This window comes from Ochotona princeps, chromosome X, assembly GCF_030435755.1.
Source record: "Ochotona princeps isolate mOchPri1 chromosome X, mOchPri1.hap1, whole genome shotgun sequence".
In the NCBI taxonomy this organism is placed as follows: domain Eukaryota; kingdom Metazoa; phylum Chordata; class Mammalia; order Lagomorpha; family Ochotonidae; genus Ochotona; species Ochotona princeps.
Window position 1 is genome coordinate 104,724,602 of NC_080865.1, and position 144,179 is coordinate 104,868,780.

A 144,179-nucleotide genomic window follows, 5' to 3' on the forward strand; every position below is an offset into this window, starting at 1 on the left:
CACAGTGGGAGGGAGCCAGGTTAGAACTGGAGCAGCTGACACCTGAATTGGTGCTCTGGTACAGGATTCTGCCAGCAGCAAAAGCAGCTTAACTCACTGTGCCACAGTGCTGGTCCCTTTCATTGGCTTTGGACTTTGATCAGATCTAGTTTATTTTATTTTCCCTTTTCTAGATTGTGTTCTGCTATCAAGTTTAGAAGCTCTCACTAATCCAAACTCTCAAATACTTTCTCCCTCTTTTCAAACTTGTATAGTTTTACCTTTTAGATTAAATTCATTATCCATTTTGAGCTACTTTTGTATATGGTTTAGGTTTTGGTCTACGTTTATTTGTTAGTTGTGGATGCACACTTGTTCCCAGCACCATTTATTAAAAGAGTTATCTTTATTTTATTGAATTTATTTTACACTTTTGCCAAAAAAAAAATCAGTTGGTCCATTTTTGTGGACCTCCTTGTGTCTTAATCTATTTAGGGCATTAACTGGCTCCTGTTCTCCCTAAACATTGCCTTAATTTGCTCTGAAAGAGATAAAAAGTAATCAGAGATACAAAAGATCTTGTAATAGTAATTAACAATAATTTTGCAACAATGCATAATTAAAGGCTAATCATGCAGTATAGATTTCAGTTGAACATTGTTGGTCTCTCAATTACTCAGGGCGCTAATTCTGACGATTAAATTACCCTGGAGCCAGAGAGAATTGTGAGATGAATCAGAGCTGAAGTGTATAAAAGCATAACATTTTACTTTAAAAGACTGAGAGGGAAAACTTCTAAACTACAGAAATCTGCGAAGGAAACATTTCAGGTGGAGGTGGTCTACCAGACAGCCCCTCACTAATAGGAGCAGACTTCAAACAAAGTTCATAGAATGAAAATGCAGTTAAAACCTAGGTTTATTTTAGTGCAGGAAGTTGAAAACTATGCACGTGAAAGGTTTTAGAAGAGCTAATAAGATGCATATTATGAAAAAAGATATGCACAGCGTTGGGAGGCCACCACCATTCTGATTTTGGAATATTTTTGCCACTCTGGAAAGAAACTCCTATCAGTCACTCCCCAACCCTTTTATCCAGCCATACCTGGTCCACACTCAGACAGTTGTCGTATGGTTCAGCGAGTGACAAGACTGTCCTATACCTACCCTAGCTCTTACGAGCACCAATGGGTACTGAAGTCTAGCCAGTCTGGCACAGCCCAGACCCACTCTACACTCATGCCAAGTGACACCACAACTATGTCCAGACCAAATTGCCGCCCCTATTCTGGCTGTTGCACTCACCAGTGGGAACCATAACCTAGCCAGGGCATCCTCTTAGCTCCTCATCCAGGCCTGTTCCCAGGCACAGATCTTGTGCATGCCAGTGGTTGCTCTGACCCAGCTCAACATAGCCCATCTCCCATCTTAGCTTTTGCCATCAGATGCTGCAGCCTGGCTTGTTCCAGCCCACTCCCAGTCCCAACTGCCACTAGCAGGTGCTACAGCCTATCCCTGCCAAGTCTGCTCCCATCCCTGGCTCATGGAAACTGGTAGGTGTGATGGCCTAGCCTAGCATGACCCACACTCTAGCCTAGCTCCTGCACATGCCAGTGGGCCAAGGTTGGCCTGTCCCTGCCTGGTCCACCAGCCTTGAAAACCTTTATACTTGTTTGCAGGCAGAGCTACCTTGCCCACCCTGACCAACACCCACCTGAGTCACATGCTCACCAGTGGGAGCCATGGCCCACCAGAGGAATTTCCCAAGCTCCCCACAAACCCACTCCCAGATCCAGATCTCACATGTGCCAGAGAGTACTAGTCCCTTACCCAGCATAGTCTGCCCCCTCCATCCTGGCCTTTGTATAAACTGGTGCATGTTGTGGCCTGGCCTGCCCCACACCCTATTCTTGGGTGCGCCTATGGGTACTGCAGCCTGGACCAGCCAGGCCTGTTTCCAACCCCAGTATCCATGAGTTTTGGGAACAAGGGGGATTCCATGGTCATGCCTAGCTCAGCCCGTCACCACCCCCACCTCTTAAGAAAATCAGAGGAAGTTTCAGTTCCAAAGGGGGTGGGCCCACATATCCCCCACAGAACCTGCCCCCAGACCTGGTTCTCCCATGTCCTGGTTAGTGTCATGGCCCAGCCTAACAATACCCATCTCCTGTTCCAGCTCCTTTGGCAGGAACTGTGATTTAGCCCTGCCAGATAGGCCCCCAGCCCTAGCTATAGTGTGCATCAGTAAAGTGGTAGTCAGCAGTGATCCCTGCTAACAAGATCAGCTCAGCTCTCCCATGTAAGCTGGTGCATTGGTCCAACCCATAAAGGTCATCTAGCTTCCCTTCTCCAAACCACTCAGTCTGAGCTCCCTGACTTGCATGGAAGTACAGTGGCCTTGTCAGTGGAAGTCCCTCAGAAGTCCGTCCTCACCTGTAACACACTCACTCAGTGCTCCTTCCTCCCATGCATCTCCTTTACCCCCTTCCCTGAGTAATCCACATTTTCCACGCCTGGGAGCACATGAGTTCTCCAACCCAGCCTTCCTAAGCCCAGTCTTCTGGTGGGGTTGTGTGCTGGCCTGGAGCTTTGCCCACCCACCAGGGTCCCAAGTTCGTGGAATGTGTGTTGATCTAGGACCTTACTCCTCCATACAACCAATATCCAGGTCTATTCAAAGTTCCCCAAGCCCATTCCACCAGCAGACCAGCCTAGCATATTAACCTTTGGCTCTCCTCTCCCATCCCCCCACCCTACCAGGGACCAAGCATGAAGGGAAATCCCCAGGCTTGTTCTGTCTGCCTGGACGTGAACCCCCATGTTCCTGCATGCTTCCATCAGCATTATTCCCCAGACTATAAAGATACACGCGCCCCTGGCGTCCAGAGCCCTGCGGGACGAGGCCGGCCTGCCTGTCCTCTCTTCCAGGGTCCACAGCTGCTTCTGCCAGTCCTAGAGCCTGCAGGCAGGTGCCATTACTCCAGGTCCGTTCTAGTGTTTCCCTAAAGACGACACAGCGAAGCTCACGCCACGTAGTGGTACTGATTTGGATTGTCTTTGTCTCGCTCCATGTAGTCTCTGTCTATAAGAGATTCGATTCTCTTCTTCAAATCTCCAGGCTTCACTGGGAATTTCAGCTGGTTGTACAATTCAGACACCAGGAGGTTGTGACTGAGGGTCTTCCTCATCTTCATGATCCGGACAATGGCCGCGTCGATCTGGTACTGGCGATCCTGAAACACTCGCTCAGTGGTGCTAGTCTGGGGCTAGTAGGTAAGCCCACCTAGCCAGGCACCTCCACAAAGCACAAAGGCTTAGCGTGGATTTTTTTTTGTCAGACGTCTTTCATTCAACATAGTGTTTCCAAAGCTCATGCGTGCTACAAAATATACCAGCCCTTCATTCCTTGTTACAGCCAAATAATAACTGCCATATAAATACAACATATTTTGTTTGTTTATTCATCCATCGGTAGACATTTGGGTTGCTTCCCATTATGACTATTGTGAAGAATACTACTGTAAACATCTGTGTGCATGTTTTTGTGTGGGCAAAAATGTACAATTCCCTTGAATTAGTAGTTTTAGTTACTGCAGCTGGGAGTAGAATTGCTAGGTCAAATGGTGATTCTGTTTTTAACCTTTGGAAGAGCTGCCAAATTGATTTCCAAAGTGGTTGAGCATTTTGCATTCCAATCCCCAACTTGTAAGGCCTGTCATTTCTCAACATCCACAACATTTGCTTGTGTGTCTTTGACTATAGATATTCTTGAGGGGACCAAGTGGTGTGTTGTCACTGTTTTGATTTGTGCTTGTGTTTCCCTAATGACTAATTATGTAGAGCATCTTTTCATGTACTTACCGCAGATATATATCATTTGTAAAACACCAATTCAAAGGCCTTGCCTAGGTTTTATTGAGTTATTTGTCCAATGAGTTGTAAGAGTTGATTACATGTTCTGGATGCTAGAATCATGTCAGATACATGACATGTGAACATTTTTTCCCATGGTTGTTTTTTCTCATGTGGATTGTCTTTTTACTTTTCTGATCATGTCTTTCAAAGCCAGAAACTCTGATGGACTTCAATTTACTTATTCTTTTCCTTAGTTGTCTATGCTTTAGATAGCATGACTAAGAAACTATTGCCTGATCAAGGATTGTGAAAAGTTGCACCCGCACTTTCTTCTAAGAGCTTTATAGCCTTAACTCTTAAGCATAGGTCTTTGGTTTATTTTTTCAAATGGTATAAGAGAGGTACAACTCCATTCTTTTGTATGTTGTGATGGGGTGCAGCCAGTTGATAGTTAGCACCTGCTTGCCGGGTTAATTGACAACCCAGACAGGGAAGAAATTGAGATCTCCTGCGCCTGCCCTTCCTACCTCTTCAGGCACCATTCAAGCAATTGCTGGGTGGCTGGGCAGGGGTAGAGGGGTGGGGCTGGATGGCTACGGAGGTTCTGTGCACCTGGCTCATCCTGCCTCCTACCATGCTACTTAATTACCTGAAAAGATCTGAAGCAAGGATCCTAGAGACTCTTCCAGGTCTCCCACGCGGGTGCAGGGTCCCAAAGCTTTGGGCCGTCCTCGACTGCTTTCCCAGGCCACAAGCAGGGAGCTGGATGGGAAGTGGGGCTGCCGGGATTAGAACCTGGCGCATGAAAGATGACGACTTTTAGCCGCTAGGCTTCCGTGCCGGGCCAGGATATTCTAAAAGATTCATTCATTTGCTCACTCACTCACTAACTCACTCAAGTCATTCAGCAATTTCTTGTTGCAGTGTCCAGTTTGTAGTACATACTGGTTAAAAAAAGAAAAGAAAAGAAAAGAAAGGCAGAGCAGGCTGGAGCCCTCATGAAGACGCACCACCAGGAGAGTCACCCAGAGGACTGGCATTGTATCCAGTAGGGGGCAGCAAGGGAAGGTGGTGGGGGAGGGCTTGAAGGAGTCTTTCTTTAATGATTTGCTTTTCAGTGTTAAACGATGAGTCACATAGCAAAGCCGGTCTTACCAACCTAGCTAATTCTGTTTAACATTGCTTCTTAGACTTTGGAGAATGCGGATGACATTTTAAGAATCACCCAGCGCCTTCAGCGCAGTCGAGAAAGTCTGTTCCCTTGAGACCTTTGCAAAATCCACTCTGAGTGACAGACCAGGAAATATGGTTCTGAAGGAGAATGATTAGACTGAGCAATGCCACTCCACTTTCTCAGACTGCTTTTTTTTTTTTGCCAGCCGTCAAGCCAGTCACCACCATTCATCACTGAACAATCAACAGCACTCAGACTTGGTTCTTCCAATGGCCCTGGAGGTTCACTGGGTTTGTGGAAGCCCTACTCTGCTCTGCTTTGGGGCAACACAAGGTAAGTGTGCTACTGGTGATGGTTACCAAACCGAATCCTACTTTTCCATCAAGCACTGGCCTCATTTATTGACCCCTGTTGTGGAATTCTTTTAGGAACATTCCATTGTCTGGCTCTTAGAAAAACACTTCCAGGGAAATTTAATGTGTGACCAGAACCTCTTCTGGCTAGTTGGTCACACTGAATTATGAGTACTAATCTTTTGACCTGGTGATAGCTTGTCTCTTAAGAAATTTGCAAGGTAAAATTTACTTTGATCACATCACATTTGTTAAGGTGGTTTGGAAGCTACCATCTTATTAAAATGTACAGTAATCCAGGGAAAGCCAATGGAGGCACGAATTGCCAGCCTACTTTGTAAACAAAGAAGCTGAAGTTTAAAGAAGAAAGGCAACTGGTTGAAAGTGCAACACTTCAGAAGTGGCTGAACTGAGACCTAAAGTTAAAATAGCTATTTCTCAAGTCGGGATTTCCTCCACTTGCTCACTCCGGCACACTGGGCAGCGATCGGTGAGCAGCACTCCAGGACTCAGCGTGGGGAAGGGTTGTGCTCACACTGTAGTTAGTGTTTTGCTCTGTCTGGCAAATTGCTTAGGTGGCATGGGGATAGGCTGCTTGGATTTTCAACTCTTTAAGAGAGTATCTTCTGTAAATTATCTGCGCTTTTTTTGACCAACTAAGCACACTCACCAATCTTGGGAATTTGTGCCAGAGTACTTTGATTTTCACTAAGAAGCTCCAACTGTTTTTTATATCTAGAATTGTAGAACTTCAGTGCTGAAAGATCATTGAAATCATGAATCCGATTTCCATGATCAACACGGTATGAAACTGAGGCTCAGAAAGGAGTAACTCAGTCAAGGCCACAGCTAGTTCTGGGTAGCAGAAATGTTGTGCTGCGGCCATGACCTCTCTTCAGGTTGCAGAGGAGCTATGGGGCTCAGGGAGCAGATTTTCTATGTCCAAGGCTTGGGAGCAGGACCCACAACACGTTGGGTTGTCTAACTGGGTTTCCTTGGCTTTAGAGGCATGCAAGTGGGAGATTTGTGACTGGGCAGGAAATCACGGTGTGCCTCTTACTTCAGACAAGTGACTTACACAGAGTTTCTACCTGTGATCCCTCCCTTAGGTGAAAGATGGGTGTCATACTTGTCTTGGGACTACAGAATTAGGGAACAATATATATTAGGACTCTTCAAAATGTTCCTAGAAAATGTGTTATGAACAAACTATGCATGGATTTCTAAAAAATTTTGAATCAAAATATACTTATTTGTCAATTCCACACTCATGAACTTGTAAAAATATTCATGCATGTAAGTGCACACCTATCTATATATGTGTAATTTTAAAAATAGACACACACTAGGACACGCACAGACAGTATGTAGATCCATAAATGGGCCTCCCATAAAGCCAAATGGGTTCAAGGCCCTTTTGTCATTGTTACCTCTATCTTCCATCTTGCTAATATCATTGGGAATCAAGAGGCATTCATTGACATCAGCACTGAAAGCCAGTGCTGTGCTGGGCCTGTGCAAGGAAAATACTTTAACTGTCAAGGATGTTGCAAAAATTGTGTGAAGAAAATGGAAAAGCACAGTTCTTTCTGAGTCTGCCACAGAGGAGAGTTGCAGAAAAGTGTGATGAAGCTAATCTGTGGGATGAAAAGAAGCAATGTCTGACTGCAGCAGTAGCCTGTGTGTTCAATGAGTTGAACAGGGTGTTCAGGACAGTCCTCACCAGCCAAGTCACTGTGCGTCTCTGGACTTGCATTTAAGGTCCTTTAGTGAGTGGGCAGCACTGCAGAGAGGTATTGCTTTGAAGGGTTCTGTTGAGGTAACCGGCTGAGTTTGGCTGTCAATTAAATATGGACACAGATTGGCCAGTTTCATTTTTGTCCTATCACTTGGCAACTTGACTGAAACTCGGAGTGGAGATGGCAGTGAAAGTAAGTGCGATCCTCATGGGCGCTGTGTCCCCTGGCTAGCAGATGGCCACAGAGGTCACATAACGTTGCAACACCTGGGAAAGCCCAACGGCCCAGGGGAGGCAATGGGGAAAGTAGTCAGGACTGCAAAGGAGTCATCTCCCTGTGGACTGGTCAACCGTATTGTGGTTGGTGGCACTTAGGGCCTGCTTTGTGTCCCACGTCCCTGGCCAGAGGGGACTTAGCAAGCATTGTGAATGAGTCCAATTGGAGACTCCCGTGTTATTGAGGCTCCTGAGGAGCTTTTGTCTATTCATTGCTATTTAGCATACTAGGGATTATGAAAATTTATACATATTTCTTTATTAATTTATGAATATCATTTTAATGACAGAGCGATACTAAGAAAAACGTACATGAGAAGAGTGGCAGTATTTTTTCTAATTTTACATTTTTATACAAGATATGTGGATTCTATATTAACTGTGTCATCCCTCCCCCACTCCTTCCCATTCTCATAGGGAGCTATTTCTGGAGTCCATTTTGTTTCATTAGCCAGAGTTCTTTTTTTTTTAATTTAAAGGACTTTATTAATACATTAGATTCTCAAGGTCATGGCAAATGCATAATTACTATAACACATTTCTCATCAAGTCTCATATTAATATTATATTAATACAAAGAACAGATTCAATATAGTTCCTGCGGACAATTCTTGAGAATATTATGATATGACTAATCCTTCTGCCCTTCCTCCATCTCTCTCTCATCCTCCCTCCTTCTCTCAAAGTGCCTCCCTTACTTACCTCCATCCTTCCTTATTTTTTGAGATAACAGATTTTTAAATTTACATTATGGCCAGAGACTTCATGCTCCACTAAAAGCCTGAGTGTCCTTCTTTGCTTTTCCTTTTCAAAATATTTTGGTTTTTCTTAATAGTTTGTTATCACGATTTTTATGAAATATATTGCATTACAGATGAATGTATAACTAGCTCCTATACAGTTTAAATTATAATGTGAATACCTAACTAGTACATGGAAGGAAACCCCTATAAGCTCTACCAATTCACATCTCTCTCAGTCTCCCAAAGCCTACCAATAAGTACTCTCCTTGGTGTTGGGTTAGTAATTTATATGATTTTCCTCATAGTCTTACCAGCTGTTTGTGTATGCGCCACAATATATTACTTAGTGCCACCTGTTCTTTAACCTTACATCAGTGGGACTTGTTTCTTTTACTCATGACATTCCTGAGATTTGACTTCATGACACACATGTGGCTATAACTCACTAATTTCCTGTGCTGTATGGTACTCTAGTATATCCCACTACTAATAAACATTTCCATAACATTTTATGCACATTGCAAATAGTACTACCAGAATGACTGTATGTGCCTCTAGGTAAGTATATGTAACAGTTACTCCAAAGTAAGGAGGCTGCAAGCAACTACATTACTTTTTGATTTTATAAACTTAAATGCTAGGTTAGACCTTTCTGGACATACTTGGTTTAGGATGTTTGCACCTGTGCTCATGAGGGGCATTCATCATTAGTTTTCTTTATCATCATATGTTAATATATGAGTAGAGTTGGCCTCATAGAATGCACTGGCTCAAAGTTCCTCTTCTTCAATCTTTGGAAGAGCTTGTGCTAAACTGATATTTTTTTTTCCTTTGATGATATCTGGGTCTGCAATTTTCTTATGGATTGTTTTAATATAGCTTCAGGTTCTCTCTCTCAGTGTGTCTACCTCCTCCCTCTTCAGATATAAATCTGAATATTTTTCATTGCCATCTTACAAGTTTTGCTATAATGAATCTTAGCTGCTTTTTTTTAAACAAGCCTGTAATATCACAAGGCAGCATGCGCTGACCCGGAGCCGCTGTGTCCGGGCTCTTCGCCTCGGCGTGTAGATGCACGCTTGCATTTGCTATCACTTTTCTTCAATCTGAACGCCAACCTTTAGTACTTCCTATAATGTTGTTCTGCTCATGATTGATTAAGGTGGCTTTTCCAGGCCTCAAAAGGTTTCATTGTTCTTATTTTTAACACACCCTCTGGATGCAGTTAAGATTTTTAACTTTTATCACTTATTTCGAGCAAGTTGCTTCTGATATGCCTGAATATAGTTTTCTTCAGGTTTCTTGAACTTGAGCTCTAATGACCTTTTTTTACTGTAGGCTCAAATTTGATCTTATTTTGAGAATTTTTAGTCATTATTTCCTCAAATATCTTTTCTGCTACCATCATCTTTTGAAATTTGTATTGCGTTTGTTTGAAGTTGTTCGACAGCTGATTCTTTTTCTTTCTTCTTTGAATTTTTTTCCATTTATGCAGAGTTACCTATTGTTACACCCTTCACTCTGTAATTCCATCCCTGCCATTAATCCCATTGAGTGTATTTTTAATCTCTGATCTTATAGTTTTCATCTCTAAAAATATCCGTTTAGATCTTCTTTTATATTTGCCATGTCCTTACACAATACATTCATTTGTGTCTTATGTAAGATTTTGAGCATATTTTCATATGCATGTTTAATATCTTTTTAGAAAACTAATTAATTTATTAATTTTATTCCATGACACCTTTTTATCACCTCGTTGATGAGGTGTTTGGTTAGCTCTGTTAGTTTTTTTAAAAAGATTAATTTTTTTTTCAAAGACATAGTTACAGAGAGAGAGAAAGAGAAGGAGAACCAGAGAGAGATCTTCCATCTACTGGCTCACTTCCCAAATGGCTGCAAAGGCTGGAGCTTGACTGATCCAGACCTCTCATGGGTGCAGGAGCTCAAGGACTTGGACCCTCCTGCACTGCCTTCCCAGGCCATTAGTAAGGAGCTGGATGGGAAGTGGAGCAACTGGGACTAAAACTGGTGCCCATATGGGATTATGGTGCCAGAAGGTGACACTTAGCTTGCTAGGACATGGTACCAGTCTCTAGAACTGCTACTTTGAAAAATAATAATTTTTTTAAAAGACAAAGAAATAAACAAAACTTGGGACCAGGACCTTTATCCAAGTCTCCCACATGGATATAGTATCCCAAGGACTTTCGTCATCATCTACTGCTTTCCTGGACACATTAGCAAGGAGAGAGACCGAAAAAGAAGCAACTGGGAGTCAAATCAGAGCTCAAATGGGATACTGCTGTTCAGGTAACAGCTTAACCTGATATACCACAACACTGGCCCCTTTTTTGGGAATTCGAAAAATGCAAATAAAATACTTCAGAGGTGATTTGCTGAGGCAGTGGATTAAGAAGGCAACTCTGTGTTGAAAATGTGGAAGACAACCTGAAAGTACAGATTCCAGAGTGTGGCAAAGGATATAAAAAACTCACTAACTGAAATATTAGGTATGTTTGGATATTTGAACCAAAATGACATTAAAAAATTATAGCCTAGGGAACAAAGAAAAAAGATTTAAATGCTCATTTCTTTTTGTTCAATTTTGAGAGTTTTTGTTTTTTAAAAAAAAGCATTTATTTATTTTTATTGGAAAGTCAGATATACAGAGAGGAGAGACAGAGAGAAAAGATTTTTCCATCAACTGGTTCACTCCCCAAGTGGCTGCAATGGCCAGAGATGAGCTGATCTGAAGTCAGGAACCCGGAGGCTCTTCTAGGTCTCCCACATGGGTGCAGGGTCCCAAGGCTTTGGGCCATCCTCTACTGCTTTCCCAGGCCACAAGCAGGGAGCTGGATGGGAAGTGGAGCTGCCAGGATACGAACCGGCACCCATATGGGATTCTGGCACATGCAAGGGGCGGGGGAGACTTTAGTCACTAGGCTAACATGCTGGGCCCGAGAGTTTTTTACATGTAAGAATTTTTCAGAGCTTCCAGTGCTGGGCCTAGGTTATTGAATGCAAAGGGACCTTAGATGCCATGACTTGAGTCTATGCTGCAGTGTGTTGCCAACCTTTGAGCACCTTCGGATGGGAAAGCTGAGAAACCTCAGCATTTGTTATTGTCTAAGTCGTCCCTGTACTGAATAAGGATTGGACAATGTGTGAACTATGAGATCCCATTTGGCTAGGAAAGACCACATTCCTACCCCAGGAGCCGAAAGCCAGAAACATTTTCCCTGATTTCCTCATGGCTGCTGGTTGTCACAGAGCAGATAGCATGCAATGATGATGATACCCTAGGTGAACTGTGAGTAGGCCAGCTGCCACTAAACACAGCTGGCACCATCCACCATTCCTGGGAAGGGAGGCCCCTACTTCCAATAGAGAAGAAAGTTGCAGCTCCTCAACAGCCAGATGTAGGAAACAGGAAATGGCTGTTCACCCTTTCCCTTAAGCCACGTGGCGAGCAGATGACAATATGGAGGGCACAGTTGTCCAATATATGCCATCCAGCATTATGGCTCAATGTTAACAACTTACCTGTCCCGCAGCAACACTAGCTGTAAAAATACATTGCTTCCAAAAGGTGCACACCAGAGTGCAATGTTTGCAGTACAGGGCTGCTGAAGAACAATGGATATTCCCATGTTTTGTTTTGTTTTTCTTTTAAAAATTTTAAAAATTTTATTTTTATTAAAAAGGCAGATTTTACACAGAGAAGGAGAGACAGAGAGAAAGATCTTCTATCTGCCGTTCACTCACCAAATGGTCTCAATGGTCAGAGCTGAGCCAATCCAAAGCCAGGAGCCAGAGGCTTCTTCTGGGTCACCCCCACAGGCGCAGGGTCCCAAGGCCTTGGGTCGTCCTCCACTGCTTTTCCCAGGCCACAAGCAGGGAGCTGGATGGGAAGTGGAGCAGCTGGGACACGAACCTGAGCCCATACGGGATCCCAGTGCATGCAAGGGGGAATTAACCAATTGAGGCATTGCACTGTCCACTCCCGCATCACTACCCCTGCCACACACACACTATGGATGTTTCTTACACGGTGCTTGTAGCCTGAACCTGACACTGGTCTCTGACAATCATCCAGACAAAAAATCAAAACATACACTCTTGACTCACTCTAAAACTTGTCCCCTCTATGGACAGAAAAACACTTTGCACCAATCCAGCAGTTTCCCCAAAATACGAAAGACTCCAATCATAGTTCATTCAGCCTCTGTCGTTTATTGAGTTACACATCCTGAATGTCTCATTCTTCTGATGTGGGTGATGAACTTGCTAGTTTTGAGGCCAGATTGTTGTCTCCTAGGTAGAAACACTAACCAGAGAATAGTATTGTGTGCAAGCAGGAGCTGTTTCTTCAGCAGTAAAGAAACAAACATATTCACCAGGCGAGTGTGTGCTGTCCTGAGCAGAGAACCGTATCAATGGGCCACAGATTTGTCTGCAAACTAGAAAAGGAAAACCACAAGTACTATCTGAAATAAGGAAGATCCGTTTCTAAATAGGAAGGTGGGAGAGCAGAAATGCTCTGCTAACATAGTGAAAATTCAACCTCTGAAAAGATTATCACAGCGCCTTTTAACAAGGTCCAAGGCAGAAAAGGCCACTCTCCCATTTTCCTCTTCTTTTCCTCCTCCAATGTAGGTCCCAGGTGTAACAGGTGCATTGTGGGAAGGAGGGCATTTTGATTGACATATAGGGGTGGGAAGTGGCAGCAGTTCCTGACATCCACTTCGGCTGACCTAATCAACTGCTTGCCTGTCTAGCTCTACAGACCTATCTATCTGCCTGCCTATCTTGTTCTACAGACCTACCAGCTGCCTGCCTATTTATCCCCAAACCGTTGACTCCCTTTATTTTGGGACTAAGTACAGTCTGAAAGGGGTGATTAGTCCTGACCACTAGTGTCAAATGCTCCATGTGAAGCCATGAGAGATTCTGAGGGTCTTAGGGAAGCCAGAGCACATGGCCTAAAGCAGTTGGCCAAAAAGTATAGGCACAAATGGAGTCCAGCAGCATATTTCTTGGATCTGTTCCTTCTTTTTGTAGAGTTTGGAGCTCTGATCCATGCCTAACGCAGGAGAGCTTTGAGCTGTGATCCGACTGAAAGTGTAAGTTTCTGGGAACATTGTCAAAATGTGCCTATTATACATATTTTGCCGAACAGATTTTTTCCTCCGCATTTTGCTCCATGTTGCCTTTGTGGATTTTGCTTGGAGAATACCTTTAGAGCATTCCAATGTCCAGCCTCGGACCTCTTGACTCTACCTTGGCACATCCTGCAATCAGTCACTAAGGTTTTACAGGCTTGTGGCTTGAGGATGCCCTTGGCGCCCTTCTGAGACCTATCTTAAGGAAGCAGAACACCTGCTCTGCTCTCCTACTGTCAAGCCAAGCACAAGTGCTATGGGTCCTTGACAGAGGAAGGCTCGACATCTGTCCCAGCTCCTCGGAGCTCCCATTTCCCATGATTAGCTTTGATAGAAACTCCAGCGGGGCCTCACCAGACAGTAGTCCATCAGCTATTGCTGTAGATGGCTTACAGTAACAGAAATTAGCCTTGCACTCTGGAGCTGCCTGTACCTTCTCTTCATGTCACCAGAACAGTGACAGGAGTGTCTCTAATTAGCCAGCCATATGGCTTTGCTGCGTACATGAGCCCTACCAAATGCAGTCAATCAAAGCTTATGGGCTTATTTCCATTCACTGTTTGTTCTCACTTGCCCTTTTCCAACCCTGTCACATCATTATTGCTGTTCTCTCTGTCTGGAACATTTCATCCCTCTCAGCCGTAAGAGTTAACACTTGTGAAAATGCTTCTGATTTTAAGGCTGAGCTCTATCCCTTCTCCTCTGAGAGACCTTTCATGGACATTTCCCTGAAGCGTTTCTTCCCTCTGTTGATCCTCCTGAGTGATTCATAGTGATTTAATATCTTTCTAGTAGTCGCCATTATGGCACTGTGGGCTAAACAACCACTTGTGATGCCGGCATTCTCCCTTCAAATAGTCTTTCATTCCTTTCTGTCCCACTTCTAATCCAGCTCCTTGCTGATGAGCCTCAGCAAGCAGTGGAACGAGACCTGAGCGCCTGAACCTCTGCCACTCATGTGCAAGACTGAATGGAGTTCTAGATTCCAGGCTTCAGCCTGCTCCACTTCTAGCCATTGCGGCTATTTGGGGAGTAACCAGGAGATAAAGTTCTCTCTCTCGTTCTCTCTCTTGTTCTCTCTCTCTGGGCTGGTATGGTGGCATCACCGGTTCAATATCACCCTGTAATGTTAGCATCCTGTATCGGATTCCTCTTCCTGGCAGCTTCCCATCCAGCTCCCTGCTTGTGGCCTGGAAAAGCAGTCAAGGATGGCTCAAAGCCTTGGGACCCTGCACCCGCGTGGGAGACCTGGAAGAAGCTCCAAGCTCCTGGCTTTGGATTGGCTCAGCTCTGGCTATTGCAGCCATTTGAGGAGTAAACCAGCAGATGGAAGACCTTCTCCACTCCATCTGTCCTACCTCTGTAAAATCTGCTTTTCAAATAACAACAAATAAATCATTTTTTTAGGAAAAAGTTTTTCTCTTTCTGTCTCTCTGTGTGTGCGCGTGTGTATGTATGTGCCCTGCCTTGTCACTGACTTTCAAATAAATAATTCTTTAAAAAGTATTCTTTCTAAATTGTATGAGATGTGAGAATAAAGATGTTAGTGACCCCCTCTTCTGGACGCTCTTCTGCTTCCTCTTCTCCCAGTTACGTATCTTGTTACTGCTGCACCACAATGCTCTGCTCAGAGTACATGTAGAAATCCAGAAGCCAGGACGAGCAAATGAGTGAAATGCCCGTGGGACCCGAGGCCTTGCAAATGTATGCCATGTGGCATCTGAATATCGAATATTGTATTAAGTGTTTAGAGTTTCAAAATATAAAGCACAGTTATAGCTAAGATTTCAAAACTCTGTAGATTTCTTCCACTGACAGATACAAGTTTAAAAAAATACTTCAAAAAATGAACATCTGCTTGAATCTGAAAAACTTGCGGATTCTGCTTGTTTAAAGAAAACATTAATGTAGAAGGGAACTAGTCAGTATTTAATTCAAAGAGTTAATCTGATTACAGATGAGACCCCAGTTCCCTGTGTAAATGGCAGGAAAGGGCTGTGTTGCCAATGAGAAAAAGGCGCAGAAGTCTGGAAGTGGAATTTATGCCTTATCTGATTTGAAGCCTGAATTATTGACATTTGAGATGTATTTGAGATTAGATTTCTCTGCTTAAACACTAAAACAAGCTTAACAGGAAGAGATATTGCAAATAAGCAATGTTCTCTTGGGCAGTGTTTTTATTATTTTCATTAAAAGAGAAATCTAGCTGAGCTTTTTATTGCCAGCACTGATGGATCTATACATTTTTTATGAGACATGCATTAGAACTCATGCTCATTTCATAAGAGAAGCTGCCCTTGCTGAAGTTTGGACTCAGCACACCTCAGAAATCTTGAGTGAGTGCCCTGAAAGGGCTGCTCACCGATTCTGACTCTGCCACTGGCTTGGACAGGTCGCCACTCCTTCCTGGCTCTTAGTTTCCCATCTAGAGATCAGTGACTCATGTTTTTGTTTTCTTTCAATGAACTTTTGGGCAGTAAAGGACAATGAAGTAAACACAGCTAAGCTGTAATTCTCCCTACAGTTTTTAGAATACTAACTACTTAAAAGACAGACATGGCATCAATATATCTAAAATAAAATGCTTCTGACATTTTCTCTGTCTGGATGCATTAACCTTCCCATCATTGTCATGAGTCAATATTAAAGTCAAACAAGAAAATGTCAGACTGTTCTCAATTTTTCAGTTGCATTTGTTACCATGGAGAAATATCACTGAACGTTTATATAAAAGTAATATCGCTTAACTTCTTCATTCCTCATCTTCATTTCAAATCCACTGTTTAATGAGTGCCTCTGTCACATCATGGCAGTGAAGGGCCAAGAAGACATGGGAATTTCAGCCTCCTCAGAGGCTTTGGCCTAAATGTGAAGCTGCCAGTTGGGACAATGCCAATATCCCACATTAGAGTGTCTCGGTTTATACCCCAGATCTGATCTTGATTCCCACTTCCTGTTGATGCTTACCCTGGGAGGCAGCAGATTATGGCTCAAGTTGCTGAACCCCTGCAACTCACGTGGGAGGCTTGGCTTGGGCTCCTGGCCTTCAACTTCATCCCTGGCCTCGTCCAGCACATTGTGGGCATTTGTGGTAATGCACCAGCAGATGCAAGATCTCTCTCTCTCTCTCTCTCTCTCTCCCTCTCTCTGTGCCTTTCTCTCTCCCTTTCAAATAAGTGAAATAAACAGAAATTTTTGAAAATCTGGGAATTGTTTTGTTAGCATGCAGAAAGTGGAGATCCATTTATGGGTCTTGACATGATATAGGATGTTCTCTTGTCTTTTCAAATCCAGGGTTGCCATGATGATTAACTGTGACACACAGGGACGTCGAGGGCACAATAAAGACAACTCTGAATAGTAAGGGGTGCTAATGACAATGCTGGAGTTCTTTTCAGGTTGCAGATCTGTCTTCCTCTCCTCCCACTTGTGAACCTGCTGCATACTCTGTCATCAACTGGTCTGGCTGCACGTCTCACTCTCACCTTGTGGGGCCTTCTCTCTTTGTCTTCATAATTTACCTGACATTCCTGTGTCACCCTTTCTGAGGGGCCTCCCTTTCTCTGTCCAACCTTTCCTTTATGCTGGACCTCAAAGAATGAGAGCCTGCCTCTTCCCATCCTAACGCTCTCACACTTAGTTCCCACCGACCTGTCTTGGTCTTGTGTAAGCTTTCAGATGTCAGGAACAAAATGCCCCACCAACTCCCAGGAGCTCACAACGCAGGGAATGCTGACAGCCATCTCCAAATTAAAGCTAGTATCCCTTTGGCTTTGAGAAGTCAGAGCAAGTTCCTCTCATTTACCACTCTTGGTACCATTGTCTCCCTTATTTATTCGTTTATTTATTTATTTATTTAGTTAGTTAGTCTGAGAGACAGAACTCCTGAATGTCCCCAGAATTTGCCTAGAACTCAATTTGGATCTGCCATGTAGATAATAGGAATGCAAATATTTGAATTATTATTTGCTGCCTCCCAGGGTGTTTTCAGGGGAGTGGAACTGGGATTTGAATCTAGGAACTCCAGTATGGGATAGGAACATCTCAAGAGACAGTTTAACCACCTTGTCAAATGCCTGACCCTCTCTGTTTCTGAACTTTTATGTGCCATTCATGCAACCTTCCTCAGAAGCATTAAATTTCAGAAATGTATTTGTCTTTGCAAGATAAAAGAAAATTTTGCCAGGTTAAATTCATTATGAAAATGTGATGACAATATTTTCTTTCAATTCCTCAGAACTGTTTTACATTTGATTGGGGAAAGGCACTGAAGGGGATTCTGAGTAAGGACTGACCTCCATGCATGGGGATCAGGAAAAGGCTTCATGTTGCAAAATCGCATTTGGTGGTCTTGCCCACTGATCTTGGCCCTACCATACCTTAAAATCTTCCATGGAGCGTTCTATAAACATTTCACTCTTCTTGCATCAGTTTCGATAAGGTCATGGCTTCTGGTCATTTTCAAGCCCTTCATTTTAAACAGCTGCATATCCAGGAATGGCTTTCAAATGGGAACAGCAGACTTGCTTTTCAGAGATATTGTCTCTTTTGAGGGACCTTTCGGAAGATAGGAACTAGAGCTGTCAGAAGGAATCAGGCTGAGTTTTGGAAAGATCAATCCATCTAATTATTTAATGTTCCCATCATACCAGTGGAGTCTGGACCTGCATTGATACTTGGGAAGAGGAGTGAATCTTTGGGGGATAGAATGAACCCACTGTAAATACGTGTGAGACAGAGAAGAAGCCTTTCGAAATGCCAATATATGAGAGTTTCAATTATCCACATACTTGCCAACAACATTTCCTTCCTTCCTTCCTTTGCCTGGAATTTTATGAGTCCAGGAAAAGGAGTAGTTATATACTGCTCTCCAGTCCCTGGTGAGGGGGAGAACAGCCTGGGCAAGAGGTCCTTTTATTGACAAATGGGCAGACTGTACGTATTATATAGGTCAGGGAGGTATGGCTGCCAAGTCACAACTCTAAGCTTGCTGCTTGCCAGTCTCATTTCATTCCCTACTAAAATTTTAACCCTTATTCTTAAAGGTTGCTGAAGGATATAGATTCATCTCATCTTCCATAGCTACTTCCTGCTAATTGGGGACATAGGCCTTGCATGTCTCAGGTTCAGAACTCTCTGCCCATTTCATCTAATGGGTCGGTTTCTTGAGCCATAGAAAGTTTAGCTGATGTCAATGTGTCTTCCAAATATTCATTGCCACTCTGAGAAGTTGCTGGCCTTTTCCTGTCCTTTAAAGCAGCATCTATAGGCCTCAGCTGGTTTGCAGGAGCAGGCTGACTCATCCTTCATGTGAACCTGGATATGATCTTCTTCCCTGGACAGCAGTCAGCACAGGAAGTGGCATAACATATTTTGATGCCAGCACACATATTATGGTGTGATCCCTAACACTGGAGAGCCTGTTGTGTCTTGGACCAATGGGACATGAAAGCCTAGCTTTCTTGGCAACATCAAAGGCCATCAGTGGAGGGTTATCTACAGGATCCCAGCCTCAGGCCCCTGGCATAACACAATGGAATGTCACAAGTGTGGCCTGCCTAGGAGCCATGAGTCCCCTGGACTGCCCATTCCCAGATCAGCACTTTAGCATTCCACTAGTGCAGCTTGCCTAGGACCCCAGCATCAAGCACCTGGTCTGCTACTCCCAGACTGGCATGGTGGTGCAACCTGCCTAGGAGACTGGCAATATCCGTGGCCAGCCGAAGGTCATCAGTGCCTCCCCCAACCCTGACCTCAGGCCCAGAGCCTAGTACTGCAACCTGCCACGGCTGTGGCCTAATAGGACCTCAACATCATGTCCTTGCTTGACCTGTCAAAAGTTACTCCCCTGCCTCCCCATGACCTCAGGCCCATGGTGTTATGCAGTGGCTTGCTGTGGATGCAACCTGCCTTGGACCCCAGCATCACGCTTCTGGGCTGCCAAAGGCCATCAGTGAATCCTCTGCCCCAGGATTCTAGCCTCAGTGCCCTGGACAGTTTTGTAAAATGATGTGGATGAGGCCTGCTTAGGATTCTGAGACACCTGTAATGGCCACTCGCAGACTGGGGCCTTAGCACATGGAAGGAACAGCCGGCCTAGAGTCTATGATGCCCATGGACTGTCCCTAGACCGCATGGTGGTACACTGGAGGGCACAGTCTGCCTAATATCCACAGTGCTCTTGGCCTGCCTGCTCCCAGACAGAAGCTTTGGCATACTGTATGTTGCCTGCCCAGGACCCCTGAGGCCCCTGATATAACCAATCTCCCAGACTGGTAATTTGGTGCTCCAGGGGTGCCACTTTCTATTTCCCAAGGAGGCCTCTGGCCTGCCTGTCTCCAGACTGTTGCATGGGCACTGCAGAGATCCGGCCTGTCTAGGACTTCAGTGTCAGGCCCCTGACTGGCCAACTGGCTACTTTCAGACCAGAATGGTGACTTCCTCCAGGAAACCTAACCAGCCATGCAAAGTGCAGCTGTACCCGCAGGCTCTCTCCAGCCTTGGGCACCACCAGGGACTCCGGCCTTCACAAAGCAGCCCAAGAGCCAAGTCTTCTCCCAGGGAAAGGAGGGGGAGGAGAGCGTCATGGAGGGAAGAGAAGGGAGGGGAGAGAGAAAGGAGGGGAAGAGAAAAGAGGGGAGGGGAGATGAGGGTACCATAGTGGAGGGATGAAGGCAGTAGGGGGGAGGATGAGACAAGGGTATGGGGAGAGGGAAAGAAACGGGAGGGGGAAGGGGCAAAGCATCACATTAATTCTTTATTTTGCTTTTTAATTTTCATTCCATTTAAAATGCAACTTTTTTTTATTGTTCTTCATCCCATAAGTCATTTAGGGGTGTATATTTAGTTTTCAAGCATTTGGGAATTTTTAAATCAATTACCTTGCTGTCAGAGAACAGTCTCTTCATGATCCCATTCTTACTAAACTTTCGGAGACTCAATTTATGGCCCACAATATTAACAATCTTGATAAATATTCCATGTTCTCTTGAAAAATATGAACTCTGATGTTATTGACATCATTCTCTAAGTGTCAAACGTAGTTCAAACTTCCTATATCTTGACCAATTCAACTTGACTTTTCACTTTTTGAGACAAGAGTATTAAAATATTTCAATAGGATTGTATAGTTGTATGTTCACCTTGTTTCACAAAGTTCCAGTTCTGGCATTAGAAGAGGACATAAAGGTATGGGAGTTTGGGCTCTACTGGTTCGTTGACAGCTTTTTGCGCAATGACTTGTTTGTCTTTGGTATTTTCCTCTAAAATCTCCTTTGTCTGATGTATACAGAGCTAGCATGTCCTGAGATGTGCTACAGTTTCTTTGCTCCGGGACAGAAACCGAATGACGCCTGTGCTAAAGAGATAAGTGGAAAGAAGTTGAACCTAATGGGTCTACTCCTAGAATCCGCAAGCTTGTTGTACTTGGGCAAAGCAGAGAGTGTTTGCCAGTGTCTCTGCAAGGTAAGCTCTGTTTCTCTAGAAGACCCCAGGAAGCGAGTGAGGGTGGTACCTAACAGTATCAGCAGAAAATAAAAGAAGTGTCTGGTGGATGGGGACACATGTTGAGCAACGCTTTCCACAGAGCACTTTGTTAGCCAGTGTCTTCCTTGGGTGCATTTCTCAGTTTTCGGTTGTGGTTTTCTACTTGCAAACACCTAACACCGACTTACAGCATGAATAGATCTTCCCAGTCCTCCCTCCACTGTTAAAAGCCAAGGCTCTGTACAGTATGTGCAGTGATACCCAGACTTCCCAGGACGGAAACAAGCCAAGAAGAAATGCTACAAAGAGGAAATGTATTCACTGAATAGTCACTGAATGGAATGTCTACCCTAAACGTGGAGGAAACACCCTCTCTCTTTCCACATGATCCACTAAAATTTAACATGATATCCTGAGGAGGAGGACATGTCAGCATAGGAAAGCACTTTAGCAATGCCAATCACATTTTCCCTTTCTCCATCCATCCTACCTGGACCCCTCATCTGAAAGCCCTTCCTCATGGACATGTGTGGGTGGGGCACTGTGATGCCTAAGCCCCTCCCTCAGGACTGGCTGAGCAAACAGAGCTTCAGGGTGTGGCCCGGCAGCATGCTGTGGAGGGTATAAATAGGGATGTGCGGGTGGTTTTTGAGCAGACCACTGGGCAGAGCCACGATGGAGAAGACAAATGGCCAAGAAGCTCCAAGCGCTGAGGTGAACAAGAAGACAGCCGCATTAGCCCAGGTTCAAGTGGAGCAGCAAGGTGAGACGACCCATCCAAGCTCTTTCTCTTCTTCCCTCTGACTCGCACCCAAGACCTCCACCCCTGATGCAAACCTCCACTCATTCCAAATCCTTTCACTCAAGCCCCTGGTCCCTTGTCTCCTGTGCCCTGATCCCCCAAGTAGAAATCTCTCTGATCTCTCTGCTGTCTTCCCAGGGTGCAAAAGTGGACAACAGGTTCGAAAACGCATTCGACAGAGAAAAGCATTCCGTCTGATGCGCTGCCGTTCAATGAAATCCAAGAAAACCAAAGGGTCTAAGCCAACTATGGTGTATTATCGTCTGAATACAAAAATCCTTCAAAAACCCAAGCCAGCCCAGACCCCAAACAACCAGGATGGCCCCAGCACTTCATGTGCAACCCAGGTCTCCTTAGTAATGAAGCAAGGGCCATTGGAATCACCTGAAAAGTCACCAGTGGTCCAAACCCCTGGTAATGGCCAGTAAACAGATGTTAGGTTTCTTACCAACATCATACACTCAAGATGATGATTGAAATAAAGGATGAGCCTCTGATGACATGTGTGTGTGTGTGTTTGTGCACGCGCACGCACGTGTGCATGCTGGGAAGGTAGAAAGGAAGGAGGTGTGTGAGGTGCTGGGAAGGAGGGCGGAGGGGTGCATGGGATAGTGGGGAGGAGAGAGAGGGGTGTGTCACGGGAGGGGGTGAATCCTTCAGATCCAAGGGTACACAGCTAGGTAGACACAGGTTGGGGGAAAGCCTGCTTGGCACTGAGCACAGCCCCTGGCACTGTGAGGGTCTGAGCCAGGGTCCTGTATCCACAGTGCCTGAATGCGGGAGAGTCTGAGCCAGCATCCTGGCATCATATCGATCAACTGGGTGGGGACCTGTTGCTTCCCAGGGTCCTGATCCTCGACTGACTGACACCGGGAGGCTGTGAGCCAGGGTGCCAACTAAGGGAAGATTTGCCTCAGGGTGCTAGCTGCATAGGAGATGGCTGGGTGAGAGCCTAAGAAGACCCGACTCAGAGCCCCTGGCATTGCAAGGCACCAAGCCAGGGTCCTGTATCCATAGCCTGAGCAGCGGAGGGTCTAAACTGGCATCCTGACCACTCAACCCCAAGGGTTGAAGAAGAGCCTGACCCCACAGCTCTCAAATAGGGGAAGACCTGACCCAGGGTCTTAGTCCCGTGAACTTGATTGAGGAAGGCTTTGAGGAGGGTTCTGGCCCGTGAGCTCTATTAGGGGAGAGCCTAAGACAGGAACTTACTCCCATAGGGCCTGATTACAGGAGGACCAGATTCAAATCCCTGGCCCCATAACATGTCTGTGGAGGAGGGCCTGCATCAGGTTCCTAGGCCCCCAGCCACCTGCTGGCTGATGGCCTGAGCCAGGGATCCTACCCACATTGGGTGGCAGGCTGAAACAGATCCTGCTGCCAAAGTGGCTGACATTATGCGGGCGTGAGCTAGAGTTTGAGCTCTCACAGCACATAGCTGGGGAAGAAGCTGAGTCAGGGGCCTGTCCCTGCTGCCCACAGCTGGGGTGGGACCTGAGCTCAGGCATGGCCCCACAATGCCTGCCATTGTGAGAGCATGGGCTGAGGTCATGGCCACCCAGCGCCTAAGCTGGGAAGCCTTAACCAGAGTCTTGGTCTCACAGCAATTAATTAGGCAGGGCCTGAGTTGGGTTCCTGACCCCGTAGCTGTCCACTTGATGAGAAGCTGAGCCAGGGTCCTAGTGCCATAGGGCCTGAATGGGGCAGAAGCTAAGCCAGGTTCTTGATGCAGAGCATACAGCTGAGGGAGATTTTGAGTTCAGATCCTATCTCCAAGCTATTGACTAAGGGAATACTTGAACCAGGGCACTGGCTCCATAGAGCCTGAGTAGTGGTGGGGCTGAGCCAGAGTCCCAGCCCCTAGGAATAAGCTGAGTGTGGCCCTGAGCAGGGGGCCTTGTCTCACAGCCCCTGGCAGTGTAAAGACTTGAACCAGGGTCTTGTCCCCACAGCATGGTATTAGGGATGGCCTGAACCAGAAACCTGGCACAATAGCTTTCAACTTGATGTGGACCTGAGCCAGGATCCTGGACACAAAGCAGCTGACAGGGTGGACCTGAGCCAGGGTCCTGGCCCTATAGTGCCTCTGTGGGGAACAGCTTGAGCCTTGGGGGAGGCTTTGTTCTCTTGGGGGCGCCCTGAGCCTAGGTCCTTGAGTAATGCCTGACCTAGGGAGGCCCTGAGCCCAGGGCCTGTCCCCACAATGGCTGAGGGGGAATGGTTGGCCGGGGGTCCAGGCCTTACAGCAACTGGCTGGCTGGGGGCCTGAGCAGGGGTCTTAACCTCACAGTGTCAGCATTATGAGGCCCTGAGACAGGGAGGTAGGCCTATAGTGTCTGACATGGGGAAGGACCCAAGACACTGTCCTCAGCACGCAGATCTCAACTAGGAGAGGCCTGAGCCAGGGTCCTAAACCAAGACATATAGCTGAGGGAAGTTCTGAGCCTCAGTCCTGGCCCCACAGCTTTCAACATAGTGAGGCCATGAGGCAGGGTCATAGCCCCATAGCTCTCAACGAGGTGAGGGCCTGAGAGCCCTGGCCCTGTAGCAGCCAGTTGGGTGAAGGCCTGAGCAGCGTCCTGGTCTCAACCCCTGGCACTGAGCCAGGCTCCTTTAGCGGTAGTGCCTGAGTGCACCATAGGAATTAACTGGGTGGGGACCTGCTGCTTCCCAGGATCCTGATGCCAACTGCCTGACATTATTAGGGCCTGAGCCAGGGTGCTGTATCCATTGTGCTTGAATGGGGGAGGATCTGAGCTGACATCCTCACCACCCAACCACCAGGGGTAAAGGAGAGGGCCTGAACTGGGTCAGTGCCTGGCTGGGGGACAGGCTGAGGCAAGTCCTGAGCCTGTAATTCTCAGCTAAGGGTGGATTTGAGCCGGGGTCCTAGCCCCACAACTCTTGACGTGGTGAGGGCCTGAGTGAAGATACCCCACAGCACTTTATTAGAATTCTGTTCACAGAAGACACAGTGGAAGCTATCAGGGTTTGGGCTAACACCGTCCTTATGTTCTGGACTCTGAGCCCTCATTGGATGCTGTTCTTCTCCATGCAGACATCTGCATCTTCCAGAATCTTCTCTTCAGGGTTCCAGAAATTGCAATTACTGCCACAGCATGTCATAGATTCTTAGACCCTGACTTGCTATGCTTGATGGCCCACTCACCCTCCTCCTCATCCCACTCAGGGAAGTAGAGGAATACCATTGTGTTCTTAGAATTACATTTTTTAAAAGATTCATTTTATTTTTATTACAAAGTCAGATATAGAGAGAGGAGGAGAGACAGAGAGAAAGATCTTCAGTCTGCTGGTTGACTCCCCACGTGGGTGCAATGGCCGGAGCTGAGCCAATTCAAAGCCAGGAGCCAGGAGCCTCTTCCAGGTCTCCCACATGGGTGCAGGGTCCCAAGGCTTTGGGCCATCCTCCACTGCATTCCCAGGCCACAAGCAGGGAGCTGGATGGGAAGCAAGGTCACCGGGATTAAAATCAGCGCCCATATGGGATCCTGGCACGTTCAAGGCGGGACTTTTAACCACTACGCTATCGTGCCGGGCCCTATAAGCAATTTTTAAAAAAGATTTATTTATTTGACGGAACCAGTGCAATGACACATCAGACTAATCCTCCACATGGAAGACCTAGAAGAATCTGCTCAGCTTTGGCTGTTGTGGCAATTTGGTAAGCTAACCAGTGGACGGAAAACTTCAGTCTGTTTCCCTTTCTCTCTCTGTGAGAGCTGTCTTAAAAGAAAAAAGAGCTGCAGAGAGAGGGAGGGACAGAGGAAAGTCTTCCATTGTCTGGTTCGCTTCCAAGATGGCAACAACGCCAGGGCTGGGCCAGGAGCTTCTTGCATGTGGTCACAGAGGCCCAAGCACACAGGCCAGCTTCAGCCACTTTTCCCAGGCCATTAGCAGGGAGCTGAATCTGAAGCTGAGCACCTATATAGGACGCCAGTACTGGAGGCCACAGCTTTACTCACTATGCCACAATGGCAACCCCTACAAGCAATTTTTTATTGTGTGCTTTTCAAAACTGAGAATTTCCTACCAGCATTAAATATTTCTTACAAATTTTAATGGCTGCAAAATATTAGATTCTATCACCGTGTCATCATTTCACTCACTATCCAGAAAATATTGGTTTACATATTTTTGTTATAAACAATGATATCTTCAATAAACATAAATATTTGACAATGTCTGCATCTTTTTCTTGATTAGATTGCCATGTCTGGGATTACTGAGTTGACAACTATGAATGTTTTGTGGAACTTTATATAAACATACGCTCAGTGACATAGCATTAGAGTGTTAGGATTTGCTAGGTCTCTGGGACATGGACGGTTAACTTTGTACCTGGCAAACTGAACCCAGTTAGGGGCAAATGTGAAGACAACATCGTGGAATTTTATGGCCTAAGATCCTCCTGAGCTGGTAAGGACATATGTCATAAAACGGGAACTTTGTTGCAGGTCAGGTCCCTTCAGAGCTGCACACAGGGCTCTCTGTGTGTCCTTCCCAACAAACAGCAGCACTAGGCTGCGGGCCACTGCCTGCTGCCCTGAGTCTCAGATCCTCAGATCCTTGAGGCTCTCAGCATGCTTCTCACCACCCCTTCCTTCTTCTGATATTCTGTTTTCAATGCTACTCTCCTGCCTCTTACCTCTTTGCCTTATTTGGACTACAGCTCCGAGATTCACACCCCTAGATGGCCAAGACATCTAGGCTAGCAAGGTCAAGCCAAAGCCAGAAACTAAGAGCTTATTCCAGGTCACCTACAATGGTGTCAGGGGCCCAAGCACTTGGGGCATCCTCTGTTGCTTTCCCAGGCAGTCGGATCAGAAGTGGGACATGAACTGGCACGCCTATGGGATATAGATGTCACAGGCAGCAGCTTAACCCACTACACCGCAATATTGACACTAAAATATTACACTACACTTGATCTAGTCAGAAGGCTGAAAAGCAATGGCCCTGAAATATTTTTTTAAAATATTGGCTAATAACAATCTGGAAAAATGATAACAGACTTATTTTTCGTTGATAGCAAATATGATTGAGCATTATTACATATGATTCTAAGCACTAAAATGCATTTTCCTGTCAATTATCTATTTAACCTTATTGGTTTACAGAACTGTCGTGAAGTATTGACTACAACAAAAGTTATGAAAAAGTGCTCTAGAACTTAGAATATGAGACATTTAAATACAGAACCAACAATGTGAGCCCGGCACAATGACTCAATTGGCTAATCCTCTGCCTCCAAGCACAGAATCCCATATGGGCACCACATCATGTCCTGGCTGCTCCACTCCCCATCCAACTCCCTGTTTCTGGCCTGGGAAAGCAGTAGAGGATGGCCCAAAGTCTTGGGACCTTGCATATATGTGGGAGACCCAGAGGAGCTTTCTAGCTCCTGGCTTCGGATTTTCTCAGCTCCGGCCGTTGCAGCCACGTGGGGAGTCAACCAGCAGACTGAAAATCTTTCTCTCTGTCTCTCCTCTCTGTAAATCTGCCTTTCCAAACACCAGGCTGGGCTGATTATTCCTACTGGTGCAATCTACAATTAGAGTGGCTGACGGTTGTTTGGGCTTAACCACAGCATCAGCTGGCAGAAGTTGGAACTGGGGACCAGTTCTGTCAAGTTAAACCACAGAACCACCTAGAGAGTGCATAATCTGGGAGTTGGAGTGGCCTGGGAGGGAAATAGTGGGTTCCTCCCTCTTGGGTTACCACCCCCCACGGAAGGGCCCAAAAACTAGGACAGGGGCTGGGATGGCTAGACAGAGAGATACCCAACAACATCCGTGAGGGCTGGATAGTTGAGCTGGTTAGATGGAACAAGGTTTTAATACCCATTGACACGTATGAGAGCAGAAGGGGATGTGGGACAGACTGGACTAGTCTGCCGCACATACTGGCAAACCAGGGCAGGGGATGGGCCTCGTTGGGGTTATTGTGGGTTGCTCTGACTAGGCTGCAGCCCCCACTGGTTTATGCGAGGGCCGAGTGTGTGCTGGGCAGAACCAGGCTGGACTGCAAACACCCATTGGTTCCAGTGGAAGACAGGGATGGAAACAGAACCAACCCAACAACTGTAACCACCAGCTGATGAGGGCAATGGACTGTGCCGGGCCCGGTTCTTGCTAGTACATACAAGAATCTGGTCTGGGAACACCTCAGACAAAGTTTCTTTGGGGATCCCCCCAATCAAGCTTCCGGACTCAGAACCCTAACCATCAAAAGACAGAGGACAGAACAAGCCAATCAGCCACCTCAGCTATATGTTGGCAATGAAAAACTGGGCAAATGGAGACTCTATGACGGACTATGTCAATCAGTGGATTCTTCTGCGACCTCATCGTGCTTGGAGTGGTGAGAGTGGCAGCAGTTCAGAACTGCTGAACTATCAGAACCACTTGAGCAAGACCCTCGGAGCATGCCCCACATCTGGGACCTGGGGTGGGTGGCAGACTGGGTGGGGCTTCGCCCTTAACATCCCCTTTTACATCAGATATATTAAGGAAACAATACGGAACTAATTGTCTTGCCCATCTTCCTGTAGCGCTTGAACCTTTTTACCCTAATTATGTCAAGATTGTTAAAATAAATAAATTAACTAGAACAAACAAACAAAATCTGCCTTTCCAAAACAAATAAATAAATAAATAAAATCTTTGAAAAACGAACCAATAATGTTTTGATTTCCATAAGCAGTTTTTGAATTTTCTTTTTTACAGTTTTAAAAATCTCTTATCTAGTCCAGTATTTAAAGTTTATCAGAAAACCTGCATTTAAGAATATCTGTTGGGCCCGGTGGCGTGGCCTAGCGGCTAAAGTCCTTTCCTTGAAAGCCCCGGGATCCCATATGGGCGCCGGTTCTAATCCTGGCAGCTCCACTTCCCATCCAGCTCCCTGCTTGTGGCCTGGGAAAGCAGTTGAGGACGGCCCAATGCATTGGGACCCTGCACCCGCGTGGGAGACCTGGAAGAGGTTCCTGGTCCCGGCATCGGATCGGCGAGTACCGGCCCGTTGCGGCTCACTTGGGGAGTGAAACATCGGATGGAAGATCTTCCTCTCTGTCTCTCCTCTCTCTGTATATCCGGCTTTCCAATAACAATAAAATCTTTAAAAAAAAAAAAAAGAATATCTGTTAGGGCCCGGTGGCATGGCCTAGCGGCTAAAGTCCTCGCCTTGAAAGCCCCGGGATCCCATATGGGCGCTGGTTCTAATCCCGGCAGCTCCACTTCCCATCCAGCTCCCTGCTTGTGGCCTGGGAAAGCAGTTGAGGACGGCCCAATGCATTGGGACCCTGCACCCACGTGGGAGACCCGGAAGAGGTTCCTGGTTCCCGGCATCGGATCGGCGAGTACCGGCCGTTGCAGCTCACTTGGGGAGTGAATCATCGGACGGAAGATCTTCCTCTCTGTCTCTCCTCCTCTGTGTATATCTGGCTGTAATAAAATTAATAAATCTTTAAAAAAAAAAGAATATCTGTTAGTCTTTCTCTGTAAGGCTGTTGTGTTTTTAGAGAATAATACAAAAGAGTGGATGACAAAAGCCTCTAAGTGGCCAGGGTTAAAATTATAAGCCTCCTTATTGGGCCAGAAGAGGCATTTGTTTACTGTATGCGGCAGTTAAAAAAAAAAAAAAAGAAAAGAAAAAGAAAACAGCTGTAGGATTCATCAGAGGTTGGCTCTTTTAGGCCCCTGAGCCTTGAAAACAGCACCACAAAATGATTAGACTATTGCAAGTTTTGGATATTTGTTTCAGCAGCACTTTCTATTACCATAACTTAGTTTAGCACCACTTCACATCTTGACAGGATTCAATACAATCCAAATAGCCTGATTAGTTGGGGTCTCAACAAGAGGAGAGATATATAACTTACATTTCCATTGGCCCAACTGAAAATGTCAAAGTCCAAAGAATTTGAAACTTTGGTTTTTTCAATGCCTGTCAAAGATTCAAAGAAGGCTTAAAATACCTGGTTGAGACACAAACCCTTAACATACAGATTATACTTAATCGTTGCTATAAATTGGTCACACAAATGCTTTAAGATAAGTACATGTTTTTAAAAGATTACCACTCTTAAAACAGCTGTTTTTAAACAATCAGAACTTAATCAGAGACAGAGAACACAACAGATTACTTAAACTTTGAACAGAAGAATTAGCACCAAAAAACTGCCTGGTAACTTAGAGCAATTTATTAGAGTCAGAACTAGAGAAGAAAAGAAAGCTTATTGCAACTGCTAGAAAATTGATAGTCATCAATTAAACAAAAGCTATTAAAAATGCAAGCTTTTTATTAAAATTTTTTATTATTATTATTATTTTTATTTTAAAGGCAGATCTTTCAGAGAGAGACAAAGAGACAGAGAAGGTCTTCCATACACTGGTTTATTTCCTGAATGGACACAACAGCTGGAGCTGAGCCGCTCTGAAGCCAGGAGCCAGGAGCTTCCTCCAGTTATCCCACACAGGTACAGGATCCCAAGGACTTGGGCTGTCCTCCACTGCCTTCCAAGGCTACAAGCAGAAAGCTGAATCATAAGTGGAGCAGCTGGGACACGAACTGGTGCCCATATATGATGCTGGTGCTATAGGGTGGAGGGCTAGCTTGCTATGCCACCCCCGGCCCTGCAGTTTTAAAACCGATTTCAAAATTAGATATCTATTACTTTCAGAGATTTATGAGCACCTAGACGTGTGTGTGTGTGTGTGTGTGTGTGTGTGTGTGTGTGTATGTGTGCACATGCGTTGCTTCAACGGAGGATTCGATTCACAGAATTTGATTCTAATGATGTGTCAGTGTACCTTGGGGATTGAGGCTAAATTTTTTTTGAAAGCACTGTGAGCAGTATTTTAAGAATTATACTGAACATTCTTACACACAAATATTACAAGATTTATTACTCTTAAACCTTCTGTAACTTGTTCACACCTTTCCAACTTACTTAAACCTTCAGGTATGCCATCCCTTTCCAGTTCTGAGAAATGTAGCTATTCTGCTTTTGGACAAAACAATTCTTATTCAAAAATTATCTTTCCTTCTTAAGCTTTATCAATAAGAAAATATTTTCATGTTTATAACTTTTTTATAACTTCTCCCATTTTTAATGTGCATTTTGAAATATTCATTTAGGATTCTTCAATATAAAAGAACATACAGAATTTCAATGTTACCTTTAAGCAATCTTGAATAATTTATCACATATGGACAATTTATGAAAATCTACTTGTTAGCACACCCAAATAGTTCTTACAGAAATTAATATGCTAACTTAAGTTTACAGTTCAAAACATTTACCTCATTTACCTTTACCCAATTTATACTCACTGTAAAACACCATCTTTTTCTTTTTTAGATTTAAACCAACATTTTAACTGCAAAATCTATGCGAGGCATCTATAACAGAGCTGGTTACACATTACAAAACAAGTTTGGCAAGTTACAGAGCATTTTTCATAACAGACTTGTTTACTTGAAAGCCAGAGCTATAGAGAAAGGGGTCTTCCACCCACTGGTTTACTCCCCATATGGCCATGAGGTTCAGAGCCAGGAGCTTCTTTTGGATCTCGCACGTGGGGGCAGGAGCCCCAGGACCTAGGTCGCCCCTCGTTGCCTTGCCAGGCACATCATCAGGAAGCTGGATCGGAAGTGGAGTAGCAGGGACTTGAACTGGTGCCCAAATGGGATGTCACGGGCATTGGCTTTACCTTCTATGCCACACTACCAGCACCCCTAGATTCAAAAGGGAGAAATGTCTTTAAACCCAGGGTCTAGTTACAGCTGAACAAAATTAGCATGGGAGCCATTAACCCAGCATTTCATGCATAAAGCTGTTACTTATCAAACAAGTCTCTTCAGCTTTTAGCTTAGTTTTTCATCCTAGAGCCTTAGGCCAATACCTGGTCAACAGGTAGATACTTGAGACCATCTTTAAAACAAACAACATCTCAGGCAGCAACCATACAGGTCCCAAGTGGGTGTGTGGGCCAGCATCCTTGTGTGTCAAGGGTGAGAAGGCCACTGGAGATTGTTGACTTACATGCAGGAGACTTCTGAGTAGTAATTGGCCTACACCCTCCTCTTACCCCTGGCCCCCAGGCAGAGAGAGAGAGGCAAGGCAAAGGAGGGGTGGAATTAACACTGCCAGTCAGAAAGAAAGAATAAGATTAAAACGTCTGTTTTGTCAGAGACTATAGCTAAAGAGGGAGAGGGGATGGGGTTTGCCCCTTTAGACCCTTACACTCAGCCCAACCCGATCATCGATTTCATGGTTGCTAAAAGATGATACCCGTTTCATGCCGGTGTTGAGTCTCAGGGTTGAAGAGTTCCAGGGATCCAGCTGGAGTGCAGGGTCAGAGACTCAGTTCAGAGGCATATAGTCCCTTTAACATTCTAGATGTAATTTCCTGAAACGTCAAGTTTCCTAGTTTCCCTCTTGGTTGATGTTTAGATTAAGGTCTAGTGTGAAAGGCGTATCAGAGCCCCGGCAGCCTGTTGTGGGAGTCGGGTCTTGCTGGCAATTGGCATTCAAGCTCCGGGCTGTGGGGGTGTCGTCTCAGTGAGCGCACAGTGAGGGAGGGTCAGCATGTGGAAGTATATGCACTTCGCTGTACTCCGCCACTGCTCACATTTGCAAATATTGTCCCCATGTCCCTCTGAGGTTTCACTTGGACCAATGTCAGAATCCACTCATGCCACCCAAGAAGAACCAGGGTCTGAAATGGGGTTTGAACCCACTTGGGTTCAATCATGAAAGAAAGGAAATTATGTGATTTTTGAAATAGGATTGTCAGAATTGTTAAAGGGTCAGGAGTAATGGCCCATAGGAGACTCCTGTAAGGGCTCACAAAGAGGGAGAAAAACTGGAGACTGCCTGGGGAGCTTATACCTTGGACCAAAAGTCAGGCCTGGAAGGATCTAATCATGGCACTGTCAGTGAAGCCAGTCTCAGGGTTGATGACACAGACTCCCCCCAGAATTGCAGCACATACAAGGAAATGAGGCAAGATGCCATTTAGGATTCTGAAATGGGGAGTCAGAGTATAGAGGCTGGTGCTTTTCACAACTCAACTCACTCGCACACTCTGTGCTCTGCTACCCTCTCTGGCGGTTATTTTCACCCAGGCAGTTTCAGACTGTGAAGAGTGATTTGAACAACCCATATTGGACCTGGCGCTGCTTCCTGCTTTCCCTTCCCCACAGATCGCGAAATTTGCGCAGTTCCAGTTAGCCACCAATCAGATGTAACCTGGCACCTTACCTGAGAATCCCACTCCCCAATCTCTCACAGCCCCTCCCATAGTCCCCACCTACCTACCTACCTGTGGCTCAGATAATATCAGTCACCAGTCCCTGGGGCCAGAACACAGTCCACACAGCCCCTCCCTTCTCCTTTGCCAGGTCTCTTCCTTTCCCTTCTTACCTGGCTCTTCCCTGTCCTCCTCCATCCTGCCATCATGGTAGATGTGTCCCTTCTAGGTCTCTCCCCCTTCACCTCCGCTCCTGCTCCTACCCTGTTGGAATAAAACGACCTCCAAATATTTCATCACATCTGGTGTTTTCGGCTTAAGGTAAAAGAGGACTTGGCTGTGGGAAGTTGCTGCGCATAACAACGTCAGAATGTAAGAACTTTAAGTGCGTTTTAAAACCTAACACAAGCGAAACCATGGGATAGCTTCCAGCCATCTGCATGGCCCGGGAGGTGAGAGTACCAAAATCCAGTTTTATTTTTGGTAAAATCATGTTAGTTTTTATGGTGCGGTTTCTTTATCTCTAAAATGAACAGATTGAATTGTGTTATCTCTTGGCTAACATCAGATGAGACACTGAAAAGTTAAACTTTCGTAAGGAAAATGGTAGCATTAATTTTAATGCACTTTGATCTTTCAAAAGAAAAATACCAACGAAGTATAGATCAGATTTTCCAACAGGCAGCTAGTGAAGACACTTTTCTGGGTGTTAGAAGTGATCTCACTTCCCCTACTTATCAATTTGTGACATTTCCTTCCTGAGGGATTCCAAGGGATGGGTTGTTCGGGAAAATTAGGAGGAGGTAAACTGAGTGTAACACTCCAAAGGGAAATAGCCACACCCGGTAGCAAGATCACTATTTATCCATCTTGCCAACAAATGCAATGGTTTGCTTCCAAATGTCTGCTAGTAAATCTTGTTCCAGTGCTAACTCCGTTGATGCCTGCCTTGGGTTTGAAAGTGGGAGGACATGACAACATAATTAGAGGTTTCTTTCAAGTGTCTCTGGGTGCAAATGTTTCTATTGTAATCACTCCCACACTGCTAACTTTAGGAGACAAAAACGTCCTAGAGGCAACAAGCTAGGATTTGCCATTGTTTAATCTGCAACATTCAGTCAGCAGTAACCCTCTTTGAAATGCCAGATATCAAGAAGCCAGATTCTCACTTAAGTTAGTCAAGTGCTTGTGAAAAGGGGCGTCCATATTGGAACAGTATTCACTGTGAAACCTTGGGAGATACTCAAAAAGTGGGGTTTGAAAACAGGTAACAGTTTGCTCTTGTTGGAGGAAGATATTAAACCTAAACATCTTGCTGTTTTTCCTCTTGGAATAGAACAAAAAAAAGTTCTTGAGTAAACTTTTATGTACTTTTGATAATACATACCATTTTTATTCAATTGAGAGCCAGAGCAGGTCAGACAGAACCATAAATGGAAGGCAGGAGGGAAATCGATAGGCAGAAAGAAACACTACCATTTCTGAGTTTACTCCCCAAATGTTCACAGTGTCAGAAACTGGAGAGGTTGAAGCTGATCTCTGGGTACTCAATCCAGGTCTCCCACGTGAGTGAAGGAACTCAATCGCTTGAGTCCTCACCACTGCCTACCAGGATCTATGTTAGCAGAAAACTGCAGTCAGGAGCCAGCACTAGCTGCTAAACCCAGGTGCTCTCACATAGGATGCAGGCATCTGAACTGACAGTTGAATTGCTAGGCCAAAGACTAGATCCATATGGTCTTTTTAATATCTGTTAGGTGAACATCTAGAATGCAGTCACACACTTGATTAAAAAGGCATAATGCCTGCCCCTTAGAAGCCAGAGATTTGTTGGATCCTTACCCACTCACCTTCATACCCATTCCCAAACTAGTTGACATGCTCCTCTCGGAACTTGCCCTGCTGTCATATCATTGTCATCGTCATGTTAACACCTATATCTGCCTTTAGACTGAACTTGCTATACAAGTTGCACCTTATTTACACCTTGATAACTGGCAATATTTTTAAAGCTATTATGTTGAGTACCAGCCAGTATATAGTCATGAAAAGAATGAATGAGTAATCTTGTGAATCAAGGAGAACAGATATTTCTATATCTATTTAACATATAAAAAAACGGGGTCCAGAAATATCTTGTTCAAGATCACAGAGAAAATTAGTAGCAGAATCAGAAATTAAACCAGAACTTGATCCCTTCCCTGTTAAGACTTGAAGCATTAAAAGAGGAAGTTTTTAAAAAAAGACATAAATCAAGAGAACCTCGGTTGTACACATGGATGGCAGAAAGTGGTAGCTTTCCCAATTGTAGTGACTAATGGATAACCTTGCATTCTCTAACATATTGGTCAATCAATACCATGTTAATTAACTTCATGATGTTATTAATTTCCATGTTTCTTCCTGTTGTTGAAGTTGTGTAGTGGCTTTTCATCGGAAGGGATGATATTCTGCCAGCCCTACGTTCAGACCAGGGATGGTAGCTTTCCCAATGAAACTGTTGAATGTATCTGGACAATAAGATGCTGACTCTCTGCATGGTCCATGCCCGCAATGAAGGAATCATGACTGGTTATAAACTGTACTACTGCAACAATATGGAGGAATTCAATATGGGGGGAGGGCTTGGAAAGGGGTTGGGGGAATCCTAGAGCCTATAAAACTGTGTCATAAAATGAAATAAAAAAAAAAGACATAAATCAAGAGAGCCTCAGTTGTACACATGGCATGGCAGAAAGTGGTAGCTTTCCCAATTGCAGTGACTAATAGATAACCTTGGGGAAATGTCTAAGCATCTGTTCATCTACAGCCTGGAAGTAGATTGGGACATGTGTAGGTCATCAGACAACTGCACTGCCAACTCTCATCACCTGTCTTTCTCAAGAGTGCTTTTGCCTTAACTTGCTGTCATGTCCACGTTTGGAAGATACTGAAGCATTCCAAAAAGAGCTCACTTGGAAATGTGGGGAAATAGAAAAGGAGGGGAAAAGACAGGCAAGTCCAATACAAAAATCTCAGCACCTGTACAACCCAGAAATCTTACGCTTAAAAGAATTGGTATCTGGACCAGATGTGATGGCTCAGCGGTTAAATCCTCCCCTTACACGCACTGGGATCCCATATGGGTGCCAATTTGTGTCTTGGCTGCTCCACTTCCCATCCAGCTCCCTGCTTGTGGCCTGGGAAAGAGGATGGCCTAAAGCCTTGGTACCCTGCATCCACATGGGAGACCCCAAAAAAGTCCCTGGTTCCTGGCTTCGGATCAGCTCAGCTCTGACTGTTGCAGCCACTTGGGAAGTCATCCAGCAGACTGAAGATCTTTTTCTCTGTGTAAATCTGTCTTTCTAATAAAAAGATAAATAAATCCTTTTAAAAAATCACTGGTATCTAGCCATAATGTTAGCTGAGATGGATGGAAAGGTTATTGACATTGCGCAAGAAAGATTTCAGACATGAGCTAGAGAAGAGTGGTACCTGAGTAGCACGGCGTCTGTCAGAGTGGATGGGCACCTGTGAGAGAGCGCGCACTCAGACTGGGGAAAACAAGACCTAAGGTTTACCAGAGAGAATGCACCTGGCATGCAGGGTGGCCGAGCTCAGGAAAGAGCTGAGAACTGAGTATGCAATCTGTTTTCTGAGTAAGACTTGTAAGGGAAAGGTGCCCAGTTCTCCTTGACACCCCCCCTTGTCCTGCCAGAGTCTGCTGGATGTGAATTACATGATATTTCTCCCAGGGTTTCAGTACTCAGTGCTGTCTAACTGGTTAGTTCACCTGGCTCCAGGCAGAGGAGCTTCCCCCGGGGTGCCTGCCTTGGGAGAGGCTGTGTAGAGCCTGAGGTTATCTGGCTGGGTAACCCTTAGTAGCCGAGTAGAGCACTTTCCCAGGGAGCCTTCCTCAGATGGGGAGAGGGGAGGACTGGGTTGACTTGTAGTGTAAAATGCTAGGCTGTTTCCAAGATGAGCTTCCACTCACACTTCCTTTTCATTTTTTTTTTAATCAACCAATTAATTAATTAATTTTGTTTCGCTTTGTTTTGTTTTAGATGCTTTGTTATCCTTAGGTAGCTCTCACTGGCATGGGATAATTTCCAGTTTGCTGCCTAACACTAAGAATTTGTAATTGGAATTTCCATGACACTTACATTATGATGATTTAACTATTACTCCCAAAGCTGCAATTTAATGACATCAATTGGCATACATTCCTCTGCATGTCGTTATCTGTATTATCACAGAGTTCTTACGTCTTTTGCTATCCTGGTTTTGCTCAACTTCTTGGATCTGCAGATAGGTTCTCTGCCAAGTGGGGGAAGCTTTAACCCTTTAGTTCCTTGAACTGTCTTCTAGCTCTAGCTCTCTTTGTCTTATAATCTTGAAGACACAGACTTGATTCCTTGGCTGTTACAGTTCCCTTTATTGTTTAGGCTGAGTAAATTCTATTCATCTATTTTAAGTTCACTGGTTGTTATTTGTTATCTCTATTATTCAGCCCAGACAGCAAAACTTGATTTGCTTATTTATATAATTTTCCTTCGGTTATTTTTGTATATATTATTTCTTTGCAGAGCTTCTGATGCTTAATTTCTTTTTTCTTTTTAAAGATTTATTTTCTTATTGGAAAGTCAGATATGCAGAGAGAAGAAAAGACAGAGAGGAATATCTTCTGTCCGTTGATTCCCCAACCAGCTGCCACGGCTGGAGCTCAGCCAATCTGAAGCCAGGAACCAGGAGCCTCTTTCTGGGTCTCCCACGTAGGTGCAGGGTCTCAAGGCTTTGGGCCATCGCGCACTGCTTTCCCAGGCCACAGGCAGGGAGCTGGATGGGAAGTGGAGCTGCCGGGATTAGAATCAGCAACCAAATGGGTTCCTGACTTGTAAAAGCCGAGGATTTTAGTTGCTAGGCTACCGCGCCAGGCCCAGGAAATAGTTTTATGCACTGTATTTTTTGATACTATTCTAGAGCAAAAGTTTTGTGCAAAAAGATGATTATTGTGATGTCACACTAGCGAAAAGTAGAAATAATCTAAATGTCCAATAACAGAGGTATTTTAAAATAAGTTACGATATATATGTGGTATTACACAGCCATTAACAACACATTTTAAAATTGTTTTTAGCTATTCTATTTCTTGCACCTCATTGTCATCAAAGGCATCCACTATCCATAAAACTCTTTCTGGCCCCGTTCTTCAGCTCTTCCATTCTCTTAGTTGTCATTCTAGCGTCTCTTTCTTTAGTTACCCGTTTCTTAACTCTGTGAATCAACTCTTCACTTCGTGTTTTATTCCAGTCTTCGAACTCCCCTAACGTGATATCCTTCTTCCTTCCCAAGACCAGACCCTAAGCTGTTCCTGTTTTCTGTTTTCACTCGTTGACCTGTGACCCTCATCTCTGCCCCTTGTCCCCATCTTGTAGCAGGCTCTTGTGCAGAGGCTCCCACAGAGCTCTTAGACAAAGCTGGCTTCACATCTCACCATTGATCAGAACTAAGACTAGTTCAAATAAACAAATAATTAGAGTTGAAAAGAGCTATGTGGATGTTCGGCAACAAAATGACATGCAACATTACCCAGAGGGGTTATCGAAATTAGAGCTTATTTACCACATTAGTAAGGAAGTATATAATTTGAAAACATTCAAAGGGAATCATTTTCTACTCTTATGGTTGACACTGAACATTATCCAGTCTCCAAGTCCAATGTTGCATATTAATCCATTGTCAAGTGTGACTAAATAGTGCATCTATGTAAGCGAAGGACAAAATTCTGATTGCATCCCATTGAATGTAAGTGGTGAAGTTTTAGTAAATCCGACACTCAGGGCGTCAAGTGTTTTGTTAAGGCCATGCTTATTTTTATAACCTTCTTGTTAAAGGCATTGGACAGCTCATGGCTTTTAAGACGCTTATCAATATTCATGTTCTTGCTCATCTAGATTCATTATATGATACATTACTGAAGGAGCCCATAATTCCGGGCTCAAGAGCTTCCCCTCCTCGCCACTGACCTGTGGGGCTGGAAAGTCAGCACATTTCTCAGCAAGCTATGGAAATTAGTGAGTTCATTAAGTGTTTTCTCTTGTTCTCGCCAAGTTAAAAGCTACAGTGCTTGTAGATCAGGCAGCACTGGCCTATCCTAGTGACTGAGATAAACAAAACTTGTTTGTGTTTTCCAGCCTGAAGCCATTCCAACTTAATGCTTTCAATGTGGAAACACTTTGGTCAAGGCTCTGAGCAGAGTCTAAAGGAACTGTAGGGCTTTTAAAATTCAAGAATAAACAGAGTGCCAGTTTGAAGAATTTGTAAATCCTTCTTCCTGGTCTGAAGTCTTTCCAGGAGGCTTATGTTAGGCAGGGCTTCGGCATTTTCATTTAGGAGTGAAGCACTGACTTCAGCTCCCTAGGAGACTTTCTTTTTTTTTTTTTTTAAGATTTATTTATTTTTATTACAAAGTCAGATATACAGAGGGGAGAGAGAGGAAGATCTTCCGTCCGATGATTCACTCCCCAAGTGAGCGCAACGGCCGGTGCTGTGCCGATCCGATGCCGGGAACCAGGAACCTCCTCTGGGTCTCCCACATGGGTGCAGGGTCCCAAAGCTCTGGGCCGTCCTCGACTGCTTTCCCAGGCCACAAGCAGGGAGCTGGATGGGAAGTGGAGCTGCTGGGACTAGAACCGGCGCCCTTATGGGATCCTGGTGCGTTCAAGGCGAGGACTTTAGCCGCTAGGCCACGCCTCTGGGCCCCCCCCCAGGAGACTTTCTGGTTTGATCAGTCACCAGTTGTCTCCATAATCAAAAATTGTAAACTCCTCATTTTGAGATTCTGGATTTCTTATCAATTGAGCCAAGAAAGACTGAGCTTCATTTTTGATACTGGTCACAGTAATCCTTAAGTAAACACTGTACACAGAAGACTGGAGGGGTTGGGATAAGGAAGAGGCACAGGGGAGCACAACTGAAGACATCCAGGGTTAGGGACAAGGGACTATAACCACAAAGTTATCAACAGTGAGTCCATATGCATTGCCGTTCTCATGGCATGCCCCAAAGCAAGAAAGCATTGCAGTAACAGGCTGGTTCCTGTATCTGGCAAAATTACAATCTTTCTGGAGAGCCAAGACTTAGGGAATGTTTATAACCACAACTGGATAATTCAATAATCCCCCAAGTTGACAGACCATTAATATTAAGCATAGTCAGAGAAGGACAAAAAGCAGTGCTGGACAAAACTAGTTGGATATTTAATTAAAAAGGTAAAACTGGATGTGGACACAGAAAGAACATTTACACCAAGAATCAAGGAAAAAAAATATGCTTTGCTATTTAATAAGTCTGTTTTGACAAGAGATTGGAAGGTGGAAAAAGATGGTTAAATAATAGTGCACTTCAAAGGAAAAACATGGTGCATTTCATGTGACTGATATGTAAATGACTGAGTCTAAGCACCATTTACTGTAAAGCAGCACTGTAATTTCAGCAAAGCATGTACTTCTCTTTTAAATGCAGCTGAAGCAGCTCTGATAAACTACATTGCTTTGTGTATAGCATGTAGTCAATATATTTTCCTAGAATTAAAATGAATTAAGCATTACAGCCACTAGCTTCATTCCCACAGTTATGAGTAAATTACTAGACAAAAAGGGACTCAGCTTAAAATATCCAGTAAATAATACAAGAATGTGAATTAATAGATATAAACACAGCATTTTTTCAATTGATCACAAATACAGCTAATACATATATTTATCTTTTAAAAATGTATTCTGGGGCTGCTATGGTGTCTTAGTGGGGGTAAAATGGCCTCCTTAGACACTGGCATTCCATAGCAGCTCAAGACTTGGCTTTCCTGCTTCCCGTCAAGTTCCCTGTTAATGGGCCTGGAAAAGCAGAGGATGGCCCAAGTGCTTAGGCCTCTGCAGCCAGGTGGGAGATGGTGAAAGGCTGCTGGCTGCCGCCTCGGGCCTGGCTGCCGCCTCTGCCGGACCCAGGCCTGGCCGTTGTGGCTATTGGGGGAGTGAACCAACCAGTGGATAGGAAATCTCTTGCTCTCCCTCTGTGTCTTTTTCTCTCTGTGTAATTCTTACAAATAAATCACTAAGTTAACAAAAATGGACTTTTTAAAAGATTTATTTTTATTGCAAAGGCAGATATATAGAAGGAAGGAGAAAGATCTTCCATTCACTGCTTCACTCTCCAAATGGCCACAATGGCTGGAGCTGAGCTGATCCAAAGCTGTGAGTTAGGAGCTTCTTCTGGGTTTCCCATGCAGGTGCAGAGTCCCCTGCCTTCCAAGGCCACAAGCAGGGAGCTGGACGGGAAGTAGGGCAGCCAGGACAAACCAGGGCCTGTATGGATGCCAGTGCTTGGCGATGGAGAATTAGCCAGTTGACCCAGGGTGACAATTTTTTAAAAATGGGCTTCTTTGCTTTTCAAATATATTTATTTATTTTTATTGGCAAGTCAGATTTACAGAAGGAAGGAGATACAGAGAGAAAGATCTTTTCTCTGCTGGTTCACTCCTCAAGTGGCTTCAATGGCAGGAGCTGAGCCGACCTGAACGCAGAAGCTAGAAGCTTCTTCTGGGTGTCCCACGTGGGTGTGGTGACCCAAGGCTTTGAACCATCCTCCACTGCTTTCCCAGGCCACAAGCAGGGAGCCAGATGGGAAGTGGAGCAGCCAGGACAGGAACCAGCACTGATATGGGGTCTTGGCATGTGTGACACGAGGATTTAGCCATGTAACTGGGCCCAAATAATGGATTTCTATCTGGCAGTTAAATTGCTCCCCTGAGAAAAACCTTGAATCTTCTGCATGCTAATCATAAAATCAATTATTAACTACTACATCTGATTTGATTTCATTCAAATTATTTGAAACTATGTATTTGAATTAATGCTAATAATGTATTGGTCATAACAACAAAATTATTGTAACAAAAACATGCCAAATGTATATCTTGTTTCTAACTAATGTGTTTAATAACTCTGACCCCTTTTATATCAAATAGAAAGTTCAGTATGAGAAAAAATGTAAACCTTTAGATTGGGTTATTATTGCTTTCTGTAAATATCACAAATATGATAGTGAATGAGGTAGTCTGTTTATTTTCCTCATTTTGCTAAAAATTCCTTAGTTTCTACTTCATAACTTTTTTTTACTCATTTATTTGTTGCTGAAGTCATGCGTATGGTAAGCAAAACTAAAGTGTGACTTTCCAGGGTTGGCTCTTCTACTTGTGATTCAGCTGCGAATACGCCCAAGAAAGCGGGAGATCAACCAGTCCGCCAGCCCTGTGGGAGACTCAGATGAAGTTTCTGGCCTCCTAGCTTTGGCCTGGCCCAGCCCCAGCCATTCTGGCCATCAGAGGAGTGAACCAGCAGATGGAAGATTGCTTTCTCTGTTTCCCCTTCATTCTCTGTTATTTTGTGTTTCAAACACATAAAATAAATTTGTAAAATTTTTTTAATTGAAAAGATAAATATAAACAAATTCAGAAGTTACTAAATGTGTAATTATATAATTGTGAGCACAAATAGATACCAGCTGTTTGTTATAAAATAACAAGTATTTTCCCCATGTTACTAATCACTTACACATAAAATTTTCACTTTTGTGTTTTGGCAATTAATTAAACCATTGAGTGAAATTATGCATAATAGTTGGGCATGAAACAGCAGAAGTACAGAGAAAACTTGGAAAAAGTAGCCCTTGGGGTCAGAGCTGTGGTGTAGGTGTTAAGTCACCGCCTATAGTGTAAGTACCCCTTATGGGCTCCACTTGGAGTCCTGGCTGTCCTACTTCTGATCCAGTTCTCTAATGCACCTGCTAAACAAGCAGCAACAGAGCATGGCTCATGTCCCTGGGCCCCTGCGCCCACCTGGCACACTGGGAAAAGCTCCTGGTTCCTGGCTTTGGCCTAGTCCATCCCTGGCTGTTGTGGCCATTTTGGGAATGAACCAGAAATTGCAAGAAATCTCTCTCTTCCATCTCTCTGTAATTTTGCCTTTGAAATAAATAAATCAAATCATTTTAAAGGAAAATAAAGAGCCCTCAAAAAGAATACATTATCTAGCCACACATGAAATCAAATCTATTGCACAGCCACCCAGAAACATGTTGTCATGGAACTCATTGTCAAATTCCATCTATCTCCTTAACCCCAACACCTTACAACCAATAACTCAGTAATTCCCTTGATAAGAATTTCACATTCCCTTATCCTAAAGGGCTTCTTTACCAATTCTTTCTCAGTCAGCAAGTCAAAGAACTTGGGCTCTAAAATTGTTAAAATAATGAGATTTGATATACTTCCACCAAGTCAATAGGGACCAGACTTTCTCAAATAGTTTAACTAAATCATAATGAACATTGTGTTTTCACTAGTATCACATTAGCTATTCACAGATATTTCTATTATCCAATCAGTATGGAGAATGAGATTAGTCTTATTTGAAAGGCATGGTATTAGGGTATGTGACTACTATCAGAATATATTCAAATAGAGTATTAGTGCATATTCATAGTATAATTTTTTTCTTTGTATCTCTGTCTTCTACTCAGTCACAGACTACTTAGTCATGAGCAGTTGCCAACTGTATTTCATGTTAATCATGGGTCAAGTTTAAAAGAATCTTGTTGTTGTACATATTTTGTTCAAATAGGTGATCTTCAGTCATGCCACTCACAGTGACTGGAGCCACACCATGTGATTAATTGTCTGCAGCCTCAGTACAATGATTTGCTTGTGAATGATGAGGTAGTGTATAGCTTTTGCATAGCTTCTCACATTCATCAGTTTCCTATCCATCCTCTTTTATCTCTGACTCCAACTCCCATACACTTTTATTTTTTTGTATTAAAGTTTTAACTGAGGGGCCGGCACTGTGGCATAAAAGATTAAGCCACTTTCTGTGATATCAGCATTCCATGTGAATGAAGGTTTGAGTTCCAAACCAGTTGCCTGATACTGCGCCTGAGCAGGAAGCAAAGATGGCCCAAGTGCTTGCCATCCATTTGGAAGACCTGGATAGGATTCCTGAGGCTTCTGGCTTCACCTTCGCCCAGCTGCAGCTTTGTGGTCATCTCAGGGGCGAAGCAGCAGATAGAAGATACCTGTCTCTGTGTAACTGTTTCACTTCCCATCCAGCTCCCTGACTGTGGCCTGGGAAACCAGTCAAGGATGGCCCAAGGCCTTAGGACCCTGCACGCATGTGGGAAACCAAGAAGAAGCTCTTTTCTAACTAGCCCACCTCTGGCCACTATGGCCATTTAAGGACTGGACCAATGGATGGAAGACTCTTTTTTTTTTCTCTCTGTAACTCTGCCTTTCAAATAAACAAAAACAGCTTTAAAAAATCAGGTAACTATACTGCTTAAATAACCGATGATGTGGTAACACTAAATGACCTGAGACCATCTGTCCTGAGCTTTCCTTGCCTCTTTGCACTTGTTTCATTGTCCCAAGACCGTTTTCCTCCTCTGTAAGATGAGATAAAACCATATATCTAGGGTGTGGTGTGATGGCTCAGTTGCTAAATCCTTGCCTTGCAAGCCCAACATCCCATATGGGCACCAGCTCATGTCCTGGCTGCTCCACTTGTCACCCAGCTCCCTGCTTGTGGCCTGGGAAAGCAGTGTGGGATTGCGCAAGTACTTGGGACCCTGCACCTGTTGGGAGACCCAGAGGAGGCTCCTGGCTCTTGGCTTTGGATCGGCTCAGCTCTGGTCATTGTAGCACTTCAGAGAGTGAACCAGTGAAAGGATGATATTTTTCACTGTTTCTGCCTCTCCCTATAAATCTGCCTTTCCAATAAAAAAAATCATACAAAAATAAAAATAAAAAATTATGCATCTACAGAATAGGTCTATGATAAATTTTAATTCATTCCTTGGTTTGTATTGACCTGCATTTTTACTAAAATTTCACTTGCTTTTAATCATTGGCTATTCCTCTTGAGGTCTGTTGAGTTTCAGAGAAAATGGAGCCTGCTCAGGTGGCCTTTCTGGAGAAAAAAAGATTTGGTTGGTTTTGAAAAGGAGGGATGCTAGAGCCCTTACACATTTCAGGATGAGGATAATCTCAGGGTGCTGAGATGCACTATGCACCTTCAATGGCCATGGTTTTTTGGTAAGTGGTGGTTTCTTTCTATAGCAACTGAAGCCACAGATAATCACAGAAATGCTAAAAACAAGCACAGAAGCCCAAAACATGTTTGGAATACAAATTTCAGCAGAAGTTGTTTTTTCCAGGATCCCATATTGGTGCCAGTTCATATTGGTTCAATATGGATCCCATATTGGTGCACCACTTTCCATCCAGCTCCCTGCTTGGTGGCCTGGGAAAGCAGTAGAGAATGGATCAAAAACCTTGGCACCCTCCGCCTTCATGGGAGACTGGAAGATGCTCCTGGTTTCAAGTTGCCTCAGCTCTGGCTATTGAGGCCACTTGGGGAGTGAACTAGTGGATGGAAGATCTTTCTCTGTCTCTACTTTTCTCTGTATATCTTCCTTTCCAGTAAAAATAAATTACTCTTAAAAAAATAAAGATTAGATGCTCTGTGGTAAGCTTTGTGGCACAGAATGTTAAGCTGCTAGTTCGAGTCCCGGCTACTCCACTTGAAGCAGAAGATGGCCCAAGTCCTTGGGCCCCTGTACCCACATGAAAGACCCAGAGGTAGCTCCTGACTCCTGGCTTCAGCCTGGGTCAGCCCTGGCCACAGCTGTCATTTGGGAAGTGAACCAGTAGATGTAAGATCTCTTGCTCCTTCTCTCCTCTCTCTGTAACTTTTCATATAGATAATGAATCTTTTTTTAAAGATTTATCAGAAAGTCAGATATACAGAGAGGAGGAGAGACAGAAAGATCTTCCATCCGATGATTCACTCCCAAAGTGGCTACAATGGCCAGAGCTGAGCTGATCTGAAGTCAGGAGCCTCTTCTCTTTCAGGTCTCCCACGCAGGTCCAGGATCCACAAGCAGGGAGCTGGATGAGAAGCTGGGCTGCCAGGATTAGAATCTGTGCCCATACGGGATACTGGCATGTCAAGGCAAGGAAAAAGAAAAGGCCTGATGCTCAGGGAAGGCTGATCCAGAGCCAGGAGCCAGGAGCTTCTTCTGGGTCTCCCTCATGGGTGCAGGGTCCCAAGGCTTTGGGCCGTCCTCGACTGCTTACCCAGGCCACTAACAAGGAGCTGGATGGGAAGTGGGGCTGCCAGGATTAGAACCGGCGCCCATATGGGATCCTGGCGCATACAAGGCGAGGACTTAGCCAGTAGGTTATCTTGCTGGTCCCCAAAATATGTGTATTTGTACAGCTACTCCAGAGTGATCCGCAAAAAGAAAACAAAGAAACCCACTCACAATAAATTTCAGAAGGATCCTCTTTATAATGGAACCATTACCACAGCTACAAAATGGCATCTGCATGAACTAGAGATAAATAAGTGCCTGGATATCTTTATATTCCTGAAAAACTTACTTTTTTTGTACAAGTGTGCTCTATTTTGTATTGAGAGATGTGAGAATATGATACTTTGCTCATTGGGAGACAGAGGAAATGCTTGCAATGTGATGACTACGGAAAATAAAATCTTAACATCTCTTGATTCTTGTCTTTGAGGGAATTTCTTCAGAGTTCCATTGAATTGCTGACCTTGCTGTAGATTCAGCTTGTTCCCCTTAATAAAGAGTCGAGGCCGTCATCTGCTGCTTTCCCAGGCACATTAGCAGTGCGCTAGATTGGAAGTGAAACAGCCAGGACTCGCACCTGCACCTCTAAGGGATGCTGACACTGCAGCTAGAGTCTTAGCTTGCTGTATCATGGTACCAGCCCGTAGTTAGGACTTCAAAAAATATTTTTACTGATTTACTTCTATTTTCTTTGAAAGAAGAAAGAGAGAAAGAGAGGAAGATTTTATCGGGGAGGGGGCGCCATGTTGGCTTAACTGGCTAATCCTCCATCTCTAAGTACCTGCATCCCATATGGACATCGGTTTATGTCCTGGATGTTCTGCTTCCCAACCAGCTCCCTGCTTGTGGCATGGGAAAGCAGTTGAGGATGGCCCAAAGCCTTGGGACCCTGCATCCATGTGGGAGACCCGGAAGAGGTTCCTAGCTCCTGATTTCAGATGAGCTCAGCTCTGGCTGTTGAGGCCATTTGGTGAGTGAAACAGCACATGGAAGACCTTTCTCTCTGCTTCTCCTTATCTCTGTCAGTCTGCCTTTCCAGTAAAAACATATAAAGGTTTGAAAAAGATGTTATCCACTGGTTAATTTCCTAAATGCCCACCACAACCAGAGCTGGAGAAGGCCGAGGTCAGACCTGGAAATTCTACCTCGGTTTCCACCTCCAGTACACAGGGCACTGGCTCTTGCTGCCTCCCAGAGTGCACGTGAGCAGGAGCTGGATCAGAAACAGAGTCGCTGGGAGTTGAGCCACAAAGTCTTAGAAGCGTATTTATTTTCATCTGTTTGAAAGGCAGAGAGATGGAGAGAGCGGCCAGGATTTCTGCTTGAGCCAAGACACTTCCTGTCCGGTGGTGCTGTCACTCATGCTTTGTTTCCAAGGAAGGCTGGCTCAAACATTACGTGCAGTAATGCAGATTTGTAATGTAGTCTCTGACAACTTAGCAGTGATCGCATGGTTGAAGTTACTTTACACAAATGGTATACTCTACATATACCAGTGCTGTTATTACTGCCTTGTATGTAATCTGCCATCGAGAGAATGGAAGATATTTGCTGAAGGTCAAGATGTGGATGAGAGCAAAGGGAAATGGGACCTGGTATCTTTGCTCAACATGGAACACCGCAGTTGAGGAGTTAAGCTAAACAACTTTTTGCTTTATCACTTCCCGATTGTTTTCATATGTAATCTGATGCTGAAGCTTTTACACTTAAATAATTGGAGTTTGTGATGCATGAAGGTTGGTGACAGAACTACAAATCAGAATGGCTATTTCAAATGACATTGATTTATCTGTTTGAAAGGCAGAGTGGCATAGAGAGGGAAAGACGGAGAAAGAGGCATCTTCCATCTGCTGGTTCACTTCTCAAGCAGGTGCAGCTACCAGGACTAAGTCAGGATGAAACCAAGAGTCTTGAATTCCTTTGGGTCCCCCATATGGGTGACAGGGAGCCAAACACTTGGACCGTTCTCTGAAGCTTTCCCAGGCCGTAAGCAGAGAGCTGGGTGGGATGTGGAGTGGCTGGGACACAAACCAGTGCCCAAATGGGACGTCGGTGCCACAGACCAAAACTTGCGTTACTGCCCTGCAACACCAGTCCCAGTTTCCAATTTTGACGTGGAGAAAATAATAGATTCAAAGCCTGCCTTCAGAGTGGTCCAATTTTCAGTGTCAAGGACTGAGTAGGAGATTCAAAAGGTTAGGACTCTTTCTTCCGGATTCCCTCCTTGGCTGAGCAGGAAAGGCTTGTCACTGCTGTGAACCAAGCTCAACATGAAAGATATTACTATTTAGGGGTTTTTTGCCTTACAGTTAGTGCTGGGGCACAACTAAAACGGTTTGAATGCTTCAACTCTTTGAAGGTCTTTTCAATTTGTCACAAAATTGATCAGGTTGAGAAGCAACCTGTCCGTTAAATTTCTTCCTCCCTAAGGATGCTATACCTTGGGAATGATGGCTGAGGAAAGCTGGCAAGTAATTTGCCCATAAACCGTTGGAAGAGACTGGCAAAGTCGCGTCGTCTATGATGTAAGTAACCAGCGTGGCGCCGTGTTTCCCGGAAAGGCAAGGTGGGGCAGGTGATTGGAACACGTGAATGGCAGCTCTGGCCACTGATTTTCTGTAGTGGCCTATCAGGGGCGCTTTGCAGTTGCCCTCCGCCCGACGCAGGGGTTTCAGACACCACAGGTCCCTGATACACAGGTTCCTTGCAAGAATTGATACTCAAGAATCAGACCTTGAACCAGCCACCACCGCTCCATTCCCCAAGGCTGCCATGGCCCTTTCAATGCGAGGTCCTTTGCCAGTTTCTCTCTTTCCTCAATAGAGTCCAGTTAGGACTCAAAAACAGCCCCATCTTCAGGGCGCCGCACCATGAATCCTGTGCTGATCAGACGGAGCTAGTAGGCAGGGGGCCCAAGCCAGGAGGGAAGTGGAACCTTCTATAGAGGGAAGGCTACCTTCTGTAGACAGGCCTTCGGTCACTCTCCTCTCAGTCCTGGGCTGAAGCCCCGCCCCTCGCCCCTTCGCCCCTTGGGCTATGCACCCTGGGAGTTGAGTTCGTCAGACACCACGCCTCTCAAGCCTTCCACTGGGGTCTGAGGAATCAGCAGCTCCAGGCTTCTTACACCCTCCGCCCCCTCGGCCGTCCACAAACCATCCTTGCCCACCCCCACCCTTAGTTTTGCCTGAAACTCCGCTAAGGCTCACGTGAGAACTGCTGTGTTCCAGGCTGGTACGCAGGTGTGGACAACTTTTCTGAGGTAAAGGTCCATTAAGGCAGGTTAGAGCTTTGAGGTAAAGGTCTTCGGGTGACCACCGAGAACCCTTGGCCTCTTCACGGGAGGGCGGGGGCAGGGAGAGTCCCGTAGCTGGGACGTGAGAGGTGGACTGCGCTGGCATGTTGGAGGTCCTTGTTGGGAGCCATGGGGAGGTGCGCAGGACGCACCGTCGACTCTTCTTGGGCAACTTCTAAACGTCCTGAGCTCTGTGTGGCCGGAGCTGGGAGCCAGGCACGCAGCAATGGACAGGCCGGGCGCCTCTCCCTCAGTGCATCCTGTGTGCTGGCGTGCCTGCGGGGGACGGGGGGGGGGGGGGACGTTTTTCAGTGTTTAACGAATGGAACCGTTGGTACATGATACAATTCGAAATGTTGAAATTTTGAGATTCACTCCCCAATTAGATTTTGAGGTCTGCGCTTAATGTTTTCAGAATACTCATGCCCGTGAACTTCTCATAAACTCCATGTATTTGGCGGGTTTCAAAAAATTTCACACCACGATAAACTCATCTTCCCATTCCGTTTTTGCCTGCCAATGCAGACAGATTCCGCGGGGTTGACTCCCCAAGTTACCTCAAGAGAACTCCCAAAGGGAGCTGTTGAAGCGGCCCAGTGGCTGGGCGTTTTGGAAAAGAGCTTTTTCTGGCTGCAGGGCACCTTACAGTCCCAGAAGCGATTCGGACACTGTTCTTTGAAGAACAGAAATCTGGAGAGAAGGGAGGGGTGCGGTCTGGGATTGTTGGGCGACGCGCCGGACAGACCCTTCTGGACTTGCTTGGAGGGGTGCAGCGGCCGGCGCCGGCGAGGCGCGGGGGCGGGGGCGGCCTTCGCAGACCCCGCCGTAATTAACCAGGAGAGCTTGCTTGCACTAATTAGAACTCTGTACAGCAAGGGAAACTTAGCGAATTGTTTTACCAGCACTCCCCAGCGCTACTTTGTTTTAGACAAGTATGTGCTGGCATTAATTTTCTGTGTTATTTTTGCTTGGAAAGAGTTACACAGTTGGGTCTCAGAAAAATCACTTGCGAAGCCATTTGCTCTAGGGGGCTTGGCGGTGGAAATATCTGAGAGGCAAATGAAAACAGGGAAACGTGAATTCCGAAGTATTTTCAAATGTGGATGCTACTGTTACTACTGCGGTGAAGGTTAGTGGGTAGCAAACTGAAAGACGACAGAAGACGCCCAGGGATTGCAAGGTTGTGAGAGCAGTAGGAAAAGTCACTTTGTGTTTTTTTTAAGTTACAAGGCATTTTTCTCCTTATCGAAAAAGGAAAGAGCACAAATGGCCTTGGAAATGTTGCTCAGGTGGGAGCAGAACCTAAAAGGGCAAGCACGCATGGCCAGGTCACGTGGTGTCCCCACACCTTTGTCTGGGCGGCTGGTTCGACACCACTTTGCTGTTTTTCTGACCCCGTTCGCGAGGAAGGAAATAGCAGGAGAACAACTTATTTTTTAAGCAGGGGGAAATTTGCATTTCTGTTTAATGAATTTTCTCTGAAATAAAATGGAGTGGTTCAAGTTTTCATACAGGGGCCTAGATAGTTTGAGGGGAAATAAAATGAAAAGGTAAAGCTTGTAATTACCAAAAAAGACAGGAGCCTCCTCCGCTTTTGAAGCCCCTTGTATGGGGATGAACTCTCCAAGGGCTCGGAAGTTCTCCTGTTTCTAGTTCAAATAGCAGGTGGGGAGCTCTCTGCTTCTCTCTGCCTGACATTGCTTCTAGTGTGAGCGGGCCGACTGTTCAATCACTGTGCTTTCTGGTCTGACTGCAGAATTTGGTGCTGCTACCTATGAAATCCAGTTAGAATTAGCATGGCCTTTGCTGAGGCCCACAGTGGCTCCAGGGCCCTTCCCCGAGCCAGGGGGCTTGGGCTGCGGGGGAGAATATGCCAGGATGTGAGCTGGATAGTTGCTTTTTACTCTCCTTGCTTGCTTTTTTCACAAATGTGAAGACCTACCTACTGACTTTTTGGGTGGCTCACCCCGCAAATGTTAATAGTTCTATCAGGAAAATATTTTAAAACAACTCTAAGAACTTTATTGTGCTTTATATCTTCATAGATTACACAGTACAATAATAAATTTGTGTTTGTGGAGTGAACTCCCACTTTGGCCCATAGTTATTATTTTCCCATATTTTGACATCAGTTGCACAGTTCTAAATAGAAAAACAAGGACCTTCCCAGGCGGCAGCTTAATCCACACAGGTGGAAGGGTCTCCTTTGTGCACACATGCTGTGAATGCGTAAAGGGGTCAGTTAATTTTCTGAGTAATCATCATCTGCTTTTGTTTTTAAAAAGTAAGCAGCTACAGCCCGGCGTGCGGCCCAGCAGCTTAAGTCATCACCTTGCATGCTCTGGGTTCCCACATGGGCACCGGTTCTAATCCTGGCAGTTCCACTTCCAATCCAGCTGCCTGCTTGTGGCCTGGGAAAACAGTGGAGGACGGCCCAAAGCGTTGGGATCCTGTACCCACATGGGAGACCCGGAAGAGGCTCCTGGCTCCTGGTTTCGGACCGGTGCAACTCCAGCAGTTGTGGCTGCTTGGGAGTGAATCAGTGAACGAAAGAGCTTCCTTCTCTGTCTCTTCTCCTGTCTGTATATGTGACTTTCCAATAAAAATAAAAATAAATCTTAAAAAAGTAAGCAGATAAGTAGGCAGTTTGTTTTAATTTCCCCAGAAGTCATTAGCAGCCTTCTCTTTCAGAAAACTAAAATGCTTGCTCTAGGAGGGCAGCAGAAGCCCACTGTGCCTGAAGTATAGGTCTATGGTTTTTTTTTTTTTCTAGTCTTAAAGAAAAGGGAGTGTTTAGGTGTTACAGCACTGAGACAGCAAAAGAAGCACTTTTCTACTACAATTTGGGGATTTCTGACAGTATCTAAGCCGGTGGGCCTTGCTCCTCATCTCAGTCCTTAAAGAGACTCGTGTGTATGAGCTTGGCCGAACGCTTCACTGTGATGGAAGTGGGTGATGGGGGGGAGGCCACTGAAGCCTTCCAACATCACCAGAGAACCTGTGTGGGGTCAACCTTTTCATGGTTGATCTTTTTGTGAGCTCTTGTTAGTGACGCATTTTACAGGTGTTTACATTAAAAAAATATTGGCAAAGTCAGATATACAGGGAAGAGGAGCGACAGAGACGAAGATCTTGCATGCATTGATTCGTTCCCCAAGTGGCCACAGTGGCTGGAGATGAAATGTACTGGAAATCCTCCTACTCCACAATTAGCTTCAAGTTGGTAATTGGGATTATGGGAGAGAAGTTGGGTAATGGCAGTAAAACACATCTGGGGTGTAAGTATAGTGGAATTTCTGGTTTTAGTCTCGGCGTCTCATTCAACAGGTGTTCACACATGTTACAGCGTGTGTCTGAGCTAGCACATGGGGAAAAGCAGAGCACAATAAAGGAACGGGCAGGTGGAGATAAGTAGAACACAAGATTTAAAATTTTAGATCTAGGGCCCGGCGGCGTGGCCTGGCGGCTGAAGTCCTCGCCTTGGATGCCCCAGGATCCCATATGGGCACCAGTTCTAATCCCGGCAGCTCCACTTCCCATCCAGCTCCCTGCTTGTGGCCTGGGAAAGCAGTGGAGGACAGCCCAAAGCCTTGGGACCCTGCACCCACGTGGGAGACCCGGAAGAGCCTCCGGGTTCCCGGCATCGGATCGGCGCGCACCGGCCGTTGCAGCTCACTTGGGGAATGAATCATCGGACGGAATATCTTCCTCTCTGTCTGTCCTCATTTCTGTATATCTGACTTTGTAATAAAATAAATAAATCTTTAAAATTTTAGATCTCAGGTGCTGGTGCTGTGGCATAACAGGTTAAGTAAGCTTCTACCTGTGGCATTGGCATCCCCTATGGGTGCAGGTTCATGTCCCTGCTGCTCCCTGCTAACGGCCTGTAAAAAGCAGAAGATGGCACAAGTGTGTGAGCACTTTTTACCCACATGGGAGACCAGGAGGAAGCACCTGACTCCTGGCTTCAAGCCAGCCAGCTCTGCCCATAGAGGTCATTTGAGAAGTGAAACAGAAGATGAAAATGCTGTGTGTGTGTGTCCTTCTCTCTATGTTCTGCTTTTCAAACAAAAAAGAAATCTTAAAAAAAAAATTGACTCTGTAAGAAAGTCACACACAAAGGTTTCTGGAAGTTAAAGGAAAGGCATAAAGATGAGGAGCACAGCGGAACAAGGGCAGAGAGCACACACACCAGAATCTGGTGCTGCACACAGTGGGAGGACACAGCTGAAGCTACACAGTCTCTGTTTGGAGCTCTGAACTCTGCCACAGTGTAGTTCAGGGCTCTCTGGCCAGTAGAAGGCTAGAGCTGTCTGGAACATTCGAAAAACAGTCACTGAACTCCTACCGAGGGAAGGAAAGCAGACTTTCATAAAAGGCAAATTTTAGTTTTAATTAAATGTAATTTAATATATAATTCCATTTAATAACATTTCCATTTCAATCCAGGGTGTGAAAACTTAGCTGTAATTAAAACTAACATGAAGTACTAAGTTTTCAACACTGTAGAATACTTTCAGCTGATGGGGCGGGTGGGGGCAGGACGTGTTTCATGCAGTGAATGCCCCTGGAGATGCCTGGAGTGCGCAGCAGAGTTCCTGGATTCAGTCCCCAGCCCTGCTTCCCACTACCTTCCAGCTCTCCCATGCGGGTGCGGGGCCCAAGGCTTTGGACCTCCGCTGCCTTCCCAAGCCATCAGCAAGGAATCGCACCGGAAGTGGGACAGCTACGACCTGAACTGGGACCCATTAGGGATACTGGGACCGCAGGCAGAGGACTAGCCTCCATTGCCACTGTGCCAGCCCCGGTTCTCTCTTTCATGTCTCAGCTGTTTCTTCCATCATAGCCTCCTCTGAGAAAAGTGCATCCTGCTCATAGTCCTTCACACTGTGGATCGCTGTTACTAAGCTCAGATTCACAGTTGAGTGGGTGGCTGCTAAAAGGCAAAGTATTAAGCCATTTACAGGCAATGAGGTAACAAACCTTCATAGTTGACATAATTGAGACTCACAAGTTAAGGGATTCGCCAAAGTTCACACAACTTGTGTCCACATTACTTTTTAATTTTGAATTTGCTAATTCTGACAAACCTTTTGAAAAGGGAGAAAAACAGTTTAATCTTGGATAGTTACATCAGCGAACTGTGAGCATTTTGCTTTGTTTCCAGTACTGTTTTCTACACAGTAATTCATTTGTTCTTTGGCTTGTCATGATTTTCATGATTAGGCTTCTGTGGCATATTCAACATTGTAGCTTTCTGTTTCCCTAACTGTGACAACAAGTACTTTTCATAGTACAGTTTTTCCCAAACGTGCCTTAGGGCAGTGTCCGCATGAAAATCCACTGTGGAGCGTCACAAACGCTGAGACTTCACATGAAGTAGCAGATGTAGACTGGAGAGGCAGTGTAGAGGGGCATGGACTTTGGGGCCTGGGGGGAGTGTTACTCTCGCGAACTGGACAATGCTGCAAGTGGACTTCACGTGGAATGGTGGCAAATCCAACCTGACATATCAGACTTTGCAGAGGGTTTGTTGGGAAGGTCATCAGCCCTGAGATCCGTAAGTAAGTTCCTTGAACGTGAGTCTCTGCTGCTCCTCCGGGTTTGCGTTTGGAGCAGCTTGCTCTTGGTATTCCAACTCTTTAGCTTAGTTTCTCTTGCACAGCTGTTGAGTGTGCTAACTGCCTGGCACACTAACGTAGTCTAGCTCAAAGGGAATATGTGACAGTCTGGGCCTAACTGCTTTTGTGACTGAGTCCTGTGCATACACAGACACACACAGTACACTGTTTCTTTCCAGAGCCACTATCTTTCAAACAGCACACGTCTTTCTGTGTCTCTCTTAATCTTCATCTTACTTCAGTAATAACATCTGTTAAGATTTTAGATTATTTCCCATTGATTTTGGAAAATGGTAGCACAGAGCTGTTATTCTCACAAACCTTGTTTGCAGAGCAAGGCGGGCTGATCTCGACCTGCGGGCTTTAGATTAGCCTTGTGGCCTTCATTCTTTTCATGTTCTTTCGTTCCTCTGATTTCAAGTCTGTTACCTTAGACCGGGCTCCTTTACGCCTGTCTTGTACCATGAGTAAGCATAACACTCAGATAATCAGCACTGTGCTTTGTCTGCTCTGTGGAGGACCGGGTGCTGTTGGAGGTGCCCGACACCTGGAAGGCCTGCCTGCTGTTTTTAAAAGCTTGGAAACTAATTTCTCCAAAGTCCAGAAAGGTTGTATGAAACACACACACACACTCTTCCTGGTAGTGACTTTAAATTAACATTAACAATGCCTCTTATGTCATAAACCAAATTGCATTCTATACAAAGATGTGCTCGGTGTTGTTTCTTTTGTCCTGTCAGTCTGTATGTATGTCGTACTGCAATTTTATAATGTTTTCATTTCTAGTAGGAACATCCTTTTATACTGTTCCTCAAAATCATTGTAAATGTTTCTGGATCCTTACACACAGATTTTGTAATGCATTTATAAAGTTTACACAGAAAAAAAAAAAACAAAACAAAAGCCTACGAGTTGTCACTAGAATTAAATTACTGGGCCCACTGTGGTAGCCTAGTGGCTAAAGTCCTCGCCTTGCACACACCGGGATCCCAAATGGGCACAGATTCGTGTCCCAGCTGCTCCACTTCCTTCCTTGACTGCTTTCCCAGGCCACAAGCATGGAGCAAACATATGAGCACCAGTTCTAATCCCGGCAGCTCCACTTCCCATGCAGCTCCCTGCTTGTGGCCTGGGAAAGCAGTGGAGGACGGCCCAAAGCCTTGGGACCCTGCACCCACGTGGGAGACCTGGAGGAGGCTCCTGGCAACTACCTGGGGAGCGAACCAGTGGATCTTTCTCTTCATCTCCTTCTACCTGTATATCTACCTTTCAAATAAAAATAATAAATCTTAAAAAAAGGAATTACATTACTTTGTGCATTGATTTGGGGAATCTGACAAGTTTCTGATATTGACACTTCCTATAGCTATTATATGTATTTCTATTTATTTAGGCCTTCTTCTATGTACTTCAGTCAATCCTTATTGCTTCCCATTATGTTTCTGTACATCTGTGTTAATTGCTAAGCAATGTACAGTTTCTTTATGTAGAAACCTCTAATTGTTGCAGAAGAACTTGAGGAAGATATTTGAATAGTTGGATACAGGTTCTCTTAATGGAACTCAAGAATACTGTAAAGCTATATGAAGTAATTGTAATAAACTAAAGTCAGACTATTTAAGTTTGGAGGTTTAAAAGAAATTTTCGTAAACATTGGAACTGTTTTGTAATTTTCTTTGGAGTTTCCTCTGGCTCAGAAATTACTCAGTGGTCTTATTTAATTTCCAAATATTTGGAAATATTTTTGATATTTGCTTATTGATTTCAAATTTGAATCTGTAATGGTCAGAGAACATAATCTGTATGACTTTAATACTTCAAATTTATTGAAAGTGCTGTTTCGGCTCAGTGTCCATTGAACCCTTAATGAACGTTCCATGTTCTACAGTTGCCTGGCTGTCTTCTAGAAGCAGACCTGGAACCAAGTTGGCGGTGGTGTAAGTCTCCAGTGTCCTCCCTTAGTTTTTGTTTCATCTGTTAATTAGTGAGAGAGGAGTATTGAACTCTCAACTCTTAATTAGGGGTTTGTTGATTTATTCTTTGAGTTCTGTCAGTTTCCAGTTCATTGTAAAGCTGTATAATTAAGCTTGTAAGGGCTTCCTGATTGGCTGGCTTCCTCCTTAAGAAGCAGCTCTTTGTCTCCAGTAAGGCTCCTTATCTGCTGAGCAACACAGCCTCTCAAGCCCTTAGCATTAGAGCCATCTGGTCTATTTTTAACTGTTTTTGAATCATTTCTTCTAGACACACGTAATTTGATCTCTACTTTTTAACTTAATCGCAACAATCCCATACTTTAAATGGGTTTAATGAGTCTGTTGACAGTCAATATAATTACTAAATGCTTGGTTGTAAGTCTGCTGGTTCTCTTTGATCTCTGTTCCCCTTGTCACCCCCTTTTTTTTTGCCTTTTGGGTTAAATGAGCATTTAATTAGTATATCTCTTCCTTTGATGTATAATCTGTGCCTCTGTCTTTTATTTGTTGCCCAAAGCAGTTTATAGCTTGCATTTTTAATTTATTAGTCTGTTATGAATTAATGTTATGCCACTTCATGTATAATGTAACAATCTTACAACAGTAGGTCATTTTCCATTGTCCTGTTTTTGTGCTGTTGCCACAGGTTTTGCTTCAGTTTATATTGTAAATCTTGTAGCATAAATTCAATTTATGATAGGGTCATGTCCTGATAGGCCCATTGTGAACCACATATGCATTTATATAAACCTAATCGATCAAATACCATAGTTGAGCCTTGCTTGCTCAGAACACTTACATTATAAAGTCTAGCAAAAGCATCTAAAGTGTTGACTAGCTCATGTAATGTATAGAATACTGTGCTGACAATGAAATGGTTTCTGTTGGGTATGTGTCATTTTTGCAGTGTTATGAAGTAAACATTCTGATTCAGACTAGCCTAAGTCAGGGACTGGGTGTGCTTTGTTTTTGCATCAGTTATCATTTACACAGATTAGAGGAGAAATCCTTTTGTATTTGCCTACATAAATGCTGTTGCCTTTCATCCCTCCGTGCAGGTCCGAGTTCCTGCCTACTCTGCCTTTCTTTCCAGCCTGAGCACCTGTTAGCACCTCTGCTGATGTCAGCATGCTGTGAATGCTTTCCTTCACATTTGGTCCACCTGAAGATGTCTACCTCTTCTTTGTTCAGAAGGCGCTCTCGGTCGATTCCTTCACCTTTCTCCTAGCACCTTAAAGACTTTATTCTAATGAGAATCTTAGACGACAGTTTCTACCTACATTAAGTGTCCCTTTTATTTGCTTACTTTTAAGAATTTAAACAATTTGCTTTCAGCACTTTGTGTTTTCTTTTCCATTTATTTTTCTTGAGTTCATTGAGCTTCTCGAATATATGAGTATAGTCGTTCCAGCAGAAAAACATAACTAGTAGATACCATTTATTTGCATTTTTAAAGATTTATTTATTTTTATTGCAAAGTCAGATATATATATATAGAGAGAGAGAGGAGGAGAGAAAGAAGTATCTTCCATCTGATGGTTCACTCCCCAAATGGTCGCAATGGACTTAGCTGAGCTGATCTGAAGCCAGGAGCCAGGAGCCTCTTCCGGGTCTCCTGCGCGGGTGCAGGGTCCCAAGGCTTTGGGCTGTCCTTGACTGCTTTCCCAGGCCACAGGCAGGGAGCTGGATGGGAAGCAGGGGAGCCAGGATTAGAACCGGCACCCATATGGGACCCTGGTATGTGCAAAGTGAGGACTTTAGCCACTAGGCTATCGTGCTGGTCCCTGTTTGCATATTTTTGTTTACTACTTTTCAGAAGCAAGTTAAATATGGTTCATTTATGGGCATGTCCCTTTTGTTCCAAATGTGTGTCTTTGCATGTTTATTTTTGTAATACTGTTTTATTTTTCTAGTTCTTTTTTGAGAAGTGGATTTTTAGCTAATATATATATTTTTTTATCACAGCTTTTGGTTTAGTCTTTGTTATCTTGCTTCTTTCTCTAGTTTTATTCTTACTTTATTCTGTTGATTGCTTAGCTCATTTATTGCATTTTCCCAATACGCATTTAAGGTTGTAAATCCTTCAGCACAATTTTAGTGTCATAGATTGTATTGTGTAGTGTTCTTTTGAAAAATGTGTTACTTATTAATCGAAGATAGGGGAACAGAGAGATCTTCATTCTCTGACTTACTTCCCCAGTGGATGCAATGTCTAAAGCTGGGCCAGGGAAAAGCCAGGACCACAAACTCCATCCGGGGATTCAGATGTTTGCAGCATCTCCTGGTGCATCCCCAGGCGCATTGGTGGGGGCTGAACCGGAAGTGGAACAGCCAGGACTACAGCTGGCGTATTGATTTGGAATGTTGGAGTTGCAAGCAGTGGCTTAACTTGCTGGACACAATGCAAGACTGTGTAGTATTATTAAAATACTTTAGGTTTGAATTCTAAATATTCGAATCTGCATGGCTTTATAATAATTTTTTCCTGATTTCTAATTAAATTGCATTAGGGCCAGGGAATATGTGTGATAAAATTCTTTGTATTTTTTATGGTCTAGAACGACCTAGCTTATAATTTGTTTAAATTTTTTCACTATTTCTAGATGTGATTGGGTCACATTTTTCATTTTGAGAAATTACAGTTTTCATTTCCTTAATCCCCGTCACCCCTTTTTGCTGTTCTTTCCATCTGGAACCCCCATAGAACAAACATTAGGGTTTCCTGTTTAGTCCTTCATGTCTCAGTTCTTTTTTTGCATTTCCTATCTGATTTTCTTTCTGTAAAGACAGTGTGGTGCAATTATTCATGTCTCTAAGAGAATACTTGAAAAGGTTTATGTGGAAAAATATTAGCAAAAGGAAATGTGTACTGTCCATGAAGGTTTTGTAGGCCCTGCATATTCCACTTCGTATTTTTCCCATCTTGTATTTCTGATACATTGCTCAGTCCATCATTTGAACTTGCTGTAAAATGAGCATATCTTTACTTCTAGAATGTCTAATTTGTTCGTTTTCACATCTGCCTAGTCTTTTCTCAAGGCTGCAGTCTCAAACATGCATTTTACACAAATATTGTGAAGTTCTTTGTGTATGGGGGTCTCATATGTTAGGGTCTGCGATATGTCCCTTATCTCAAGCATATGCTGGGTCACTCTCATATATTTCCTAAATCCTCAGTTGTGTCTTGCCTGTGTGCAAGCTGATTTAGAGAGAATGAGTTTGTCTTTGCTTCTCCCAGAGTTGCAAGGTTATTCAATGTGGTGACATGCCCCACAGACTCCAGAGAGCACGCCGAGGCGGAGGAGCTTCCTGTTTTTCCCCATGGCTGGTGGGAAGAGTTTTCATTGAAATGGCATCCTGTGGGAGTCCTAGCTGGAATCAGATGGTAGGCAGCGATGAGTTTGAGTCCATTCCTCTGCCTGGGTTCTCCTTCACCCAAGAAGGCAAAACCCCTTTGTTGCACAGTTGGCATCGCAGGTTCATGTTTTGGTTGTGGTATCTTTCTGTTATTTGGAACTTGAATTTTGTCTTCCATTGAAAACATTTAAAATGGCATTTGCTCTGTTTTGATTTTTTTTTCTTAGCACAAGTATCCGAAAGTCATTGAATTCTACTTTGAGGCCTTGACCGTGATATGCTGTGTGAGTCCTATTACAGATTCTACACAGACGACTAATGGCTTCAGGGCCACTGATTTATATGCCCAGCATTTTGGTGATATAAATAGTAAATACAGAGTTCATTTTTTGTGGCGTACACATGCTGTGTATGAAGTTTCCAGACTGTTTGGTTTGCTTCCTTCAGGGTCCTTGAGGCTACTGAAAATTAATTGAACTTAAGAGTATGGCCTTAAGTCGGCAAATGTTTGACTTTTGGCTTTAGTTGTGAAACTTAATTTTTTTGTGACTTTTTCAAGTGTATTCATTTACAATTTTGTTGTCAAAAATATTCATTGGTGATCACACCACAATGCAAAGTCTTCCACATCTACATAATGTATTAGAACTTAATCAAATCTGCCTTTAAAAGTACTTATTCCTTGAGGGAAATGTGTTATGCAAGTGAGAATTCTGATTAGTCTTCCTGCTTTACCATGATTCACCGTATGCTGATTTAATAAAATGTTGCTGTTTTGTTTCAGAGTTCTGTGTTATTTGCTGAATAATGAATGAGGAAGAGAAACAAGGAGATAACAGGTATGAATTCATAACCGGCTGATGTTTTTGTCGAAGGCTTCTCTCTGGTCCTTTTTTCTTATATCACATCTTGAAAAATCCTATTACCTTAGGGATGCCTGACTCACACAGGAACATTTGATTTCCCCAATGAGTTTTTCATAGCCCCAGACCCAATTCTGTTGTATTACTAAACACATGATTCATGTACCTGACATTCCCCTTCATCAAGCTGTGTCTTCCATGCCAGGGCTGATACTAAATAAACAGTCAAATTCATTCACACTTCAGAACACAAGTCAACTTCTTTTCCAGAATCAAGCATCCAAAACATTTAGCATGTTCTGTGGTTTTCAGAAGTTAAAAAAAAAAGTCAATTAGCAGGAGCTGGTGCCATAGTTTAGCAGGCTAATCCTTTGCCCATGGTGCCAGCATCCCATATGGGTGTCATTTCAAGTCCTGGCTGTTCCATTTCTAATGCACGTCCTTGTTTGTGCACTGGGAAAGCAGCAGAGAATGGCCCAAGTTCTTCGGACTCTGCATCCACATGGGAACTTGGAAGAAGTTCCAGGCTCCTGGCTTTGAATCAGGCCAGATCCACCAGTTGGAGCATGAACCAGGAGACAGAAGATCTCTCTCTTTCTCTCTGTAACTTCGCCTTCCAAATAAAAATAAATCTTTAAGAAGCTCAATTAGCATTTCATTACTCCGTTTCTCTCTAAGATGCAACATTGGCTTTGAGAGACTGTTAATAATTATAGACCACTTAGAATGAATTTTCTTGAAATAAAAGCAAGACTATGCTTGCATTTAAAGATGCAGTGGAACAAAGACTCATTACTAAAGTCAAATGAATCACATTTAATCTGTTTATGCAACCCCTAGGTCACTGAGCCAGGTATTATGCTGGCCTTTGCTCTAGAACATGTGGTGACAGATTAAGTCTCTGTAAAGGCCTTGTGTTCTAATGGTGTTGGAGTTGATGTTCATTTCCTTATTTTAATAATGATAGTTATTATACTGTGGGTAATCAAAGAACTGGATTTTTCTCAAATATTGATACTAACATTTCTCTCTTCTTATCCCCCTCATTTTATTGCTCTGCTGTTGGAATTCCCAATCCCATCTTTACCATTTACCATTAGTAACTCTACTTTTTTGTTCACCCAGTGATGCACGTGGTAAATCCAGAAAGAAAGAGTGGTGCGGTTCCTTGTTCAGTGAACTACGTGCAATGCTGAAGAATCACGGCTATCCTGTAAAAGGTGACAGGTCTAGAGGGTACAAAATGAAGAATGATACTACTGCTATTTCACAGAACAAAGGTGTGATTCATGCAATCTCATCTATTCTTAGAATCGTTTGCTAAGCATGTTGCAAATTAGCTGTGCGTAAGACAGTGGAATCCCTCACTTTGCCTCAAAAACATTCTTTGGGAGGGATTGAGGGTTAGAGGAGCTTGCTTATGATTGGGGCTTAAAATGCTACTGAGGTTCATGCAAAAGTGGAACAAAATGAAAATACAAGTACATACGGGGAGTAATAATACAGATTTTGGTGTCTTAGGCACCTCTTTGTCAAAACAAAGTTCCTTCCCGTTGCACCTTGTAGCCACTGCTCTCTGCCCGGGGTGCTTTCCTCCTGCGTCTCCTGTAGGTTCACCTTACTGTTGCTGAGATTCCTGCCTCAGCTGTGTGCTTCTCAGGAAAACTTGCTTTGATCATCCTGTCTCAGGCATTCTGCATGCAGGGGTGTGGAGGATCTGTTAGACTGTCCGTGTGTTCCCTAGCTGTACGTCTTGTCCCATCAGTTTGTAAGATACAAAGGGACCATGTTCTAGTCTGTTTTCTTTTGTTGCAAGAGAACACCTGATATTTAGTAATTTATAAAGAAAAGAAGTTCGTTTCAGCTCACAGTTCTTGATGTTCAAGAGCATGGTGCTGGCCTCTGCCTGGCTTCTGTTGAGGGCCTTGTGCTACTCCAGCCTAGGCCGACGAGAAGAGGACTCAGTGGATTGTGCAGAGAGAAAAGGGAGACAAACTTCTGACACCGATTATCTATTCCTTAGGAAAACATCGGTTTATTCAGAGGGCAGGTCCCTCATGACCCTACGTGCCTATTAAGGGCCCCATCAGCTCCCAACCCTATCAAATTGAGGATCAAACCTTAATGTCAGTTTCAGTGAATACGAAGCATGGCAGAGAGGCAGCTCATACTGTGTCTGGAGCCTCTGAAGTAGTCTGACACTTTACAGTTACATAAGTGTTTGTTAAATAGATGAAAAAGTTTAACAAGAATGAAATAGTTACTACTGTGACTTAAGCATCACGGTAGAGATTGGGGATTTAAGAAAGAATTTGCTGTGGTGCACAAAATCAAGCTCATGGATAACAGAAGATAGATAAGTCCTTGTGATTTGTTGGTAAAATGTTTTGGCTTTCTTTTCTTAGAAACCTGTGTGTTCTTCTACGTATCTTTTGTAGTTTTTCTTCCTTTGAGAAGTGTAGGCGACAGAAATCATAGGAGGAGCTTGGAGGCAATGAGGAAATAACTTTGGAAATTAATTGTGGAAGAATGTTGTGTTTCTTGAGATGAAGGAGCTGTGCCCAGAATTATTGAGCTATACCCGGGATTAAATTTCTTTACTGGGAGGCTGGTTGGGAACATTGATCTTGAGGCAGTTGTGTAATTAGTGTGGCTTAATTGTCATGTGATTTCTGCTTGCTACCTAGCTGTACACCGCTTTCTCCCTTTCTGTGGGGATTGTGAAGCTCTTCTGTTTATGTGCGACTTCTCTCTAGGACTAATTTATTCATGGGGCAGGATCTGAGGCTCACGCTAACAAAATAATAGCTGCTGTCGGAATTGTGTTCAATTAGGGCCTAAACTTGTATGCTATAGGTGATGAAAGAAATTGATTACTGACATCAGCCGTTAATATCACTTGAGATTGGAGGCTTTTCTTGCTGAGTTCCCTGTTGCTAGTGGAGCAGGTGAGGTTGGAGGAGGTGGATGGAGCAGAATGGACCAGGATGCAAGGCAGACAGAACAGGTCAGCAGCTAGGACAAGGTAGGAGATCATCTCAGTTAAGGACCTTGGCCTAAAACTTAATTAGATGGGCCTGGTGCCGTAGCCTAGTGGCTAAAGTCCTCCCCTTGCATACACTGGGATACCATATGGTCAGTGGTTCTAATCCCGGCGTCCCTGCTTTCCATCCTGTTCCCTGCCTGTGGCCTGGGAAAGCAGTCAAAGATGGCCCAAGGCCTCAGGACCCTGTATCTGTGTGGGAGACCTGGAGGAAGCTCCTGGCTTCTGGCTTCGGATCAGCTCAGCTTTGGTTGTTGCTGCTGCTTGGGGAGTCAATCAGCAGATGGAAGATCTTCTTCTCTGTCTTTCCTCCTTTCTGTATAGCTCACCTTCCAATAAATAAAAACTTAATTACATTAAATGTAAGAATGATATTCTGTACTTTGAGCAGGAATTGGAAAATTTTTGGAGAAGGTTCCATTTAGAACCCGTGACCTTATTTAACATTATTGTTGTCACTAGATTGACGAAAGAGTCAGAAAGCACTGAATGTTGAAAATTGTGAAGCTGTTGGAGTAGAAACTGAGTTGGATGAACTTCAAAATCTTCAACTTGCAAACATTTCTGTGACTGGTGATTTCGCTTCTGTCCGGCCCTTCGTTAGCACGCTCTGTTTTCTCCTGCGAATCTTTCCTATAGGATTACTTTTAACTTGTAGAAATCTGGTATTTATGTCTAATCGCTTTAAGGTGACTTTGTCTTGTCTTACTTTTCCTAAAATCAATGAATAAATGCAATCCAGAATGTGCAAAACCGAGTTGGATGCCGAGGTTCCGTGACTATGATGACTTCAACCAACTGACCCTAACAGTAAGAGCGTTTGTTCTTTATCTCACGTGCAGAAAACACAGAGTTGGAGCTGAAGAGTAGTGTTCTTCACAAGGTGGCTAGGAGACCATGCTGATCACAGTCAAAGAGCTTGCTGACGGATGCACTTTCCTAAGCTTGAATTGCCCCATGTCTGCATTCTCTCAGGCTCCCGAGATGCCAGCTGAGTTTAAAGCAGCACTGATCGCGCCAGGGAGTTAGCATGCTGGTGGCTCCCACAACCCAAGCTGCTGAGCCTGGGTTCTGTCCTCGCTTCACTTTCGGTTCTGTCAGCCCCAGTGAGTCCCCTGAAACCTGCTGAAGTGTGACTCGCACCGAAGTTGTACTCCTGCAGCATCTCCTGTTGTAGGTTTTGCCGGTGCTTGCTGAAGTTTGTCTTACAGCGAAAGGTTTCTCCACTCCTATTACATTCCCCTTATTGTACCAAGTGAGCTTGGTTCTGTTTTTAAAAATAAGGTTTATATAATTTATTATTTATCATTTTAGATATTTCATTCTGGTATATAGCCAGACAGTGATGACAATTCATATTATAACTAAATGACCAAACTTAGCAGGTATGAAAGTACTCTTAACATATTTCTAGCATCTTTGAAGTTAAGTGTACTTCAAGGGAAATAACTACACACAGAAAGGAGTCTTTTTAGCTTCTGCTTGTGCTAATTGGGTGTACATTGACACTTGTCAAAGTGACACGTTACGTTATATGATAAACATCCAGGCCTCAGGTTAAGTAGATTGCATGTTAGAGATAGAATAATGAGATTTTAATTACGTTTGTGCTTTTTTGCTAATTAAGGACCACAATATGTTTGCAGTGTCCTATTATGATTATGTAGAGTTATAAGTAAAACTCTCATCTCCCTGTTTCATTATGCCCTTTCTCTGGTAGTCGTTAGATGGCTTCATGATCATACTGAGCACTGACGGACTGATGATTTACATCGACGAAAATATCTCTCTCCTCGGATATGCACCTGTAAGTCCTGCTGGCTTTGGCAAAGTGGGCTGTTCTCGTTTATTGCTTAGGGGGTTCATTGTTAGTTACTATTATTGGGATCAAGTATTTCCAAACAGAAGATGTTTTCTGTGTTATCAAAGTGTGCCCCTGTTTCATCTTCATCTCTAACACCTTCCCTTTTAAATCTATACAAAACATTCTGATAGGAGGTAATGAAACAGTTTTTTTCGTTCCTGGTTTCATAACTGTCCAGGAGGCAAATGCTGAAGAAAATGCACTTTTGGAAACGGCAGTCTCCTTGGGATCAGTAGATAGTCTCCAAGGTGACCGCTTCTCTGTGGGAAAGCTGTTGCTGGACAGACGTGAGAGGGATGAGTGTGTGATTTTGTACATTTCTTCAGTCAGTTACATACTGATTACACAAACTCAGCACTTGTTTATGGCATCCATTCCGTGTACGATCTTTGTTTTACTTATATTGAAGAACTTATGATCTAATTTACAAACTATAGAAGCATTTGCGTGCATTATTGGAATCATAAGTTTTTTTAAATTAAAGATTTATTTTTATTGCAAAGGCAATACAGAGAGGAGAGACAGAGACAAAGATCTTACATCTGGTCTTTCACTCCATAAGTGGCCACAATGGATGGAGCTAAGCTGTTTCTAAGCCAGGAACCTCTTCCAGGTCTCCCACGTGGGTGCCGGGTCCCAAGGCTTTGGGCCGTCCTCCACTGCTTTCCCAGGCCACAAGCAGGGAGCTGGATGGGAAGTGCAGCAGCTGGGACACAAACCAATGCCCACATGGGATCCCAGTGCAAGCAAAGCGAGGGCATTAGCCACTAGGCTATTGCATCGGGCCCAGAGCATAAGTTTTGTTGGGAGCAACTGCACATTGGTTTTGCTTAAGATCTCTGGTGTCTAAAATTTGCTCATTCCCAACTCTTGATGGAACTGTGCTTCTTTCAGGAAAGTTTCCACATGTTAGTATTTTTAAAATTCATTTTTATTGGAAAGGTAGATACACAGAAATGAGTAGAGACAGGAAGATCTTCTGTCCGATGATTCACTCACCAAGTGGCTGCAAGGGCCAGAGCTGAGCCGATCTAAAGCCAGGAGCCAGGAACTTCTTTCCGGGTCTCCCACACGGGTGCAGGTTCCAGTGCTCTGGGCCGTCCTCGACTGCTTTCCCAGACCACAAGCAGGGAGTTGGATGGGAAGTGGGGTTACCAGGGTTAGAACCTGTGCCCATATGGGATCCTGGTGCATTCAAGATGAGAACTTTAGCCGCTAGGCCATGGCGCTGGGCCCTCTACATGTTAATATTACTGGCAACTTGGAAGGTATAATTTCCTAATGCTTTTTCAGGATTTTCAGGCTGCACATCTAAAAACTATATTATTTAAACCTCAAAGTAGTGTGTCTTGGTATATTCAGACTGCTGTAACAGAGTATCATAGACTGAGTGGCTTATAAGCAACAGAAGTTACTGCTTAGTTTTCAGGAGCTGCCGTTCTGTCTGACTGCCATGCAGGTGCTGGGCCCATGCTCTTTGGGCCATCTTCTGCTGTTTTTCCCAGGCCATTAAGAGGGCATTTAAATTGTATGTGTGGTAGCTGGGATATCCCATATGGGATGCCACTGTCACAGGCAGTAACTTTACCCACTCTGTCACAGTGCTGCAGCCTTCTCTGACTTTTCACTTTGAAGAGGCTTTTTTGTGTATTAGCCATCTTACGGGCTGTCATCCTTCAGCTGCAGACATGCTTACGTTGGTAACTGCAGCCAGTGCTGTGACAAAGTAGGTTAAGCCTCTGCCTGTGGTGTCTACATTGCACATGGACTCCCATTTGAGTTCTGACTGCTCTGTTTCTAGTCGAGCTCCCTGTTAATATTCCAGTGAAATATATATAATATATTTATAATATATTTAATTATATTATATATTTATAATATATATAAATATAATATTATAATTATAAATAATTATAAAATATTATCATATATAAATATTATATTATATATTTATAATTTATGCTATATATAATATATATTATATTGAAAGATGGGTCCCTGCAGCCACGTGGAAGACCCACAAGAAGTTTCTGGCTCCTGGATTGGGAACAGCCCAGCTCAGGCTGTTGTAGCCATTTGGGGAGTGAGCCAGTGGATAGGGTTTTTTTTTCTGTCTTTCCTTCTCTATAGATCTGCCTTTTAAATAACAATAAATACATCTTTAAAAAATAAAGTACTAACTTCTGTCTTTATGTAAAAATTAAATGTCAGTGAAACTTATTTTTTTATGAGAATGTTGATAAGGACTGTACATACAGCACAGTTTCACGCATTCTCAAAAACTCTTAACTTCCCTTAATTTTTTATAATTATTTTCTAGGTTTTGCTCATAATTTTATTGTATAAAGCACTCATCTTAAATTGTTATTGAGAAAAACCATTTTAACATATTGGTGTGACTGCAGGAGTTTGCAGTTTGACTAAATGTCAGGGTACCTCTGTCTGCGGGCAACTCTAAGCCAAAAGCACCATGGGGTGGAAAGAACTTGGCCTTTGGAGTGTAATAATCTGGAGGCAAAAATTTAGCTTTTTCAAAAGATGAAATTCAAAATGCTGGTAGACACATGAGAAAGTGCTCAGGTTCCTAGCTGTTAGGAAATACAAATAAAAAGCACAATGAGGGTTCACCTCACTCTGCTTAGAATGTCTGTGACACAGGAATCAGAAAATGGTTGCTGACAAGGCTGCAGGGAAAGGTACCCTAGGGTACCCACTAGTACAGGCACTATGCTCAGACATTGAGAATGCCATCCCGTTCCTGGGAATGTATTCAAAATGAAGTGAAATCTGCATTCAAGAGAGCCACCTGCAACCCTATGCGTATACCAGCGTAAGGCACAGTAGCAAAAAAATGCAAACAGCCCAGATGTCTATCAACAGGTGAATGGATAAATACCACTCAGCCATAAACAAGTGAAATCTTAAGTCTTGCAATAAAATGGTTCCAACTGGAAACCATTATGCTTAGTGAAGTAATCCAGTCCCCGAAGGACAGATACTCTGTTCTCTGATGTAAGACAGCCAAAATGCAAAGAAAAAAAATGTGTGTGTAAACAGGTATACATGTGTATGTGTGTATTTGTAACTGTCTATACACACACGATATATATATGAACTGTATATGGAAGACTGATATAGCAGGAAGTAAAGGTATTATGCAGTATTCACATGTACTCCCAGATAAAACTTGTACTCCCAATGAAACTTATACCTTTACAGTACATTACTTTGTCACCTTTGTATATACTTGCATGTCATAATACATTTAAATGTCAGAAAGCTAAGCTTGTAACTTGTACTAAGGGACTGCTCCATTGTGATAACAAAGGGACAAATGTGGGGGAGGTGAAATGGGAAGGAGGAAGAGAAGGGGGTAGGAGGAACCCTTATACATACAAAACGGTATCATGGAAAACAATTTTAAAAAATTCAAGCTTTTCCTTCACTAGCTGGAAGTCCTTTAGTTTCTTGTATGTGGGAAAGAATATCACAGAGTGCCAGGAGGTGAGCTATGATAGTGTGGTTAGTGAAGGTCTGCCTGATCAGGTGACTTTTGGACAGAAACCAGGGTGCTCTGACCAGCAGAGCCAGTAACGTGGACAGGGAGAGGGTCTGGGGATGAAGTACCAACAGGAGACCAGTGATGGTACAAGTCTCTGTGAGGTCTCCCTCAATTGTTCCTTCACCTCTCCTTATATACTCTTTCCCCCACATCCTCACTTAGCAGGATATTGGATACAGATGAGTCCAATTAGTCTAGGTGTTTTTAACCAAAGTCAAGTTCCTGTTCCTGCCCAGACCAACGAGCACTAATCAACTCTTTAGCCCACAACAGGTCCCCCCTTTTTTGTTTTAAAGCAGACTTGAATGCACCTGTCTTAGATTGTGGACTCTCAGGTCATCAGCCTTACCCATCATCGGGAATCTCCGTAGCATGATGGAGCCCCTTTCTTAGGTTGGTCAGTGCCTGGTCCATCTTACCCATCACTGGCTGCCATTCAACGCGTTGCCTGTTGCAGCTGCACAAACCATACCTGGGGAGGCTGGTAACCTCGTTCCATGGCTAGGAGCATCTTTAGCTCGCAAGTAATAAGCAGACAGCAGTTCCCGGGCTTGGAAAACATAGCGCTCACACAGGTGTACCACACATAAAGACATATGATGGGGAACAAGAGGCCTAGGCAACATCCCACAGCATCTGCTGCTCCTCTGCCAACAAATCAACCCACTGTTACAGAATAAGCATGCCCACCTGCACGTGTTCATCAATAGAGTTCTGTTGTTCTGCAACTCAGGCAGTCAGTTCTGCAAGCTTGTTCATTGTCTCAGTGGTAGCTGTATGGTGTCCTAGGGTCACTGCTGCTGTGATGGTGGCTGCTGATGCCAGGGCAATGCTGGCTACACTGGTCCATGCTATGCCAAAGTCTTTTACACCTTATCAGGCCAACAGAGGCCTCTCTGTTAGCCCCGACAGGCACAGGCAGGATTCCAGGCAGCCGCATGACAGCAGCAGTATCACCATTGCCATTCCAACATGCTGTTAGGGCATAGCTGACCTCGGTGCAATTCACTTCAGAGGCATTTTCTTTATGTAAGAGAAACAGGGAGATAACACAGGCAGACACGGGCTTAAAATTGAAGGAGCTAAGGTTCATCCATGTGAGTGAGTCCTCAAATCCAGAGGAGTGATTGAACTAATACATTTCCATAGGAATAATTGCCTCCCTTAAGGAAAAATGGGGGCACATGCCAGTGCATGTCCATTCCCCACAAAGCTGCCACATAGAAAAGGCGGGAAATGTCAGGACCTTAGTGCTCAGAGGAGGAAGGGAAAAAGAGGGGGGTACTTAACAAAATTCTAACTTACTTATATATTATATAAAGGCCTAATATACTTGCTTGTCCCGTCGGTCTTCCTACTCAAATGCCATCACCTTGGCCAGTACCCGAGCTTTCACAAGACTCCGCAGCAGGAGCTTGCCGGACAAGCCTCTCGGGAATCCACCGTGGGCCATTTTCATTTTCTGGGAAAACACAAACTGATCCTCGCCCCCATATGAGGACGGGATCTGGGTCTTGCCACTGACCAGTCAAGGGATCTTTCCACATCATGTAACCCTTCTGCTCCCGAGATGGATTCCAGTGATGATCTGCAGCAGACCGTCCTTCAGCATCCAATGTTAGAAAATTTAAGATATATAATACAAGGTTCAAATGATCTCGGGGAGTGCTATTCTCCCTCCTTTTTTTGTTTTAATAAGGTAATCCTTAATAGTACGGTTGGCACGTTCCACGATACCTTGTCCTTGAGGATTATAAGGAATGCCTGTAATTAGTTGTATATGGCAGGAGGCAGCAAAAATCACAAAACTTACTGCTGATGTAGCAGGGGCCGTTGTCAGTTTCAACAACTTTGGGAGTTCCCAATATGGAAAAACATGCATTGCAGTGGGCTAGAGCGTGCCTTACTTGTTCCCCTGTCTGAGAAGCTAGAATAAATCCAGAGCAAGTATCGACATTAACACGCATATACTTTAGTGTCCCAAACTCTGGGATGTGTGTCACGTCCATTTGCAAATAATCTTAATATAATTCAACCAACCTGATTAACTGTCTCCACAAAATGGGAGATTAATCTGTTGGCATTCTTGAAGCCTCGTAAGAATACCAAGGGAAGCCCTAGAATTTGAAATTTTTGAATTCTTGGATGCCTTTTGAAAGATGGCTAAAAACATCTGGGCTATGGAAATTTTGAGGGTTTAATACAATTCTGAAAAAGCTGAAATTCCAAATAATTACATGGGAAAACAAGTTGTGTTTTGTCTGGGGCTAAAGCTAATCTTGCCTCAACTGAAGGGAGACACGCTGAAGTAGCTCCTGTAAATCTTTCACAGCTGTGCCCAGATTTAATGGCACCAGTGGCACAGGCAGCGCAGAGGGTTCCATGCCTGGCCAAAAGAGATTTTTGCTTGGCACATGCTCAATGGGCACATGCTGTATGGGTGGAGGATCCTTGGAAGACTCAGTTCCATCTTCTTCCCTTTCCTCCTCCTCAGAAGAGGACCACGAATCTACTTTGCACAGTTTCTCCAGACTTTGGTCTGGGGTTCCTTCTCCTTTTTTTATCCTGGTTTGGGGTCCACTCTGTCTTCCTACTCTGGCTTGGGGTTCTTTCTTACCCTGGTTTGAGGTTCCTTCTTTCTTACCCTGGTTTGCAGTTCCCTTCCCCTTCTTACGGATAATTTTTCAAGGAAGTGTTGCACCTCCACTTCAGGGGATGAAAAAGCATTTTTTACCAAGCGCCAGAGGAAAAAGGTGGCTACAAGGAGAGCAGACCATGGGGACACATCACAGACAGTTTCAACGAATTTCTGCGAGGCCTTAAGCTTAGTGTTGGTGCCTTGTGACTGGAGCAGATCTCAGATTCCCTTAATCATCTGCACTTCAGTGAGTTCTTGCCCCATGATAAGTTTTACTTATGCCTCTGCGAAATATTTAATTCTAAGCTTGCCTCCAGATTTCCGGGGTCCCTCAGATTATCCCTTGTGCCCCAGGACAGGAAGAGGGTCTGGTGATGAAATCATCTATGTCCCTGCAAAATTTTTAATTCTAAACTTACCTTTGTAGGTCCAGGGGTCCCCTCAGATTGTCCCTCGTGCCGTGCCCCACGTTAGGCGCCATTTGCTCTGAGCAACAGAGCCAGTAACGTGGACAGGGAGAAGTTCTGGGGATGAAGTACCAACAGGAGACCAGTGATGGTGGAAGTCTCTAAGTCTGTGAAGTCTCGCTCAATTGTTCCTTCATCTCTCCTTATATACTCTTTCCCTCCACGTCCTAATTTAGCCAGGATATTGGATACAGATGAGTCCAATTAGTCTAGGTGTTTTTAACCAAAGCCCAGTTCCTGTTCCTGCCCAGACCAAGGAGCGCTAATCAATTTCTTAGCGCACAACACCAGGGTAGGCACAAAGAAGCATGGGTAAAATCCTTAAGACAGGAATGTGTTTCATGTAAAAACCTGTAGCCGAGGCCTGTATGGCTGAAGTGCTGAGAGCAAAAAAAAGACAGCGATGGGGTCAAGAGCAGCAACAGGGCTGCACACAGTTCAGTACCATTGTCAGGACTTTGCCTTTTGCGCTGAGGTTTGGAGCAGATGAGAACAATTATCTGAGCTTTGTTGACATCATTTGGGTGGCTTTTGCCATAGTGCAGGAAATACGTGGTAGTAAGTTCAACTAAATGCAAAGTGGAAATGTAACAGAAATTTTGCTGGGGGATTGGGAGCTGTGGCAGAAACCTGGGGCATGCACAGCCAAGCTACTATGCTGTAACACATGCAGTGGGTGAGATTATATATTATTATCATCATGGAATTAGCTGGAAATCTGAACTCGGCCTTCATGTATTCTCAGTTGTTGGGAAGACTTGCAGTCATGTGTAGTAACAACATACAGTTCCTTGCAGTCACTGCCCTCTGCTCATAGCACCTTATTCCATCAACTCTCCCTGTCGAAAATTGAGAATTTCTAAAACCTGCAATTCCTCATGGAAGCTCTCTCAGCAGTGCATTTTTATAAAAAGAGAATTTAATGGATTTGGAACATAGGTATATGGTTATTTTGTGTTAATTGCATTAAGATTTGCTCTATTCTTCCTGAATTTTCAGCCCACAAGAGAATTATTACTGTTAAGTCTCATTTGATGTAGTTGGCAGCCGGAATCTCTTGCAGAGGTTCTTCTCCTACCCTGTGACCCTAGAGTTGAACGGTTTTCTAATGCATGTTTAATGTGAATGCTCTGGCTGGAAAAAAAAGGAACACTCTTGACTAGTATGTGTCATGGAGTGGGGTAAATTCATTTATGCTTTTTTTTGGCATGACTGAAACTATATTAATATTGGTGTGACAAATAATAGGTACTCACACTTGGCTTTTGAAAGATCTCATTCATTATTTTTTGCTCGTATTTATCCTTGCTTCATTAAACCTAATGTACCTTGATTGTTCTTGCTTGTGTAACAAGGGCAAATGCCAAAGATCTGTCTAAAAAGTTACATGAGGTTGATATGCTTTTAGGTTTCTGCCCTTGTTTGGTTTTCTGACTTGAATCCATGTCACTAGGTGGATTTGTTGCATCATTGTTTAATTGGTGCTTAATTAAGTGTCACTAGCAACATTCTCATCCCTGGAGAATCAATAAGAAACAAATGGAAATGTGAATTCCTTCAAGTGACTGTGATATCCTTCATTCTGCTACGAGTGAGAGAACTTACAAGATAAAGCTCTTTGTACTCCTTATGATGGTACTTTTTATAGTTTGCTTTGTAATTGTGCATGTCTTATCTATTTCACTGGGCTGTCGGCTTAATGGAATTAGAATTGTCAAGTTCATCTTTTTTGGGCCCTTGTAAATATTGAGTGTAAGCATGATTAAATTATTTCACCTGGGCTGTCCAAGACTCAGGTCTGGACCTGATGCAGGTTGGACTTGACACTCACGAGCAAGGAGCAATGCATATGGAGTTGGATAGAGCTTTAATTTGAATCTTACATCTTTATTTCTAAATTGCCAACAATTGAGCAGATTTTAATTTCCCTGTAAAATAGAGGATACTTCTTTCTGTCACAGGATTAATGAGGTAGCCCATATAAACATATTGACAGCAATGTCGGGCATGAAGGAATTGTTTGCTCTGTGCTAGGTGAAGGAATGAGTGGTTCCCACTTATCAGAGATAACTTTGATATGTAAATTGCATTTAGAACTAAACCAATGAAATGATATTTATTAAAAAAAAAAAAAGAAATGTAAGTTTACTGAACAGAAACCTGCCATCCTTTGTGAAGGCAGTATTTTGCTGTGTGAGTTTTACTGTCAAAATGTCTTTCCTGATAACTGGTTTGCTAAATTAGTGTAATGTTTCTGTTTGTAAGTTAAGCCTTTTCAAGACTGAGATCCATCTGCTAAATTTGAGCATTGGACAACTCAGAGACTGCTTATATAAATGGGCCATAAAGATCTATTTCTAAACATTTCTAAATGCTGTATATTTTAATATTAATTAACTAAAAATCATCTGAGTTTGTAGTTCATCATCCAAAGCCATTATTTTACTATAAAATACTTTTTTATTGCTTTTTTCCTATCTCATTACAAACTCATTATTTCTTTGTCTGTTACACAATTTTTCCATGTGTCCCCATGTTTCATGCTACATGATAGAGCATTGTTCATTCATTTGAATAATGTTTATTAGTACTCAGACCAAATTCTGTTCTGCATATTGAAGGCATAGTGCTGACTAAGACGGACAAGGTGTCTGTTCTGAAACTGTTTATATCATGAGGGAGGGAAGATATATGCACAGATACCAAGAAAGACAGGGAGGGTGAGGGTGTTCATGATACTTAAAATTTACAGTTGTTAGAAACCTGGATGAAGTAGGGGGAGTCAGCCTTATAGATTTCTGGAGATGAGTGTTTCACGTGGAATGAGGATTGAGTATCCATTTCATGTATTTGCAGATAAACAAGAAACTTTATGGACCTGAAGTTCAGGGAGGGAGGGAGGGAAAGGGGAAGGGAGAAAGAGAGAGAATGAAAGTTAGTAACAAGGAAATAGAACACACAGCGCTAAAGGCCAGTTTCAAGAATTTGGTTTTTACACTGAATGAACTGGAAAGACAGTGGTGAATTTTGAGCAAAAGCTTCATGTGTGAGGTGACTTTAGTTGAAAATCCCTACTGTTTTGTGGAGAATCAATGGTGGCAAAAGTGTGACAAGAGTCGCTGAAGGGCTAGCAGTTAAGCTACAAAGGAGAATGGAGAGCCATGGACCGATTCTGTACAGATGTTTGAAGGTAGAGAGCGATGGCGTTTCCTGGCGGGCTGCATGCGGTGTCTGAGAGGTGGCAGTCGAGTCAGGGTAAGTGACAGTACTCTTCACTGAAATGAGAGTCTGAGGGAGGATATTTCTTTTCCTCAGGAGAAATAGTTGGAGCTCTGTTTCGTATGTCTTGAAATGAAAATGTTTTACTTAGCCTTCTGGATCCTAAGTCTAGAAGAATTCAGGGAGATGTCAGGACTACAAATGACAGTTTGGGAGTCATTAGCAGGAAGTTGGACCTAATGAGATGGAGCTGGAGGAGAGCAACTATGAAGAGAATAAGTAAGAGTTCCAGTCATTAGACCAGGGGAACACCAATACTTTATCACTTCCTAAAAGTCATGAATAAGAATGTAAGATTCAGCAAAGAAAATTGTAGAGTTAAGCATTAAGGTAAAAGTATATCTGTGTGTGTATCTAAGAAACTAAATATAAGAAGTGTTTCAAGGAAGAAGGAAGAATCAACTGCATAAAATGTTTAAATGTTAAATAATGGGCTGGTGCTATGGCAGAGTAGGTCAAATTTCCACCTGTGGTTCCAGCAACCCATAGGGGCACTGCTTTGAGTTCCGGCTGCTGCACTTTTGATCCAGCTCCCTGCTGATTTGCCTGGGAAAGTAGTGGAAGATGGCCCAAGTCTTTGGATTCCTGAACCCATGTGTGAAACTCAGAAGAAGCTCCTGGCATCAGACTGGCCCCATTAAGCCATTGCTGCTGCTTGGGGAATGAATCAATGGATGGAAGATCTCTTTTTTCTCTCTCCTTTTCTCTCTTTAAATCTTTCAATTAAAAAAAAAAACTTGAAAAAAGAGAGAAACATGTAAATGAGGGCTGAGACCTCCTTGTTGGATTTGGCAATATAGTGGTTATTGGTGACTTCTTATATTTAGTGAAGTGGTTAGGACAGATACAATTAGCATAGTTTTAAATGAGATTAAGAAGTGAAGATAAGGGAGACATCAAGCATAGTTAATTTCAAGCAATTTTGCCCCAAATTTGACCCTAGCAATAGAGTTACAGCTGAAACAGAGGAGATAGCATCAGGGAAGGTTTTGCATTGTTAGTATTATTATCATCTTCAAATCTCAAAAAAAATCTATGGGGTATTTGACACAGTATTTGCATGCTTATGGGAAGACTTAGTAGCGACACAGAGATGCGTGAGTAGGGGGCAGTTTTTAGAATGCTGTTTTTGAGAAGTCAAGAGAAAATGGGAAGCGGTGCATAAGTAAGGGAGTTCAACATGGGGAGGAAACGGAGCTCCAGGAGCAAGCAGGGAGATTGTTTTTCAGTGAAATAGGAAATCAGGTCAGCTGGAAAAGGGATCTGTGGGTTTGGAGATTTGAAGGAGGAAGAAAAGTTTAAAAAAAAAGCAAAAAAAAAATAGTCACATTGAAGAATAGCAGATTTCTGAGAAGAGCTGAGTACCCATTTCAAATAGTATACTGCCTGGCTGTGGGTTTTTTTTTCCCCATCCACATTTGATTATTTGGATAAAAATGTAAGATGGATGAAGAAGTAGAAGTAATCAGAGTTGAGATTTTCCCAGGAAAGCTTAGCAGAAGGCAGGAGCACATGATAATGATTATAAAGTGACCGTGGAATCTGAGCTTGGTTTGCAGGGAGATACTACAGAGTAGAAATGTGTTAGAAATGGAGCACAGGTCTGAGCGGGTGGAACAATTGGTGGAGTGCTCGCAGGAGGGTACTGGAGACGGGGGACACAGTGCTCACAGAATGGGGTGCTGTTAACTGCAACTTAAAAGGTGTGACAAACGCAGCCATGCGTGACTGAGTTTGAACAGAGGATTAGCTCTTGGGAGACAAGGAAATCAAGGAACTAAATAGTGCTACCACAGCTAACAAAATTGTCTCCTTTCCCCTACCCGTTTCATCTCCTTCCCCAGGATGAGGTTCGGGGCAAAAAATTGCTGATGCTTCTCCCTGATGAAGAAAAGAATGAAGTCTACCAGAAGATAACTCTCAAACAACCTTTTTTAAGCTCAGGTACATAAAAACAGTTCTTAGGTTTTAAGAGACAAGAGGCAATCAGTAAAGAAATTTCATAATATCAAACATTATTGTGTTAGAAAACCTCTCCTCCACTAAATCTGGGGACTTAATGCATGAGATTAGTGGTATAAAAACAGGGGATTTTGTGCATAAGCCACCTGCTTGTGCCTTACCCTACATATACAATATAAACAGCCATGTAGGTACTAACATTCATGCAAAGAAAACACTTTGGTAAAACGTGGTCTAAGATGTAAGTCATATGAAGTAATAGAATAGAATATGGGAAAGTGCAAATGTAAACTTGTTGTTTGTATGTTCTCCTTGTAGTAGGAAGACATGTTGAATTTTGCTGTCATTTAAAGAGAGGCGATGCTGGACAAAATAGTAACCGTGATTATGAATATGCAAAATTTCTTCTGAACATAAAAGATATTACTTTACAAAATGGTAAGGCACTCGTGATATCTAGATGGTGTTGTTGAGTTATGCAGCCCTCTCAATACTAACATTTAAGGATGTTAATTGGCATTTTTTTAAGTAATAGTAAAATTTACAAGGTAAGGTCTTAGAAAAAATATGAGCTGATAACGATGCATTTCTCCTTTTCTGAAATGAGGAAATTATTGCTAAACTATACTAAAAGTAGCTTAATGTATAATAGAACTTGAAAGAAATGGAATTATGGGACCACCTCTGTAACATAAAGAGTAAAACTGCTGTTTGCAGTGTCAGCATTCCATGTGGGCGCATGTTGTCTGCTGCTCCACTTCCCATACAGCTTCTTGCTAAGTGCCTCGGAAAGCAACAGAGGATGGCCCCAGTGCCCGAGAGACCCAGAGGAAGCTCTTGGCTCTTGATGTCGGGCAGGTCCCAGATAGGGCTGTTGCAGCCATTTGGGGAGTAACCAGCAGGTAGAAAGCCTCCCTCTGTCCTTTCCTCTTTCTCAGTCACTCCACTTTTCAAATAAATAAATCATTAAATCAAAGTAAAACAGTATCACAGTGGTAAAGAAGAAGCTGGAGTTTTGGTGTCCTAGGTGGATTTTAAATCAGGCATAGACAAAAGTAGAAGTATAACTAGTAACAAAATGTAAAGATGTGAGAAACGAATAAATAAGTAAATAAGTACAACTAGCTCACAGAAGATCAGTTGACGTATTTGTCACGTTTCTTGGAAATCAAGAGTCAGAAAAATTTCCCAAACTCTTGACTATGTGCAAATACATATGAATGTATATACAAGCTATACACATACACACACTTGATACCCGTATGTTGTTTATAAAAGAGAGGAACTTATTTTCTTTGGAAGATTAGAACAGCCACCCGCAGGGTTGGCTTAGTGTACATAAATAAGGTAAGTTCAGCTTCTGTATTTCAAAATGTGGGAATCTCAGTAGATTCATATGTATTTGAAAGAGATGCATACTAATTTACAATTAATATCTCTCTCACACACACAAACACACATATATATGTGATTGAAAACCAACATGAACTCATAGCGGTTGGTTCTCTGTAATAATTTCTTCATGTTTTTGTAAGGACTATCTTGGAAAAGGGTGCTGGGAGAGAAGGAAGACAAGAAAACCCATTTTACTCAGAATTTTGAAAACTGTCAGTGGGCTGGCGAACAGTACCTGCCGTGGCAGGTGTCTGCTTTCTTGCTTAACTGGTGTGCCTTTCCATTCAACTGACATATGTGTGCCTGTCTCTTCTAGAGCCTTTTGTATTATTTGGTGCCAACATACCCAGCAGCTTCTACTGTGCAGCAACAGATTCAGTTCTTCCTTGGGAGGATCGGTTTTATCTTGTGGGGATGGTTTGCATTATCAGGGGTCAGATCCTTAAGGTGAGTATGCTTCATGCACATTGCACTCCCGTTGTGACTCCGCCAGAGCACAGTGTGCTTAAAGCACTCAGTGTGCGCAGTGTGCTGAGCTAGAACGCGTGAGTAGGGTCAGCTCCTGCATTGCATACTGTGAGCGTTGCAGTGGAGAGCCACACATTTGAAAGCTATGCACCTTCACAAGTGCTTTTGATATAATATATAGTAGACACATATGAGCTGATGGTGGCTGGAATATACTAAAAGATTATTTTGACAAGCAGATAAAGTAAAAATTCTTTTATACAGTGAGTTTGGAGGCAGCTTGTTTTCCCTCAGTTATCACTTGGGTTCTTCGGATTTGTCAGTCATAGACACTATCCATGAAGAAGGAGTCTTTACACTTCATCTGAGATATCTGAGGTCAATTAATTTACTCATTCAGCAATATAGATAGCATTTCTTGTGATCCAAGTACTGTGCTAGCGGCCTAGGACATACACCGCAGGCTAGACCTAGCTAAGTGATACTGGCAGCTGTTGTGAGACGATAAGACAGAATACTATACTAACGATTTGTAGATTCTGGTTCCTTTCACATGATTTTTGTTTTGAGTAAAGACCCTCAATTAACACAAGAGAGGAAGATCAGGTCAATGATTAAACAGCTGCAGAAACCTTTAGGTAGCACTGCTTCGGCCAATTCGAGGGAGCAGCATGGGAATGTACAATTACAATCAGCTGAAGCATGGAAAGTGGAGTGGAACAAAAGACGCAGGCAGGGAGGACGTCGATTATGCAGAACTTTGAGATCGTGGGGATAACTTTCAGTTTTTCCCAAGTGCATTGGAAAGCAAGAGAGTGACAAGATCTAATTTCTCTAGAAATTAGACTGACTGCTGAGTGTGAAATGGAGAATGGAGAAATAAAAACGGAAGCTAAGGAGATCATGTGAGAAATTATATGAGGATTGGACTGTGATTGTAAAAATGGAGAGAAATGACACAGATTTACAGTATATTGTGAAGATAGAGCACTTTCAGATGAGCTCAGAGTGGCTGGGAGAAGAGAGAAACATCTGAAGGATGATTCTTTGCTGTTTGGCCTAAGGAAATCACTGAGTAGAACGCCCATTAACTGATTTAAGCAAGATGAACAGTATGCATTTGTCATTGTTGGGAGCCCAAATCAAGAGCTCATACTATTATTGTGATGACATTGCGACATTCAATCCATCCAGTCCCTTAAAAAGGGGAGTTTCTGGATCAAGACCACTTGAATTGTTTCTCTGCCATCTGTGTGACCTTACACATGTAAATTATTTATATTTAGTTTCTTTTCTAGGAAAGATTATAGTACTTTAGTTTAGGGTCGGTGTGTCTTTGATACGGTAAACATGATGAAAATTTTCCTGACTGTCATTATCATGCTCATTAGCATTGTTACTTATCTTTGGCTTCTGGTCACCCTCTGGGATTTAACCTCCATGCTCACCATGAGATTGCAGACATCTGATTTTAGAAGTTAAGCCCAGTATCTACTTCCTGTCCTGATAAAGATGGAAAGTCTTACTTGACCTACCCTCTAGACCCCTCATGACCCAAGAAGCTCTGTTTTTTACCTACTCTGATTTCTTTCTGGGCCTCTAGGATATGTGTGCTATACTAATGAATATTTTTGAGAAAGTCATCATGGAAGCAGAGTATTTCGGTGCATGTTTCTTTTTCCAATATGACTGTGTAGCACAGTAGGAAGGGCACTGAACTCAGAATTCAAACTTTTTGAAATTCTGATGCTGGATCTACTATCTGTGTGTCTTGGGAAAAATTGATACATGTCTGTGAAATCCCAGTTTTTCCAGTGCCTCCGAAATCCAGTGCTTTTCTCACATTGAAAGGGAGATCAGTTGTGACATTGAATATAGTTAGTGCATGCTACACAAATATGAATACTTACCAAATGATATATTGTGTCTAAACATGCCAATATTTCTGCAGGAGATTTATACTAAAAGAGACTCCGATAGAAATGCTCAAAATTCAAGTGACGACCTTGCTACTTGGAGCATCAGGTGAGAGTGTAATACAGACTCAGAATACATTTTTGTTAAAAAAAAAAAAAAAAAGTAAAATGAGAGAGAATATCTGTAGCTTTCTCATCAGAAATTTAAAAAAAAATCAAGTTAATTAAGATGACCAATACACTTGTCTGAACTCCCTGTCCAAGTTCATAAAATTCATATTTTTCCAACACAATGTAAGTGATTAACTTTTTTATTAAAACGAACTCAAGTATTAAGTAGAGTGAATTTAACTTAGGCATTTAATGACTTTCAAATTAATCTAGTACATGTAATGTGATAGTTAATTTTTAGTTAAAGATATTTTTTATGGGATAGAAGCTAACATTCCACTGTTTTAGATAGGGAAAATGTATTTCTAACCCACAGGAAGGTATTGATCAGTTTGTAGGTATCACCAAAACCCCCTTATGTTTCTATTTAACTGCCCCCCCAAAGTTTTCTGTAAAACAGAACATTTTTTGTAATGATTTCGATTTAGTTATTTAATACTTGATTAACTTTCTAGTTGGTTTGTTGATACGCAGTGAGCACAATATTGTACAGTATACAGTATATGATTGGGAACATTTTCCTTTTACATGATCATTTACACATACTGGTTAATACATAGTGAAATTGTGAATTAAAGGTGCTCTTTATATGCCATCAGTAACACTTAGCAAAATATAACAGGCAAATGAGAACTTTGTGTGATATGTATCATTGGTGGTCATCTTGAAATGAGATGATGGTGAGAAGAGGGAACTTGCGCGTATGATGACTCCCAGTCTTATAAAAAATATATTTATTTTTATTGGAAAGGCGAGTTTGCAGAAAGAAGGACAAACAGAGAGAAAGATTTTCCACCCCACTGGTTCACTCCCCATGTGGCTGTAATGGCCGGAGCTGAGCCGATCTGAAGCCAGGAAGCAGGAGCTTTTTCTGGGTCTCCCGTGCGAGAGCAGGGTCCCAAGGCTTTGAGCCGTTCTCCACTACTTTCCCAGGCCATAAGCAGGGAGCTGGATGGGAAGTGGGGCCACCAGGACATGAACTGGCACCCATATGGGATCCTGGATCTTTCAGGTTAAAGATTTAGCCACTGAACCTTTGCACTGGGCTCAATGACTCCTGCTCTTTCAGAGCAGGAGGAAGTAAAGGAAACCATACTGATGAAGGAACCATTAACCAGGAAATGCATGAAGTCAATGCATTTTTAGATTTGAGGGAGGACACGAGCCTTCAGCAGTGATTGGTTCTGAACCATTGTCTGAATCTGCATAAACCAAAGGGATGAAGGACACAACTCACGCCAGCTGGCTGTTTGCATCCTCTTTGCTTGGGTAAACATAGCTCCTGCTAATCTGAATGTGCATTTCTTTTTGCTTTTAAGATTTTTACTTATCAGTTTGAAACAGTGAGGTGGAAAGAGACACACAGAGATCTTTATCCATGGGTTTGCTCCCCAAATGGTTGCAGCAGTCATGGCTGGGTCAAAATAAAGTTAGTAGCCAGGAGCTTCATCTGGTTCTCCTATGTGGTTGCAGGGGCCCAAACAGTTGGGTCATTCTCCATTGTTTTTTGTCAAGAATTTGAACCAAAAGTGCAGCAGGTGAGATTCAGGATGGTGGCCATTCAGGATGCTCGTGTCGGCAGGTGGTAGCTTTATGTGCTATGTTGCAACACCCGACTGCTGAGGGTGCATTTGTAAATGGATGTCAAATGTGCAATATTTGTTCATGTTGTGCTCACATTCATTTGGATCAGTGAACTTTTTCTTTGTAGAAACCATGAAACTCTGTACATCTTCATCATTTTGTTCATGCTTTGGAAGAGTTGAGACCAGCTTAATTCCTTGCAGTCTTACCTACTTTCTCCACTGGCTACTTTTCTTACAAGATTTTTACTGGACAACTTGGGGAAGAGGTTAGCCACAAGGCATAAAATGTTTAAATAATGTGGACTCAAGACACTGTCCTCAAAGCTGCAGTAGCAGTACACTTCATAGTCTTTTGCCTAGCCTGGAAGGACTTAATTCATCTGTGCCACCTAAAATGGCTTTATTGAGAAGATTCTGATAGTGCATTTGTGTAAAAAAGTTGGCCCATCATTTTGGAAGTGAGAATTCAGAGACAAAAGAAATCCCAGAGACAAAGATCTTATTTTTTTTAAAAGATTTATTTATTTTATTACAAAGTTAGATATACAGAGAGGAGGAGAGACAGAGAGGAAGATCTTCCATCCGATGATTCACTCCCCAAGTGACCTGCAACGGTCGGTGCTGCACCGATCCAAAGCCGGGAGCCAGGAACCTCTTCCGGGTCTCCCATTTGGGTGCAGGGTACCAAAACCTTGGGCCGTCCTCAACTGCTTTCCCAGGCCACAAGCAGGTAGCTGGATGGGAAGCAGGGCTGCCGGGATTAGAACCGGGGCCCATATGGGATCCCGGGGCGTTCAAGGCGAGGACTTTAGCCCCTAGGCCACGCCGCCAGGCCCAAAGATCTTATTTTAAAGATAGTTGTAACTATATGAAAATGTTCTGATGTGTAAAGGAATCATTTATTATATTTATGCCACCAGTGTTCATAGAATATATAAGAAAAATTTTGTCTGAAACCTTATAGTCACATGTAAGAAATTACTACTTCAGTGTGCATGAATACTATCCTTTTATACATTATATGCTTTCATAAAAATACTGTAGTTCATAGACTAGGCAATTTTCTGTTTATTGGAAAATGACACGTAGGAAAAAATATGTTGCACTCATTGCAGAAAAATAAATTCAACTCCACGCATCTTTCCTCCCATATCCCTTCCCTTCCCTCCAGTTCCACAGTCACTGGTCCAGCTCCATCATCTTAGTTCTCACCATATGGGTTATTGGTGCACCTCCTTACCGCAGTAGCCTGAATTGTGTAAGGTAGGGCCTGTTCCTCTCATCCATGACTAGCACAGTCTCTTGAGTAGACAGTAGAGATGGCTGCTTATTTACTGGCTGGCTGATTGATGGTATTTCAGTGGTAATCCAGTCCATAAATCCAGATCTTGTAGATGTGGTGCGGTATTGTGATAAGGAAGCTCTACTTCCCATCCAGCTCCCTGCCTGTGGCCTGGGAGAGCAGTAGAGGATGACCCAAAGCCTTGTAACCTGCACCCGCACAGGAGACCAGGAGGAGCAGGCTCCTGGTTCCTGGCTTCGGGTAGGTTTGGCTCTGGCCATTGCATATACTTGAAGTGAACCAGCGGATGAAAGCTCTTTCTGTCCGTATCTTGTCTGTGAATCTGCCTTTTCAATAAAAATGAGTAAATCTTAAAAAAAAAAAAGAAAAGAACCTTTCATTCCAGGACCTGTGTAGAACTCAATAGCTGAAGTGTTTAGCCTTAAAGCACTGGGTGATGGGGCTGCTTGATTGGGTCACTGAAATACAGAAAGAAGGAAGGGCTGCATGAGAATCACTGAGGGGCAGTCGGAAAAGCATGCAGACTGAGTGGATGCACACTAGCTTCTAATCCTGAAGTCAGAAGTGAGCAAGGAGCTGCTTTTTAGTTTTCCCAATTTTATGAATTGGTAAGACCCAAATCCTTCTGATAGCATCCATTTTTCTAAAGATTTACTTTTATTTGAATGTCCTGGGCTTATTTCAGGATAAGGTCAGTTTTAGGAACTATGGCTGCTGTGTGATTCAAACAGTTCTTGGAGAAACACATGATTGGGTGTGATTTCACATGAAATGAATGGAATATTCTTTACATGAAAATTCTCCCATTTGAACTTTATCCTTTATAAAACAGCTAAATGTATGAGGATCAGAGCATTGCTGAATTTTGTTCCTGTTTAGTTGTGGCTAACACTAGCCTGGAGCAAGTCTTTTACCACATGAGTGCAGGAACTGAGCTTTATTAATTATGTGACAAAAGCAATTAACCTACTAAAGGGTTTTAATAATCTAAGTAGTTAAAACTCAGTAGTTTGTTTTAAGTCTTCATTTGTCTTCATCTGAATGTATCTGTATGATGCAGATTCAGTTACGTATTAGCTTCAGATATAGCAGATATAAAGTACTGATGTAGGTATTATATGTATAAAACCACATAAAGTCATGCATCTCTACTTCCAAATCGAAGATGGACTCCCGATGAAATTGCTAAATACATGTTGACGATAAGATGCTATTGTCCATATCTACAATGTCAGGCTACACTTAAATAGCAGAATGATGGACTTGTGACTGCTGTTGAAGGAATATACTATTTGTTATAATATAGGGGGAAATAGTGGGGCAGGGAGAGGGGGAGGGGAAATTCCTGAGGCCAAGCAGCAATACCATGCGAAAAAAGGAATTAATAAATACTCAAACAAATAAAAGGAAAGTCACAAGAATCTGTACCTATGGCTTGAGCAAAAAGAAAAAATTTGGAAATAGAAGCATTGCATTAGTACATTTGATTTATACTCACTGTGTTACCTTGTCATAGGTACCAGTCCTCTTTGTATTGTGGCCAGGGAGCAGTAAGGAGTGAAGTACTTAGAGTAGGAAAATGGAGAGAAGATTCCATTACCTCCCTAGCCATCCTGTCTTATTTTTCTGCCAGTCTCCTCCCCATCCGGGTACATAGTATAGGCACACACAAAAACATACATGCAATTTATTTTCTTTGTCCTTTTAATTTATGGTCATTTTTGCAAAAACTTGCAGCTAAAAAATTGTCAAAATTTTAACATAGCTAATGGTATAAGTAACTGGAAAGAAATGGAAATTCAAGTGGCATCCTCCTTCCGTTCAGAGTATCTGAATAATATATCATATTTCATCTACTCTAGCAAAGAAATTTGAGGACTAAACATGATCACTTAAATTTTAAAATTGTCTGGAAATAGCAAGCATTTCCCTGTTTAAATGCTGCACTGATAACCAATGGAAGTTGTGTCATTGTTAGCAGAAAACTATGATTTTGAGCAACTTGATGTCCAGGAAGCACTTTTCCGAGTGAGAATAAAGTGGCTGGCTCTGGTGCCCCGTGAGGTTTCCCACTGCTTATGTCAGTGGAAAAGGCGTGATCCAGCAGCTTGTTGCATCTGGCTTTAGTTTAGCAGTGTCTGTATTTATTAGTCTTTTATTTTGAGGGAAGTTAAGACCAACTCCAGGTGAATTTACCAAAAGTAAATTCCTGGACAGGAATGATGAATTTAACAAATGATGAATTTGTCTCCTGTGTTTCTCAGGAAAGTAGATTGGGAAGAAATTTGAAATCAAACCTGCTGTCTTGACATGGGATGTGGGCAACCCAAGTGCTGAGTTAGCCCACTGCACCGTAAAATTTGTCACCTTGTTTTCCACAGTCTGTCAGCAACATCACAAAAAGATTAACTTGCAAATTTACCCATTTTCCCCAAAATGTGTATTTTTGAATTCTGACAAAATTTACTGATTTATAGTAGATAGAAAGCTTTCTGATACTTTGTGGAGATACTAGGATTATTTTGCTTGGGCAGTTCTATTAGCATTTTAAAGAAAGCTCCATTTGTGTGTATTTCACTTCCTTATGTTGCAGGGTGCGAGCGAGATCACACCAGACATGTCTAAGGCTTATTAAGGAGTCTTTATTAACCAAGCTTGGTGATAATAGAGCACAGTAGCAAATCACAAGTCCATACAGCAATCCACCCAATCATAATCCAACCAATCATAATCCCAAAACAAACAAATGGCCATCATCCTTAAGTCCATCCATTAAGCTGAAGACCTATGTCCCAGCTTCCCCAGCAATATAAGTTATTCTAAGAGACATGCAACAAAGAACCTGGACACACTTACAAAGCTGCAGACATTCACCTTCCCCTGGCTTTTCTGCCCACATTCTATTACTGCTTGGCCTCACCCTTCCTGGAACTCCAGATAGTACACAAAGCGGAAACATTATAACCATTGCCTCTTCTAAGCAGTACACAGGGACCATGCTCAGGGGATTACCTGTCCTGGGTCAGCCAAGAGTCGAGGTGCTAGCGTAATGGAAGCACTTGGCCAGAAAGAGAGTGAGAGCCCCTGCTTCATGGGCCTTTTAAAGGGGCTTGTGAGGGGAGTGGTTACACGACAATGCAATACCGTCCCCTCTCAGTTGATAGGTGAGTCACAGGTGGGCAGGAGCGAATACCTAAGTGTTGTGGGCTAAAAAGTTCATTAGTGTTTGTTAGGATGGGCAGGAACAGGAACTGGACTTGTAGCTAAAAACACCTAGACTAACTGGACTTCCAATATCCTAGCTCATTTAGGATGTTGGGGAAGTGGTTGAGGATGCAATTACTATTCCATTGCTGTTAGTTCCCACCTTCAGGACAGAGGTTGGGGGACACAGCCAAATTTCATTTGCCCACTGTCAATGGGTGCTGGCTATCACAGGCTGCACCCCATAACACTTACTGCTACAACTGAGTGAAGCTGAAACTTGATGTTGGTTTAAAAGGAAAAAAAAAAAAAGGAGAATCGGCCCTAGGAGTGAGTTGGGTTGGGAGGGAACTTGGTGTTGCTGTGAGAAGTAGATGAGGAACTAAACAGGTGTCTAAAGCCCCCAACACTCTGAAATCCTTCCTTCATACCACAGGCTGACACTTTGCCAAAGTAGCACACTATACATTTTGTGTACAATTTATACAAACAGGTTTTTGCTTAATCAGTGTATTTGGCAACCCGAGAAACTGATACTCCATATTATTGGTCATTCAGTCAGTTGTTCTAGAAATTTGGCTTTTGGTAAATTTGATGTTAGTGAATTGACTTGATGAGTTGACGTCCTTCCATCATGAAAAACAAATGTTTTCCAAAAGGAAAGCTAAGAAGGAGCAAAGAGTGTGTCAAGTTTGCATCCTTTTAAGAAAGTACGGCAAGCATAGTGGTGCATGCGATATAGTTGTTAGAATTGGTAACAGGTCAGTTTGTTTGCAGCTCGTTTAGTCTATGGTATGAGTATAAGGTGATGCATGTGATTTTAATATGTTGAAGAGTTGATTTATAGGATGTGTACATGTTGATAATAGTCACAAAAAAGAATGAGATTCTGACATTTGCAGAAAAGTCGATGGAATTGGAGATCATAGCTAGATTCATAGCTAGATGAAATATGCCAGCCCCAGGAAGAAAATGCCTCTTGTTTTTCTTCTTATGTGGAAGTTAATGCACACACACACACACACACACACAAAAATCACTGTGTATTTATAATATGAATTTAGAAGAGTGATTACTGAATAGATAATGATTAATTAAACTCAGACAAAGGCAGTAGGTTTGGTGTTACACACAACGCTGGAGTAGACAGATCATTATGAAGAAAACAGTAGGACCAGTTGTTTGGTCTGATTGGTTTATGCTCTGTTTATGAATTGAGAATCTTCAGTGCACTCCATAAATATGTATACGTTTTTCTTTTTTTTCTTTACATAGTTAATTGCGGTTAAAAAAAAAAAAGGTTCAGGGGGTATAGGGAAGTGGGTAATACTATTATGTCCATATTGTTTCTATCATGTATCTGAGGTAAAGGGGGATATTGAGGGAGAAGCCCCACCCGGTTTCCCGCCCACCCCAAGTCCTGGATGTGGGGCATGCTCTGAGATATTTGCTCAAGTGGTTTTAATAGTTCTCCAGTTATGAATCGCTGCCAGTTTCGCTCGATGAGGTCGTCCACTGCGTTTTTCATGTTTATTCAAAATTTAAAGAAATCTGAAAATGAAGGCTTATTAATAAATATGTATGTGACAAAATCAAGATGTTTCTCAGTGACATTGAAAAATACTAGAAATTATTTAATTTCCATGATACCCTTGTGATGACATAGCTGTTTACCTCTCCCAGTATAACCTGAATTGGCAAGGGAGTGCATGTTCTGGCTTTGTCACTAGTTATGACTTTCCATGTTTTTCACCTTGTGAAGTTTGGTCTCCTTCTTCTGTAACGTGGGGATGACTGTGGAACATACATCATTTAATTACTGCAATGTTCAAAATGATGACATGGGTGAGCGGCCACAGGATAGGAGCTCAGTAAATCCTCTCTCTGTTGTTACAGGTGAGATTGGTTGTAAATAAGGAGTACAAATATTTTATCAGCTACCTGCTCGTAGTTGGCAGTGCTGATGAGACAGTCTTAAGTTTGAGATTTGTGAGCCGATCGAAAGGTTGCATGTCCCTTGCCTGTCTTGGGACTAGATTTCTAAATAAACTAATTACATCTTCAGTTATGGACGTCTGTTAAGATGACATTCTCCAATGACTTATTTAATATGCTGTTTAGGTGCTGTATTGAAGGTGAGGGTCTTACTGTAGTTAAATGTCAGGGTAATTGTTTTGTGTTAGGAGGAAACAGGGTTTGTATATTCATTCATGGGATATTTGCAAATATGTGCTCTTCACCAACTTTGTCCCGTTCTCTTCCCTTCCTTTCTCCTCCATAAGAAGGATACTAATTCAGATAATCCGTGGCAATAGTAACTCTGGCTTTTAGTTCCCAGTCTGCTCATCAATTTTTAGAAAGATTTATTTATCCACTCATTTATTGGAAAAACAGTATTTTTTTTAATACAGAGAAGGAGAAACAGAGAGAAAGATCTTTCATCTGCTGGTTCACCCCACAAATGGCTGCAACAGCCAGAGCTGAGCCAATCTGAAGCCAGGAGCCAGGAGGTTCCTCCAGATCTTCCATATGGGTGCAGGGTTTCAAGGGTTTGAGCCATTATCCTCTGCTTTCCCAGGCCTCAAGCAGGAAGCTGGACTGGAAATGGTGTTGCAAGGGCATGAATTGGCATCCATATTGAATCCTGGCACTTGCAAGGGGAGGATTAACCAGTTGAGCCATTGTGCTGGCCCGCCCCGCCCTGCAGCCCCCTCCCCCGACCTGCTCATCTTACACTGAAGAGTCTGTTTCTTGTCTGAATAAATGGTAGAGCATGCAGAGTTCATCTCTGGGAACACATTTTTCTAGGAGAGAGAATTAAAATCTTGAAATAACAATTGCAAAGCAAATTGCATTATTATAGCTCTCAGTATGTTTCAGTGGTGTAGAAACTTTTAAGGACTAGAGGTGAGCGAAGGGAAGATCACTTATAAGGCCACTTGAGATAATCACCTTTCTGCAAGACTGCACATATGATGGAGCCCTTTCTTTTTGTGTAAATTTGCAAGAACTTTGATTTTGTGTTCGCACATGAGGTTAGAATGATCTTCCTTCAATGTTTCCAAGGTGCAGTTGACCACTGAAGTTGCGTGCGTTTATCATGACTCTAATTATGATGACACCAACTTCCGTCCACTTTCCCTGGCATCTCTGGTGTACTGGATACAGAGGTGGGCTTGGGCATGATCCTCAGGGAGTCATTTAACAAAAGTCCTCTCCTAAGCACTTAAGTGACTCAGGGGAGTCAAGCTTTGGAGGTGCTAGTACCAATCTTGTTGCCAAGGATTACTGAGATGCAGTTGGGCTTAAAGGAGTTGAGGATGCCTGCTACTTGATCAAAGATTCACGTTTCCAACAGCATGTTTCCTCTCCAGGCCTGTAGACTAGTCTTAGAGTATTCTTCAAAATTGGTCCTTAAACTTTATTCATAATCCCCAACCAAGAAGGGAGCTCTGATCTTTCTTTCAAACCAGATGGTTTTGTTACATTGACATTGAGTGTTCTATTGCACTGTCATCAGTTTTCTGACCCTTAGTCTGTAGTGTTTTCAGTTATGAAAGGACAGTATTCATTCAGTGTCTTTTTCATAGTTAAAATTTCGTTTATATAGCAAGTAGAAAAAGCTTTTTAGAGCCGAGAACAACCTTATGTTAAAGCAGTTCAGCAGTGTCAAGTACTTTAGCAGCTAAGAGCAAACCTGAGTAAGAGCTTTAATGTGTGAGGGAGTAAGAATCTTCAGGTACTCAGTCCAGAGTAGTATTTTGGGGCCCAGTGTGATAGCCTAGCGGCTAAAGTCGTCGCCTTGTATCTGCCAGGATCCCATATGAGCACAGGTTCTAATCCCGGCAGCCCCATTTCCCATCCAGCTCCCTGCTTGTGGCCTGGGAAAGCAGTTGAAGACAGTCAAAGCCTTGGGACCCTGCACCTGTGTGGAGACCCGGAGGAAGTTCCTGGCTCCTGGCTTCAGATTGGCTCATCTCCAGACATTGCGGCCACTTGGGCAGTGAACCATAGGACAGAAGATCTTACTTTCTGTGTCTCCTCCTCTTTGTATATCTGACTTTGCAATAAAAATAAATAAATCTTTTAAAAAAGAGTAGTATTTTGAAATTTTTAAATGATGAAACACAGGCACTTTTTTTTCAGAATAAAGTATACTTTTTATGTAGCTACAGCTGAAAAAGTGTTCTTTGCTCATTTCTCTTCTTTTTGAAGATGAAGTAATACAGCTTGGGCAATGAAAGCTGCCCTGTGTCTCTAATAACGCAGGCTTGTCCTACCCAAAAGGCTGCAATGGGTAGAGTTGCAAACTGCATATTACACATCGTACTCACCTGAGTGCATCATTTCAATGAAAAATACTTATTTGCTTGCTTTTCCTTTAAAATGTATGTGTTTATTTCTGGCTTTGATGTTATGGTTACAAATTAAATATTTTCCATCTGTGTTTATTTCATAAGTATGAAACTTGTTTACTAAATGCTTTGGGAAACAGCTTATTATTAATTTAATTAACATTTTCTAAATTACTTTAATCATTTTATAATTTCATCTCTTGAAGCCACTGGACCTAAAGAAATACTTAGTTGCTTTTATCAAGTAAAACTCAACACCTCCTCTGATCCACAGAGACACAGTAGAACTTTCCGTTTTGGCAGAAATGGTGTCTTCTCTGCATTTTCCAATGCAGTAGCCACTAGCCACATGCAGCTGCTAAAGATTTGAACTGTGGCTGAGTAACTGCATGTAAATTTACTTTTATAAACGTTTAATGCAGTTAAACACGTGACTAATACTACCATGTTGGACAGTGCAATAAGACACTCATATACTTTCTCGGGTATAAAAGTACTTACCATTGGAAGGCAACATGAAAGTACTCAGTTGTCACTTGCTTTTAAGAAACTGAAATCTCAGTTTGTCTTTTAAGGAAGCAGATGATTGTACCAAACCAAGCAAACAAGGGGTGAATTTTGATTGAAATGACTGCTAAGTTTATGTGGTTGTTCTTTATTCACTTGATAAATGTTTGTAGAGTACCCAGTCAGTGTTCTGTGTTGTGACACACGCCTGGGATATGAGAAGTTCGAAGCACGCCCACCGCCTTCAGGACCTTCACTAGGCAGACATGGTTGACAGGCGGTAATAAGTTTTATACAAAACAGAATTGCGAAGGAGGTCGTCAAGCTGACTTGCTTGTTGCAGTGTTAGTTGACCAGAAGCAGGGCAGCGCTACTCCGTCAGCCTGGGAGACACTGGTGTAGCATCCTAGACCATAGTGTGAGTTGAGGTATCTGCTAGACACACAGATCTTTTAAAAAAATGTTTTATTTGAAAATTAACAGGATTTTAATCCTCTGCTTCAACAGCTGAATTGGGCCAGGCAGAAGGAAGCCAGGAACTTCCTCTGGGTCTCCCACATGGGTGTAGGAGCCAAAGTACTTGGACTATCCTCCACTGCTTTCCCTCATGGAGTAACGGAGAGGTGATTCAGAAATAGGAGAGCTGGAGCTCAAACCCACTTTGCCACAACACTGGTCCCAGGATATATGCATCTTAGGGAGAACTCTTGAGATAACGATATGAGAGTCACTTCAGTTACAATTAAAGAATATGATGTGGCTTGCAATGGTGATTATGATGGAAGAACAGAAAACCAGAAACAGCCCAAAAAACTACCAGCGTTTGTTAAGTGAGAAAACATTCTGTTAGATGAAACTAGCTTATAGAGTGAATAAAATTAGGCACCATAATATTTTTTAGGAATTTATTTTAAGTGATAATTGAACACATAAGTAAGTGATTTCATTTATGTTTAAGTTAATAGACACTAAAATCAAATCAGGAATATATAATAGAAATTTTACTGTTTAATCATGTACACCGTACGTTTACCTTGCGGGTTCCGGGGGAGGACATGCGACTGAAAAGAAATGTGGGGGGACAGTGCTCTACTGGTCAACTAATAAAGTTCATTTCCAGGGTTCCCATTCTTATGCACTTAGTAAAGCAATAGTTCTGACACAACTCAGAATCAGATCATGTCTGACAGCAGAGTTCAAAGAGGCTAACAAGATGACTTGGTCAAAGCATTATTGAAGTTGGGAGTAGATAAGGAGCGCTGTCTGTCCTTGGTTGACTAGACGGAGCACAGATGTTCGCCTATCGTCAAGCAGAGCGTGAGTGCACATCCAAGGACTCACTGGGGCAAGAGTGCGCTCTGGGCAAGAGGCCCTCCACCCCCTCTCTCCTGGAGCCTCTTCTCAGCAGGAGCCCCCGGGCCTCTGCTGTCCCAGCTATCCTGCTGGATGTATCCTGACAGTACACAACTGACTGAATTAAGTCATTAACCAGCTGTTTTGTGCTATGTAAATCAGTATTATCTAACATTATATAATTTGAAAATGCAAAATAAATTTTTGAAGACCTCAAATGTCTTGTACTAGAAGTGAATGATATAAATAAAAATGTGTTTTTGGCTGTGTAATATATAATTTAGAATGGAGATGTTCTCTCCATTGTGAAAGCATTTTGATATCATATGGAATAGTCATATGAATTTTGTGTCTTCTCATTGAACTTGAGAGTACTTCATAGATATCATTTTTTGCTGCCATGCTGCTGCTCCAAAGTTTGCTTTTTAGCTGTGTTTATTATCAGATTCTGAGACTTCCTCACTTTTCTTGGGTGATAGAGACTTTTCAGCTTCCGGTCTTTAAATGGAAATGTATTGAAAACAAAATGGAGTTCAATTTCAGACTTCCAGTTATGAAAAAATTTAAAGTCTGAAACAATAATATTAATATTAAAATAAGATATTCATTTTTTCATGTTCTCCTCACTCCCCACCTCTTTGTCTCTTTCTTCATCCTACCTAATTGGTAAAAAGCTAGTATTTAGTTTGCAATGTGCCACAAAACCTGGGTGTTCGAGTTCTATGCATTGTTGATGAGTCAGAGAATTTCTCCAATTACAGGAACTAACTGTTCTTATTTTTTGAAGCCAACTATAATTATAAAAATAGCTTTGGGTCACATTTAGTTCTCTCATTCACCCTGACTTTTTAAAATCTTGCTTTCCTCACCATTATTAAAAGGAGACATTGAGACCTGCAGCAGCTGTCATCCATCCAAGTGGCTAGATGACACATTTTGGACCTGTTGTGCAGAACAACTGGTTCTGTAGAAAAATGATATTTCAAAGATCGATTAATCTGAACTTTAGTTGTAAATGTCAAGTGAGATATGCTTACCATCTCTCTTTTCACCTGTTTATAGAACTGTTCAAGGTGAAATAAGAAGTTCCAGATTGGAAAACCTGCGTGATAAAGCTACTGCTACTACCTCAAATGTATGTACATTGAAAGCCCTTGACTGTGTTGGTCACATAGATAGAATTTAACTTCAAAAAGTATCTTCCATGGGCAGGACACATGAACAAGGTTCCATAGTTGCCATTTTGTGAACACCTTTTTTTTTTTTTTTTTTAATTGGGAGCCACTAGCTGCCACCCTTGGAATGGTCCTGACAGTATTTTTTAAAAAGAATCAAACTAACCTCTATACGAAACATTGTTGAAGGTCCTCCTGCCCTGTACATGCATTTCATAATGAGAATTTACTGACCAGTCTGCTGCGGAAGACCAGGTAAGTGAGTGGATTTGTCAGATTGCAGCATCCCTTCATAAGCAGGAGTCAGTTCCTCATTAGTCTGTGTTGTACTCATTCTCCCCTAACACATTACAGTGTATGTATTAGTTTACCAAATATTACTAGAGATTTTTAAAAGTGATATGTACAAATAGAAACCAAGAAACCTGAGACTTTTCTTAATGACTAGAAACTTGATTTTGTATGATTTTGCACCTTTATCTGATTTTTATCCTCCTCCAGCCATCTAACTTTTTCCAGCTTCTAGCAATTACAATTATAGGTTCATATCCATGTTTTTTAAGCTTGCACATATAGGACAGAAGGTGTGGCATTCATCATTCTGATATATTTCACTTAACCCAGTGCCCTCCAGCTTGCATCCATGTTCCTACCCATTGTAGCAAGTACCAAAGCACAGAGGGTTTAGCTTTTATAATTCCACAGGATAGTGGGGTGATTAGTTTGCAATAGGCTGTTAGATATTTTATGAGGAACTGTAAGAAAAGAGTTCGAAGGCCCCAAGCATAAAGCAGTGATAAAAAGGTGGAAAAGTTAACTGCTATAGCTTAATCATATATTATATCATGGGGTGAAATATCACAGTATATCTCATAAACTTAGCAATTATTGTATGTGTATTTAAAAATGATACACAGATGTGTTAAGCAATCTGGGTTACTCATTACACACAGACTGTATCCCACAAATGCAAAACTACACAGAAAAGTAATGGAAACGGAATTAAAAGTTTTGTTTTGGTGAAAACTCTGAAATTTACACATAGTTTTTCCATATTATACATTTTCCATGAACTTTGGGGCGCTTTCTGGTACACATAAATAAAATAGTAATAGTAAAAAAATAGCAAATAAAACCTGAAGGAAAAAGGTAAAGATGAAGAGACATTCCAGGAGGCACCTCCAGAGCTGAAAACTGACCAGGTCTTCCTTCAGATCTTCCTGCTGCTGTGTTGACTTGTCTAGCACAGGTGACAGATTGGGTCACTACAAATTCAAAATGACTGAGTCGTCAGAACGGCTTGATTCCCAATCCTTCTACTTACCAGTTATGTGACCTGAGGGAAATCTTTACAAAAGAAAAAAGAAAGACAGTTTGGCAGTCCTTCACCTATAAATTGGAAAGGAAGAGAGAATAATCACTGCTAGGCTACCTCATGGGGATTTGTTGATGTTCAAAAAACAAAACAGACTTAGGAGTGTATTTTCTGCATCCCTGCAGTGGAAGAAACATCTGTGAGAACAGGGACACTTGGCTGGCTGTTGGACAGCATATATCCAGCATCTTAAACAGGTTTGGCACACATAGTAGGCAGTCATATGTGTCCAATGTACACATGAGTATGAATTGTGGGAAAATGGCTTCATCAGTTATGGTGCAGTATTCCCAAAACTGTCTCGTGTGTTTTTGAGCAAGTGCTTTGAGGCTGATAATCATAAATGGAAAATGAGGTGGCCTCCATCATTGGCTGCTGCTGTGCCAGCATCCTGCCAATTCCACTGAAACATGTAATTTGTCAAAACTTTGATATAGGGGCATTTAAAAAAATTCTTCTGCTGATAGCATACGTGTATGTAGTGTTTCCCTTCTTCAGTTTGGTGGCATGTACCTCCTGACTTCCATGATCTCAGCTTGGTGCTGTCCTCAAGAACACTTTTCAAGGACACAGTGGGTTTTTTGTAGCATGTTTTCAGATGATTGAAAACAGTGTTAGGAATTTGGGTGTGAAATATGGCACAATGCATTCTGCTTTTGCTTTCTGTTGTGTATCTATCTGCTAAATGAAAGAGCAGCTCCTTTCTCTTTTGGAAATTCACAGGATCAGTCTGATATTGTGACTGTTGAAGAGTATGGACCACAAGAAGCCACTCATGTGATTAAGATAGAATCTGACTCATCTTGCAACTCTAGAACGTCTTCCCTGGAAACTATGTCTGATTCTCCAGGTATGTAAATTTGGGCATTTGGATAGAAGATTATCAGAAGAAAAACAGTGGATCTGTAAGTTGGTTACAGCTTTTGAAATGAAGTTAATGCTATATTTCTAATGGAATTCAGTCTCAGGAGGGAACTCCAGCTTACTTTATCTTCTGTGAATTTATTGAGATGATGATGAGAGAGAAGTGAAAATGAATATCTCATTCCAAGTTCAAGTGATTGGGAATAGTAGCATTTTCTCCCGGTTAAGTTTACTTTTCCAAAATGCTGGAGCTCAGTCATGGGAAGAATAGTGCATTATCTTTTCCTGCTGCTGCGATTTGTTCTGTTGTGGTGTAGTAGTTTCATTCCAAAGAAATCTCTGGGAAGGGTTTGACGAGAGCAGAAGGGAAAGGGTGTCTCCAAGAGCAGTGGCACTTCCGCATGAGTTAGAGTGTTAAATGCTTGTGCAACTCTACTGATATATTGAAGCACAAAACCTTCAGGTCTGCGTAGTCCACATCATGACCTCTAATTAGCTGAACTGTATCATAGACAGCTTTTTAAGGGGGTGGAATCTCCATTTATAGAATTCATGCTTCCATTTAAAATTTTAAAATGCTAATTTACTTATTTAATTTTTATTTGAAAGGCAGAATTTTGCTTTCGGAGGACAGAGAGGGAGAGTGCAGACGCCTCCTCAGGAACTGTTGTAATCCCCTCCTCCACTCCACATGGTGACCAATAAAGGCCATTCATACTGCGGTGGGAGGGGGCGGGGAAGGCAGACTTTTACAGAGAGAGTAGAGACAGAGAGAGAGGTCTTCTAGCCACTGGTTCACTCCCGAAGTGGACACAATGGACAGAGCTGAGCCAATCTGAAGCCAGGAGCCAGGAAATTCTTGTGGGTCTCTGATATGGGTGCAGAGGTCCAGGAACTTGAGCCATGCTCCACTGCTGTTCCATGCCATAAACAGGAAGCTAGATTGTAAGTGGAGCAGGCAAGCATAAAGTGGTGTCCAGATGGAATGCTGGCACCACGGGCGGAGGATTAACTTGCTATGCCAGCATACCAGCCCCTATTTTTTGTATTTTTACACTTTTGCTTTTTAAAATATGAGAGTATCTCAGTAAGTTTTTGAAAATGGAATTAAAAGAAAAAAATTTAATTTTCATTCCATAAAAGTTTGAGACCCATGCATATGAGCAATCCATCTATGCATGGCTTTAAAAATTTTCCAACCAAAATTAACTTCTAGTAATACCATTTACCATGAATTCCTTAGAATACTCTAATGCTGTTGGTTAACAAACCTTTTATTATTGCTGTAAGTCTCAAAGCTTTGTTCCAAAAGTAAGTACTTTCACAATGATGGATTTTTGGCTGGAGGGGACAAAGCTCATCAATTCACAATTGTGATTTGCAAAATTTGTAAGCTCAGTGATTGCCTAAGCATACACTTTCCATGTAAGGCATCACTGGACAAGTGCTTCTGACTCTTCACAGCTGGCTTTCCACTGAAATGGCCACATTGCAACAACTAGCAATAGCAGATGGCATTGCTGTATAAATTAAGTAGTTCATAGATTTCTCACTATCATTAATAATTCATTGTTTTATATTTAGAATCAGAAAACCATAAGTGAGCTGTTAACATGCTAAACTGAGTTAGAAAGTGACTGACAGTGACAAAAGAAGTTAAGTAAAACAGTTTGGCCAAGGTTGTACTAAACAAGAAGTAGAGATATTCAGAAGGCAGTTTTCGAAATATTTAAAGTGGTTATTCAAAACTCTTGTCCTGAGCCTGGTGGCGTGGCCTAGCAGCTGAAGTCCTCGCCTTGAACACACCAGGATTCCATATGGGCACCTGTTCTAATCCCAGCAGCCCCACTTCCCATCCAGCTCCCTGCTTGTGGCCTGGGAAAGCAGTCGAGAATGGCCCAAAGTCTTGGGACCCCGCACCTGTGTGGGAGACCTGGAAGAAGTTCCTGGCTCCTGGCTTTGGATCGGCTCAGCTAGGGCTGTTGCGGTCACTTGGGGAGTGAACCAGTGGATGGAAGATCTTTCTCTCTGTCTCTCCTCCTCTCTGTATATCTGACTTTCCAGTAAAAATAAATAAATCTTAAAAAAGAAACTAACAAACAAAAAAATCTCATGTGCTATGGTAAAGGACAGTTAGGTCATGTCCTTAGCGTTGTGGTAAGATGCGTAATACAATGTTGGTTTGTTCATTGCACAAAATTTTATACAAAGTAGTTTCACGATTGGCAATCCACAATTCTGTAAGAGAAAAAATATTATTTATTGTAAGCTGTGTATGCACTTCTTTTTTCTTCCTTTTGGTTTCTAATACCCAAGCAAGCCACTGTTTTCTGAAGCTACTTAGCTGGTTTTCCTTTTTCCTCATCCCCTTCACTGTGGATATGATATTGTATTTGTAATGTGGTTAGATTTATTTGTCATAGTCTGCATGCCAAGCTTTGTTTCCTCACACTGCAGTCAGTTTATTTTTAAGCTTAGGTTTATCAAAATTCACTGTTCTGGGTGTATAGTGCAGCAGCTTCTTTGTACTGCCTCTTATACTCATCAGTCCTGTGTCCAACACTCTGAGCATCACGGGCTGCATTCCGTCTTTGCAGGTTTCACTGCTCTGGACTGGCATGGTGATGGACTTACGCAATGTCCAGCTCTTTGGTCCTGTGTCTTTGACTTTGTCCAAAGCAGCTAACATCCAGCCATGTTGTCACAATCATCAGTTCATTGCTTTTTTGTTGCTGAGTTGTAATGTGTCTTGTGAATGTACTCTATATTTCAGTTCATTCACTTAAAGTAGGAAGTCTGGTTTATTTCCATTTTTCATGATTATGAATAAATCTATGAATATTTACATAGAGATTTTAGTGGAAATACATTTCCACTTCGCTAGGCACATTCCAAACATGGGCCATAAGGGAAGTAGTGTGTATTCATCTGTTGGTTAGTATCACGTTCTTATGAGTGGCGATTGAGAACAACTAGAATGACAGGCGCCAGTTTATGCTGGAGGGATGGAGAGACAGAAATTCAGCTCTCTCCCTCTGTTTTCTGCATTTTCAAACATGCCAAGATTCAAAAAATCACAGTGTTCTTGAGATTCCTGGTGCCTGACATGTCTGTTCCTTAATGTGATTAAGCTGGATTTCACTGTTGTATAATCCCTTTGAGAACTCAAAAACTTATGCTTTTTTTCAGTCATGAACTTGCTCTATTTTCTTCTGCAGTGGGATCCTTGCAGAGCTTTGGATATGAACCTGAAGTGGATCCGGAGAAACTGAAGGATCCAGTTGACCTAGAGTTTTCAGTGAGCTCAGATAACACAGATGACACGGAGGATTCAGTGAATGCAGTGACTCTGGACAATTCACTAGCAGCGTCCTCGATGGATCCAAATGAGCCTGACTATGTGGAAGGCTCACCGAACTCAGAGGGCCCCGTGGTGCAGGAGATCCTGTCCTCCGCCACCGTATCAGCTAGCCTCAGGGCTCAGGTACGTCTGTGACTCCGACACCTTTGTGTGCTCCTCAAACCTTGCCAAACACTCAACTGTCACTCTTGTGCCCGGTTTCACTCTTGTAGAAAGCACACTTTTTTTTTTTACTTTAAAGACTTAGTTATTTTTACTGGAAAGATAAATTTTACAGAGATAGGAGAGACAGAAAGATCTTCTTTCTACTGATCCACTGCCTGAGTGGCCACAATGGCCCTAGCTGAGCCGATCTGAAGCCAGGAACCCAGAACTTCTTCTGGGTCTCCCATGCAGGTGCAGGGTCCCAAGACTTTGGGCCATTTTCGACTGCTTTCCCAGGCCACAAGCGGGGAGCTGGATGGGAAGCAGCGGGGCTGCTGGGACATGAACTGGTGTCCATATGGGATCCTGGTGCGTGCAAGGCAAGGATTTAGCTACTGCTCGATTGTGCCGGGCCTGAAAACACACCTGTTAAATGCAAGCAAGCAAAATTCCATCCCTGCCTCTGTTGTAGTGGATTTGCAGATGCAGCTTAGAAGCCAGAGATGGTTCTTGCCAACAGAAAGGTTGGAGACTGTCTGCTTGAGAACAGATTTCTTTTCTCTTTTTGTGGAATGCCCAAGCAGTTTCAGGCAAATTGAATGCTTGAGTACTAAGAAAAGCCGATGTTTGCAAGAGCTGTGCTGGCTCCTTACCAGTGTGTACAGAGGAGTAGCCATCCTGCAGAAGACACCTGCCTTGCCTGCCCATACCAGCCCTTCCATCAGGCTAGCATTTCCGTGTGCTGTTCTGTGAAGTTGGATCGAACATTTCACTGTTACATGTATTCAATCTTCAGCAAAACATTTGGATTAGGCGTTCTGTAGTCCATCTGTTACCAAATGTGTGTACATAAGTGCAGATTAGGATAATCATCTTGTATATTAGAGATGATTATTAAAATCCGGATCGGCAGCCACGGCAATACGTTTATGGTCAGTTATGCTGAATTATGTACATCAGTCACTGAGTTTAACTTGAATCGATCCATTACTAATGCCAAAGGCATCTTTATCTGATGAAAAGAGTTGAAGACTAGAAGACAGTTGTTTGAATTTGCTGCCTCCACAGTGTAACCTTGGCAAGCCTGTGGGTCTGTTCCTCCATCGTGAAATGGTCTTAACCTTGCAAGGGCATTATGCACTGCTGGGAATATTATTTGAATTATTTAAAAGGAAATATCTGTGGAAATCTATTTTGTGCTTATTTATGTTTGCATTATGTGAGAATCTATTTTTCCTTTCACTGTCACCAGATTTCTTTTCTTGTGAATATATTTCTAGCTCCTACCCAAGCATAGTCTCTGATTGAAGTCACTGGACTAACAACAATGGATGTTGTATAGCCTGGCTTTGTAGGTAGCCAGGCTGAGTGCCATGGAGTGACACCCTGGAGTGTACCCCCAAGCTAGAGCCCAAGACCAAGAAGGAACTGGGAAAGATTGCAGAGGCAACAAAGATTCTGATAAGGACCTAGGGGGATGATAGGGAAGCTGTGTCCGTATGGCTGAAGGGCTGCCATGCTTACGAGAATCAAATGCAAGTTGATGCTAGAGCATGGGGGAAGGGTGGGGTAGGCAGGTGACGTGAAATCCCTGCAGGGAAGCCATGTGGCTTTGCTACTCCTCAGACAGATTTGGGTACCTCCCACAATAGTGAGTCCCTTCCCTGTCAGTGGAAAATGTTAAGGTCTAAGGTTTGATAGCTGATTTTCCAGGGACAACAAAAAGAAGATTCCTGTCAGGAGAGGTTGTTTAAGATGTATTAACCTGTAAAGTGTGTCTCTTCCTGTCCTCCTGAGTTTAGGAGAGTTTTATGTTTTGTTTTCATGATCTGATAAATGCTTACTTTCATGTAGACCAAAAGGATAACTGGCAGTTTTTAATGGACCAAATATTTTTGTTCCATTGAGGAGGAAAATAAAATTATATGGATCTCTCTCTTTCTTTCACACTCTCTCCTTTCCATCTCTCCATCTCCCTACATCATTATCCCCTCAACTAGTTATCTTCACCATGCAAGATATTGACAGACCATAATGTGATGTAATAGCCTATTTATTTTGGCACTAGAAGTTTCAGGTCCATGTACTTTCCCCCAATTGTTAATTAAAAATTATAAATCAAGGCATGGACTCCTTGTGTTCTTCATGGACATGGCGTCTGCACAGGTTACAGCAAACAAAACTTCTTTCCAGATCCTGTTTCTGATCTATTTTTATTTCTTTAAAAAGTTTTTTTAATTTTTAATTTTTGTTAAATTTTTATTTTGAATTTTTGAATTTTATGGTACAATTTCATAGACACTGGGATTGCCCCCACCCCAAAATCCCACCCCCGACAAGATTTTCACCACGTTGCTATAATCGTAAACTCCTTCATAAGGAGTCATGAGTCTGTTATTTAAGTGTGCCCCAACATTGATGGTACAGACAATGTCAGACAGTCCAGCATCCATTGTCTACACATGTCCAACAGTTTCATCTGGAGTCTGTTTTTGATTTGGAAGCAGGGATACATATTGCAAAAAACTGTGGAACACTTTATGAATTTATATGTCATCCTTGCTCAGGGGCCATGCTAATCTTCTCTGTATCGTTCCATTTTTAATATATGTGCTGCTGAAGCGAGCACCTGATCTATTTTTTTTAAAGATTTATTCATTTTATTACAGCCAGATATACAGAGAGGAGGAGAGACAGAGAGGAAGATCTTCCATCTGATGATTCATTCCCCAAGTGAGCCGCAACGGGCCGATGCGCGCCGATCTGAAGCTGGGAACCTGGAACCTCTTCCGGGTCTCCCATGCGGGTGCAGTGTCCCAATGCATTGGGCCGTCCTCGACTGCCTTCCCACGCCACAAGCAGGGAGCTGGATGGGAAGTGGAGCTGCCGGGATTAGAACCGGCGCCCATATGGGATCCCGGGGCGTGTAAGGCGAGGACTTCAGCCGCTAGGCCACGCCGCCGGGCCCTTGATCTATTTTTTTTAAGATTTAATTTACTTATTTGCAAGACAGGGTTACACAGACACACACACACACACACGCGGAGAGTGAGAGAGAGAGAGACAGAGAGAGAGACAGAGAGAGACAGAGAGAGAGAGCACGAGCGGCAATGGCCAGAGTTGGACTAGGCTGACGCCAAGAACTGGGAGCTTCATGCAGGTCTCCCACATAGGTGCAGGGGCCAAGGTACCTGGATTGTCTTCCACTACTTTCCCCAGGCACATTGGCAGGGGCTGGATCTGAAGTGCAGCTGCCAGGTCTCGAGCTAGAGCCCATATGGGATGCCAGAATTACGAGTGGCAGCTTAGTCCGTTATGCCACAGTGCCAACCCCAGAAGTCCACTTTTTAAAATTCTCTCACATGAGTTCCTTCCTTTGCATGTCTTCTCCCTCTGGCCTATTTTACATCCCTGTTTTAACTTTAATTCATCCTACTATCTTCTTCCTGACTCTGACAGTCTGACCTGAGAGTGCACCACTTTGGCTTCTCTCTTCCATTCTTCCACTGGTGACTGTGAGTTCATGTCTCTGGCCCAATTTTATATCTTTCCTTTTAGGAAAAAAAAATCAGACTAAATGATCAGTGAGTCCATTTCTAATGTAGAATTATCAGATTCTTACAATTATCCTCAGTTCATCTTTCTGTAAATGAATTAAATATGGATTGGAGTGCTATTATTTCTAAGTCTTAGTCTAAAAAATGTAAAGTAAAACAACATGGTGAGATTTGAAGAACATAGTGTTCCTGTATGTGAATCAATGATTCCTTCCTACAGTCGGCATCATTTCCTTTTGCTTCCAACACCGGTGGCCATGAACTGAACCTGATGCAGAAGTTCAAGGAACAGCTGCAAGTCCGAACTCGGGTGCTACAGGCTGACATAACAAGCCAGCAAGATGCTCTGGAAATGATGAAGGAGCAACTCCAGACGATGCAGGAGTCTATGTGTCAGGTCAGCGACCGGCTCTGTGTGAGTGTCAGGAGGGAGAGCAGAGAGGGACCTTGGCACCCCTCAAGGAGTTAGTCAATAGGGCCTGATGGTACAAGCAACTGCTCTTCACAGAGAGGCATGGGACAGCTGCTGCTTGGGATTTTCTCCTGCTCTTAGCTGCAGGAGCTGTGATGGGCCCCAAGGCCCTTGATGGTGAAAGACATGGCTTGCGTGCAGACAAGACTTCGTTTGGGTTTTTTTGTGGACAGTCCTGCTGCATTCTTGGCATAGCTTGTTCCCTAAGAAAAGGTGTGAAACCTGAATAAGACTTTGTGACTTTGTGTCTTTACAGATGCAGACAACCATACCACACCGCACTATCAGTCCTGAACTCAAGGCTGAATGCTCCGGCCAACGGAAGAGGTCCTTCCCGGATGTCCATGAGGCCAAACGCTTCTGTGGCCCATCTCGCTCTTCAGTCTTCCCTAATACATTTGAAAATCAGCCCACTACTTCCAGCCAGGTGTGGAAAGCCCATCTGAAATGTGGAACTGAAGTGGGATTTTATTTTCATGAGGATTTGAACTCACTTTGTTCTCCTGAGGGAGTAATGGCTTTAGTTCATTTATACAAAATAGTTAAAAAGTCTTGTGCCAACTAGACCCAAACACATGCTATCCCGTGCTCATATACATGTGTATATGTGCTGCAGTAGTACACTCTCTCAGCAGCATGATACCAGCTGGTGCCCTGTCAAACCAGGAGACAGCCGCACTGAGCCCCGTGAGCAGAGGCAGGAGGCTGTGGGTGTCAGCTTTGTGGGGGGTGCGGCGGGAAGACTTCATGCTTTTCTGCGAGGCCTGAGCTGTGGTACTCTCATCTTTTGCTGTAGCGCTACTTGCAGGAGCAGGAGCAGTACTTGCAGGAACAGCAGATGCTGCTGCAGCAGCAGATGGAACAGCTGCAGGAGCAGAAGAAGCAGCAACAGCAGCAGGATGCCATGCTGGGGAATCAGACGATGAAGCTGTGCTTGCCGAGCCAAACTCTGCCTGTCTACAATAAACACGTTACATATGTGCAGACTCCACCCATTGTTGTTCCGCTACAAATAATAACTGAGCAGAAGCCCCCTGACTACTACCAACATGTAGATACTGACTGCCCGGAAAGTTCCAGGTAAGGAGTGTGTGGAATGGCCATATGGCTAAAATCACTGTTTTCTTCTCAGGGACATGGGATGCCAGTAGCTTTCTGTGTAAGCCAAGGGTGGGGAGTGTTTTTTTTTTCTGCCAAGGGCCATATGGAAAGTTATAATATCATCTGTGTGCTATACAAAGTGATTAGCTTAAAAGGTAGTCTGCTCTACAGACTCACTAAACTTTGAGTCCCGTCTGCAGTTGCTTTTGTGGAGGCAGACCTGCACACTAGAAGTTCCTCACTCCTGCTCTAAACAGTAGAAACTTGCTCTCATATCACCTTTCTCTGTGGACACTGTGGACACTGGCCACACTGCCTCTGTATGCATGGTGCATGGCCAAGCATTCATTGATAGAACAGAGGAGTCCTAGTGTACAAAAGCAATAGACTAGGAAGCCTCACAACTAGGGAAGTAGCTTGTAGACCAAGATGACCACTTGATTTGATTTCTTCAGCCCGGTCTCTCAGCACAGAGCATCTGTAGAGAAGTGGTCAAGCAGAGTATCTGGGCTTCCAGAATCAAGCTCCAACTTTCCTGGTATCTGTTGATCACAGTAGAGCAAATGAAAGAATTTCCATGGCCTTGACAGTCAGTACGAGGTAACTGAGGAGTGTGTTGAAACTGTAGCTACAGAGTCTGGGATGGGGTTGTACACTGACCACAAGATCTCCAGGCTTGGGCCCGGCGGCGTGGCCTAGCAGCTAAAGTCCTCGCCTTGAACACACCAGGATCCCATATGGGCGCCGGTTCTAATCCTGGTGGCTCCACTTCCCATCCAGCTCCCTGCTTGTGGCCTGGGAAAGCAGTCGAGAACAGCCAAAGCCTTGGGACTCTACACCCATGTGGGAGACCTGGAAGAAGTTCCTGGTTCCCGGCTTCTGATCGGCGCGCATCAGCCATTGCGCTCACTTGGGGAGTGAATTATCGGGTGGAAAATCTTCCTCTCTGTCTCTCCTCCTCTCTGTATATCTGACTTTCCAATAAAAATAAATAAATCTTTAATAAAAACCTCCAGGCTTACGATATTGGAGAGAACACTGAGTTTGAAGTCACACAATCTCTGTTGCAGTTCCTACTCAGATGCCAGATTCTTTACTGATTTTGAGGGTAAGGACATGACTTGCCTAAGGCATATTTTTGGCAGCCCTAGGAATGACCAAGTAATGAATAAGAAAATGTAAAGCAAATAATAAGGCACATAACTTCTTACTGTACCTCCATTCACTTTACTTGGGAAGATTAGGTCTTGCCCGCAATGTGCCGGAAGCACCTGTGAGTGAGTAGGAACATGTCTCTGAGCCATAATTTCTAGGTCTACCTCACTGCAGCAGCTTTATTCTCTTACAGTTTTGTTCTTAGGCAGCAACACTTGACCTCTGTGGCTCAGCTGCTCTTGGTGCATAGCCCAAATTCTGAAATGATTTTTGTGTATTCCAGAAGTAGTGAATCAACTCTGACAACCTTGGAGACACCTCAAGACTACCTCAAACTTTGGCGTCAGCCAACTCCTCCTCCTCAGCTCCAAGCTTTCTATGGAGTTAATCCTTGGATCAGCACTGAACAGAAGACTGACGTACAGGTGCAGCCCGTGTGGCACCAGGTGAGCTGCAGCCTTCTCCTTTCCCTACAGCACATGTCGAGAGGAACTTGGGCTCCTTCCCACCAGCAGACCCCAGGCATGAAATTCAGACTTCAAACTTATGTATTTACTTACTTGAAATGAGGCAGAAAGAAGAGAGAGAGAGAAATCTTCTGTGGTCTGGTTTATTCCACAAGTGGATAAAGCAACCAGGGATGAACCAGACCAAAGCTCCGTCTTGGTCTCCCGTGTGGATGGCAGGGGTCCAAGCAGTTGGGCCATCTTCTGCTACTTTCCCAAACAAATTAGCAGGGAACTCTGTCAGAAGCAGAGCAGCTGGGCTTCAACTGGTGCTCTGATATGCTATGGCAGTATCAAAGGCAGTGGCTTAGCCTACCACACCACAGCTTGAGTTCCAAAGCTAAACACACAAGAGAACGATTATCCAGATGATGCTTGTGCTCAGTGCTGAGCAGGGGTTCTTGAAAAAAAGTGAGTTTTGCTAGTGATCTTAAGTGCACTCTTTGAAACTTCTCAAAAATATGTTAGTTGGTTAGCTTGAGCCATGCTATACTTTTAATGCTGAGGGCATTGCCTGTGCCCAAGGTCCCTTTCTGTACTTATAATCTTTAGTTCTGCTACTGAGTCTACGGCTCACGGTGGATTTTTTTTTCCTTGTGCTGAAAAGAAAGCAAAGGTACCTACTGAAAGAGCCTGCTCTCCTCTATCAGATGCCCCATATTTGGAAGAGCAGCCCACTTGGGCATGCCAGCTACATTAACCACATTTCCAAGATAGAATGTGGACAGATGGCAGCGAAACAGTGGGTTTTGCTCCCTGCTAAGCTACTAGCAGGTCCTGTGGGGACTGTAGGCACAATCTGAGGAATAGCACTTTTAGCAAAATGCTGATTTTTAGAACTCCTTAATCTAGCCTTTCTTTTCTTTTAAGTGACTGCAACAAAAATGCCAGTACACCAAGGTGCAGTGAAGGAATTTAGATATTTTAAATGACTGAAGATGTGATTATACTCAAATAGTTTGACGAACCTATCCACCAGAGCTCCCAGAAAATTGGTTCCTTATAGAGTCTGCTCATATGTGAAATGTGTAGGTTCAGTGATTCCGCTATGAATGCCAGACTCTGGTGAGATTCTTCATGCCTGATTATTGATTTATTTATTTATTTATTAAAAGATATATATTCCAAAATTATAGGGAGAGAGAGAAATACTTTTTATCCACCAGATTCATCTGCTAAATAGTAGCAACTGCTATGGCTGGGCCTAGCCAAAACTAGGAGACTGGAACTCCATCCAGGTCTTCCATGTGGGTGGCAGGTCCCAAGCACTTGGGCCATCTGTCACTGCTTTCCCAGGCTCATTAGCAAGGGATTAGATTAGAAAGAGAGTAGACCAAGGTGAACTGTAGCTACACTATAGGGTGCTGGTATCTCAGGCAGTGGCTTAACCTGCCACAACACAATGCCAACCCCTTGTGCTTGGGTTTGAGACCCTTATGCCTCTGGATGAGATCCTGCAAAGCAGAGCAAGCACAAAGCTGAGTACATAGCCCAGGGAGGTGGACAAGGGTGGATTCTGGAAGATTTCTCTGTTGAGAAACAGCAGTGGAGCAACCCAAGGTAGTGGTTGTGTGGCAGCTTCACTATCCACAAAACCTCAAGGGCCCGCCTGCCCTGAGCTATCCGGACACCTCTGGTGGTTTTCGCCGGGATCCCAGCTTGCCTCCTTGTGCTCGCTCTGGCTTCTCTTCTGACCCTCTTTTTTTCCTACTAATTGAAATCCTGTATCACCTCAACACTAGCCCAAAGGAATCCCTCATTATCAAACACAAGAGACCCCAACAACCTACCCTCTGTGAAACCATTTCTGTGGCCATCTTTCTTCCCACCTGCGCACCCCAGGGTGGGCTGGCACCTCTGCTGGATCTAAAGCAGCATGGAAATGACCGCGTGAGGCCTCTCCAGTGAGCTCATACACAGCCGGGAGCTGTGCAAGTGACTTCGGCAAGCCCCAGGTCTGCTTGTGCTGACTGCTAAGCCAGCATGGTGCTGAGAGAGGAAAAGCAGAGGAAGCTCGCTGTCCCAGGCTCCTCATCTCTCCCAGCACTCCGTAGGTTTCATGTGGTAGAGACACTTCTCTGTGGCTTCCTGGCTGAGAGGTCAAGCAAAGGATTCTACCTTGACTCTTTTTATGCCAGCAGGTGCAACTTACTGATGCAAGAACCCAGCAGCTTCCCAATGAAGAAGGTTTCCAGGCTTCTACCACAGACCAAAGGGCCCCTTCTGCCTGTCAGTGGAACCAGAAGTACTTCCATCCAAAGCCATGAGCAGAAGACGGGTGGAGCAGGCCAACAAGGCCTGCAAATTCAGGGAGACCTACCAAGTGCAAGGTGCACAGAGTTCCTTGGTGGGGGGTTTAGGGGGTTAGCATTTACTTTTCTTTCCTGATACACTCTGTTATTGTTTATTAAGCATAACCTGTGTGTTTTTGAAACCCTGCTGCAAAGATAGCCTGTAGCTCCTTGTATTTTAGTATATGACAGCAACCAGGCAATAGTAGGAGCCTGCTGTCTTTGATATGCCCTTGCCAGCTGTGCATACACACATTCCACTATGGGCAGCAGGTCTGTTCAAGTTGGAAAGCCTTTTTTCCTGTCAGAAAAAAAAATCAGCAGAATGGTTTGCAGTCCATTGAGCACTTATTCTTAACCACGAGAATTCTGAGGTCCTGGCCTTTATGGTCAGATGGGCCTCTCTGTCGTTTTGGAGAAACTCAGAGGCGTGGGATTCCAACTGTGGGTATGCCAAATTGTTTCCATCAGAAACACTCACACAGGAGCTAAAGTGATTACAGCCTTATTGCTTAATAAACATTTTCTTTCACTGCAGCTGGCCATGAATTTGTGATTTCTTTTTGGAACCTAGAAGCGGTGTTGACTTGAGTTAAATGGTGCCAGGAGTGCGAGGGAAGGGCTTGCCCACCAGATTATTTGGAGCCTTTGTGCAGGACCTGCAGCCTCCATACCATACTGGCAGAGGCAGCTGACAGCTGCCATCCTGTCTCACTGTGTGTCCAGGCCCAGTTGGTAGCTCAGTTGTGCCGACTCCTCCATTAATACCAAAGGCAGCCACAGACCCACCAGGCCTTGAAGCAGTCAACCTAGTGAGTACTTGCTCTGGGTCAGTGGTTGTGTCCATGGCTGTGCCTCACACTTCCCAGACATCAGCTAAAGGGCTGTGTGCCAAGTGGTTGCCATCTTTGGCATCTACAGCCATTTTCCATTCCCTAGAGGATTTTGGAGTGTGCTTACCAATGAGGCTCGAATGGGAGCATCTTCCCACCTGCTGCCTGGTGTGTGTGCTTGAGGGGCTTGGCCAGCCCTTTCTGAACTTGTTTGCCTTTTTAAGGCAGTCAGCCATTGCTGGAAGAGATAAAGGGCAAACATGGTGCCTCACACAGGAGGAAGCTAGCAGCTCCCTGGCAGTGTCATCTCCATCCAGTGTGTAAACTTAATTTGTGTCCAGCCAAATTCCTGTACAGACGTGCTAATCCCTGGTGTGATGGCAGTGGTATTTCTTAGGATCTGCAGAGGGCTGGTTCTAAGAGCCTCCATCACGGAAACCACAATCCACACATACTCAGGTGTCTAGTGTGAAATGGTGTTGCATTTAGATAGAGCTCACACAGCCACCCATGGCCTTTTCAAGTGCCTGCGGCTGATTTGTAACACCTAACACAATGTAAATGCTGTGCAGATAGCTATTCCACTGTATTGTGTGGGGAATAACGACAAAGAAAAATCCGCATATTTAGTGCAGATGAAATGGTTTTTTTTTCCAAGCTTTTCTGAACTTTTCTTTGTGCAGAATGTTGGATATAGAAATGAAACCTTTGGTAGATAGTTGGGTTTCAGTGAGGCAACGAGAGCGCGCCTCTGATGCCAATACTAGTGTTCTTAGTGGAGGAGCAGGAGAGGCAGCTGCATCCTGAGGATGGCCGCTCACAAACCAAGAGAGTGGGCCTCAGCAGGAAGCCGGCCTTACTGTGCTGCCCCCCCTTCCTGAGCTGTGGGAAATCAATGTCTATTGCTGCAGCCATCTCGCCTGTGGCCTGTGGCGAAGGAGCTGACTAGGAACCTACAAACGTCGTGCACCACTCCCCTTCTCTTAGTGCATGTGGAACTGTTGTTAAGGTTGTACACTTGAGCTAGTCTTCTCACAGCCTTGCTGCAGGCTTCTTCCTCTGAGGTGGACTCTTTCTGGGGCTCTGTGGACCGGCTGGTTTGCCAGGCAGGACAGGAGTCCCACTCTCTCCTTATATGTATATGACCTGCTTGAGAGGCGGAGTTACAGACATCCTCTAGCCACTATTGGACTGCACAAATGGCCACAACAGCTGGAGCTGGTCTGCTCCAAAGCCAGGAGCCGGGAATCGGGAGCTTCTTTTGGGTCTCCTGCATGAATATAGGAGCCAAAATCTTAGACCATCCTCTGCTGCCTTCCCAGGTCATTAGCAGGGAGCTGGACTGGAAGCAGAGCAGCTGAAATCCAACTGACACCTATATGGGATGCTTGAGTCATAGGCAGTGACTTAACCCTCTAAGCCATAGTGCCGACTCAAGATCACCACTTTGCTATGAGACATGTAGGATGAAGGGATTTGCTGGATGACACAGTAAGTTGCCACACATCCCTGTTGGTGGCTCCAGTGAGCCCCGATTAACTTATGTTGTGTACACAAGTTGGAACACTGCAGGTAGGTGGTGGTGGGGCAGGCTGGACTGGAGGGAATTTGACAATTAAATGCCAAGGAGCCTGAAACTCCTGGAGCCATAGATGTTTCCTGACCAGAAGGAGACCCTGACCCCACAGGTCATAGGGTAATTAACCACATGTTCACCTTGTTGATGAAACAAAACCCACAACCCTGTAGAATGAAAACATGTCAAATGCGGGGAGGCAAAGGTCAGGCCGACAGGACAGACAAATTGCAGTATTTAGAAGAGTGCAGTCAAGTGTTTGTGTAAGCCAAGTTCTAGCCCACAGGGCAGGTAGGTGGCAGAGGGGCTGCAGCAGGCCGGGGCTGCAGCAGGCCAGAACTGCAGCAGGCAACAGTCTCACAGGCTGATGTACATAGCAATTTTGGAGTGAATGATCGGCTAGGAAATCCAGTGGAGGCTGCTTGGATGAAGGTTGTCTGTGTACATTCAGAGCCAAGCTGGGAGGAGGAGGCCACCCAGCTGAGGGCTGCTTTTTCCTTCTGTTCTTACCTGCCAGTAGGTGGTGCCCTCTGCCCAAGTGCCGAGCCGGCAGTGGCACTGAGGGAGGCAAGGCCAGGCCCCGTGGCCTTCTACCTTCAGCTGCCTGCTGTGAAGACCAGGGCCACGGCCTTTGCCTTTCAGCACCTACCAACTCCGGAACAGTTAGCGAAGACTCACATACTTCACAAAGTCAGTGAATGGTAGTCTGTCTTCCTGCTGCTCTGAGTTGTGTGGCCTGCCAGGTTCCGCTGCAGACACCGAGGAGATGGCTGCTCCCCGGCGCAGCGGATGCATTGCAGCAACTACTTCTCCCCTTGCAGCATTCACTTGCCCCTCTCTCCATCAGCACGGGTCTCCCCCTCCTCAGCCTTTCTCCTTTCACTGCTGCACTTGCTTTCATGGAAACAGAGAGCTGCATTCCCAAAGGCATGAAGTCTACATTGTTGTGTGTTCCCAGGGTCAGCACGGGTCAGGCATGCAGGAGGTATCACAAAAGATCTGTTGATCAGTGCCCTCTCTCCACCAGAATCCTCCCTTCCTAGGGCCCAAGTTTTTGTTTTCAGCTGCTTGGCAATGGACTGCAGCAGCCCTCTGGCTTGCAGTCAGCCTGTGAGGTACATACTATGGCACTAAAAGCAGGTTCTCTGAACTCCTAGGGCTGATGACTTCCTCCGCCCTTGTCTCCCACGCCCTAGCGTCCCACATTTAGAGGTACCTACAGTGGCTCCAGTTCATGTAGTCGGCATCTGACCCACCCAGCCACTCCCCACCCCAGGTGCCATGGGGAAACTTAGAGCAGGTACAAGGACCAATGGCTCTCAGGACAGTCACCAAACATTAGGTGGAGCGGAGTTGGGCTCGTTTCTTGTTTTCTCTTGCCCCCTGGTGCATGACCTCAGTATTTCAGTTTCCAGTGGCCTTCCTTGGGACCGCTTCAGGTGACCTTTACTGACTACTTGTTCTGGGCCAAGACCCAGGCTCTGTTTCAATGCAGCCCTATTTGGATTTCCATTCTCTCCTCAAGGGCATGCAAATCCATGGGACAACATACAGTCATCCCCATTTATCATCTTGGCCTCCTTCACAATTGATCTCCAGTCTTGACTGAATCCAAGTGTCGGTACTCTGTGTGTTTGCGCTTAAGATTTTCATGCCCCTAGAGAGAGCCACCTAAGTTGGTAGACTTTCTGCTCTGAGATTTCCCAAGGCACAACTCTCCATTCAGAAGCATTCTCAGAATGGTGACGTGCTCGCTCCTCACCCCCCACCTCCATGTCTTGCAGACTGTACTTGCAAACTGGAAGATGTGGGATGAACATTCTCTCATCATTCCATCTCTAAGCCTTCCTTTGTGCTTAGTCTTTCCTCCTTTGCACAGGCTAAAATGGAAGCATTCCCTGTTGCCAAGGTTGCTGTCTTCACCTGTGTTCTGGGTCCCATCTGATCCACATGTCCTCTTTCCACTTCACCTATCCTGTTGCCATGTAAACATTATTTCTTGTTAAACAAAAATCATCACTTGACTCCCACATCCTTCTCCAGCAAGTGCCCGTGTCTTAAAAGCATTTGTCTAGATGTACAGTTACCATTTGCTGTCTCTCCAGTGTACTCAAAAATGTGCTGAGTCTGCCTTAGCTCCCAGCATTGCACTGAAAGATCTCTTCTCAAAGTGCCCGATGAGCTCTGGCTTGTAGAATCCACTAGTCCTTTCTCCCTCCTTCTGCAATTCACTGCAGTCAGCAGTGACTACTCAATTAGAATAAAGGTGCTGATTTATGTGAAATTGTCTTGAGTCCATTTGCCTTACTAAAAACATTTCTTACTTAATCTTTAGTTTTCTAAGCAAGCAAGCATGCATCATTTTCAATGTGTGCCCCTTGTTTCTTCTTCAAATTTCACTTCATTATTTAAAGAAAGATTTCTTCCTGTGTTGGAAGCTCTTCTAACAGTAGAATGGATCACAACTTACTTATGTACTGTTTTGCTGAATAAAACAAGTGAATAGATGCACTTAGACCAAATAAGCAATTGTTCAACTTCTTCCATTTCCTGTAAATGACATCATAAAGTGAAGGCATGGCTGAGTCCCTCTTCTTTCTCCACTCTAGTAAATAGGGTGAGCAATTACTAGACATTTATGGAAAGAATAAATGGAGAGTCCAGGTAAGTCTGAGCAGCAGGCAGGTGTCTGGATCCCCCCTTCCACAGCCTCGAGCCAGGCCAGGCTTCCTGCTGAAGATCTTAGCTTCCCTTCCACTGCCGCTAGGTGGAAGGAGTGTCCTGGGCTTGCCCAAGCCTGAGGTTCAAGAATTTCCTCCATCGACAGCGACCATGCTGGGTACAGATCTCAGACGGTTCTGGGCATGTTCAGCATCATGGCTTTGTCCACCACTGCCATGTTGGTGAGTGGAGTCCAGGTAAGTCTGAGCAGCAGATGGGTGTCTGGGTCTCCCAGTCATGTGGCTGTGGCTGGGTAACCCGCACTGAGCCAAGGTTTCTGCTGGGAATCTAGCTCCCCATCCACCGCTGCTAGGCTGGGAGGGTCCTGGGCTTGTGGGTGGCCAGAGCCTAAACCAGCACTGGGCTTTGACTGCTGGCCACCTGGCAGTGAGCTCTGGGGTCTTAAGGGTATGGAATTACTGCCTAAGGACATCCATGGATAAGGCAACTGTATGTGTAGGTGAGGAATGAATCCTGAAGGACACCCAAAGACAGGGCCACTATACTTGCAGGTAAGCGAGGGGACTGGTGGTGTGGAGGGGAGAGACTTGAAGATCTTTATGGATCAGACTGATGCACCAGCCCACATAGGAGTCCTGGGTTGGGCTTGTTAGCACGGAACATGGCGACTGCCACATGCCAGTGCTCACGCAAGCTATGGCTGGGGGCCTGTGTGGCAAGGCTGGATCCCAGTACCTGACAGTGAGGGGATGGGTCACGTTAGACTGGGCCATGACACTAACCAGCACGTAAGAGAACGAGGTCTGGGGGTGGATTCTATGGGGGATATGTGTGCCCAACGTTATTGAACTACAAGTCCCACTGGTTAGCTTGGGAGTTGGGATGGTGATGGGCTGAGCTATGTGTGACCATGGAACTCACTGATGCTCACTGGTACTGGGGCTGGGAACCAGCTAGAGCATTGGTCTAGACATTCCTCTACACTTGGACTAGAGCAGTTAGCCAAAGGGACCCCAGTTCCTCAGGGAGTGGGAGAAAATTGTGCTGTGCAGAGCAGAAGAGCTGAGGGAAAGTCTCCGCTACTGAGCAATTTTCTTGTTTCTTCTTGAGGCAGAACCAGCCACCAGTTCAGATCCTGGCTCCCAGAGCAGCATGTAGGACAGTCCTTCAGCAGCTGGGCAGACAGAAGCTAGTCTGAAAATACAACCCTGAAGCCTGCACAGCACAGCCATGGGACTTGGCTCTACCTGGTCAAGAGAACCGTGGGGTTTACCACAGCATCACAAAGCCAGGAAGTAGGTGAAGGTCACTGTCATGCTCATGCTGGGTGTGGGCAAGGAGACGATGGAGCTCAGGAGTGGGGCCAGCAGGGGCTGTCTGGAACAGAGAGCCTTTGGATGGCAGCCGATGAAGCCTAAAGACAAAGCTTTGTTAAGGGCTGAGCAATGGATAAAACTCAGGGATGGTGTAGGGGTGTTTGGACCATCCCACAATGTACATCAATTTGAAAATATCACATGGGAAGGAAGACTTATGACGGAGATGATGCTGTACAGTAAGGTAGATGAGATGATCGTACATGTGATGGTCATATCTACATTGTCAATCCAATCTTGGTCACTTTTTCCCTTAGCCTACTCTCCACCAATGCTCTCATCTTATCTTTTCTGTCCCAATTACCCATTTCTGTAATCCTGTGCTGAGGCTCTATTAACATCTTGAACCACTACCCCACAGTTTGCTTCCTTCTTTCTTTCTCTCTCTCTCTCTCTCTCTTCCTTCCTCCTTCCCCTTCCCTCCTTCCTCTTTCTTTCTTTCTTTCTTTCTTTCTTTCTTTCTTTCTTTCTTTCTTTCTTTCTTTCAAAAGATTTGTTTATTTGAAAGAGTTACACACAGAGAGAGGGAGAGACACAAAGACTTCCATATGCATCTTCCATAACCTGGTTCTCTCCTTAGATTGAAACAACAGCCAGTGCTAGGCTAGGCTGAAACCAAAAGCCAGAAGCCAGGAGCTTCATCCAGGTGTCCCATGTGGGTACAAAGCCCAAGGAGTTGGGCCATTTTCTGCTGCTTTCCTAGGCAATCATCAGGGAGGTGCATTGGAAGGAAAGTAGCTGGGGATCAAACTAAAGACCTTATGGGATGCTGGCATCACAGAAGTTTTACCTGCTATACAACGACAGTTGCTCCACTCCACTATAATTTCTATCTCTTGCATCCGGCTCTCCAACCACCAGATCACTCCTTCTCTAGCGCTAGAACAATTCTTGTAGCCCTACTGGAACTTTCAACTCAAAAACCACAATGTTGTTTCTCTCTCCTTCACCAAATCCTGACCTGTCTTTACTTTCCTCTTGATCAAACCTGAAATCCATGATTATTTGTCATAGTTTTTCCATTGAGTCCTTACATAACACCATGCCCCACCATCATTTTCTTGCTATCTGTTGAAACTCAAGCCTTGGATCCAACATGTTGGTACAGTGCATATAGCTGCTGCCCACAGTGCTGGCAACCCAAATGGATGCCAGATTAAGTCCTAGTGCTCCACTTCTGATTCAGCTCCCTGTTAATGCACTTGGGAAAGCAGTGGAGGAGTGCCCAAGTGCTTGGGGGGCGGGGCAGAACCTGAACCCATGTGAGAGACCCAGAAGAAGCTCCTGACTGCTGGTTTCAACCTGGCTGAGCCCTGATCATTTCAGCCATTTGAGGGAGTGGACCAGTGAATGAAAGATCTCTCCTTGTCTCTCTTTTTTCTGTAATTCTGCCTTTCAAATAAATAATTCTGAAATCATTGCCCTACAGGGACCAAAAAGAGATGGGATTCTTAGAAAACATCTGTCAAGGTTGTAAATAGAAGCCCAGCACTATGGCCTAGCACATTCAGATGCTGACTACAACGCCGACATTCCATATGTGTGCCGGTTGGAGTCCTGGCTGCTTCACTTTTGATTCAGCGTCCTGTTTAGGCTCCTGGGAAAGCAGCAGAAGATGGCCCAAGTGTTCGGGCTCCTGCAGCCATGTGGGAGACCCAGATGAAGCTCCTGGATTTGTCTCAGCTCAGCCCTGACATTTGTTTCCATTTGGAAAACGAACCATAGATGGAAAATCTCTCTCTGTCCCTTTCTACTTTTTCTGTAACTATGCCTTTCCAATCAATTACTATTAAACCAAACAAAGAACAAACAGACCTCCAGCCTTGGGGCAAATGTTGTACTGCAATGTGTTGAGCCCCTGTCTGCAACACCTTAATCACATATCAAAGTGCCAGTTCAATTTTTGGCTACTAGTGTACCCGGGAAAGCAATGGAAGATAGATTAAGATGGTCCCTGCCACCCTTGTGGGAGTCTAGATGGCATTCTAGGCTCCTAGTTTCAGCCTGGCTCAGCCCTGGCCGCTGTGGCTATTTGGGAGGTAAATCAGTAAATAGAAGCCTTCTCTTTGTCTCTCCCTTTCTCACCCCAGCACCGATGTAACCTGAATCTGTATCTAGTCCGTCTTTGTAGCTGCTGGTTTGCTGGCACAGGGCCGTTACTGCTGCATAGCCCTCATGCTCCATGTGCCTTCCATCTCCCAGGAGACCATGTAGTGCCTTGTGCCTTCATAGCTACAGCATGCTTCTGCCCATCTTAGAGGCCAGCCTGCATTGGTGATGCACTGAGAACTTTTACAAGTGCCATCGTTGCCCCTGCCATCTGTCTCCCACAACTTCCTGCCTCAATGGCACACAAGCAATGTTTAATTTATATCATATTTTAAAAAAACAGTTCTCTGTCACCCTTTATGTCCCTGCAGCCTTTCCACTTCTCTCTTCTTTATAGCAAAACCCCTGGAAAAAGCTGTCTGTCAGTACTCATTGTTTGCAGTGATTCTTTCCCACTCTTGGTGGTAATACTTTTCCCTCAGACTTCCTTGGAAATCGCATTGGTTGGGTCACTCAGGGCCCCCACATGAACAAACATGACAGTCAGTCCTTTGTGTTCATCCGCCTTTACCCCTGTTCTGGAGACACTTCTTTCTCTGCGTTCTTCGGTTGCCCACATACTGCCCTGCCACGCCTTCCCTGGCCTGACTTCTGGGGCTGAACTGCTTTCTTGACATTCATGGGCTCATTGATCTCAAACAGTCACAAGATTTGTAATGCCAACTAAATGTTACTCATTCTGCAATCAGATGCTCAGCTCCGATGCTAGTCCTGCCTGTTGGACTCCTCTGTTAGGCCCGTCTACTGCTCTATGCCTCATCTCACCTTCCATTTCCTGTTCCTCTGACTGAAAACCCAAGAGACACCTTTGATTTGTGTCCCAATCCAGATCACATTGTCATCAAATGCTAATGACCCTGTCCTACAAAGCCCTCCACAATCGGCCTGCTCCTTGCTACCATTGTCTCTTACCTGGGTTCTTTTGAGAATCTCCTAGTCTCAGTCGAGGACGGCCCAAAGCCTTGGGACCCTGCACCCGTGTGGGAGACCCGGAAGAGGTTCCAGGTTCCCGGCTTCGGATCGGCGCACATCAGTCGTTGCGGCTCACTTGGGGAGTGAATCATCGGACGGAAGATCTTCCTCTCTGTCTCTCCTCTCTGTGTATATCTGGCTGTAATAAAATGAATAAATCTTTAAAAAAAAAAAAAAAGGGCCCGGCAGCGTGGCCTAGCGGCTAAAGTCCTCGCCTTGAAAGCCCCGGGATCCCATATCGGCGCTGGTTCTGGTCCCGGCAGCTCCACTTCCCATCCAGCTCCCTGCTTGTGGCCTGGGAAAGCAGTTGAGAATCTCCTAGTCTCTCAGCTTCCATCTTGGCCATATCTTCTCACAAAGCACTCAGACTGACTTCTGTTTACATTCCAGTAGAAATGAGGCTGTGCTGTCCTTTGTCATAGAGTTCTCTGTGTCTCTCCACAACACTCGACAGGCCACAATTCTTATAAAGGCCCACAGGGCCTTGCACCGTCTCCTGCTATCCCCATCTGGCCATCTCTCATACCTTTCCCTCCAAGTATCCTCTCTTGTTCACTCCCCATCAAGACACTAGCCTCCTGGGTGGCCCTAGACATGCTGAATGTGGCTCTGCATTCAAGGCTCCTGCATCCGGACCTCTGTCCACCAAGAGCAGCTGCATTCAAACCCCATTGCCACTGCAGTTGCTTCCCTGGCAACTTTATTTAAAGCTGCTACTCCATTTTTCTCATAGCCCCAAATACCAACCCCTATTCCTGTTTCCTGTATTTTTGCCTTCTTAGTTTTTGTTTAATATCCATGAGGGTAGGAGTTCTGTTTGGTCTGTTGGCTTTTGCAACCCCAGGTCCTAGCACAGGGGATAGCGCCACTGAGTAAATACTTGAACTATGAGTTTGCTCATGCTGTCATGCCAAAGGGCCACAAACCAAGTGTCTGAAAGAGTGGAAGTGTGTTATCTTGCAGTCCTGGGGGTTGGAAGCTCAAGCTCTGTGTGTTTTCTGGTCTGGTTCTTTCTCAAGACTTACAGCCAGTGTTCTTCTCCTGGATGCTCACACAGCATTTCTTCCAAGTGTGTCTATGTCCTGATGAGCTCTTGATAGACGGACACCACTGGCAGTGAATTAGGGCCCGCTGCTAGCTCTTCATTTTCTCTTGGGTGCTTGCTTAAAGGTCTTATATTCAAATAAAACCACATTGTGAGAGTTTGAGAATTAGGATGTAAAGATTTTGGAGGGTGCAATTCAATTCATAACACCGGATTAGTTGCTTCATCAGTATGTAGAGATGGTGTGAGTTTTTTTTTTAAAGATTTATTTATTTTATTACAAAGTCAGATATACAGAGAGGAGGAGAGACAAAGAGGAAGATCTTCCGTCCGATGATTCACTCCCCAAGTGACCACAACGGTCGGTGCTGCGCCGATCCGAAGCCGGGAACCAGGAACCTCTTCCAGGTCTCCCATGCGGGTGCAGGGTCCCAAGGCTTTGGGCCGTCCTCCACTGCTTTCCCAGGCCACAGGCAGGGAGCTGGATGGGAAGTGGAGCTGCCGGGATTAGAACTGGCGCCAGTATGAGATCCCCAGGGTGTTCAAGGTGAGGACTTTAGCTGCTAGGCTACGCCGCCGGGCCCTAGATGGTGTGAGTATCTTAAGAGGTAAGAATCACTGGGTAGGGTCAGGGACAGAGTGAGACTCCACAAGGACCTATGGGTATGGGTTGACCTGGAGACACGTTCAATTCTATCGTGAGTCAGTGTTGGGGAAAGAGGGAATCTCTTGGAATGGCTGAAACTCCAGAGACTACTCATCTCAGCCAAAAGAAGTGTGGCAGAGGGGCTGGGGATAGAAAATATGGCCTAAGCTGATGGGATTGGTATAGACAAGGTATGAGGAAAGGAGTGGGCTGGAGTCAGAGGAACAATGGACAATTCAGGGAGCAAAGCTGTTAGGGACATCACCCATTACCTACACAGTCTGCAGGGCTCAACACAACATGAAAATGAAGTATCTTGTTCACAAATTATTGAGGACTTGAAGATGGCAACAACAAAGCCATGTAGCACGTGGGGTGGGGAGCCCTTCTAGGCATATGAGTTGCTTGGCTCTACTGGTTGTACATCCATACAGCTGGCTCTGCCACGTGACAGCTGCATAAGAGGCAGAGAGCAATGCTAGGTCAAGTTCAGCTTGAAAGGGCTGTCCTCTTGCCATGCATTGGGGATTTTAACTGAACTATGATCTATATTTTTCCATCTTAAAAACTGTTTTTAAAGCAACTATACCTCAAACTATTTTGGAGCAGTGTCCGCTCACAAACCTTTTACAAAGGTACTCAGAAAACGGGAGTGGTTTTTGAGTGCAAAGCTGTATTTGGAGATATCTCCAATACAGGGCTAAGAGAGGGATGACTGTTGGGTTGACGGGGGTAAGGAGAGAGGTCTCATGAGGGTTTCTCGGATGACTAGGACCTCCGTTCAGCATGTAGATTTATTTGGAGCCATGCCACTCTCCTAAGGAAGCTAAAGCATCTATGGCAATCTGTTGGGAAAAGGAAAACCTGCGGTCCAATTCCTGGCCCAAGCACGGAGCCAGTAGCCAGACTCTTTTCATTCTTATACAAGGGGACACTGTTTAGCTCAAGCTCTGAGATCAAGGATGGGAGGGAGAGACTTCAGGTGTCCTTTGCCACTCCCTGGGAGTGTCTGGAGCCCTGCTGAGGGGCTGGGGGGTGAGGTGGGGTGAGGGGATGGGGGGGAAATCCCCTGGACCCAGAGAAAGAGTCTAGTGGGAGCTCATCTCTGGAGACTCAGGTGCCCTACCAGTGGGAAGAGCTGCTTTTGGCATCAGAAGAGTATTTCAGTGGTGCTTTGAGGGTTCACTTTGCTCCAGCTCATCACTTTAGCCTAGCCCCTCTGACCTCAGCTCTACACAAACCTAGTGGGAGGGTGCCTGCTAAGGATGAAGCTCTGTGCTGGCTGCATGCCAGAGACCCAGAAAGAGACAAGGCTCCTGGCAGCAGCTCAGGAGGCAATGGACAACCTAAGTGAGTCATCAGATGAATGATTTGTGATTGAATGTAGACCAAAGCTGACGTACAAAGCTTGTACTTAAGCCTCAGTCACATTATACATAGTTATTTCACTGTCTTGGCAATCTGCTTGGCAGGCATCACAGCATCATTCCCACGTGACAGATAAGAAAACTGAGATGCAGAGAAATTAAGTCAGTTGCTGAAGATCACAGAGTCAATATGTAGTGACGCCAAGAGTGACAGCTACTCCTCACTGCTCCCCTCTCTTGGCACCCATAGAGCCCCTGGCAGGGTCAGATGGGTGGGGGTGGAGGATCCCACAAGATCTCATAGCAGAGATGTTATCTGCACTGTGTGGGAAGAATGAATGTAACTGCTCAGGAAAGCAAGTGCCCAGTGGGAGGAAAGGCATTCCAGGCACAGAGGGAACTTGAAATAGGCTGGTGTTACTGGAGCCAGAAGCTCAAGTGTGGGTACACAGAGGAGGAAAGAAGTCATGGGTCCTTGTGTGCACCCCAAAACCAGCACTTTTTTAAAACAGCTATGTGCATAGGCGTATATGGATGAGATCTGGTGACAATACGTTAACCTCCCCTGAAGAGCTCAGATGGTTTCACCCAGCAACCATGACCCCAGCTCTGCCTCCCAGGGAACAGAATTCCCTTCAAAACATATCCAGTCCTTTGGACACCAAAGGCCATTCCCATCCTCTGGTGATTTTATTTTATTTTTTTCCCTTTGGAAACTCGACCTGGGACCTGATGCTCCTTGCCTTCAGTTGCAAGAGAGCAACAGAGGGTCAGTCACAGGTAAGGAAGACCCTGTAGCCCTGGAAGAGCAAGCAAGTCAGGGAACAACTGGCTTGGAAGTGGAAGGGCAAGTGCAGTAAGGGGAAGGGCAGTGAAAAAGCAAAGGGCAGGCCAGGGCTGAAGCTGCTGCAAGGAAAGAGGCCCTGAGGTAACGGAGGCCCGCCGCAGCCATCGCCCACCTGGGGAAGCACGGTTGGCATTCCTATGCTTGGCATGGGCTTGGGGGCAGTTCACAGGCAGCCTTCTCATGCTCAGTCCCATGTAGCCAGCACTGAGGGCAGGGCTGCAGGAGCAGGGATTGAGGGAGGACCAGGATGCTGGAGAGTGCAGACTACAAGGAGTCCTGCAAACCCTGGAGGCACCACCCGCCCCCAGCTTCCACAGGTCTGGCAGCAAGCTCCCCGGGCATCTCCTGGCCCGGATCTTAGCACTTAACCTTGTCCTGTGATTGTTCTGGCTCTTCTGTCTTTGAGCCTTGCACAATGTGCCCCCCTCCCGCCACCAGTGTTTGTGGCAGGCTCAGAAGATTTCTTCCTCTCTCCTCTCTGACTTAGGCTTTCCTAAGGCCATTTCATTCTCCAGGTCGTTGTATTCCTGAAAAGCAGGCAAGATTCTCCCCATTTCTCAGATTTCATGGGACAGAAAGCCTCCTGTGCCAAGGCACGGTTGGAGAAAAAACCCGAGGAAGTCAAGGTCATTGGCGGGACTCACCCTCCACCTTTCCCTAGGGGCCAGTGGAGTCTTGCAAGGCGGGGCTCCCTTACTGGCAGGGGTCCCTCTCTTCTTGGCGGGCCACCTGACCAGCCCCAGTGGTACCTGGGTGGGGGACAAGAGGCGGGGTTGGGCTTAGCGGGGACGCCTGACATGCTGGACCTAGGAGCGGCCAACGGAGTCTGCTGGCACGCCAGGTCTTCCAGGGGCCCGCGCCTTGGTCACTACTGGCCAGCAGTGGCCAAGGGTCGCTGCTGTGCCCCTGTCCCGCGGGCCAGGCCCCGCCTCCCAGCCGCAAGGGCGGGGGCAGGGGCGGCGCTGGTGGAGTGGGGCGCCGGCGCGCCGGTTCTTGGCCGCCCCTCCGGCTTGCGGGTCCGCCCTCCCTACCCCCAACTCTGGCCTGCTCTCGTCGCCCCCATGCCTCCAGTCTCTCCCTAGTCAGGCTGCCCGGTGCATCCCGACGATCGCGGCCTGGCGATCGGGGCACGGCGGTTGCGGCGCTCGAGGGTGGTTCGCAAGGCACGGGGCGCGAAGCCAGACCTGCCCGGCGCTGCGGTTGGGGGGTGGGCAGTTCAGGACCGGCATCGGCGGAGCCCCTAGAGGAGAGCAGGGGTAGGCAGGGGGTCGCCGAGGTAATGGACAGGGCCTGGGCGCACGACTGCGAAGGGCGGGGGCTCCAGGCGCACTTTGGCCCTGGCCGGGCGCGCGACTGGACGCCTGAGGCGGCTGGAGAGCAGCTGGGCGGGGAGGGAGAGAGGGAGGAGACGGCTGGGCTGGGCCGGGGGCTTGGCCGACGGGGAGCAGGTGGGCGGGGACAGGGGCCCTGCTGGAGGAGACGCAGCAGCAGCAACGAGGTGGCGGGCTGCGTGAGCAAACAGGGCGGCCGCTCCTGGGCCCGGAGAACGGTGAGGCAGTTTGGGTTGGGTGCACCAGCCCCGAGGGCAAGGTTCCGTGTCCAAGGCCTCGGAGTTGGGCGCGGGGCACTGTTGGGGTGGGTGGGTAGGGTAATGGCTCTGGAGGCCCGATTGAGCCAAGCAGTCCCAGGAGAAGAGTGGTGTTGGGCCCAAAGTAGGAATTGTTGGCCAGGGCGCTGGCGTTGGGCAAAGGTGGGTGAGGCCAGGCCCTTGCAAGGCTGGCATTGAGTGGAAGGGGAGAAGGTGGTCCCAGAGTTTGGGAATTTGTGCGTAATTTGGGAGTTGCCTTGTCACTGGGTGGGTGGATGAGTCATTCGGGTTTGGAGATCCCAGAACCCGTTCCAGGCTATCCGTTGTGAAAATCCAAGGGCCAGGATTTTTGGGAAAGGGGCTCCGAGGTCCTGCGTGAAGGCCTCTGGGAGCCAGGCCCCGGTGCAGTGGCTCAAAAGCTCTGGCCCTGGGTGGGGTTAAGGCAGGTCTTTGTGGTGGCCACTTCCTGCTTTCCTTCCTTGTCGCAGGCTGTGGGGAGGGGGTTAAACCTTCAGCTTGACAGTATCCCCAGGGGCAGGGGGACACAGACGTGCGTGACTGCAGCAACATTCTCTGTCATGGAGCCCTCACGCTTCCTCACGGTTGCTGTAGTAACTGCCTATTGATGGTGTATTTATAGGTGAAGAAGCAGGGCTACATTTTGGGGTGGGAGGGGGATGAGGCTGAAGGGCAGGCGCTGCCAGCAGTGAAGGAGGCTACAGAATGGCTAATGGGCTGGGCAGTGCTGCTTGAGCTGTTTGGGGAGTTTCCATCTGGGGTGTGGGGACAGAAGCCCGCACCTTTGGGGCTGTGATGGCTAGGTATGCAGGCACTGAAGTCACATGTGTTTGGGAGAAGAGGTGTTAAGTTGTTTGGTGATTTTTTCCACACACACAAAAGTAAAAACACCTTGCAGTTGTCTTCCATAAACAGTCGAACCTATTTTTCCAGCTTCCTTCCTAGATCTTTTCTCATTCTTTTCTAACGCCACCACCCCAGCTCCATTTCTCTTCAGTCAAAACGCCTTCTCTCAAATGTAGCACACCTATACCCACGTGAACCTGAGACCCACAAGGAAACAGAATTCTGAAGCAATATTCCCTCTTTGCTCTTACAAAGGGACACCTTTTGCAAAATGGCAGGCTCCTCTGGGAGCGGAGTCACATGTTGATGGTTTGTGGTGTTTTACTGCGGGATTTGAGACAATGCCCCTAGACGCAGTGTTTCCACAGATGGATGTCCCATCTGCTGTTTTCCTTCTGTTTTGACTTTCTCTGTGATTTATATCCTACCTGTTTGCCAGAAGGATTACAAGATGCACAAATGCACAAATAAGGCTCTGAAGACATACGTGCGCATCACATGTATATGGGCTTAAACGGTTGGGCTTGACGATATCAACACACTTCCTGGCACCCAAGGCCAAAAGGGTAGCACAATGGCTTATACAGCTCACGCATGTTGCACTCTGTAAGTCAGAAAACCAGTGTTTCTGCTTGGGCCGGGGAGCAGTGAGATGATTGTTCCCAGATGTGGAGGGCTTGGCCGGTGCTGCGGAGTATGCAGTGGGGATGCATGCTGTGCCCGTGGATTACGTCCTGGCTGGATAGCTCCTTATAGGAAAACGGCTTTTGGATGAGAGCTCACGGCAGAGGCCCGTCTTCTAGTTAGCTCAGTGTTGGCCGCTTACATTCTTGCCTTGGTGCCCACGCCATGTTGGTCTCCAGTGCCATGAAAGGAGACGTGTCTAGTTTTGGAAAGTTTCAGGTGTGTTGCCTCCTTTTTTGGTGAAGATAAATGCAGCAGTGTGGCTGAGAGCTGGGCACTGGCGGCCGTGTTTGTGTGCAGGATCTGACCTTGCAGGACAGGTGTCCAGCAGATTGCGCTCGGCCGGCCCAAGCCAGGCTGTGACATTTGAGATGGTGGTGATCGCTGTGTTGAATGTCGCTTTTCAAGGACCATGCTTCTTGTTGTTGGGGATTTGCTGCTGGGATCCTAACTCAGCTCTTACCTCTGCCACTTTTGATTTGCTTGATTTTGCCTCCATGCACAGCTCTGTGGGCTTTGTTTCCCTTTCAGCCTCTGAACATCTTTCCAATACAAAGGTGCAAAGATTTCTTGAGGAGAGTGTAGCAGGAGGATCCTTGGGGTCCTGCTCTGACCTTTTGACCAAGCCAGTAGGGTCACAGCCCTTGGCCAAGAGGGTTAGCGAGGGCCGAAGATTTTGGGGTGCAATTTCACTGCAAGTCTTCTCTTGTCTTTGCCAGGCAGCTGAGCCGCTGAAGCTGAGGCAGCAGCATGGCAGGTGAGTGCGTCCGGGCTCAGGCGCAGTGATGGGGCCATGCCCAGGGGCTCACAGGAAAGGCCCTCTCTGCTCTCCTCTCCATGGCTTGCCCAGCGGTGGCTGTCCAACTGGCAGAGTGGGAGCTTGGCTTTTCCACATTCACAGTTCCCTTCCAGATGTGTTCACTAGTGGATATGCACCTAAGCAGACTCCCAGAAGACATGCTGAGTTGGCAGGCCGGAGTGTGTGAGACAGGGGTCTGTCTGCCAGCACAGACAAAATGTCCCACTAGTAGGACTTTAGGTCCCACCAATCGCAAGAGCAAATGTGTCAGCTCAGGCCTATGGTGGTGCAAAGCTCATGCCACACTGGTCAGCCTGGTCTTACCTGAAGTTCTCCATTTGAAATCAATAGCAGTGTACACTGGTCCTTGCTGGTTTTTGGGGAAGGCAGTCTGTACCCAGCGGACAGGGTATATTTCTCCATACAGGCTCTGCCACCTCCCATCCCCAGAAGTATTCTTGGGTTCTTTTGCTCAAAGTCCCCTGATCTGCCCCAGCCTGGCTTTGTTCCAGGTGGTCCTGAGCGAGCTCTGGGGCTCCCAGGTCACTATGCATAGACAGCCTGTTCAGGCGGAGGACTGTCGCCCTGCTAGTGTTATGGGATTATCTAGTACTGCGGCCACCAGTGTCGCCCTCCAGAAGGCACAGATTCGCCTGGCCAGGGCTCCAATGAGTCCACGACAATGCACAAGGTGCTGCTCGGAATTCCTGGATGGTGATGCTGCTCAGACTTTGTGTCCTTGCTCCTGGGCAGCATACATTTCCTTCTGAGTTGCCACCTGTTTCCCTCCCCGTTACCAGGGACTTCGTTGGGTCCAGGGCAATCTAGAGGAATAGCATGGTGTGTGAGAGCAGTAGCCCTTTGCCCCTGCTGCAAACGGCTCGCCCTGTCTTGTGGCCGGGAGCCAAACATCTCACTTGTTCACCGTGCCTGCTTTCTCTCCGTGACTGAGCCTTCGTGTCTGGGCCAGCCACTTTCAGAGAAGGGCCTGTGCACATGCCTGTGCCAGGCCTCAGTACAGCTTTCTCTTCAGTGTTTCTGGGAGCCAGGAATGCTCACTCGGTCCTGAAACGGTTCCCTCGCGCCAATGAGTTCCTGGAGGAGCTGCGCCAGGGCACCATCGAGCGGGAGTGCATGGAGGAGATCTGCAGCTACGAGGAGGTCAAGGAGGTGTTTGAGAACAAAGAGAAAACGGCATGTATAACCACCATGGCGCTGGGAGCAGGGAGCGGGAGGAGCTGCAGAGGCAGCCTGCAGGGACCATGCTACCTCAGAGGTGTTGGAAGCAAGTTTGGAGAGGCACCACAGCCAGAAACAGGGCCCCTGTGGCCTGAGAGGGAAATGTCCTGGTCCCGTGGTGTGTCCTGGGTGCTCCACAAGCATCCCCGTGGCTTGCAGAGGTCCATGGCAGGACGAGGATGAGAAACAGCCTCTTCTCCAGGCTTGCTGCATGATGGGCCCGTGGGCTTTGGGGACATCCGCAGTGCCCCTCCTGCCCAATGTGGTGAGCCTTCCTTCTTATGTTGCAGATGGAGTTCTGGAAGGGGTATCCCAATGCCGTGTACTCGGTTCGGGACCCGTCGCAGAGCTCGGACGCCATGTATGTGGTGGTGCCCCTTTTGGGGGTGGCTCTGCTGATCGTCATTGCTTTGTTCATCATCTGGAGGTGCCAGCTGCAGAAGGCGACCCGCCATCGCCCTTCGTATGCACAGAACCGGTACCTGACCAGTCGCGCCGGGCACAGCCTGCCCCGGGTTATGGTGTACAGGGGCACTGTGCACAGCCAGGGGGAGTGGTCAGGGCCCCGTGAGGCTGGGAGCAGCCCGCATGGGGTGCAGGTGCCCAGTCGCGGGGGAAGAGCCACAGTCCGGCTGGAGAGCAGCCTCTGCCTCCCGGAGCTCTCTCTCTCCAGACTGTCCAGTGCCACCCCACCCCCATCCTATGAGGAAGTGACAGCACCCCGGGGGTGCAGCAGTGAGGAGGCCAGCGCCTCTTACAGTGACCCACCCCCCAAGTATGAGGAGATAGTGGCCACCAGCCCTGGTGCAGAGAAGTAGTGGGGCGCTGCTCTGGGCCACGCGAAGCCTCTGTCCGAGGCTTCCAATCTCCTTCAGAACTTTCAAAAGACTGTGTCACCACAGAACAGCCTTAGCCTCCTTGTTGCCAAATAATTCCCCAACCGTGGATGTTTAGAAAACCAGTTTTCAGAGACAGGTGGGAAGAGTTGGGGGCAGGAAATGCGTGTGAGTCCAAGGCCCTCCGTTTGCACCCCCCCCCCACCCTGAAAGAGGTTCAGACCCAAGAGTCCAGCCCTTCCAAGAAGCCACCCAATCAAGTGCTCCCAGCACAGTCTGGCTTCTTCTATGCCAAAGGAATTGCCTCCATTGTGTTGCTTGTGGTTCAGGTTCATGGCCAGTGGGGCTGTGTGGGCTGAGAACTTGTGGGTGTCTGGGTGCTTGGGCCAGGTGCTTAGGGAAGGAATTTGCCCTTCAGCTCCCCTACTCCTCTGGGTTGTGCTTTCTGGCCTGGCCCACGTGGTGAGGATTTGGGCAAGTACTGAGCAACAAAGCAAGTACTAACACAGAGACACAAAGAAGCACCACAGAGCAGAGCAGGACCACCTGGGCTTCACAGGAGGTCCTGGGCCATAAACTGCACAGCTCTGGGGCTGGCTTTCCCTCCACAGCCCCCAGCTCCTCCTGACCAGGGGGAAAAACAGGCGGGGCGAGGCGGCAAGAGGACAGTGGGCGTGAAGGGTGAGGAGCAGGGGACTGGGGGCCCCCACAAACTCTGCCATCCTGTTTCTCGTGTGCGTGACCATCCCTAGACCCTGGCTCTCCACACCCGTTTATATGTTGTGCCGCCACCAACAGCCACCAGCAAGAGCACCGAAGCACTCCATTGTGGGAACACCCAAGCTTCGGACCCTGGCAGTGTGTGGTTTGTGGCCCCCAGGCTGTGGGAGGACTAGCTGTGACAGAGAGCTGACCACTTCTGGTGCAGCTGAGCGTCCATAGGACTATTAAACCAATGAATCCGGTCTTCTTGGTACTCTGTTCCGTGGTTTTGAACTTGTAGAACACTTTCCCGTTTGTGAATAGTTTTGCTGAACGTGGACTTTAGACTGATGATTTTCTTTTAATGATGGTGCCCACCTCGGGACAAGACTCCTAAGTGGCTCTTTTTAAAAAACATCAATGTCTTGGTAAAGGACCCCATGCCGGGGACTGAAGGGCCGTCTGCACCTTGCTGTGTCACTGGCAGGCACTGGTCTGTCTTGGACAGCACTGGGGCAGAGGAAGCCTGGAGGGTCACTGCCGTTCGCTGAGCAAGAGATTTTATTGGTCTCCTCCATCCCCATTCCTCCTGGCCCTCCCGATAAACCATCTCTCCTCTGTTGGTGCTTTAAAGAATGTAGCAAATTGTTGCAGGGCCCCAAAGGGAAACAGTCTGTGTCAGTGGCAGCCACAGCAGTTTCAAAGCCATCGAGTCAGCAGGCTTGGGGACCCATTTCTTGAAGGGGGCCCTGCTTCAAGGCTGCAGATGCCTTCCAGAGCCCTTCCAGGGCTGGAGACTGACCCCAGCATGTGTTCCCAGTGTGCATGGCGGTGCTGTCCACCTGGTGGTGGCGAGGTTCCGTCCTTCCCCACAGGCTAATGTCCAAGGAGTGCTGGAAGACCAGGGAGCCAGTGGCAGGTGCCTTTAGGAAGATACTTCTGGAACTCTGTGTGTTCTAGAACAATCTTCAATGAGCTTTCACATACGCCTGATATTGAGTCTCAGCCTGGAGAGCCAATCTTCTGCCAGGTAAGCTTTTCCATCACATGGGAAGCTTCCCCCAAAGCAACCTGAGGCTGGAGAGGCTGAGCAGATGGCATTCCACATTTCCTTTGTCTTTCCCTCTCTGCCCTTCCTCACAAAAGGATCTGCAGCCTAGAGGACCTCTGCTTTTTCCATGATGAAGGCTGGGGCCAGTGTCATTCAGCCAAATTGGAGGGTGTGAAGATGCTGAAAACTCTAGGGTCACCTCGACTCCTGCAGCATGTTCTTGAGCAGGTGCCCGAGTGTGAGCAAGTGAGGGAGGAGAAAATTACTTCAATGTATCTCTTTCCCAGGGAGCAGAGAGCTGGACTTGGGGTCCCACTGAGCACAGACAAAAGGAATGTGTCCAGAACTGTCCCTTGCCTTCGGCATCTGTTGAGTCCTTCTTCCCTACCGCATTTACGGGTAGATGGAAGCTGGGTGGTGACGGGAGACAGCTGAAAGCAGAAACCTGGAACTGATGTATGAAGGGCAGCCTGTGTCCTCCAAGGCCCCAGACGGAGCTGGAGACAGTTCTGGAAGACCCATGGTCTCTAGTTGAGGTGCTTCACAGCGTGCTTGTAGAAGGGACTGTGCTGTGGCCTCTGGGCTGGGTTTCACGTTGTACTGTTGAACACAGACCCAGTGGCACACAATGGACGTACCTCCTTGCGGTGCACATTTCGCTTTTACCGACGCCCTGTACGTACTTTTTCAAACTCTGTCTTCGTATACATGTTGATTTGATACAATGCTAATTCTTTAGGAGGAAACTTTTTGTTACTTTTGGATGTGTATGTGTGTGTATGATGTCTACATGTTGCCTTTCCTCATTGCTTATCTAACACAATAGTCAGTCTGCGGCTGTGTTTGTACCAGGACAGATCCGGTGTGCGGAGGAGAGTGTACCCTCCCAGGACTGGGCAGCCTGACAGGGCCCTGAGTGAAGATCAATGGAGCGAGCTCTTAAAGGTTTTCTCTCTCACCTCGCACAAAAATCCTCGGAAGCAGATGAAGCAGCTCCAGTCTGTGGAGCCCTGCCCTGCTGGGACCCCAGCTCGAGTCCCCACGCCACAGCCTCTGTTTTGTGGTGGTTGGTAGCTGAAGGAAATCCAGGCATTCCTGGGCTGTGTGTGTGTGTGTGTGTGTGTGTGTGTGTGTGTGTGTAGATGTGTGGCTTTCACACATTTCTTGAAAGGTTGACTGTCACTTGTTTTCAACCAAAAACTTTTTAGGATTTTTTAAAACCAGAATTGCAGTCCTGCCCCTCTGTTGCTCCCCATTTGCCTTGGATTTTCCAAATGAAAGCACAAGAGGAAGAGTGGGGTGCACAGGTGCTGGGTGAGTGCACCCCTCAGCGCAGCTGCCCCCTCGAAGCCGAGGCCTTTGCTTCCACCTGCCATGCCCACTGCCATTAGTGTAAACCCTTTAGGGTGCTGTGCAAGACAGGAATCTGCTGGGTCGGCTGGCTGTTGTCTTCCTGGGATCCCAAATGTGATGGACTTGGGACAGGAAAGTGTCATTCGGTGCAGTGGTGGGGGCCAGTGCTTCCCCTCACTGGGTTGTGATTGCCATGTGGTATTCTACAAGAAGCAGGAAAGCATCAACACTGCCTCTAAATTGTTCTTTGATCCGAGAAGGAGAAACAGTGCAGAGACTCTGACTCCCTGAGCTGCGATTTGTCCCTCCTGGCCAAGGTTGAGAAGGAGAGCTGGATGAACAAACTGCTACTCTGGGCTGCCTTTCTGCAGTCAGGCTCCATTTCCGGACTCGGCCAGTTCTGAAACAAGCACATTTCCGCTCTCCCCACCCCCACTGGCACTGAACTCTACCAGTCCTCATGGCTATCATGAGCTCAGTTAAACCCACTGGAGTCACACAGCAGCTACAGGAGAAGCCCATCCATCTGAAGTTCAGTAATTCGGATCATTCACACAACTGCCGTTTTGGCTACATCAGGATATTGGGAGGAGTCCCCATTTGAGGCCATTTCAGGGTGTCACGTGTCAGAGGAACATGGTTGAAGATGAGCAACCAACCTGTTCCCAGAAAAGGCTCCAGGTCTTCAGGATCCCTTCACTGTGCCTTCAGCTTGCGCTTCAGCAATTCTCACGTGTAAGACTCCTTCCTCACAGGCTGAGTGTTCTCTCTGTCGTGTGACGTTGGGTACCGAAGCCTTTCATGTGAGTCCTGTATCTATCTACATGACATAGTTTGTGAACTCAAGTGCAATTCGAAGTAACTCAAGTGCGTCTCTTTTCTAACTCTTCTGTGAAGCAGGTGTCTCACTCTCAGACTGGGCCACTCCCATCACTTGCCCCCGCAGACTCCTGCTTTGCCTTTCAAGTGTTGTGGGCAATGAGTGTCTCTCCAGCAACATTTCCCTGGTGAAGGCACACACACAGCACAGCTCCTTGCACTCAATGCCTCGCTAGTTGCTTCCCTGTCCTGATACCTGACCACTCAACAGTGCCTGCCCTCAGGTCTTCGCAGGCCCGAGCAGTAGCACAGATGTCCAGGAGGGCAGCACATCCCCAGCTGCTTCTGTCTCCAAGTCTGTCTTCCCTCCCAAGCTTGAACACACCTGTTCCTTCACTCTGTAGCTGCGACTGTGTAACAGTGGGGATGCTGATTGTGCAGCTGAGCTTAGTGAAACAAAAACTGTGAAACGGATTCATTTTGGTACCACTTTAAACTATTCATGCTCACATGTTGATTCATATCAGCTGAGAACTCCGTGCATTCACGAATATGTCAGGATTCCACTGGTGCCTGGGGGCAACCAATCAATTTGCTTGTGACATATGTGAGTGTGTGTGTGTGTGTGTGTGTGTGTGTGTGTGTGTCTCCCTCAGTCTTTAGGTCTCTATCTTGTTCTCTTGTTCTCTTTTTACAATTGTTGCGTATAGCTGGTGAATTTTGTCTCTTCCTGTACAAAAAAATCATGGATAATAATAAAGAGCAAATGATCTGTGCTGGCATCCTGTCCTAGTGCTTCTTGGATCTCTGCTGACTACCCTACCTCCCTGGAGGATGCTGGTTGTGGCTCAGATTGCAGATAAGGAAACCGTCCAAACCAGTTGAAAAGCAGGAAGTGCAGATGTTGATCCCCCACCTTGTGTAAGATGATCTCCTGAGCAGCCCCTCCTCCCCTGGGCTGAAGTAGGGCTGATTTACTACCTGATTCTTGGGTACTATCAGAAGTGCCCCTCAAGGATGCCCAGCTTGGTTTCCGAGCTGGGGCAGGGAGGGTGTGAGGAGACCATATGCTGTGCCCTGTATAGATAGGACACAACACTCAGGTCTTGCCCTGGTGGCACCACTTGCATTTTGAGGGTGCCAATGGTCAGGGACTGTTTCAAGGGCACTGAAGTCCTCACCACAGTGTGGAGGGAATATAGTCTTCGTCACAAGGACACCAAGATGTTGGTACAGAGCTGGATCCTGCCACAGGAAGCTTCTGGCCCATCTTACGTCAACCTATGGTCATGCAATTACTCTGCTCTTTGACAGGGCAACGTTCTGACATGGTGGAACAAAAGCAGTGAAATTCTGGCTTCCTCAGAGGGTTGACTGCAGAGGCCAAAGGTCCACAAAGTTAGCCAGAGGCCCTGGCTTTCATTGTTGTCCCGGCTGGCATAGTTGAGGGATGTCAATCTTTTGGCTACACCAGGAATTCAAAATGAAGTCTTGCCAAGCAGGCCTCAGCACATGTTTGGAGTTGTGTCCTGAGCATGGACTTTTCAACTTCTGTTCCTTTTGCTGCTTCTGGCAGTGACTCACTCTCCCAGGTTAGCCCAGGCTAAGAATTTAATGTCTGATGAGGTTCCAGGCCACAACAGTATCCCTTGGGACACCACCCAAGGGTCCAGAGCTACCTTTTGTTATGATCATACTCTTCGTAGAGACACACTCTCCAGGGCTGGGTGCTTGCTTGTTTTGGAGGTACAGCACAAGGGTCCTAGCCTCAGTGTCACTCCAGCCCCTGCTGGGCCCAACCAGGGAGTCAGGCCAGTGGCTTGGCTGGTGGGCATCTTTCTGCTCACCCTTCCCTGGGTTCCCATCCTGTACCACTGGCACCATCTCATAGCAACTGTCCTGGGACTGCACTGGATTAAGGTGAGAGCATGGGAAGGCAGTAGAAAGAATCTGAGTGGAGCTCGTGGATGAGTACGGCCAAATTGTCAGGTATGCCCTGTAACTCCATTCACTGAGGCTATCTTACCCTATGAGATGGCATTTACAATGGGTTCTGTTTTTGTTTTGAGGTGACATTTACAATAGGTTCTGATTTGTTTTGTTTTATATTGTTTTAAGATTTATATTGGAAAGGTGGATTGACAAATAGGAGAAAGAGACAGGAAGATCTTCCATCCGCTGGTTCACTCCCCAAGTGAGGGAAATGGCAGGGGCTGAGCAGGTCAGAAGCCAGGAGCCAGGAACTTCTTCCATGTCTCCCATGTGGGTGCAGGGTCCCAAGCCTTTGGGCTGTCCTCCACTGATTTTCCAGATCACAATCAGGGAGCTGGATGGGAAGTGGAGCAGCTGGGACACGAAACAGTACCTAGATGGGATCCTAGTGCTTGCAAAGCAAGAATTTAGCTACTGGGCCATTACACTATGTCCAACAGGTTCTGTTTTACAGCCGAGGGAACTGAAACATAGCATTTGGTCAAAGGCTCACAAGAAAGAGTTACTGGCCTTGTTTCCCAAGCTTGCGCCTACCCTGGTTGGTCCATCGCAAGCCACTTCTGTGGCACTTCAGCTTCCCAGAACACTGGCTTTGTGTGTGTGTTCATCATCATTCCCTGTAGCTTGCACCTGGATGTTCCCTGCTGTACTATTAGTGTCAAAAGGGCAAGGCCATGTGCTGCTTTTCTCCTCGCCTCTTCCCTAGAATACAATAGAGCACCTTGCTCACAGTGAGTGTTCAGTCTGGAAAAGTGTCCATGGGTTATAGTCTAACCAGAGTTCAAGCTGTATGTGAATTCTGGAGGCCAAAGGCCCCAGATGAAGGTGTGGGCAGAACTCATTTCTTCTGAGTCTCCTGATTGCTGATTTTCTCCCCATGTCTTCACCTAGTCTCCTTGTATGTGTGGGTATGTGTTGCAATCACCTCTTCTTAAAAAGATGCTAGTCACACTGGACGAGGGCCCAGTCGAATGATCTCCTTTAACCTTAACTGCCTATTGAAAGGCTCTAACTCCCTCTGAGGAATTTTTTGACTGTACAGCACAATTCAATCCAGAATGCTTGATTCAGGGGAGCATCTCCCAACCTGACCATATTGGGCATCCCTGCAAAGCAGTTGGTGGAATGGGTCTCAGGGCTGCTCTGCGGTGCTGGCAAGGACAAGGACAGCTGCAGTGCTTTCTCCCTTGCTACAGTAGGAAGGATCCAGGGAAGCTGCCAAATGGTCTCCGAGGCAGGTGGGGCTGGCAAAAGAGGGGTAGGCTTTATGAGGGTTTTCCCAGGGTCCTCTGTGTCAAGTGGTGTGACAAAACAGTGCCCCCCAAAAACACAATATTTGTGGTCTTCATATGTTTCTAAAAAACACAAAACTTCAAACTCGTTTTGGTGGCACATATACTTAAAATTGGAACAATGTAGAGAAGATTAGCATGGCCCATGTACAAGGATGGCATGCATAGAACATATAAAACTTGTTCAAGAATCAGAAGGGCCTGGCACGGTGGCCCAGCTGCTTCAGTCCTTGCCTCGAACGCGCCGGGATCCCATATGGGCGCCGGTTCTAATCTCAGCAGCCTCACTTCCCATCCAGCTCCCTGCTTGTGGCCTGGGAAAGCAGTCGAGGACGGCGCAAAGCCTTGGGACCCTGCACCTGCATGGGAGACATGGATGAAGCTCCTGGCCCCTGGCTTGGGATCGGCTCAGCTCCAGTCATTGCAGTCACTTGGGGAATGAAGTAGCGGAAGGAAGATTGTCCTCTCTCTCTCTCTCTCTCTCTCTCTCTCTCTGCAGTAAAAATAAATAAATCCTCAAAAAAAAAAAAAAAAGAATCAGAAGACTGGCAGATTCAATCACAATGACTTGCAGCACTTTTCTGAAGAGTTCAAAATGCACTGTGGATTCCTTTCACCAGGATTTACGTGCTGTCAAAACAAGAAGTCAGTCACACTACGCAGCACAGAAACACAGTAGCTTGGCCATTCAGAGCTGGGTGATGGGTAAAGCAGGGCAGATGCTGGCAGAGTGCGTCGCTTTCCAAGTCAGAGCTGTCCCTGCCTCAAGCCAGTCTGTGGAGCTCCACAGGGTTGCCCTGCGGCTGCCTGGAGCTCTGGGAGCAGCTTGGGTTGAAGGGAGGGGAAGAGCAGAAAACAACATATCGCAGTGCTCCAACATGAATTTTATGCCAGGAGATGTCCTAGGGGGCTCAGTGCAGCCGCTTCTAAGGCAAGCCTTTCTGAGGAAGCCAAGACCAACCACAATGAAGGTTAGAGAGACATTGTCCAGGCAAATACCATGGAAGATAACCAAAGCAGGCATGGGCCCAACAGGTGGAAGGGCCTGTATCCAGTCAGCATGTCACAGTGTCAGGGAAACAGGAGAAGCCAGCGTGATGCGATGGGCAAGATTAACTCTGTGAGACAGTCTGATCTCTTGAAATCAGGATGAGCTCAGAGATCCTCGTTGCCCCCAAACAATCCTTTGATTCTTTTGCAAGGGGAGTTTTGGCTCAGGTTAAGGAGCTTTGGGTCAGCAGGTTAAGGAGAGGAAAATATCTCTGACTTCTTTAAGGCCATACTGAGTGTGTGCTGTGGAGTGGTTTGAGTGGATCTAAGGAAGGAGGACTAGGTTGGCATGAAAGATCAAAGTTGCTCCAGTTTCCAAAAAGACGTAAGAGAAGACAGTGTGGGCCAATGGGCTTTAGGAAGAGAACTCTATGTGGAGTCCTGCAAACCAAAGGAGGAGAGTGTTTTTAGAGGAGAGGGTGGACTGTCATGTCAACTGATTCCAGAAAGTCAAGGAAGGTGATGATTTTATCAGTGAGCTTTGTCTTGCTATACTAAATTGCTATAAACAGGCTGTTAGTAATGGAGGGTGTATTTATTTACATTTTGTTTTTGATAATGTTTACATAGTTGATTATGGTGGGAGGGGTCAAGGATTAGAGGAAAGTGGATGAGACTGTTTCCACATTTTGTTTTTCTTCTTCCTGTATCTGGGGGAAGGGGGCAGATAAGGGGAGAAGCCACACCCAGCCTCTCTACTGCCCCAGCACCTACATCAACTCAGGGTCCTTAATGTGGAGCATGTTCTGAGGGTTCTATTCAAGTGGTTTCAGTAGTTCTGACATGCTGTCAATTTCACAGATCCAAGGATGAGGAAATCCTTCCAAGTCCATTGACTGACATAGTCTACCTTAAAGTCTCCATTCATCCATAAATTTGCTGTCAAGCTTGTCAGGGTAGTTGACCAATTTACTCTGCCCTTCTTCCTCTGTTATGATACCACATGTCCTCTTCAGGCTCCAGTGGACTACCAAATCCTCCATGTGAATCTGGGTATACAGTCCATTGCTTTGTCCAAGCCTCTAAGGGGACCCAGTTCTGACACATGAACTCCACTGTCAGATCACAGGTCCTGCCGCTCTCCCCATGGTTGGAGTTCTGAGTCCAGCTGTTTAGTTGGGGGAACCCTCAAAGAAATCTCATCTAATGTGATCCCAGACCTGACTCCCTTGTGTGCCACATTGGCCTACACACACACTGATAGTTGCAATTGCTAGGTCAGAGCTATCTCCAGCCTTGTCTCTTATGCAAAACAATGGCTACTGTGGCCCAGCCCAACCCTGCCCACTACACACTTGGTCCTCATGTTACACCATTGGAAGCTGTGGCCCAGTTAGAATGACCCCCAGTAGCCCCCACAGACCTGTCCCCTAGCTCTGGTTCCTGTGCCTGCCAGCAGAGGCAGTGGACTGGTTTGGTCTGTTTCACAGCCCCATTCAGCTTTCATACATATCACTGGTCACTGTAGCCTAACTCAACCCAACCAACTCCACTCTCATGCCTCATTCACTCCTTACTTATGCCAGCGGGTGCCACCGTCTGTCTAGCCAGGCCCTCCCCAGCCCTGTTTCTCATGCTCACAAGTGGGAAATTGCAGTCCATCAGAGAAGTGCTCACAGTTTCCTTACTGAATCTATTGACAACCCAGAAGCTTGCACTCTTCATGTGGTACTGCAGTTCAGCTCAGTAGGGCTTACCCCCAGTCCCAGCACTTGCCAGCTGATGATGTGGCAAAGCCCGACAAACCTGTCCTTATTCTGGCTCACACATGCACCAATGGATACAGTTAGCCCAGCCTGCCTCTCCCCAACCCAGTTCACATGAAGTCAACAGGAGCTGTAGCCCTGCCTGGCCTGGTCTGCCCACAGACCCAGCTTTCACTCTCCCCAGCAGGAAGAGTGGCCCACCAGGGGAATCCAGGTGGGGTTTATTTTGGCTTGAGGTTTTGGAGGTTCACATCCCAAGATCAGGCAACTCACTGATTCGGCCTCTGTGAAAGTACATGGCAAGTCAAGAAGCAGAGAGGATAGCTGGGTAAATGTTCTGCATTACAATTCCAGGGGCATGTCCCCAGTTACCTAAACACCTCCCAAGCACTAAAAATGAATTATGGCTCTACCATCTCACTACCCTGAATCCATCTTTGAAACTTAACCAAAGTCAGTGGTGCGCGAGTTCAGGAACCGTAATTCTACATCCCCCCAGCAGTGACAGAAACCGTCTTTACTGAAGAAACAGGAGTGTAAGGAGTAGGAGGATTTGCGCACGTGAAAAGTGGAGACAGTGTACAAGATGGAGGAAACACTTTCTAGGAGTTAAGAAGGATAGTACAAGACAAAACACAAAACAGTAAGGGAGGATAGTCATTTTTATTCACATGAGATTTATTTTCTCTTGCTCTCTATATATGTATATACATGTATACATTCATTCATATAATTACAATGTGTGTGTGTGTGTGTGTGTGTGTGTAGTCACTGATTCCTTAGGTGTCAGGTAGAATACTAAGTACAGAGGAGACAAAAATACCTAAGAAAACATGGTGTTTACCTTTATGGCGTTAGTCTCCTAGGATTGGGCAAGATGGAAAGCTGTTGGTTGTTGTCCAACAGGTAACTCAGGACTGTCCTGCGTGAGGAGGTGCAATCCCTTAAAACTTAAGAGAAAAAAACTTAAGAGAAGCCTGCAGGCAAGCAGGAGATGCAGAGGAACCCAGGACAGAGCTGGAACTGGAGCTCAAGTGTCGGGGGAGGGCAGAGTTCTGAGCAACATGTATAGGTCATCATTTGGCACCAGCGGCGATGCATGCTGGCATGCTTGTGGCACTAACTCTGGGATAAGTACTATGCGTGTCACACTGTTTGATCCCTTACCATTTTCCAGATGGAGTCATTGAGGCACAGCCTTCCTTGTGCATCATGTTTCTTGGCAAGTTGAGGTAAAACATGTTTGCTGGTTTCTGCCTGCCCAAGGTAAACAACTGATCAGAGCAGAACAGGGGTTGGAGGATGTTTTCTAGAATTCTCTTGGGTTAGCTCTTTCCTAGAACCTCCTCTTGGTCTAGCAAGGAACTTAGTTTATTATTAAGGAGAACTGGGTTTGTCATTGAGTTACTGAACTGGGTCATGCCTGGACCTCCCTAGCCTGGCCCCTAGCATCTCTGCCTGTAAAAAGGGGACTACTCTGAGGACCAGCCACTGCCAAGCACAGGAGCACTTGCCAGGAGTGTCTTGCTTGAAAGCAACGTGCAATTCCTCATGGCTGTCTTCTCACTTTGACTCTTTGTGCCTCATTTCCAGAATCTTCCTCTGGCTTGGAGGGGTGGCTGGTGTTTATATTTCTGAGCTGATCTGTGCCTGAGGCTTTGCACCGCTTTTTCCACCTCTTTATCTTGGTTAGCCTTTGACTCTGGCCTCTGATTCTCCTGGTTTTGATGTACACATCAGAGTTCAGCCACTGGGCATGCAAACAATTGAAAGTAGATGCATTTCCGTTAAAAGCCAAAGGTTCTATGAGGACACCTTGCCCAATCCCTGTTCTGAGCTTCAGAATGAGGCTGGCGCAGACAGGCACTACAGGTGCCTGTGCCAGGAAGGAACTGCCCCCTCTGTCATCCTGCAACTCCTGGGGATTGCACCTCATCACGCAGGACAGTCCTGAGTTACCTGTTGGACAACAACCAGCAGCAGTTGTCCTAAACTTCCAGCATCATGGTCTGAGGCAGCGCACTTTTCCAGGGACACACTTGAGCTGTGGTTCAGGAAGAACCCAGGGGTGCAGCAGGATGAGGACTGGGTTTCAGGCAGTGCTTAGAATATGGGTGAGTGTGTGCTGCCTGTTGGTCTGCAAATCAAGGCTGTGGCTTTGCTGGAATTTTAACCCTGCTGCTGCAGGAACTGACTCCAGCTCTGGTAACACAGTCCCTGCTCACAGCAAGGAAGGCATTACTACTGATCAGGCCCTAGAGTAGGTGACAGATGGGGAAAATAATTTACCATGTCTCCCTCTGCTCATGCGCACATAGGTGGACAACCCTCTAGTGTGCACCCAGAACACTCCCAGTGAGGTAGGGTATGACCAGTTGAAGGGTGTGACTACTGCTCGGACAACTCCCTGCTACTGTCCGCACAGGCCCATGATCCTCTTTCCTATTTGCCCCCTCTAGCGTGTAATCCATGAGAACAGGTACCTTGTTCTTGTCCCAGGGCCCAGGGCAGGTCAGTCTTGAATTAAGAGCCAAAATGAGTGAGAGGGGTCTACAGTGGAGATTAAAAACTGGAAATTGAGAGAGCTGTATTCCCTCAGGTGGCTCTGCCACATTTTTGTTCCCCCTCTCCGCTCACAACGGGACCTTCCTTCCCCAGGCTAGTCATAGTCCTGGCAATTTACCCCTGGGCCCATCTGTCTGTTTTTCCTGTCTGCTTAAGGAGGGGGTTGCAGCTGCAAAGCTCTGTAGTCCCCCCCACCTCTTCCTTTCTGTCTGAGGCTAGAGATGACCTCAGAACCAAGTCACTTCCAGAAGGAAGAAACAATTGCTCACAGGTCCAGAAGGTTCATTAATAGGCTGAGAGGAAGTTCCCAGCTGCCTGCAGGATCTGAACTGTCCGGCTCCCTCACTTGGGCTCTGAATGAAGGAGGCGAGCTCAAAGTCGGCTTTGAGGCCGAGGTACCGGGCTGCTCTCTGAAGTGCAGGCACGCACTGTGATTGTAGGAGTTCAGTCTTTGGTGGGAAGGTGAACGTGAGGATCGGAGTAGGGAGAGCTCCGTAGATGTGCAGTGCACAGTTAGTAGTCATTTCCCTGGCTACTGTGCCGGGGGCAGGCTTCTCATCACCCCCACTGCTGCTGGCGAGGGAGGGAGGAACAAGGAGCAGACACTGCTACCAGCTGCAAGGAAATCCAGGAGCCTAACTGGCGTGCTTGGCTGGAACGGCTAGGAGAGGCCAGTCCTCGGAAGGCCTTGGTGGAGGAGGCAGGCGACCAGGCACGCTGGGACTGGCACAGAAGCACACAGACACAGGGGCGGGCACAAGGCTCTATACAACTGAGTTTTTTGCACACAAAATATGAGGATTGACACAAAGAAGATCTTATATCTGAGATTATAGGTTGTTATACAGCTTGCTTTTTTATTGTTGTTTTTTGTTTGTTTTTCAGATGAATAGTATGTCTTGGGGCTCTCCATCTGTCAGAATAAATCCATCCCATTCCCTTGAAGTTCGCCGCATACTGGCCCCTGCTCCATTACTTGAACTGCCTGTGGGCCTTGTAGTGTCTAGAGCACAAACATCCTTGCACATGTGTGCAAACACAGCATCGGACAGGGTTCCTGAGCATGCGTGTGGCTGCTTTTCCTCCAGACTGCGCAGTGTGGCCCCGCCAAGAGGGAGATATTGTCTGTGTCTTCACAGCTTTATCAGAAGAATATTTTAAGAAACTTTTCTGAAGAATCATTTTGACTGGTGAAAAATGATATCTATCTCATTATTGCTTTAATTTACATTGCTTTAATTATGAATAAACCTAGGCATTTTTTCATATGTTTATTGATCTTCTGTATTTATTTTTCCTGTGAGCTGCCTGCTGGAGGGCTTGAATGTTTATTAAAATAAGAGCTGTTTTATTAACAGAGAGCAGAAGCTCCCCCTCCTGTCAAGCTAAGCATCTCTAGAGAAAATATCATCTGTGTGCCCTAAGGTGACGGTGCGCATAGAGCCTCCCCTGGGAGCCAACGCAGTGAACCGTGCAAGTTTTGGATGAAGCCTAGAGGGCACCCAGCTCCCTCCGCTGGCCGCCCCTGTGTCTGTGTGCCTCTGTGCCAGTCCCAGCGTGCCTGGTCGCCTGCCTCCTCCACCAAGGCCTTCCGAGGACTGGCCTCTCCCAGCCGTTCCAGCCAAGCACGCCAGTTAGGCTCCTGGATTTCCTTGCAGCTGGTAGCAGTGTCTGCTCCTTGTTCCTCCCTCCCTCGCCAGCAGCAGTGGGGGTGATGAGAAGCCTGCCCCCGGCACAGTAGCCAGGGAACTCTGCATTACACATAGCAAACACGTAGATACACATATAGGACAGATGTGCCTCACCCCTTTTCCCTTCCCAAGTGCATCCATCTCACTTCTGGGCTCCTGGTCTAATTCTCTAGGAACCTTCTGTAAAGATGTTAGATTTCCGTTGCCTACCATTGACACTTGGCCATAGACCATCCTCCTGGTCTCAGGCACAGTAGGGCAAATAGTGCTAGACCCTGGGCACTCGAG

General features: G+C 45.1%; 2 protein-coding genes, 1 non-coding gene and 1 pseudogene across 3 annotated transcripts; 3 read left to right on the plus strand and 1 right to left on the minus strand.

Moving 5' to 3' along the window:
• The first annotated feature begins 54,843 nt into the window (after positions 1-54,843).
• PASD1 (PAS domain containing repressor 1) lies at positions 54,844-110,744 on the plus strand. Its single transcript, XM_058659181.1, has 17 exons — positions 54,844-54,883; positions 61,055-61,109; positions 62,259-62,413; positions 64,919-64,986; positions 65,897-65,983; positions 77,831-77,930; positions 78,267-78,386; positions 79,660-79,790; positions 81,763-81,836; positions 95,269-95,341; positions 97,480-97,606; positions 100,839-101,104; positions 104,903-105,079; positions 105,411-105,581; positions 105,951-106,234; positions 107,694-107,856; positions 110,058-110,744. Exons 2-17 carry the CDS (start codon positions 61,078-61,080, stop codon positions 110,181-110,183), a joined length of 2,154 nt encoding a protein of 717 aa, XP_058515164.1. The 5' UTR covers positions 54,844-54,883; positions 61,055-61,077; the 3' UTR covers positions 110,184-110,744.
• On the minus strand, positions 103,648-103,754 carry LOC118760511 (U6 spliceosomal RNA). The gene has a single exon (XR_004996819.2). It is a non-coding gene; the product is annotated as a U6 spliceosomal RNA (small nuclear RNA).
• Positions 110,745-124,697: 13,953 nt separating the features above from the next.
• On the plus strand, positions 124,698-130,320 carry PRRG3 (proline rich and Gla domain 3). Its single transcript, XM_036497851.2, has 4 exons — positions 124,698-125,209; positions 127,516-127,553; positions 128,629-128,789; positions 129,125-130,320. The coding sequence occupies exons 2-4, from the start codon at positions 127,547-127,549 to the stop codon at positions 129,650-129,652; spliced, it is 696 nt and encodes a 231-aa protein (XP_036353744.2). The 5' UTR covers positions 124,698-125,209; positions 127,516-127,546; the 3' UTR covers positions 129,653-130,320.
• Positions 130,321-136,967: 6,647 nt separating this feature from the next.
• On the plus strand, positions 136,968-137,064 carry LOC118760537 (U6 spliceosomal RNA; annotated as a pseudogene).
• The last annotated feature ends 7,115 nt before the right edge of the window (positions 137,065-144,179 follow it).

Coding starts and splice junctions, on each gene's coding strand:
- PASD1 (XM_058659181.1), top strand. CDS start 61,078: ATGAATGAGGAAGAGAAACAAGGAGATAACAG. Junction 65,984..77,830: donor CTCTCCTCGGATATGCACCT/GTAAGTCCTGCT, acceptor CTCCTTCCCCAG/GATGAGGTTCGGGGCAAAAA. Junction 77,931..78,266: donor ACAACCTTTTTTAAGCTCAG/GTACATAAAAAC, acceptor TTCTCCTTGTAG/TAGGAAGACATGTTGAATTT.
- PRRG3 (XM_036497851.2), top strand. Junction 128,790..129,124: donor TTGAGAACAAAGAGAAAACG/GCATGTATAACC, acceptor CTTATGTTGCAG/ATGGAGTTCTGGAAGGGGTA.